At 42.6% G+C, this 144,179-nt stretch overlaps 4 protein-coding genes across 6 annotated transcripts; 3 read left to right on the top strand and 1 right to left on the bottom strand.

Moving 5' to 3' along the window:
* Positions 1-11,917: 11,917 nt before the first annotated feature.
* LOC308281461 (uncharacterized protein) lies at positions 11,918-48,193 on the bottom strand. 3 transcript variants are annotated; one of them, XM_080721665.1, is made up of 25 exons: positions 48,088-48,193; positions 42,753-44,265; positions 41,252-41,313; positions 40,981-41,010; positions 40,478-40,848; positions 39,922-40,100; positions 38,616-38,822; positions 38,108-38,206; positions 35,554-35,591; positions 34,755-34,798; positions 33,407-33,567; positions 32,299-32,448; positions 32,043-32,081; positions 30,416-30,556; positions 27,679-27,840; positions 23,923-24,932; positions 23,393-23,549; positions 18,512-18,634; positions 17,001-17,498; positions 16,207-16,770; positions 15,846-16,011; positions 15,470-15,712; positions 14,999-15,103; positions 13,643-13,764; positions 11,918-12,774 (listed from the first exon to the last, which is right to left on the bottom strand). In XM_080721665.1, exons 2-25 carry the CDS (start codon positions 43,935-43,937, stop codon positions 12,739-12,741), a joined length of 5,892 nt encoding a protein of 1,963 aa, XP_080577791.1. In that variant the 5' UTR covers positions 43,938-44,265; positions 48,088-48,193; the 3' UTR covers positions 11,918-12,738. The 3 variants fall into 3 exon arrangements, with proteins under 3 accessions (XP_080577791.1, XP_080577792.1, XP_080577790.1); XM_080721666.1 differs by lacking the exon at positions 48,088-48,193 and having other exon boundaries at positions 16,207-16,512; positions 16,621-16,770; positions 42,753-44,867; XM_080721664.1 differs by lacking the exon at positions 48,088-48,193 and having other exon boundaries at positions 42,753-44,867.
* Positions 48,194-51,800: 3,607 nt separating this feature from the next.
* Positions 51,801-72,199, top strand: LOC308282022 (uncharacterized protein; the record flags this gene model as incomplete). Its single annotated transcript, XM_080722370.1, has 12 exons — positions 51,801-51,830; positions 52,275-52,487; positions 52,660-52,758; positions 53,211-53,248; positions 53,359-53,414; positions 54,098-54,273; positions 54,680-54,811; positions 55,599-55,640; positions 56,418-56,546; positions 58,023-58,208; positions 68,417-69,121; positions 71,051-72,199. 12 exons carry the CDS (start codon positions 51,801-51,803, stop codon positions 72,197-72,199), a joined length of 2,955 nt encoding a protein of 984 aa, XP_080578496.1.
* Positions 72,200-80,649: 8,450 nt separating this feature from the next.
* Positions 80,650-100,452, top strand: stra6l (STRA6-like). The gene is made up of 18 exons (XM_080721857.1): positions 80,650-80,904; positions 81,864-81,936; positions 82,421-82,521; positions 83,189-83,319; positions 84,994-85,114; positions 85,603-85,648; positions 86,257-86,382; positions 87,263-87,336; positions 88,495-88,606; positions 89,540-89,693; positions 90,291-90,366; positions 91,736-91,817; positions 91,952-92,000; positions 94,435-94,552; positions 95,469-95,588; positions 96,722-96,885; positions 97,968-98,111; positions 99,088-100,452. The coding sequence occupies exons 1-18, from the start codon at positions 80,885-80,887 to the stop codon at positions 99,363-99,365; spliced, it is 1,989 nt and encodes a 662-aa protein (XP_080577983.1). The 5' UTR covers positions 80,650-80,884; the 3' UTR covers positions 99,366-100,452.
* Positions 100,453-110,066: 9,614 nt separating this feature from the next.
* LOC308282020 (tudor domain-containing protein 7A-like) lies at positions 110,067-135,737 on the top strand (the record flags this gene model as incomplete). Its single annotated transcript, XM_080722368.1, has 22 exons — positions 110,067-110,270; positions 110,849-110,996; positions 112,312-112,411; positions 112,816-112,908; positions 114,195-114,251; positions 116,039-116,097; positions 116,766-116,917; positions 121,088-121,573; positions 122,204-122,341; positions 122,912-123,369; positions 123,946-124,138; positions 124,434-124,545; positions 125,036-125,238; positions 125,948-126,082; positions 126,419-126,502; positions 127,749-127,883; positions 128,637-128,826; positions 129,504-129,670; positions 131,230-131,426; positions 131,787-131,947; positions 132,720-132,840; positions 135,608-135,737. The coding sequence occupies 22 exons, from the start codon at positions 110,067-110,069 to the stop codon at positions 135,708-135,710; spliced, it is 3,696 nt and encodes a 1,231-aa protein (XP_080578494.1). The 3' UTR covers positions 135,711-135,737.
* Positions 135,738-144,179: the final 8,442 nt, after the last annotated feature.

Here is a 144,179-nt window from a genome sequence, read left to right as displayed (position 1 = left end):
TCAATCAACTTTCATTTACAGACTTCAAGGTCCACACTTATGTTGCAATGATTTTTTCCGGCCAATGTCCCGCGTTGCCATGGTTACCATAGACTTCCATGTAATTGTGCAATTGTGTAAAAAGTGCACGCCCATGCCTAGATGATGCACCACGTGTGTGCACACTGTTCACAGCTTTCAAACAAAAAAATCCGCTTGGAAATCCGTTCAGGCATTCATGATTTATGGGCCATTATGTTTTCTTCAGATGTAAACAAACATGGCTGCCATGTTTGAAAGAATGGGTTGGTATGGGGGTTAAACATGCAATTTCGCGATCGCGATCATGCCTAATACATTTCTGGAGGTCCAAAACAATTTTTTTTTTTTTTTTCAAAAACGGCCCAAACTCGGGAAACTCGGGGTTGGCACAGCGTTGGTATCAATACAAACTCGGGAAACTCGGGGTTGACACCAGATGTGTTAAAAACAACCACATAAAAACACAAAATACATACACAAAGTGCAAAAAGAACACCACAAAATACATAAAAACCACAGCTATTACAAAAGGCACTCATAAATACCAGTGTTTCCAAAACGGAGACTGATACCTGGTAGCAATGCAGCAGGGGTTAGTCAGCAGCATGATAATAGAGTTTTGAGACTTATCCAAACGGCCCATAAATTTGTACATCAAGTTTCTCAGAAGTGCATGAAACGTATTGACACCCATATTACAGAACAACTCACTTGCACTGCTCCACCTTGGTTTTCTCATTAATATTCTCATGCAGTCATTATAAGCATCCTGCAGTTTATACATTCTAGCCTTTCTGAACTTGACCCACAGGGGTGCAGTAGACAGAGGTGTACAGTATGCCCTGAATAGGTTTGCCTTCACTTCATTTGAACAAGAGTGACATTTCCTCCCCAGCATATTAGCTTGAGCATATAAAATACGACGTTGTCTATATAGGTCGTCATCACCAGTCAATTGGTCTGTTATGACATGTCCCAGGTACTTCGCTTTGCTACACAGCGATAGCACTTGTCCTGATAGATAAAAAGACGGAAAGGAAAGGTCCTTATCCCCCCTCGTCCTGCAGGTCATAACAACAATCTTTTTGGCATTATACTTTAAATCAAAAGCTACTCCATATTCTGAACAAACATTTAGCAGCTGCTGGAACCCAGCACTGCTGTAAGAAAGTATAGCTAGATCATCCGCTTACATGAGATGGTTCACTAGGGTGTTCCCAATCATACATAGAGTTCTCAAATTCTGCCCGAACCCGACCATACCCGAACCCGACCCGACATTTAGGGTAGGGTAGGGCCTAAAATGTATGCTAATTAGTCGGGCCAGGTAGGGTCTCGGGCTCAATGAAAAAAGAAAATATATTTTTATTATTATTTCATTACTATTACTCTGTGATAGAGTAATGAGAACCTGACCATACCCGAACCCGACCCGAAATTTAGGGTAGGGTAGGGCCTAAAATGTATGCTAACTAGTAGGGCTGGGTAGGGCCTCGGGCCTGCCCAGTTAGGGCCCAGTTAGGGCCGGGCCTTAATTTCCAGGCCCGTTGAGAACTCTACATCATGAGTATGTTTGTATGTATGTAATCCGCGTATCTCGAGAATCGTTGTTGCCATCAGGCTGTTTCGGAAGAAAACGGCGCAAGCGCTGACTCATTGTGACATCACTTGAAAAAGACTTCATGTACATCACGAGTCAACAAAAATGCTATGGTTACGTATCGAATGTCATCAGTATGACGTAACCGAACAAGGGTATGAAGGGTATTGCCTAACAACCGGAGGGGAATCATTCTCAATCTATCATGGTTAAAATGGAGTTTGAAGTTACAATGGGTGTGTGTGGGGAGAGGTCCTGGGCCTGGAGGGCCTGGTAACATTTACATCAAATATCTAAATATTGAATCAAGCAAATTAAAAACTGTTCAGGGTGTTCATAAAAGCCTGATTAGATGATAACATTTTTAACTTAACTTTAAAAAAAGTTTTTTTTTTAAAGTGAAATATCCCTTTAAGTTGATATTTAGCTAAATTACATTTCTTTAAAGAGTCGGTGCCATAGTTTTGTACTGTTTCTGGTTTTCATGCGTCTAGGAAAACAGTACTTCATTAGACCCCCTGGTGTGGTTGTTATGAGCAATTATGTATTCCCTTTGTATTTGGGGTTTCTTCCTGAAGGCTGACACCTTGTGGGTCAAAAGTGCCGATCCAAAAACACAGATAAAATGACATCATATAATCATCCCCTCCCCTTTTACCATTCACCCAACACTGTGGGCGTGGCTAACTTCAGCTGGGTCACCACCCACCACAGTGATGTCATTACGTGCGCATCCCGCATCAAAAACTCATTCAAGTCGCCCAGGGACTCATTCATGTCATGGTCCTGGGGTCCCGGGGATGCGCCTCCATTGGAGTCCATGTTAAAATAATTTACTTATTCTACTTAAGTTGCTATATTAGTTTAGATAGTTTAATTCGTTTTTTAATGTATTGTGTAAGATAAACACTGTAAAGATTTATTATCAGTTAAACCTGGAACAGCTAAAAACTATTTTCACTAGTGGTTCTCAAAGTGGGGTCCTGGGTCCTTGAGGGAGTTCCAGGGGGTCCCCAGATAAATGATAGTTAGGAACCAAATAGAACTTTATGGGTCTGTAACTCGGTGAACAAATGGAACCAAATGGACCTGTTCCATTTGTACTCTAGTATTTTAACATTTAATATAAATTGGGGTCCCAGTGATATAAATATAATTAAATGGGTGTCTGTAGCCTAGTGTATTTAGAAATCCTAGTTCTAAGTTCAAACATTAGCCAAATTGTAAAATAAATATAAGAAATAGGCAAACATTTTGAAAATAGCCGATCTACAAACTCAGACTCATAAAACTTTTCTGGGACCCATTTGAATGACCACCTGTGGGTCCCGGGACCCATTACATTGAAAACCTAGTAACATCACTGCACCATGACAACCAGGCATACTTAAAGGTGATACACCATGCTTTTTAAAAAGTATTTATGTCATATTGTTTATGTCCCAAAAAGGTTTTTCAAAAGGTTAGGCTAAATTACCACTCCTGAATAGAGAGCCTCTCTCATTTTTGAATGGCTCTCAGAGCATTTCAGCTGCAGTACCACCTTTGGCCTGAACTGCTCCACCTTTTTTTTTGTTTTTTTTAATTTATTATGATGACGTCACAATCGGCAGATGACGTCACAATCGGCAGCAAATCTGGATAGCCTGTTTTGAGAACCCGTGGGATACTTTTAACCTTCGCCTTCTCAAAACTAGAGAAAGACACAACGGTCAGAAATGGGACTTTGTGAGGATAGAAGGTGCTAGTGGGACCCCAAAAAAAGGTTTTAAAATAGGAAAAGTGAAATTTCATGGTGTATCACCTTTAATGAACTGGTGGGTGTGGCCACATAAAAACCTAATTTTAACTCTTTCTGTACACGTTTTTGGAAAAGATATTCCTTCTAGTATAATCATAATACCTGATAATCGTGTTTTTTTTTTTTTGGGGGGGGGGGTCATGGCACTTATTCTTTAAGGTAGTTCAATGTTTCTACACTAGAGTACAGATGTCTATACAGATAGGGACAGGAACATGCTTCTGTTTAATCCTTGTTAAATGTTCTCTTCTCCTTTCCTACTCCCCAGAGGAAACACAGCTCAACCTCTCTGTGTGGAATAACCTAGATTCCCTACAGGAAGCAGAACTTCTACCCGTCCCATCTCCAGGATTCTCTGAGCCTGAAAACGGAGACGATGATGACTGGAACGATACTCAAGATGAAGAGTGGAGTAACAGTGGACAACATCGCACACCGACTGCAAAGACGCCACGGACGAAGACTGCAAAGACGCCACGGACAAAGAAAGAGCAAAGATCCTGTAAAGTATGTGGGAAATCTTTTCATTATGAGGGCCCATTGGTGAAACATTTGAAAAGTCACCCAAAAGAAGATGGCTGTGGGCTTTGTGGTATGCACTTGGAGACCGAGGAGGATTTTGAACTTCACATGGAAACTCACATGACTGTGAAGACTGTGAAAGTAGTGAAGACTGTGAAAGAAGTGAAGACTGTGAAAGAAGTGCCTTCTGCTTGTGATGTTTGTGGTAAATGCTTTGCCAGAACTTGCAATTTGGTCAAGCACATGAGGACCCACACAGAAGAGCCTGAAAACGGAGTTAACGATGACTGGAACGCTACTCAAGATGGAGACAGTGACAGAAGTGAAGAGTGGGAGACAGGCCTACGGAACGGTAGATGGCCCACGAAGATGAAGAAAAACAGAATATCCTGCAAAGTATGTGGGAAATCTTTTCATTTTCAAGCCTCATTGTTGAAGCATTTGAAAAGTCACCCTAAAGATGGCTGCGGGCTGTGTGGGCAGCGCTTCGAGGCCGAGGAGGATTTTAAACTCCATGTGGAAACTCACAAGACTGTGAAAGCATGGGTTTGTGAAGTGTGTGGGAAATGTTTTTCCACACGTAGCAATTTGGAGACGCACACCAAGTCCCACAGCGTAGCGAGGCCGTTCATATGCGAGCAGTGTGGTTATTCCTTCAAGCTTCTTGGTAGTCTGACAAAACACCTCAAGATCCACACCGGGGAAAAGCTGTTTAAATGTGGCGTTTGTCATAAACAATACGGCACACAAGACACTTTGACAAGACACCACATGATTCACTCTGGAGTGAAACCCTACCGCTGCACAAAATGCAGTCAACTGTTCACTAGCTACTCTACGTTAAGAGAACACATTAAGAAAATTCACTTAAAAGGCAAAAGAATCAGACCAGCCACTCGTGAAATCGACGGCGGGGATGTTAATGCAGAGGTGGAAGACGGTACAGCGCCGATGGCAAAAGAGCAGCAAATCGTATGTAAAGTGTGTGGGAAGGATTTCCCCGCCAAAGTGTCGTTGGTGAATCATCTGGAAAGTCACCCTAAGGATGACTGTGGCGTGTGTGGAATGCACTTCGACACAGAGGAGGATTTTGAACTTCACCTGAAAACTCACATAGAGAAGGTGTGTGGTGTTTGTGGGAAATGCTTTGCCAAACCTTTCTATTTGGAGATACACATATTGAGCCACATGGGAGAGAGGCCATTCAAATGCAGTCGATGTGGGAAAGGCTTCAGACAACGGCACCGGTTGACAGAACACATCAGGATTCACAGTGGGGAGAAGCCTTTCTCATGTGCGACATGTGGTAAACGCTTCAAATGCAACTCTAATTTAAAACAACACATGCGCGTGGTAAAACATTTTGTGCCCGCATTTGCGTTGTAAATGTTGAGGCATAATTGTATAACTTGAGTAAAATGCATAACCTGTACATCTATAAACTTTCTTTCCTGGTATTATTACTAGAGCCCGACCGATGCCATATTTTTTGACCGATGCCGATGTTTGCCGATGGTGAGTGCTAGACCACCGATTGCCGATGTTTAACCGATGTTTTGTAATAATATAAAATAATTAAAGCTGCAAGCAGCGATGACCGGGCCCTTGCAGCTCTACCCACATCACAAGGGGCAGCAGCCAATCAGAAGAGGGGGCGGGGATAAGTTGCACCAACAAATTAAGGACAAGGAAACACGTCAAATGACACCACCCACAAGTTTGTACGACAAATGGTTGAAAAGTTACAGGTACTATTGAATATCAGCCAATCAGATGAGGGGGCAGGGCTATGTTGAACCAATTAGGTTGAAGGACTCTGAAACAAGTCAAATGGCACCACCCACAAGTCTACGACAAACGGTTGACGAGATAAAGCCAATTAAGTTTTTGGCCAATCAGAAGAGGGGGTGGGGCTAAGTTAAACCAATTAAGGTGAATGACTCTTAATCAAGTCAAATGGCACCACCCACAAGTCTGTACGACAAACGGTTGACGAGATGAAGCCAAATAAAGTTTTGGCCAATCAGAAGAGGGGGCGGGGCTATGTTAAACCAATTAGGTTGAAGGACTCTGAAACAAGTCAAATGGCACCACCCACAAGTCTACGACAAACGGTTGACGAGTTAAAGCCAATTACGTTTTTGGCCAATCAGAAGAGGGGGTGGGGCTAAGTTAAACCAATTAAGGTGAATGACTCTTAATCAAGTCAAATGACACCACCCACAAGTTTATACAACAAACGGTTGATGAGTAATAGCCAAAAAAGGAACAATCAAGTATCGACCAATCAGAAGAGGGGGCACTTCCTGTTTGGCAAAGGAAGTTTGACGCTTCGCAACGGTCGCGCTGTTTTACGAAAACTCACGATTTTGATAACTTTTCATCGTTTAGGTGTCTTGTATATGCTGAGCGAATTTGAAGTTCATCCGATTAACCACCTAGGAGGAGATAGTTAAAGGGATATTTCACTTTCAAAAAAACTTTTGGGTAATTTTATCGTCTAATCAGGCTTTTATGAACACCCTGAACAATTTTTAATTTGCTTGATTCAATATTTAGATATTTGATGTACCGTATTTTCCGGACTATAAGGCGCACTTAAAAGCCTTTAATTTTCTCAAAAAACTACAGTGCGCCTTATAGTCCAGTGCGCCTTATATATGGATCATTCATTGACATTGACATTCCCTTTAGCACAGCTCCATCTGTTGGATGCATAACGCAACGGTAGCGTCTATTATGTGCGCCTTATAGTCAGGTGCGCCTTATATATGAAAACAGTTTGAAAATAGACCATTCATTGACAGTGCGCCTTATAGTCAGGTGCGCCTTATAGTCCAGAAAATACTGTAAATGTTATCAGGAGGCTTGATCCAGAGCCGCTCCACATACACACCCATTGTTACATCAAACTCCATTTTAACCATGATAGATTCAATAAAAACACCCATTCTTTTTTTCTGTTGACTCATATTACCCTCCGAATATGTGAGCAGGTCGTGTTTTTTCAATAACTTTTTTCATTTATTTGTAATAATTCTTTGGGAAAATGGAAAAAATGTAATACAAAAAATAATTATTAAAAATAAATGAAAAACGTTATCGAAAAACACGGCCTGCTCACGTATTAGGTGGGTAGTATGAGTCAGCAGAAAAATTAATGGGTGTTTTTAATGAATCTATCATGGTTTAAGGTGATACACCATGAAATTTCACTTTTCCTATTTTAAAACCTTTTTTTGGGGTCCCACTATCACCTTCTATCCTCACAAAGTCCCATTTCTGACCGTTATGTCGTTCTCTGGTTTTGGGAAGGTGAAGGTTAAAAGCATCCCACGGGTTCTCAAAACAGGCTGTCAAGATTTGCTGCCGTCGCTGACGTCATCGACGGCCGTTTTTGAAGATTTTTTTTTTCGTTTTTGGGACATAAACAATATGACATAAATACTTTTTAAATGCATGGTGTATCACCTTTAAAATGGAGTTTGATGTTACAATGGGTGTGTATGTGGAGAGGAACTGGGCCTGGAGGGCCTAATAACATTTACATCAAATATCTAAATATTGAATGAAGCATAAGTTCATAAAAGCCTGATTAGACGATAAAATGACAATGTTTTTTTTAAAGTGGAATATCCCTTTAAAGTACGACATGTGAAAACGGCCAAAAATGCGCCAAAATGCCACAAAGAAGTCAAAATGGCTGACTTCCTGTTCCCTATGTTCCCCGCTCATCCAAAAATGCAGGAAACATTCATTTCAGTCAAAGTCAAAATGGCTAACTTCCTGTTTGGTTTCAGACCTGGCGCCAGGAGACTTTTTTTGCGAGTCCGAACATGATACAGGTGTGTACCGATTTTTTTACGTGTAGGTGGAACTGTAAAGTGGGGCTGTGCCGTTGAAATGTTGTAGGGGGCGCTATAGAGCCATTAGGCCACGCACCTTTTAGATTTTTTTGTCCTCGTTATAAACGGTCCTAACAGACAAGTTAACTGTAGTATACAAAAGCATATTCCAGCTTGTTTTCTTTTTTTTTCTTCTTTTTTTTCTCATTTGTCCCACTCGAGGCCTTTAACCTCTGCATCCATATTCTGGGGGAGAACAGATCTACAAGCTCACAACGAGATGGAAGGTTAAGCAGGAGCCTCAGTTTGTTTTGGGCTGTTTTTGGAGCCTTGTTTCTAAGGCCTTTGTAGCACTGTGATACCATACCTGGACTCCATATATACTCCAAAGTGGGGCTGAATTAGTGCTCTTGCTAGAGTCTTTAAAGTATTTTTACTGACCAGTGGGGCAATCCTCTGAAAAAACTAGTTCTTTGGCAGATTTCTATTTATTTTTTGATCTTTTTTCGATTACCTTATAGTCCAGTCGTTACATGAAAAAACCTAAAACAAATTGCAATAGTAGCAAACTCAACTGATTTTGTATCCTCAATATGTCCTTAGTGAGGGAAAAACGGACCGCAAAAGACTGTGAAAATCACTAAACCATCGTTTTGAGGGGCCATTTCTTGCCCAAGGAATGTTTTTCGTGCAAAACAAATGCTTGCAATGGATTCAGAATAATTAAAAACCCCTAGTTTGACCCCTCACATCCCACTTAAAGCAGATCTTTTGGGAGTAATTCTTTCCTTTATAGTGTAAGGTAGGTAGGTCGTTTTCAAAACTTTCCCCTGATGGGATTCCTTGGGACTTTTTTTCCCTCACTAAGGACATATTGAGGATACAAAATCAGTTGAGTTTGCTACTATTGCAATTTGTTTTAGGTTTAGCCTAATTTTGGCCTAAGATTACTGGACTATTAGTAGTCATTTTGTCTCTGGAAAGATTGGCCTTTATGATGCAAGCCAAATACTGTATGTAATTTCATAAACATAAACCCTGTCCAACTCCAATGGCAGTGACACTGACATTTGTAAATAACGGTGATGGTGTAGTGAAAATTAAGGAAATAAAAGGACATTTAAACAATACATCTTTTAATACATTAAATATTTTCATTCATCAAAATCAAACAGATCAGAAGGTCTACGTTTGGGACTGTACCTATATTCCCCAGGTTCCCCACTTATCCTCACAAAAAAGGTTCTATGTTCACTGCTTACCCAAAAAAGGTTCTATGTTTCTATGTTCCCCGCTCATCCAAAAATGCAGGAAACATTCATTTCAAATTATTAATAAATCTAAACACACACAACGGAACAATGGGGAGAAATTACGAATACTAGTGGGAGAGGGGGGGGGGGCACTATCTGGGCATCTGGACGAGTGGGCACCTGGGACATCTGGGCACTAGGGACATTTTCACGAGTGGGCACCTGGACAAGTAGGCACTTAGGGGTGGAGACATCTGGGCACTAGGTAGGGATATGTGGGTACCTGGACAACTGGACGTGTGGACTGGACACCTAAATTAGACACCTAAATTAGGATTGCCCACAGTTCTTAGTGCCCAGATGACCCACCATTTACTGCATTTGAGTTGGGAACATACTGTAGATCTTTCTTTTCGTTTTTGTTTTGGTTGAGTGGGGAACATAGAACCTTTTTTTGGGGAGGGTGGGTGGTGAACATAGAACCTGGGGAACATAGAACCTTTTTTGGGGGAAGTGGGGAACATAGAACTTTGATGGGAACATGGAGGACCCCTACATTCCCCAGAAGGAAAGCTGTATTTAATTCAGTCACACTGAAAGCAGGCATAAAACACTTCCCCACCAGCCATAAAAAACTAAAATCCAAGTTTGTTAACTGTGTGATGTGGTAATTGATAATTGTTGATGCAGCTAAAGCCCATTTTCCACTGGCCCAACTCCACACCACACCGCCCACTTGTGCCAGGTTTTCCACTACAAGGACCAGGGTAGAGTGGTGTGAAAGTGGTACTAAACAGGGTACTAAAAAGTATCCACTCTAGAGTAAGTCTGAGCTAGGCCAAACAGGGCCAAACACTTCATAAGTCTCTGTCGTAAAAGAGGGATTTACTGCAGTGCTTACCTGTATGGATGTTCCTGTACAGCTTGGTACAAAAAAATTATGACAATGAAGAAACTGACAATGAAGAAATAGACCTTGATCAGGAGTAGTGCCTCATTACGTCATTAGTGAAACTCAAAGAGTTAAGTTCACCAAAATTGTATGTTATTACATACATTACATACATTGTATTATTTGTTTTCAAATTATTTGACCATACCAGAGTGCTTCTTGTTTACTGATTACACATATTTCCATTATTATATTTAAATAGTGCTTTCCTAACCAATGCAACTCCCTTTCCCTCTCCAGAATCCCCATATCCCATTCCTCACTTCTTCACACACTTTGTCATGCAATTGTGCTCTTTCCTCTGCATACCTTTCCCATTTCAATATGTTCTATATTTTCAATGTCAACACAGTTCCCACGTTTGTAACTCTCTGCCTTACCCGTCAAAAACAGTGTGCTATTTAACCCTCTATGATCCCACCCCAAGTTTAGGGATGATGCTTTCATCCCTTCCGCTCCTTTCATTTTAGCTCTTTGCAGTGAAATTTTGTATTTTATAGTACCCTTGTCCTTTCCGGTCTACATCCCATATTCTCTGCCATTATTCCTTCTTAACAATGTATTTCCTTCACCCTTTCCTAATAACACTCCATTTATTGTTTTAGTGCCTTTTTGGTAGCCTGGCGGGCGGGCCATCCCTCATACTGCGTTCACTCATTCCTCCTTAGAGATAGATAGGGAAGGAACGAGTGAGTGAAGGCACAGTATGAGGCTGGCTGGCCAGGATACTTTTTTGGCCAGCTTCTTAATTAACTTTAGTTACAAGTAAAAGTTTGGTACTAAAATGTTCTTTAAAATAAAGTTTGCCATCAGTACCAAAGACTGATGTGTGACTGTAAATGGTAAATGGTGCATTTATTTAGCGCTTTTATCCAAAGCGCTTTACATAGATTGTGCATTACATTCACCCATTCACACACACATTCATACACCGGTGGCGGAGGAAACCATGCAAGGCACCAACCTACTCACCGGGAGCAATTAGGGGTTCAGAGTCTTGCCCAAGGACTTTAACTCAGGGGGAGCCTGGATTCAAATTGGGAACCCTTCGTGCTCTAATAACGGTTTCTCTACCCCTGAGCTATGCCGCCCCATCAACTGTGAACTCATCATGATAGTTATGTTTTGCCATGCAGTGCATGTTCATCAGTGGTGTGTTGCTGCCATCCACAGTTGGTGTGGGGAAGAGTCACATGAATTGTTTTAATTTTAACTTTAACTTGTTCTAAATAAATGAAACCAATACTATAATTAAGTTATGGAGAACCTCAGTTCCTACTTAAATGCTGCATGCATCTACAGTAGGTCTTTCAGCCCAAAACAAACTCATTAGGCTTTTGCATAACCTTGAATATTATTTGTAGATCTAGCTTGTAGATCTGTTCTCCCCCAGAATATGGAGGTTAAAGGCTTCAAGTGGTTTCACGGTAGGCTACTGACCATGAAACTGAACATGAGGCATACTGACAATGAAACTGACCATCCTTCCCTTTAATTTCCTGCATGGTATGGTCTTCTTGCACAATATACAAAATGTCTCATTGAATGGTGGTTACACCATCGCAACAATACATTCTCCCTGACATGAAATTGAGAACCAGTCCACTGACCTGAGGCTATTTGACACTAGTAGGTAGGAAAGCTGGTAATATTCATCAGGACAACTCTGAGATTCTTTGAGAGTTCCTGCTTCCCTATGTAGGCTGTCCAGAGGTAGTAAAAAATATATTGTCACCCATTTATCCAAGAGACTATACCAAAGCTTTAAATTATAACCAGAGGTTGTAGAATGGGCTCAAATGAAAAACAAAACCACCAACGTGGAATATGCTTTTGTATACTATTGTTAACATGTTTATTTTTAATGGATTGTGGCAAGATGCTCCATTAAAGGACATTAAAGACATGGCAAAGCAATGGCAAGGTAATAAAATAAACTTTATTTCTGCTCATTTCCTCTTAATTCTGTAGAACAGGGGTCTTCAACGTGTTTCGGTCCGAGGACCCCTTAGGTGAGAGAGAGATGAAGCATATTGTATAAAATTGTGATGCAGATTAAACTTTTTCATAGATGGCTTCATGACAGCACCATCATCAGTTGGATGTTGGATTCATGTTAACCCATTTAGAGTATCATTATTTTATGCTTTAACTATTGAAAAATAGCAGATATACAAGCTCACAGCGCGGCACCGAGTGCCGCGAGCTTGTAGATCTGCTATTTTTGAAAAGTCGTGAACATTAGAATTTTGACCCGATTCTATAAGTGTCTTTTGAATCCTTCTAATTCTAGGCCTAAATGGGTTCTTTAACCATTTAAACCCTAAAAAAAAAATCTGTAAACTTGACTTGTGGCTCCGTACTTGGTCTGCTCTTTTTCACCCTCTATCAGACAAGCTCACAACCCCTCGTGCTGCGAGGCGTTGTAAATTTGTAGATCTGCTATTTTTTGGCTAAAGCTCTCCTAAGATCAGGGATGATAGGGTTCAAGTGGTTAACGTAAAAACAATCCCATCACACACACAGATTTGGCAGACCCCCTGTAGTAACCATGAGAACCCTATAGGGGTCCGGGACCCCTTGTTGAAGACCCCTGCCAGATATTTCGACCTGCATGACATTCAAATTACAGCCAAAGAAAAAGAAAAAGGGACAATGTAGCAAAAAAACAACAGTGAGTAGACAATTGACAGGTGACAACAACTTGTGTCTTGACTGTCATACAGGTTCACATACTGTAATGTTCATCTAGAGGTTGTCTTCCTGCTCTTAAGGTATTTCTGTAAAACAAAAAAGAAAAACAAGAATCAAGCAGGGCAACCAAAATAGACCAAACTCCTTCACTAGCTGCAATTTCTATGTTCATAAAAGTTCCCGCAATTTCCAGCAGAGGGCAAACCAGTGGTCTGACATGTTTAGACCATCATCAACTATGACTCATGATATGCCTGCTGTTCCTGCCGACCGTTCCAAAGCATAATTCGGTAGTTTGTTTGCCGAGAAGTCATTGGATTCTTAATCAAGTTGCAGATTCAGAACGGGTACACATTATAGTGTATTATTATTTTATGCTTTAACTATGATTTTTCATGTATATCTGCTATTTTTGAAAAATCATGAAAATTAGAATTTGGACCTGATTCTATAAGTGTCTTTTGAACCCTTCTAAGTTTTTTTTGTTGAAAAACCTATGTTTCTATGTCAGCAATCTGGCCAGCCATTGGCATAGAAAAGGTCCTTTTCACTTAACTGGAGCTCAGTTAGTCTGTTCTTTGAGAGACTACTGTCAGTGGTTCTCAAACCTTTTCATGTGAAGCATCCCCAAAATTATATGTATTTGGCCACGGACCCCCATCTCAAAATAGCAAGCAAAATTTGAGTTACAAATGTTCGCTTTAAAAATACATATGTTCAAAGATTTGCACACATTTTCACAACTTTTTCAAAAATAGCAGATCTACAAGCTCGCAGCGCGGCACCGCTGCGAGCTTGTATATCTGCTATTTCTCAATAGTTAAGGCATTCAATAATTCTAGGCCTAAATGGGTTAAAACACAGCAATACATGGTCATCTTGTTTCACGTGAAGACCACAACGAGAAAGACATGCAATGCATGGTCATGTTGTTTGACGCGCGTCCAGCTGTACCTGCCAGTTGTCATGGTGCTGCTGGCCCCTGCAGTGCTTCAGCTCAGATTCCCGGCCTCCGGTGAAGAAGCGGTTGCACAGTTTACAGAAGAATCCCGTTTTGGGAACCAGGAACTCCATGCCTGCAGGGACCACACGAATTTAACACGGAACTGAGAAAATCAACCTTTTTAATCGATTATGTGAAATGAAATTATAGCAGCTATAAGCTCATCCGGGGGCCGGGGTTCCACCAGGGGTCCAAATGAACCCTTACGGATCCAACTCTTGAGAGTGTACCTTTGGGACCCCAATCTACACTGTCAAATCTGCAGTGTTCATTTCAACCAACTCAATGGACTCAATAGATGATTCAATTTGAAATGGTCCCGTAATGGTTCCGTTGGTACACTCTCAGAATGTCCCGTAGCGGTCCATTTGGACCTCTGGCGGTCCCCGGACCAGACGTTGTGAACCAGTGTTATAGCTGATGGCTATCATTCTCAACCAGTGGTCCGGGGACCACCAGAGGTGGGGAACGGAATCCCCTCATGGACCAGTGTTCCTTGAGGGGGTTCCAAGTGGTCCCCAGCTAAATGATGGAGTTGATAACCAAATCAAACCATTTGGTTTCATTTCATGCTCTCAAGAGTTAAACTATTGTTAAACATCTGCATTACTTAATTTACAAGACGTCTACACAATTAATGTTATTTTTATCAACACTGTTCTCTCCTATGGCACCACATCAATACAGCATGGAATTGTGGACAAAACTTTATCTATCGACAACAAGTTCTGGGTCTGAGAGCCTAAATCTCATCAAATGGTGGTCCCTCTGTATCTAAAGGACAACTTTGGTTTTTTACAACAAGAGTTCATATTTTAGATTGTAATTAGAGAAAAGAAAAAGTGAGTGTGTCTATTGTTTTATCGCGTTTACCATGCATAAATGTGGGGCATGAGTACGAATGGGGGCATGCGTACAAGCTAAATATGTCTTTACTGCTGCTATTTACAGTAACACTTCTAGCCCCCATAAGTCACATCCAACCATGAAAGGTTGTGTTGTGTCTTGGGAATGGGCTTATTCTGTGTAAAATTACATATTTAGCCACTTGTACGCATGCCCCCAACCACTGAAATAAGAATCTCTAAAACAATAGAAAGAAGTAAATGAAATCAATTTAACACTCATCTTTTATATTCTTTAATTACAATCTAAAATATGAACCCTTGTTGTAAAAAACTAAAGTTGTCCTTTAAATGCCGAATACATAATGGACCTTGATATGAAAAGGGTTGAAATCACTGGATGATGGCATGGACAGGATTTCACCAACAGCACTGTTAAGAGTCAAAGGGACAGAATCTCACCAACAGCACTGTTAGAGTCCAAGGGAGTAGGAGGAGGAGGGTCTTGTGTCTTCGGTTTCTTCTGCAGAGGTTCTTGCTCCTTCTCTTCAGGCATCGGGCGCTTCGCTGAAACAAAAAGAAAGTTGGGAGTGCCATGGGTTAAATAAAACCCAATATTATTGCTAATTTAGCCGGTCTGGGCCTACTTCTTCTCAGCAGACCCTCACCACGACTCTGCGTTGTGTTGTGCTTTGATGAACAGCAAGCAACTTAAAAAAAAACTGCCTGGGGATAAAATAAAATAAAAGTAGATGTTACAATTACCCAAGAAGTGTTTTTCAAAGGGAAATACCACTTAACTTTTGAATTTTCCTATTTGTATTTAATAGTTTAACCTATCATGTGTATAAACATGTTTTAAGGAAGTGTTGGGTCAATCCTTTTTTCTCTTCATATGTGCTATATAAATGGTGAGTTGATCGTTCATCCTACCAGAGACAGAGGCAGCCGTCTTCTCTTTGTCCTCCTCATGCTCAATCTGCTCTACTTTCTCTGTCTCCTCCACCTCAGCCTGGCTGTGTCTGTCTGGACCTTGGTTCTCCTGATCTCCTCCTGCTGTAGGCGTCACACTGTCGGCGTCACACTCAGGGGTGGTAGCACCCTTTGGTGAGCCGGGGGTCGTAGCTGGAGCAGACGCAGGGAGGGACTCATCTGCCAGGGTGGAGTCCATATTGGCTGCAGTTAAAATACATCAAAATGCTTTAGGTCTTTTCAATAGATTTTGTCTTTCTGTATTAAACTACAGTCAACATGTCCCATCAAATTAAAGCAGGTTATAGATGTGCTGGAACAGAGGGGGCGGTGCTACCTGCTACAGGCTGAGGCACAGGTGTGTCCAGCTGGTCAGAGGAGCACATGGCCTGGGGGACAGGAGAGTGTGGGCGCTCAGCTGTGACCACCGGGTCCAACCTTTGTGAATGGCTTTCAGACTTCTCTGGAGCAGCTGTTGCCAGGATGACAGGCCCAGGTGAGGCCTAAAAGGTTGAGAGCAAAGTACAGGGTCCAAACGTTAAAACGGGGAAGAAAGAAGTGTCCACCTTGGCCTGCTACGACTATTTCCACTATTCTTTTAAATGTTTGAAAATATATGAAAAAAAAAAAAATCAACGCGGATAAGATTATGCCGACTATGCAAAAAGAAAATAAAGGCTATTATGTGACAGGCCTACCTGAGGTGTGTCTTCTGGAACAGGCGTGGCCTCAGCCTCCGACTCACGTCGGTCTTCTGTTTTCTTCGCCCCCACCACCGCTCCTGAGGTTTCCATGGAAATGACAGCGGGTGGAGGAGGAGAAGCGTCTCCCGTCTCCTCTACCGTCGCTGTGGCGTCCGTGGCAACGGCAAGGTGAGGAGGAGGAGCGTTTCCCGTCTCCTCTACCGTCGATGTGGCGTCTGTGGCAACGGCACGGTGAGGAGGGGGAGGATTAGTGTCTCCCGCCTCCTCTACCGTCGCTGTGGCGTCCGTGGCAATGGCATGCTGAGGAGGAGAAGCGTTTCCCGTCTCCTCTACCGTCGCTGTGGCGTCTGTGGCAACGGCAAGGTGAGGAGGAGAAGCGTCTACCGTCGCTGTGGCGTCCGTGGCAACAGCATGGTGAGGAGGATTAGTGTCTCCCGCCTCCTCTGCCGTCGCTGTGGCAATGGCATGGTGAGGAGGAGCGTCTACCACCTCGTCCAGTGTCACAAAGTCTGTCATGTCAAACGGGAAGTCTTGGAACTGGTCGTCCTTTGACTCCACCTGAGGACGGTGATGACAATAGATGAGAACACGACAAGATACAGAATGGTGTGAAGTAGAAGCAGCTAATGTTGAAAATGCGAATGTTCAAAAAATGCTAATGTTATTGCTAATGCTAAAAATGCTAATGCTACACAATGCACACGTATACAATTTCTTAGAAATGTTCTTTTCTAGTTCATATTATATTGTCCTCTACCGTGTGCGTTAAGACGTCCCTTATCAGATACCTTGGGAAGTTCACGTTGAGCAGGCTTGCCCGAAGAAACCTCTTTCTTGGTCTCCTTTGCTCCAGAGTTCATTTTGTCCAGTTTATCCTTCCTGCTCCTCTCCTCTCCTTTGTTTCCTTGGTTCATCTTCTTCCACAGTGAAGCAACATGTCGACGTCCCGTAGAGTGGTACGGTTTATTGGTCCTAGTCATTTCCTCCTTACAGAGAGAACAGTAGAAGGTAGAAGGTAGTTCAGGTGATCCTCCTTGAACCTTTGTTATGTATTCGTCCTCGATGATGAAGATTTTGTCTCTCGTCTTCGCGAGGCGTGGCTTCTCTTTCCTGCTCAGGGCCTCAATGTGCTGTTGTCCTTTCACATGCATAGCTACGACTCGAGTGTCTCTACCGTTCAACGTTTTTTCACACAGTTTACAGAAGTAACGTAATGCCGTGCCATTGTAATAAACGTCCACAAGGTAGTCATACTTGTGGCCGTCTTTGTTGTCGTCAGGTGAATCCTAGGAACAGAAAACAAGAACACGTCAAGCTGAGCAATAGTTAAAACCAGAAAAGAAATTCCTACGAAATTGTAAGTGTGCCTGCTGCTTGCCAAGTGTGTGCATTGTGTAGCATTAGCATTTTTAGCATTATCAATAGCATTTGCATTTGTAGCATTAGCATTTGTTGCATTAGCGGTTAGGTCTGTGGGACCACCCACCTAGTTTGAGACCATTAACATGTTGGGAACTGGAGTTATAGCTGTTTAAAGCTCAGCCAATAGGGCGGGGATTAAGAGGGGGACAGGCCTAATAAGTCCCTATTGGCCGTGTAAGTACACACACCAAGTTTCGAGACGGTACCATATGCTGCAAACTGGAGTTATGGCTGTTTAAAGCCCAGCCAATAGGAAGACAGAGGGGGTGGGGCTTATCAATTACAGTTGGTCCCTATATTGGTCGTCTAAGTACACACACCAAGTTTCGAGACGGTACCATGCTGCAAACTGGAGTTATAGCTGGTTAAAGCTCAGCCAATAGGAAGACAGGGGCAGGGCATAAGTAGTAAGTCCCTATTGGCTGTTTAAGTCCAGATGCCGAGTTTCAAGGCGGTTCCATGCTATTGGCCGGAAAAAGTTCAAAGTCGAGTGAGCGTTTTAAAGTTTAAATCACATTACTAAGCAACAGTATGGCAGAGCGTTTTTAGCAAATTACGTCTCCATGGTAACGTGGATCGGTAACAGTGAATAATGTTGTTTGGGGGTGAACTGTCACTCAAAGTGCCTCTGGCCAATCACAGTGTGTCTTTTCCGGGACTTGCCTGAAAGTCGCATCATCCACTATCAGGCAACCCCGGCATGCACGCCATGCAGTAGTCAAAAGTACAATATTTATATTTGAAATGTAGCAGCGTTAAAGTCATCAGCTTGCAAGAAACTAAACTACAAAAACAAATGCTCCCAAAATGTACCACTTAAGAACACATTACACAAGTAAAAGTACTTAGTTACTGTCCACCAGCTCACATCTCCTACCTTATCTACCGTCACCGTGGTATCCATGGCAACGGCATGGGTGGGAGGATTACTGGGGAAGTCGGCTGCGTCTCCCACCTCGTCTACCGTCACAAAGTCCAGGAGATCCGGGAAGTCTTGGAGCTGAGGATGGAGATGAAATAGATTTGAGAACACAACAGGACAGAATACAACTTTTTTTTCCCCACACATTTTTACAGATGGATTTCCAAAACCTTTCCAGAATATTTAACCCAATTTCCAGGACTACATAACAATCATTCAGCGTAATAAAGCCCAAAGACAGGCAGTGTAGAAAAAAATAAACAAGCACTTTGAGCTTGTAGATCTATTCTTTTTGTCAAATACATTAGGCTGCAATCTCACAGCCTGTTACAAAAAAACTAATGTTATACGTGTTTTAGAAAATGTTTTTTTTTTATTAACAAAATCAACAACCAAAAACACAAGTGTTTCGTATGAAACACCTGTTTGTTAAGAATTGGAAGGAAGCACTCCATTCCTATGGGTGGCGCTAGTGCGCCTCACCGAACAACAGAATCACTCTTAAACTCCCGCAGGACAATTCCCTATTGGCCAAAGGGTTTGTCAATCAAATGACTGGTCATTCACACCGAACGTAAAAGGCTGGCGGGGGTCAGCATCTTGAATTTGAAGGTTTTCAGATACTGATTCAGCTAGGTCCAGAATGGGCCGCAGCCCCCCCTTCTTCTTTGGCACAAGAAAATAGGTGGGATAGAACCCGAGGTGGTTCTCGTTCCACGGGACTGCTCATATCGCGCCCTTGGGAAGAAGAGAAGAGCCTGAATTTCCTCCTGCAGCGTCACCGCCTGGTGGCCTGTCGCCCTGGTGAAAATAACTCTTGAGGTTAGCGGGGGCGTTTTGAAGAATTTAATTCTGTAGCCCTTTGCTATGGTGCGAAAGATCCAGGGGTTGGGATTGCACCGTTTCCACTGAGTTAGACAGTCTACCAGGGGTCTGTAGAGGGGAAATTCGGTCGACACCGCCCTCACGGGGCACGTGGTGACGCTTAGCAAGCGCTCCTGGGGAAGGCTCACTTCCGTCAAAACGGGCGGAGCCGGAGGAGAAAACAAGCTTACCCTGGGAGCCGGGGGAGAAAACAAGCGTACCCTGGGTACCAGCGGAGCCGGGGGAGAAAACGAGCGTGCCGGGGAGCCGGCCGGGCGGGACGCCCCAAGAGAAGAACAGAGCGCTCCAGAGGAGTGTCACGTGACCCGGGAGCTTCAGCACAGGGGAGCACAGAGAACCTGACTTTCTTAGTTTTGCCCGAGGAGGGCCTAAAGAAAACGTCTCCAAACCCTGCGGAAACGTACGTTTTAACCTTAGCTCTGCTGACAAAGTCCTGAGGGCGCTCATGTGTTTACCTTTAGCAGAGGATTGTGCAGAGAAGAACGGTGGGACAACCCTTAAGCATTCAGAGAGTGTGGAGGGGGAGTTGTAGGCTGCCCTCTCGTGGAGAACTGTGAGACTGCAGTTTTACACCGGTGGAAATTAATGCCTGAATAGGGAGTACACTGGAAACCTTTAGAGCAGCTGTGTTTGGACTGTGTGTTGGGGGTTTTAGCTGAGTGTGGACATTTGCCAGGAGAGGCTGAACACTTAAACCTTCTTTTGTCAACGTGGGTGCAAGAGGAAGAAGCACACAATTTTTGGGAACACACAATTTTACTGGCTTGGTGTGGGTACAGAACCGACAAAAAACAGGACTGTGATGTACATGATTTGAATAAACCAAATGTAGTGCAGAGTCCTTGTCCCCCCTCCCCAGAATGTCATTTACGTGACAGTTTGTTACACCCCTTCGTGGAGCGGAAGTGGGGGCGCTGGGGAGTCTGGAGGATCTTGTAGCCTCCCTCCATGATCTCCTTAGGTGAGCTGGGAAGCTTGAGGAGCTCTCTGGTGACCGGAGTGAGCCAGCGAAGGGCTTCCTGCTGCATCACAATGTCCATGGCTCGGCCCGTCCAGGCCACGGCATGGAAATTGAGATCGATGAGGTGTTCAAGGGTGGCGGTGAACTCGGAGGCGGCCTCGCTGGAGAGCTTACTAGCCACCTGACCGAGCTGAGCCTTGGCATAGGCGGCGAGGAGACCAGCTGCGTTGAGGTCTCTGACCGCGTGGCCCATGGACCTGTAGACGTCCCTGGAGCCTTTGGACATGGTCGCCTCGTACTTGTTCTCCAGTTTAGGCGAAGGCCTCAAGATGAAGGGGCTCTTCGTCGCCTTGGGGTTCTTGCGGAAGAACTTGGCCTGGAGGGTGCCCGCCAGGGCGTCACCGATCTTGGGGCAGGCTGGAATCCCTATGTCGGGGCCCCCCACGAACTCGGTGGGGAACTCGAGTTTCTCGGGGTCCCAGTGCTTTTCCCAGGTCTCGTGGAGAGCCTCACGCAGGCCAGGGATCTGAGGAAGCATGCCCATAACCTGGGGGGGAGGGGGTAAGCGTTTCTTCCCTAGCCGGTAGACCTGGACCTTCTCCGGCTGCTCAGCAAAGGCCAGAGGTAGACCCAGAGCTCGGTTAGCCCTCTCCAGGACGGTCCAGGCGTCTGGAAGGGGGGGAGGGGGCTGGGCGGAGGTCTCCGCGCCGATGGACTTCGGGATGGCACCGGAGGAAGCGGGGGCGGGTCCTGAGGATCTCTGGGAAGAGGCCTGAGAGGTGGTGAGGACCACTTCAGGGAAGAGGCCCCCTCCTTGGGAAGAGGGGGGGGGCACCTGCGCCACCGTGGAGACGGGGGAGGCAGGTGGGGGGATGGGCGGGTCCTGGGGGGTAGCGGGGCCTACCTGTAATCCCCGGAGCCCGTCATCGACCGTGGGGGAGATGGGCTCTGAGCAGGAACGAAGTGCTGACTGGAGATTCAAAAACAAACAATGCATAGATATTTTTTTCCAGGACCTTCCAGGAATGACCCTTGATCAATTCTGGCTGACAACATGTGTGTCTGTCTTCCATAGCTCAAATCACTCAAGGGCCCCTAAATTAAACGGTATCAAATGTATTTGACTGTGGACCCCCATCTGAAATATATTGTGAGCCAGGGACCCCATACAAGATTTGTGTTGTTACTTTACTAGAATTCCAAATTTTTACTCTATCAGAAATATTTCCTAGATTTGAAAATAGCAATCTGCAAGCTCACAACACAACGCATTAGTGATATGCTGTGAGCTTGTAGATCAGCTATTTTCGAGTCAAGCTCCTAGCCTCTCTTGTTGGTTTGGAAGTTCATTTCAAAGACAGCCTATTTTGTCAGTGCCAAATGGTGCTGGCAGTACTACTCTTAACTCATCGGGTGCCCACAAGGTGTCTACACGCCAATCTCTTTGATGTCTCTGGAGGCCCAGCCGCTGTGCCCACGACGCGTTTGACGCGTTTTACTGTACTGTAGTTACTGTACATTGCTACCGCAATGAAGGATCTACCACGGTGATCAAACACCAACCATATGGGAAAAACACTACATTTCCCAAAATGCAGCGTACACGTGACCAGCATGTGCCGTCTCCCCGCAGCCACTCACAAGCTTCTGTTCCTACTCTATCGTCCCTCTAGTATCCTAGTACGTATCATGACGAGTACTAGTATTTTCCCAGCGGAGTCTCGGCGGAGAAACGTAACATAGCGGATTCTTCTCCTATTCTAGATTTTTCAATCATCATGTTCAATGCGCGGTCCTTTCTACCTACCGTGACACAAACGCTGTGGCCCAGGTTTAGTAAAACGTGGTCCTGACTGAAAGAAAACATTATCGTAAAAAGAAACAGGATATCCTGGGATTACATTTACTCGGATCATGGATACTATTTTCCCAGTAACGCAGAGGTACGTAACATGGCGGATTCCTCTCCTTTTTCAATCACCATATTCAAAACGCGAACCTTTCTACCGCCCGTGACACACGCTGTGGCGTGTGTGTCACGTAAAAAGCTGTCCTGACTGAAAGATCGTGAAAATAAACTGTACATAGGCTACTTGGATTACATTTACTCAACGTATTACGGATACTTTTTCCACGACGTGAAGTTACGTAAATGACGTGTTGCCATGGAGACGGTGGGCCCCTGCGAGGGTAACCCTTGAATCACCGTGGGCACCCGATGTGTTAAACTACTAATTAAAAAGTCTTGAATAAAGTCATTGGTTTAAGAAAGCAGCTGTCTGTGCTAGTGTCACTGTACCTTTGTGCAAAATCAAAATATTGAAAATCTTTCCACAATGCACACAAAAAAGGCCAGTTTTCATTCCGGGCTCAAAAGAAAATCACTATGTTGGCTGCATATCGGTATATCAGTGATGGTCCCCTCTCGCAAATCGGTTATCGTATCGGACATAAAATAATCCCTATCGGTCGGACACTCATGCCTATTGATTCCCCTCCCACACACATTAGTGCAGGGGTCTTCAACAGGGGGTCCGGGACCCCTAGGGGGTCCTCAGAGTTACTACAGGGGGTCCTCCAAATCTTTGTGAGATAGAAACTTTTTTTTCTCCTTTTTCATATTAACCACTTTTCTTTCTCCTTTTTCATATTAACCACTTGAACCCTAACGTCCATATTCTGTGAACTTTAGCCAAAAATAGCAGATCTACAAGCTCACAACGCCTCGCAGCGCGAGGCGTTGTGAGCGTGTAGATCGGCTATTTTTGGCAAAGAGCTTTGGAGGGGAAAAAGTGCAGACTAAGTACAAAGTGAAAGGTCAAGTTTATTAAGTATTGACGGTTCAAGTGGTTAAATATCTGAAAACCCACATTAACATGAATCCAAAATATACTGATAATTGTACTGTCAAACGATGAAACTATATGGAATCTATGAAAACGTTGAAGACCCCTGCATAAGTGTGTTGTCACTGTAGTCCTGTATCCTACCTCTCCGTCACCAGCAGCAGAGCAGGACGGTCCAGAGTTCACCTTGTCCACTTTCTCTGGTGACGTGTGGACGGCTTTGCTCTCTGCCCGTCGTTTGGACACTTTTACGTTGTCAGTCTTCCTGGCTTCACGCTTGTCCTCCGTCCTGTTCTTAGGGCTGTCACGATTATGACATTTTACATGACGATTAATTGTCACTCAAATAATTGCGATTAACGATTTAATTGTGTTTTTGTCGTTGAATATTACATTTCTGTTTGGCTTGTAGGCTTTGAAGTTGCACATGGAAGATATGGCACATAACCTAAATATACAAATAAATTAAGGGCATGTTTAAAACATAGCGGAAATAGATCTACAAGCGATGCGTTGTGAGCTTGTAGATCTGCTATTTCCACTATTTTTTAAATGGTTGACCATATATAAACATTTTTCAACACGTAAACGATTATGACGATTATCACAAAATCATTGCGATTATGTCAAATAATTGCGATTAGACGATTATGTAATAATTGTGAAAGCCCTACCTGTTCTTTTCTTCTTTCATGTTGCCAGTCTTCCTGTCTTCACGCTTGTCCACCGTCCTGTTCTTTTCTTCTTTTACGTTGTCATTCTTAGTGGCTTCACGCTTGTCCTCTGTCGTGTTCTTTTTTTCTTTTACGTTGTCATTCTTAGTGGCTTCACGCTTGTCCTCCGTCGTGGTCTTTTTTTCTTTTACGTTGTCATTCTTAGTGGCTTCACGCTTGTCCTCCGTCGTGGTCTTTTTTTCTTTTACGTTGTCATTCTTAGTGGCTTCATGCTTGTCCGTCCTGTTCTTTTCTTCTTTTACGTTGTCATTCTTAGTGGCTTCATGCTTGTCCGTCCCGTTCTTTTCTTTTATGTTGTCAGTCTTAGTGGCTTCAAGCTTGTCCGTCCTGTTCTTTTTTTCTCTCACATTGTCAGTCTTAGTGGCTTCACGCTTGTCCTCCGTCGTGTTCTTTTTTTCTTTTACGTTGTCATTCTTAGTGGCTTCATGCTTGTCTGTCCTGTTCTTTTCTTCTTTTGCGTTGCTGGTCTTCCTGGCTTCACGCTTGTCGTCCGTCCTGTTATTTTCTTCTTCTTTCATGTTGTCAGTCTTGGTGGCTTCACGCTTGTCCCCGGTCCTGTTCTTTTCTTCTTTTACGTTGTCATTCTTAGTGGCTTCAAGCTTGTCCGTCCTGTTCTTTTCTTTCATGTTGTCATTCTTAGTGGCTTTAAGCTTGTCTGTCCTGTTCTTTTCTTTTACGATGTCATTCTTAGTGGCTTCAAGCTTGTCCTCCGTCCTGTTCTTTTCTTCTTTTACGTTGTCGGTCTTCCTGGCTTCACGCTTGTCGTCCGTGGAATTCTTTTCTTGTATTGCAGAAAGGTGTTTGCGTCCAGTTAAGTGTAGGTTCTTGCTCCTTAGGTCATTGATGTAACACTTACAGAGATGACAGTAGAAGCGCCGCGTGTTGACGTTCACGTTCAGGTTCTCTTCCACGTATGCGTCATTGTCCTGACATGGACGTGGGCGATTCCACTTTAAAAGGTGTCAAAAGCATAAGAAAGAAGAAGGCAAAAGTTATTTGTTTTCCCAAAGACACAGTCTCTGACATGAAAGACAGAATTCTGGATCTTGTCAACAGACACCAAACGGTGAAAACCCTGATTCTACATACTGGCACACAGAAGAAAAACTGTCAGAAATCTTAAAGGAGAATTTCAGGGCTCTATTCAACACATTGAGCTCCCTGAACAGCGACATAGAGCTATGCATCATCGGCCCGCCTATGAGAGGCACAGACGAGAATTTCAGCAAACTGTTCTCTCTGAGCAAATGGCTTTTAGCTGCATGCACCGACAAAAAATTGCATTTCTTTGACCAGTTTTTTCTTCGACAGAAGACACCTCTTCACTGATGCACGGCAACTAAAAAAGCTAGGTGTGAAGCTATTCATGCAGAATATTTTGTGATGAACAACTCTTATCTGCTACCCACGAAGAATCCATAACAAGAGATGGTGTTATGGTTACTGTTGAAAACGCCTGAGATTGAACCCGCCGTGCCCCAGAAATCTGTGGCCTGGGTGCTTTCGCCCCCACCCATCCCTCCACGACCACAACGACAGAAGACTCCCAGCTGGACAATACGTTCAGCCACTGATGTCAGCTGGGTCCGATATTATACCCAGCAACTAACGTATCTGGACCTGATGCTCCTATAGGCGCTTTTATTAAGCAGGCTCACAACATTTCTACAGTAATTTCAAATAGAGTGTCCAGGACAAGCAGTGGCTCTGCTAATTTAGCTAATTTAACTTACATAAGGGGCTATAGTACAGTAGAATGTCATAAAATAAACCTGGCACTTTTTAACATCAGGTCACTTTTAAACAAGCCCACCTCTGTAAATGATATAATCTGTGAAGAGAAATTTGATATAATTTTTTTAACGGAGACATGGCTGGGCACAGATGGAGCTGTTGCACTTGGCATCGCGTGTCCACCAAACTATCATTTTATTCAATCAGTGCGCGAAGGAAAAAGAGGCGGAGGCTTGGCATACATTTTCTCTGACATTTTTAAATTCAAGTCCCTGTCTTTTGGAAGTTTTTCATCCTTTGAATATAAGCTAACTTATTTGAGAGTCAATCCTCTGTTCTAATGATTACGATATATTGCCCACCAAAATGTAGCAAAGCCTTATTTCTTACAGAAATATCAGAACTTCTATCGATCTGTTCCACGGACTATGAGAGAACCCTTATTGCTGGCGATACTAATCTACATGTGGACATTGTTACAGATCTTACGGCTATGAGTTTTGTACAATTATTGCATTCCCTTGATTTTGTTCAGCATGTTACCGGGCCAACCCACAATCAAGACCACTTACCTATCGGACCACTATTTACTGTGTTTTAATATGACTGTCTCTGATTTAGAAAAAAATAATATACTATAAAAAGGAGATTTTTCGGATCTTCTTCAGCAGAAGAGTTTGCTTGCCATTTTGCATGTTCACCCCCTCTTCCTGATATTCCCTCAGTAAATGATATGGACACCTAAGACAGGCAGCCTCTGTGGATAGCTTTAAAGCACAGCTCAAGACCTATTTTTTTACTCTTGCTTTTAGCTGAATGTTTAAATCCCTGTGCTGGTAATTGACGTCCACACAGTTCTGAAATTGTTCTTCAATGTTTTATGTTTTTATTTCTCTGCTTTATTGTAATCATTTTAATTATTTATTTTTATTCTGTATTTTTTATTTTATTTTTACTTTTTCTCTGTTAAGCACTTGTGCTTCATTTTCTGCTCTGTAAAGCACTTTGAGCTGCATTTCATGTCATGAAAGGTGCTATACAAATAAAGTTTTATTATTATTATTATTATTATTGTTGTCAGGTGATTCCTAGGAACAGAAAACAATGAAACGTCAAGCAGGACAGCACTACAAATGAAGCCCAATAGTCGGGAGCAGCTGACCAGTTTAAATAAGTCTGAAACACTTTTTGCAGGATAGAATCATGCATCTGGGGGCGGCAGTGGCTCAGGGTTAGAGAAACCGTCATTAGAACACAGAGGGTTCTTGGGAACCCAGAGTTAGTGTCCACCCAATCTGGCTAGCCATCGTGTATCAATGTGTGTGTGAATGGGTGAATGTAATGCATAATCTATGTAAAGCGCCTTGGGTAAATAGAAATACGCTATATAAATGCACCACTTACCATTCATCTTATTTTTAGCAAGTAGGCGAAGGTCGCAGTTTAGTGAAACAGCACTGACTCCGTCTGGACGTGTACACTTTTTTTACGGTCTATGGGTTTGCCGCTCTGACATCACGCTCTGGCTTCACTGTGATGTCACACTAAAAGAATCCTTTTATGCCCATATATGGAGTTCCCTGATGTCATCAATATTATCTAACATGACTTTATTAAGCCCATATCTAACATGACTTTATATGGGAATTTTATTAGTATATGACAAGGCAAGGTAGCCAACTGACTGGCTGTCATCTAAATAATAAAATTATCTGTATGCAGCAGTTTGTAAATAACAAGTGGTGACCATCGGCAATCAACCAAGCCTCTGCTGATTTAAGTTAATTGGCTCTTAAAGTGGGGTCTAGGGGGTTCCCCGGGGGTCCGTGAGGAGGTTCCAGGGGCTCCCCAGGCTAAATGATCGATAGTTAGGAACCAAATGGACCATTGCAGGTCTACCTCAGAGTGTACTTGTTCGTACATGTGTAAACTCTCACAGTGATGGGGCCAAACTGAAGTTACCTTGAATGCAGGCCAGGGAGGCAGGCAGCAAGGCCCCCACACCTGGCTTTGAAGCGTGGGGTCTGAACCCATGGTGAAGTACAGGGGATTGCTCTGGATCAAACACGGAAGCCTGTGGTAGTGATTCATTATTTGTCTTGGAGATACCGCATCACAGATGATCTGGAATGAGGGAGAGATTGATTTTGTCAATAATAGGCGGGGTCTCTTTTTGCGAAACCCGATGCTCGCCCGGCTCTACTAATTATCATACGTCTTGGGACTGGCCCGAAAACGTCAGGTCGTGTTGGGCAGAGTTTGAGAACTGGAGTTATGGGAGGGTGCTAAAAGTAATGTTTGAGAACCACAGATTTAGCTTTTAGGCATTTTTGATTTGACAGCTTAGTACCGGTGGTTGGGAACCCCTGCTGTACCTGACTGTCAGGTCCTGACATATACAACTTTCAGTACCGAAGCCTACTTATAGTCAGGGAAAACTAGCAGAATACCTGTCAAATCTGGTAATAAATTCCTTACCAAACAATTTCTTCACCAATGTGTTCGTAAAGGTGTCTAGTAACATATCTAACAAAGATTGAAATTCAACATCCCTAGCAAAATGTTTGACAGCAAGGGTAATTCTGTGTCTCAATCACTTACATGGACCCCATACACCTTGTGAAAAGTGATGACTCACTAAACCATCGTTTTTTTGCGTCTGATTTTGGCCCAATGAATGTTTTTCGTGCTAAACAAATGCTTGCAATGGATTCAGAATAATTAAAAACACCTAGTTAGACCCCTAACATGCTACTTAAAGCATATTTTTGGGAGTGATTTCTTTCCTTATAGTACAGTGAATGAGACCCAGAATTACCCTAGGTGTTCAACATTTTGCTAGGGATGTTGAATTTCAATCTTTGTTAGATATGTTACAAGACACCTTTACGAACACATTGGTGAAGAAATTGTTTGGTAAGGAATTTATTCCCAGGGTTTTATTAAAATTCCCTGATTATTATAGGGGAAGGGCACATAGGCTAATCAAATAAGAAATAAATAACACAAACAACATGGATATTTCCGTTTCGCTCGAGTAACATCTGGACCTCTGGTCGCAGTTTAGCCATAAATTATAACTACCAGGAGAGGATGCTAATATGCGGAGGTTATTTTCTCTCCTGGAGTTATAACGGAGAGTCATATGGTTGTCGCTGGATGAGCCCCAACGTTCATACTACGCTCAAAACATGTACAAATCAATAAGTTGCTCACCGAGTCGTCGAAACAGCTTTATATCTACCGGACGGCACACTCATTGGCATGTGTTAGTCCATATGTTTCATAAAAATACATGTTTACTAAAACTTCTCCGAGTCTCATCGCTTTCCTTGTTTTTGAACTGCTTGGGTAAAAATGGCCGACCATATCACGTGACGTTGATCGCCGTTGCGATTCGCTCATACTAGGACATGACGTTTTTGTATGCGGAAGTATTCCAACGTTCTGTAGTTCTGAAGCGTTCTGAAGGCGACGAGGAGACGTGAGTCTCGGAGAAGTTTTAGTAAACATTAATTTATTAGAAACATATGGACTAACACATGCCAACGAGTGTGCCGGCCGGTAGATATAAAGCTGTTTCGACGACTCGGTGAGCAACTTATTGATTTGTACATGTTTTGAGCGTAGGATGGACGTTGGGGCTCATCCAGCGACAACCATATGACTCTCCGTTATAACTCCAGGAGAGACATAACCTCTGCATATTAGCATCCTCTCCTGGTAGTTATAATTTATGGCTAGTCGCAGTTTAGTATGTGAAACTCTGACATCACTGTGATGTCAGGGGAACTACTCTAACAGAATGGGTTTGCCTCTCTGACATCACACTCCGGCTTCACTGTGATGTCACACTAACAGAATCCATTTTATGCCCATATATGGAGTTCCCTGATGTCATCAATATTAGGCCCATATCGAACAGGACTTCAAATGGGAATGCCCATATATGGAGGCCACATGGGCCACATACCACAACAGAATCCATATATGGCCAAGACAGCCCATATCTGTGTGGCTGGTTCAGACAAGGATCCCCATGTATGGGCATAAAAGGGATTGTATGTATAAGAAATAAATATAATTTGCTTGAGTCGTGGTGAATGTCTTGGGCATCCCTATTCTCTAACACAAGCAACCACAATGTGTCTCTCAACAGTGCTGATTTTGTTGACTAAAACTACTATGACGAAAAATGTTTGTCGACTGAATTTCTTTCACTGACGAAAACAAGATTAAAACGAAATAAAAACTAAGCTGTGATGACTAAAACTAAGTCTAAATATATTTCGTCAATTTCGTCAAAATAAAAACTAGACTAAAACGTTAGGGAGGGACTTGTGGAGAAGAGAGTCATTTTATGTTTGGTTGCTCTCAGGTGTTGCGTGCTGAAAATAGCAGATCTACAAGCTCACAACGCATGTGAGCTTGTATATCTGCTATTTTCAGCACACAACCAAGTGTAAAATCAGTCATTACGATGCCATCAAGGCCTGCCAAAATACATTTCAGTTGACTAAATCAACTGTAGATTTAAATCGCCTAAAATCTTATGATATTTAGTCGACTAAAATTAAACTAAAACATTTCAGGTGACTAAATTATGACTAAAACTAATAATAAATGACATTTTATTCAAAAGACTAAAACGACTAAAACAAAATCAAAACTTGCTGTCAAAAACAACACTGTGTCTCACCATGTTGTGGTTGAGAAGCAGGGTGTTGTGGATCCCCTTCGTTGTGGTTCCCCTTCGCTCGAGCAGCATCTGGACCTCTGAGGATGCTGTGGGCGTGTCAGGAACATTTCTGATCACCAACAGCTGTTTCCAGCATACCTTCTGCAAAACACGACAAATAACCACATCAATGAACACTTGCGTCCCTATGGTGGGCATGCCTTAATAGGTGAGCATTCACCGAGATGGCGGATTGTGTGGCACCTGTAGTAGGGGTGCCATAGTTAATCGAACTGATCCATTTAATAGACTACTTGTTTGGCAAGGATCATAGGGAATTATAATTCTCATAGTTGCCTGATAGTGTGATTACAAGTCACTACAAGTGGTCAATGGGTGTTTTAAATACATTGTGCTGTTCTTGCTATTATTGTTACGTTTTACTTATCTGCCATGTGATTGTTATTGTCTTCCCAAAAAGGAACAGATCTACAGTCCAAGCTGTCAATAACGACAATGTATACTAGATTTGGTAGCTTGTAGATCTGCTATTTTTTGTGTAAAAAAAGAAACCTGCTGAAATGTATGTATTTTATGGACTTGTGGGTCAACTTTAGTTGTTATCAATTGTACTTGTAACAAAGGCTCTCAATTGCTCTCACTTGAATCTCCATATATGGAGATAACGATGCATCTCACTACTGTAAGTCTGAACTCACAAGCCCCGTATTTGGGCATGGATGACCTATAACTCCATATATGGAGACGGCCCATATATGGAGACATGATGTCTCCATATATGGGTCTCAGACATCACACGGCTCCACAGTTGATGACGGGTTCTGATGTCATACCGTACACAAATGAGCCCCTATGTAAAGAGGGCATTCCCCACGAGGAGCATAGCACAAGCTCGACGCCGACACGACTCTTAGAGTCTATAATCACAAGCAGCTTTCAAGGAGAGACCCCATAGCCTTCCCTACGAGTCGGGATATCTGGCCTTACAACCCAGATATATCTGCCTTATAAAGGGATCCTCAGATCCATTATCCATTAGCATTAGGGTTGACATCTCGGTTAGGTTCTTATCGGACACCACTGCGGCGGGTCCTAATCCTGGACAACCAGTCCCTTTGAATAGTACTGTATTTAACAGTGCCATACAAATAAAGATGACAGTAAGTCTGCCATTAACACATTTACTGCCATTTAAATATGCCTTCTTTGGGATCTCCCCGCCATAAGTCTCCATAGACTTCCATGTAATTTATAGTGCACAGATCATGCACGCCCATGCACAGATCATGCACCATGTTTGTGCAGGCTGTTCACAGCTTTCAAACCAAAAAATCAAATTGGAAATCCGTTCAGGCATTCTTGAGAAAATAGCCATTATGTTTTACATGTTATGTAAGCAAAGATGGCTGCCCTGTATGAAAGATGGGGTTGTATGGGGTGGAACATGCAAAATCGCGACTGAAATCATGTTTACTAGATTTAATGGGGTCCAAAAATATTTTTTTAAGTAAAAGTCGATTAAAGTCGCTTGGCAGGGAAGTCCATAGTGAGATAGTTGATCTGAAAGTCGTTTGGCACTAAGTGAGTTAAGGTAGGAAAGCTCAGGAGGAAAGACAAGAATACTTACCGCTCTTCTAGGTGGATTCAGAAGATTGTACAGCGCCACCTGCAGGACAGATTATTTTCAGGGTTGGCATTCATAGGAGGACAGCACAACACAGAAATCAGGACTAACAATGAATAAGAATAGTTTCTGGCCCAAAATACTATCTAGAAATCTATATCTATATGTATATCTATATCTATAAAAAGAAAACAGACAAAAGGACAATGAAATAATTCTACTCTAAGAGACAGGGTTGCAGATCAGGGTAGAAGCGTACTGGTGTGTTGAGACTGATGGCCTGTTCTTCTAAGTTGATCATCTTCAGTTCAGAGTCATTGATTTTCATCGGCGTGATGATGTGGTTCTTCACCAACCTCTCAGCCATCTCCGCCTCTGGCATCAACAACAGCGCCTGACAGAAACACACCTAAAGGCATTTTCACTTTTTAAGTGCATAAATGATACCAAGGTACATAACAAATCAATTGAGCAATATCTAAACTCAACAATGATTATGGAATATAATAACATCAGTTACACAAAATCTCTTATATAGTACACAGCCTTGTGAGAACATTAGGGGTGGGCAATATAATCGATATGGCAACTACTCCAGTTTTAGCGTCGCTACACTGGCTCCCGGTTGTTTTTAGGATTTTGTCAATTTGGGGGTCCTTCACATGCAAAAGTTTGAGAACCACTGCCAAATTTTAATGTCACTCCACCATCAGTATTTAATTGAACATGTTTAAGACCACGTTTAAAACAATAACGCCCTGTGCCAATGTTGGACCCGTGTCTAAGGTTGCCTAGCCCAAGTAGCCTATACTGTATGATTAATGAAATGCTTGTGTCTATCCAATGAGACACGTCGGTCTGGGAGAGAGACACGGGGAGGCGGGGGTGGCGCGGGGCGATAGCCTCAACCTAGGCGGGATACACTCACAAGCATGTGTGACACCTTCACACCCACCTAGGGCTGTCACGATATGACATTTTACATGACGATTAATTGTCACTCAAATAATTGGCGATTAACGATTTAATTGTGTATTTGTCGTTGATAATTACATTTCTGTTTGGCTTTTAGGCTTTGAAGTTGCATATGGTAGATATGACACATAACCTAGTAAATATACAAATACATTACTGACATATTTGACAACTTACTACTTAAAAAATAACATTGATAGTGGAAATAGCCGATCTACAAGCTCACAACGCGTCGCGATGCGACGCGTTGTGAGCTTGTAGATCTGCTATTTCCACTATTTCTGACATTTTTCAACATTCAAGATTATGACGATTATGACAAAATAATTGCGATAATGTCAAATAATCACGATTAGATGATTATGTAATAATTATGACAGCCCTAGACCCACCTTTCCTAACTGCCTAGCCAGGATGATGTCAGTGGGAGTTGCAAATGGCTGGCACAGTTTGAGAACATCACTCTCAGTCCAGCCGCTCTCAGGAAGCCCAGAGATCAAAACCGTGGCTTTTGGAATGAAAGTTTTCTTTTCATCAAGTTCAGGCACGTTTCCTGTAGGAGAAAACACAGCGGTCCTGCTAATTTCTGTGAGACTTTTAAAAAAAAATTTTTTTAAAGGTTAACAGACTTAACACAGAGCGAAGGAGACAACCTGAGTGAGTGAGTAGATGAACAGGGCAGCAAGGGCATGTGGGCAGTGTCCCTAAATACTAGGCATACCATGATTCATTCAACTCACAATACGATTCGAATCACGATTCAAGGTTCACAATTTCACAATTTCTTTTAACACAAATGTATTTTCCACAGAAATGACCGAAAAATCTTTTTTATTATTATTTCTCTTTTTTTATTATTATTTCTCTTAAACCACCCCTCCAAGCTATTAATCTCATATGTACTACATTTTCATATCATTTATTTAACTACATTGCAAAAGTAGCATACTTTTCATGTAAAAGTACTTGATATCTTGTAAACGTGCTTTCTTATCATTTAGAATCAAGCTACTAGGTTTAAAAACTTTGGCTTTGATGCTATCTTAGAATAGATGTAGACCTATTTTGACAGTGCAGAAACATACCGGTAGGCTAATTGTCTTCCTTGATGTATATTAACAATGTGCCAACGAGCAACACTTCAGTCTGCAGTGTAATCTCTCTCCAAAAGCTATTGAATATGATGGAATATGATTAAGGATTACTGTGATTATGGTGAGTTCACATTTCATATCAGACACACCATAGTTCATCAGCCTGGGGGGGTTCAGATTGGGGGGGTTGATCACCACCAATGGGGGTCCAGGGACTACAGATGAAAATTAGCCCACGGCGGGCTAACTCTGGCTCATTTACATTGAAGTGAAAACTGACATGTCCATTAATGAGCACGGTCCCTGTCAAATAAACAGATCTTAACTCTTAACTCTTAGCCACCCCAAACAAATATTTGTTGGGAAAAAAATAAAATTTTTGTATTAAATCGATTCGAATCGTCCCGTTTGAATCGATTTAAATCGTATTTTTTATGAATCGTGGCATGCCTACTAAATACATACATGTGTTACAATTTTAACACATATCCTTTTAGTCACAAATGCGAGTGAAATGGTTAGTGTCGAGGTTTGTATGCATTGTGCTTCTACTGTAGTTAAGGAAGCTCTCAGATTGACCTACAGTATATTGAATGAATAATGAGGTGTGTTTTTATTCTCTCCATGGGTTGTGGCATCATCTTACCTGAATCCTCACCACCTATGGCAGACTTTTTCTGGGAAGATGCCCTGTGAAGACAGAAACACAATGCAGTTTTACTTGGAAGTAGTGTTAAAACACATACACAGCCATTTACAATATGCGTTTGCGCCTATACTGCCAGGAAAATTATTAATTTTTCAGAGTCACAGTAGATCTCCCTTATATGCATGACATTTTGGTAGGCTGTAGTCTATATAGTGTACACTAGATGTCGCCAGCGATTAAGGTCTCTGGCGATTGCTAGAAGGCCTCAAATTAGCAACCAGTCCATTCACTTAGCATTAGCGTTAGCATGGAACGGCCCGGGACCCGTGCACGCCATCCGCGCTCTTAAAAAAAAAAAAAAAGTATCGACTATGTGCCTTAGATGCCCAATTGACGCACAGAGCCTTCAAACCGGATCAAGATCCGACGTTTAGAACGTGAGATAGAGCCGAGTTGCTGTAATGGCTTCCAATGTAAAATATATGCTCGGGTACATGATTGACACGCTCGATTTCCGGTTTCCGGCGATGACGTCACTTCCATCGCAGAATCCTTGCTGAAGCTTATATGAAGCTAGAATGGTCATTTATAGCTCAAAAAATGTCAAAAAAATACCAAAATCATCAGAAAATGATCCCCAAGGCGACGTTTGGCGATCTGGCACGGTTTGGCGTCCCCAAAATGGCGATGAAAGGCGATTTGGCTAAGAATGAGTTAACTAATGTGTTAGAGAAGGGGGGAGTGAGAGGACAAGTACAGCAGGCTTGGGAAAGAAGGGAGAACACATCTAACTTACCCTTTACTGACTGCTGTTGAGTCACCTGCTTCTGGTTTCTAAAAAAATAAAAGAAAGTGCATTTATACCAAGACAATAAATCACACACTGTCAGTAGAGTATTCTAACCCTAGACTTTTAACCACTTAAACTCTATATGTTGTTGATCCCCAGGGGTCTGTAATCGGTCCCCAGCCGATCTACAAGCTCATAACACCCTACACTGTGAGCTTGTATATCTGCTATTTTCACTGAATATCCGACAAGTATGTCATTCCCAGGATAGAGAAGCTAGGGTTCATGTGGATTAGAGCTGTCAGTTTCCCTCTAAAATCCCATTCGAATTTAATTTTATACATTTTTGAAAATAGTCGAATAGTTTATATAATAAATAATTATACTAAATAATGTATAGTTCAGTACAATAAAAAACACATAATATGTGCGCAAAACTGCGCATATTCAGATGCTATAACAGGCTGGGAAAAAGGCTAAGGTACAAGCCCTCACCATGTTGCATCATCGACCTGTTGTGAGCTTGTAGATCTGCGGAGGCGTGGCTAGCAGCTATAGCTAGCTCTCTGACACAGCTGTGTGTCTGTCCAGTCCAGCGTAACAGAACCAGTGCGACGACACAGGGAGAGGGGAGCAGAGCATAGAAGCAAGCTCTCCTCTACTACGGACAAATAGCCTATGTTAAACTTTTTGGATGTTGTCATAAGTTTCTTAAACGTTACTTACGGTACTTTCAAGAGAAGCTTATGGGGGAAACGGCAGGAGAAACAGCTAACTAGAAAAGAAAATTTCTAAGAAATTTTAAGTGTGCCTGCAGCTCGCCAAGTCTGTGCAACCTTGTGTAGCGGTTGGTGTTAGCATTAGCGTTATTAACATTAGCATTTTTTTGCATAAACTTTAACATTATTGTTCTTCATATGACACCACCCACATGTCTGTACGACAAACGGTTCACGAGAAAACAGGTCACTTCCTGTTTGGTGAGGGGCACTTCCTGTTTGGCGAAATAGGCCCCAATTAAGTTTAAGGACTCTTAATCTTGTCATTTGACGCAACCCGCGTGTCTGTATGACAAACGGTTCACGAGATCAAGGGTCACTTCCTGTTTGGTGAGGGGCACTTCCTGTTTGGCGAAATAGGCCCCAATTAAGGTCATGGACGATTAATGAATTAAAGCTGCAAGCAGCGATGACCGGGCCCTCGCAGCTCTACCCACGTCACAAGGCCAGCAGCCAATCAGAAACCAAACAGGAAGTCAGCCATTTCGACTAATTAGTGGCGTTTTGGCGCATTTTTGGCCGTTATCACGGGTCGCACTTTAACGACAGTTTTGTGAGAAAAAAATAGTTTTTAGAGAAAAAAAAAAGTTTTTTGAGAAAAAAAAAATTGAAAAAAAAAATTGAGAAAAAAAAAATTTGAGGAAAAAACATTTTGAGAAAAAAATTTGAGAAAAAAAAATTGAGAAAAAAAAATTTTGAGAAAAAAAAATTTTGAGAAAAAAAATTGAGAATTTTTTTTTGAGAAAAATAAAATTTTTGAGAAAAAAAAATTTGAGAAAAAATAAATTTGAGAAAAAAAAAATCTTTGAGAAAAAAAAAATTGAGGAAAAAAAAATGTATGACACCAGCCGCGAGTCTGTACGACAAACGGTTCATGAATTATAGAGGCACTTCCTGTTTGGTGAAGGGCACTTCCTGTTATAGAGGGGGCGGGGCTTAATCAATTACAGCTCATCCCTATTGGTCGGAAAAAGACCAAAGTTGTGTGAGCATTTTACATTTTAAATGACGTTGCTAGGCAAAAGTATGGCAGAGTTATTTGGCGCCAAAGTTTCTGGGTTTTTTTCGGAGTCCCCCATTCAAAGTCAATGGAGTTTTTGGGCGTCGTTTTTTGCGAATTACGTCGCAATGGTAACGCGGATCGGAAAGAAAAGTAATAGCACACCATTCCCGGCCGAGCCGCACGTTTTGATGTATATATTGCGGCGGTGGCGTAAATTGTGCGGCAGTTATTACGTGCCGAAATTTGTGGGATCATTATCATTAAGTATGGCGGATTACAATAAGTGTTCTGCTATTGCATAGCAGGCACACTTAAATAGCTAACCAGCTAATACTATGAAGAAAGGGAGAAAGCAGTCTTCTCCGGACTGCAGGCTTTAACAGCGGTGTCGGTGTCGGGTGTCGAACACACAAAGTGCATGCATGCATGTGGGGATTTGGCTATGGCATAGGTTTCTGTGTGTGCACTGCAGTGCGTACCATGCACTGAAATGTTATTGTTGATCATTTGTGACTTGACGAAAGCATTTATTTATAAAAAAAAAAAAAAACTTTTTTAACATCCGAATAGTAATTTAAATATTCGACTCTAATCCATTTCTTTAATATTCGAATTGTAGTCGAAAAATGAATTTCATTCTGACAGCTCCAATGTGGATCCCTTATTACTCAAGACCATTGTTTCCTAATGTTGAATCTTCAACATGCGTGCAAAACAAATGTTTGTTTCTGATGGAACTACCACTAAATATGAATATATAACTAAATGAAAACAATACCTTGGCTAAAGTGGCAGTGATGGGCTGGTCTCTGATGGAGAGGCTGCTACACTGGGCCAGAGCCAGAGCATCCTCTTCCTTCACCATACACACCGATGCCTAGGAGAGAAGACAATCACACTCTGTTTATTCTGATATTCCGCTATTTTCATTAAAAGGATAATCAGACCCTCCCGAAAAACGCGGACAAAATCATTGATTTTGCATTGAAATATGCAGGGGTTTCGTGTGATTTTATGAGGTGAAATATGCAGGAAAAATTGAATATGCGGAATTCGGTGATTGCATTACTGGATTTTTCTGGAGAGTCTAGATATTAATGATAAGCTTCTATTACAAATAAATAATTGGCCTCCCCTAAGTAACAAGAAATCTTGTGAAATAAAATGTTGTCAACCAATCATCAAGGATGATGATACACGAAAGAAGAAGAAGAAGAGGCAATGAGTATGAATTGATGGTGAGATGGATTAGAAGTCATATGGCCCAGCCCTAAGGAGAGTCGTACCTTCTGTCCTTGGTCTGCCTCGCTGCCAGGAAACAGAACCACGTTGTTGTACTTCCCAAAGCCACTGACCCACGTTTTCACTTCTTGTTCTGTGGTCGCTGTGGGGATGCCGGTCAGGTACACCAGACAGGCTGCAGTGATGGGTGCAGTTGAACCCCTCCATGTGAACTCTTTCTTCAATTTCTTGGCCGGTGGACCTTTGGCAGACTGGAAAATAACAGAACTTTTATGTCTCTTTTCCACTGTAAGAGCCCAAGTGGTTCTCAACCTTGAGGGCCGTGAGGATATTGTAAGCGGCGAAACAATTCAAATAATTGGCAAAACGCAAGGATTTTAAAGATAATACTACATTAGCATAATTCATTATTTGTATTTTGAGTCATTTGTATTTGAGTGGCGCTCACCGCTATTACATCTGACTTTGTCTGTTTGTATTGTATTGTACGTACAAACAGACCGTACCGTTCGCGGGACGCTTAAAGGAGTAGTTCAACCCCAAAATGACTTTTTCTCTATTGATTACTCACACCACGGAGACTTGAATTCAATAATACTTTTTGGTATTTGTCACAACACAAATATTTGATTATATTAAATGTACCATTGATTCCGGATGGGGATCCAAATGCATCCGGAATCAATGGGCCTACAAAGAGTCTCCTCAAATTATTGTCTTAGGAATGCGACAAAAACTAAAAAAATATTATTGAACTCAAGTCTCCATGGGGTGAGTAATCGATCGAAAAAGACATTTTGCGGGGGAACTACTCCTTTAAGGATATTAACTCATAAAAAGCACCACTCACTTCACACCGATTTTTGTCTTTTCTTTAAACCCTTGAAAAGTGAGTCATCACACACTACACTGACTATAGTATAATACTTTGGTATCTAAGCCAGAACAAGATCAATTGATTGATCATTAAAATTAAACATGTTCTGAAATACACATGGCCCACCCATCTTTCTAACCACTTAACAGATTGTCAAGTAATAGCAAAATAATTTGTCAAAAAGAGCCAGAAGAAGAGACAATTCAGAGCAAGGAGCCCAGCTAGAAAGGCTGTGCACCTACAGTAACTACTTGGGAATGTTGACATGTCACGGGCACAGATTAAGGGACGACTTTGCCACTTTTCATTTTATCTTTATATCATTTGTCCTCAATAATGTTCACGTTTCTCTTTTTTCTTTTTTTTTTGCAATTTTATCGTGAACATTAGTGTGGACCAATTATACGAAGATAGGTTGAAAAGTGGAGAAGTCACTTTAAATAATAATAATAACTTTAAATAATTAGACCCACTGTTTGATCAGCCTCTGAGCTCCCTGGCTTAGTTCTCTTGGATCCAGGCTCAGGCTTGGTCTTGAGAGGGGACTTGGCTGATTTGCGTCTGGCAGAGTCATCACGTCTGGCAGAGTCATCACGTGTGGCAGCCGCATCGCTGACACGCTTCAAACCATCGCGAGAAGAACTCCCTGTTGCTGCATATTGAGACGGGGGGGGGGGGGGGGGGGGGATCATTAGTAAAGAAAGGCGACGTCAAAGGGACCAACACAACCAATCGACATTGCGATCTGTAGAGCAGCGGTCATGGACCACCATTTGATGTGATTTAGCCTCTCAGACCCAAATTGTAGAATATCATTGGATAAAACAGGAAAACATTGATCAAAATAAAAATTCTTCTACTTTCTCTAATTGTTTAGACTTTTAGAGCTTTTCTTTTTTTTTTTGTTTAACAATAATGTAACTCTTGAGAGCATAACATGAAACCAAATGGACAAATGGAAAGTGAGTGTTCAAATGTTTTCATTTACTTCGTTCTATCGTTTTAGCTTGTATGTAGCATCTATTTTACCTTGGTGGTGACGATGAGAGGAGTGGCGGGGGGTCTGGTATGATCTCCTCTGAGGGTGGGGATCCTCTCTGTGTTGGTCAGGAGGAGGAGGAGGGCTCGGGCCTGGAGACCAAGAACGGGACAGGGAGACGGAGCGAGTGGGAGAACGCTCCCTGGCGTACCAGGCGGTCTGGCTGTCATCTTGGAGCGGGGAGCGTTCCCTCCTCGAGTGGCCCGTAGGAGTTGAAAAGGCAAACGCAGAGGGGTTTCTGCGTTGGCGAGAAAGAGGACTAGGCGTTGGAGACCAGGAAGGGGAACGGGACACGGAGCGAGAACGCTCCTCGGAGTGCCAGGTGGTTTGGCCGTCATCTCGGCCCAGGGAGTGTTCCCTCCTAGAGTGGCCAGGAGGAGACCAAGATGGAAATGGAATTCCGTAAACGGTAATAATTTCATGTTTTCAATGTTTGAGTGTTGGAAGTGCTTAAAAAATGAAACGCAATAAATGAAACACAAGTGATACTGACCTTGTTAGCTTGTGTTTCAACTCTGGGTAACTGCGAGTGCGCGCGCACACACGCACACGCACACACACACACACACACACACACACACACACACACACACACACACACACACAGACACACACACACACACACACACACACACACAAAGTTGTTAGCACATTGTTTAACTCTCACTCCAACAACATGCCTTTCGTGTAAAATACACAGGTTTTCAGTAATCAGAGGACGATTTATGGCTTCTACAAGACATGGTCTTTAAATGCCTCCTCACTTGTTGCGTAGGTCTCGGCAGGAATCAGTGTGTCTTAGGCTTTGGACATGCTCAATCCAATCCTGGAGAAGAAAACATCAGAGAGAAGAGAGAGACATGTCAGGAGTAATGGCCAATCACCTAGACACCAATTGATTGCAGGCACAAAGCAAACACGTTATTAAAATGCATTGCAGATAGAAAGCATATTTAAAGCAGTGTTTTTGTGGCACTGTTAATGCTTAACGGTGTCACAACGCATGACCATGGCTTGGGTCATGGCAACGGGATGCAAGGGTTTGGGCTCTGTATGTCTGGCAGACTGCATTCAAGGGTGATTTCTCCTGTGTGCACTTTTTGCCTTTAAAAGAGTCCTCTTGATATTGTAACTTCTGGCCTGGTTTATCCCTTCACCAGGCACTTACGATTTAACGATTTAACGACAATTATGTATCAGACATTCAAACCATTGGGAACTGGTAGCCACTGGTCCATGCTCAAGTTCCCTCAGCGACACGGGGGAATGTTAACCAGGTGAAATGTTAACCTGCCGGTTAACCTGCTGGTGAGTAGCTAACTTTCCGGGGCTGGTGAGTAGCTAACCTGCGGACGCTGGTAAATGTTAACCACTATGCCTAAACCTAACCCAAATCCTGACCCTAACCTCAGTGGGGCTGAGGGAACATAGGGTCGAGGGAACATAGCCATGATCCCCTGGTGGGTCATTGTACTTTGGAAGTGATACAGTGATAAACTAATTGGTTTCAATTAAGGACCGCACTGAGCAGAACAAACTATAACTGCACTCTGTCGTGGTGCCAACTTGTAGTCTTGTGCACAAGTAAGCCACGTATGGCCTACTTGTCTACAAGTAAGCCATGTATGTATGTTTTTGAGCGGTGGTAAACCGCTCCATAGAGTGGCTGTGCGTGTGTCTGTAGCCACTTTTCCTCAGCGTTTTGCCATAGCAATGTTTTCCTCAGCGTTTTGCCATAGCAATATGTGTGTGTGTGTAGCCTGTATTACATCACCAATTACATCCTAGACCTATATCCTAGTCTGAAGACGTTATGCAAGCACGACCACCGCTCACTTCACATTGGGTGTGATTTTTATTGTATTTGTGATACTTGCGTTGGCAATGTAAACATACGTTTTCTCATGCCAATAAAGCTCCTTTGAATTGAATTGTATGTCCTACTTGTGCGCCAGCAGAGCGCGCCATAAGGTGCGCTCACCACTGGCAATGCCTGTGACATCACCACTGGCATCACCAGGAATGCTGGTCCCTCACCGGCAGTTAACGATGACGTTGCCAGAAATGCTGGTCCCTGATTGGGCTACGGGCTTAAACACACACACAGTTACCTACCTACATATGCAGCCGAACGCAGTACTTGCACGCTCTGCTGACGCAAGTAATGATGACATCATATCTGTCAACTTCCTTTTTAAAGAGAAAGACTTACATTCAAAGTGTGCAGGTATTCCTCTAAGGACACTCAGACCTGTTGGCACTCACCTCAAAGTGCTCACAGTCTACCTCACACAAGGAGCAGGTATGAGGCAACACCTTTGGAGACTCTGCTGAGAAATCACGTATCATGGTGGGAGTGGGTAACCTCCTGGTGGTCCCATGTGATCTCAAAGCAGGATGTCGGGATGATGACGAAGAGTCGTTCCATGTTTCAGATGAAGGGCTTCGTCTGGGGCCGTCCCTACTGTACTCTTGGTCTGGATGACCAGATCTGTACAGTGGGGGAAATTCTCTCGCAGGCGACAGTCGTCTGTTCTCGTGAACCTCACCGCTCGACCTGCAGTAATCCAGGTCTACATTTGGTTCAAAGTGTTGCAGATGAGCAATGTGCCTTTCAGGCATGCTCTCTCTGCCACTGCTGGCATCAGTGGCTTGACTGGTATGACCGTAGTCAATGACGTTTCCTTCGGTCTGTGGAACACTGCGGAACCTGGGCACTTCTGGGGATCGCAAACGTCCAGCACTTGACAGGGAGCGGGCAGGAGGTGGCGGTATATCATGGATGGGGCGTGAAGCACTCTGAGAATATGAAGAGGAAGCCGCGCTGTTCTGTCTATTCACCTGGATCGACCGCAGGACGAAGGGTAAATTGTCAGGGTTGAGCTGATCTTCAGGGTATTGACTCAGAAACTCTAGATCCTTGCCAGAGAGCCCCAATGTAGCCAGGATACTCTCTGCACGTTCTTTGGTGTATAATTCTTTCTTATACACACCTCCATCATCACTATTTCCACCACCATGGGAGCCCCTGGTCTGGGGGGAAGGTGGGTCATAGACAGGGGCTTGCATCCAGGCCTGATTACCCAGTGAATCGTGGCTGCTCTGCGGCTGCTGGGTGACTGTGGAGGGAGGACTGGCGAACATGCGGCTGGGTTGTGGGTAGTCTGACCAGTCCATCCCTTGCTGGTGGCCTAGTTGGTTGGAGCTGTTGCCTCCAGATCCTGATACCTGGTTTAGCCGGTTCACAAGGTCCTTGAGACAATGGTCTATGTCCCCGGATCCCCTGGTAGCCATGGCTGACACCCGCTCATCAGGCAGATGGCTAGGAGGAGGATAATTGAAATGATCTTGGTGCTGCTGTTGATTTGGCTGCTGTTGGTGATGAGTAGGACCGGGCCTATTGGAGGAAGGCTGTGGCGGTCCCTGTGGCTGGCTGTGGTGGTGATACATTGTGTTGCAATGTTAACACCACTACTACACTTCTCAGCACACACACTGTACTGAGATGTGTCTGGATAGCGAGGAGGCAACAATCACGCTCCCGCTGTCACGGATGGCTGGCTGCTGGATGAGTAAGTTGCTGGAGGGCGAAGTGGGGCTGAGCTTCAATCTGGACCAACTGCAGAGCTGCCACTGCAGCAGCACCAGCTGCAGGTCCAAAGAGGCAATGAGCCCCTTTGGTGCCCTCTGGTGGTGGTGCCAAATGTTCTGCTGCAGCTGCTCTGGTCCAAAGGAGTGGGTGAACAATACTGATTGTCTTTCTCTGAGCACAGCAAGGCTGGGAGATGGGAAACAGAAATATTAGATTAAAGATGAACAAGCTTTTCCCCTTAAGTCTGAAAATGTTTTCGTCTGCACACCAGTTAGCGTTGCCACCCGTCCCGTAAAATACGGAATAATCCCGTATTTGGTAACTTTGTTCCGTATTGAGGTTGGGGAATCAATATGAATGAAAGGGACATTTATTTGAGAAATTATGGTAATTATGCTGTCATGCAGCTGCTCCCCTTCCTGTTCCCCTCGTTGCTGTGTGACTGTCAGAGAGCTGTGCGAGTCTGGCTCTGGTGTCTGAAATGCACTCAGCTCATTGGCTCATTTACTCATGAAACGACCAATGAGAGAAGCGCTTTCAGTGTTGCTGAGATACCATCTCTGCAGCATTTCAGGGGTTTGTGGTGCTGGCTCCCCCCAAAAAGGTTTAGCCCACGCAGCCTGGAATATCCTAGGTGTCAAGTTTCTGAAAAGAAAAGTCACAGTCTTCCTGTATTTGTGTGGGTGGAATCAACAGACGTTAGGCTACATCACAGATCTCCTCTGCTCCTTGTCCAATTCAGTGTTGCCATGTTGGCTTATTTCATGCAACTTTTTTCTTTTTTTGTCTTAAAATCGTGGCGGCTTCTTTGGCCAATAAAACAAGCGAAGCCAACGTTTATTTGATGTATATGTCACAGTTTCTTTGAGTTTCAGTGAAATTGAGAACAGGAGCGCTCGTCGTGCGGTGCAGGGCGGAACAAGCGGTCGCTTTGATAGAAAAACGACAACGTAGCGTCGGCAGGAATGATAGCGCCATACCCCACGGAGGTTAGGGTTAGGCATAGTTTTACAGAGGTTAAAGTTATACCATGTAACTTCTTTTATAAAACAAATCTTAAAATTGTCCTAACTGTTAAATCGCTAAAGTTTTAGAACACCCACTCCGTTATTTTCAGCTTCTGAAGCCTTCTCTTTATATGTTTTCTATGAGCCGTGAGGGGGGGAGAATTTCGCGGCAAAATGACGTAATCTGCATCATCTGTATACGTTGTGTATACGTTGGCCAATCACATCGCAGATCATACACACATGATACACTACCGGCCAATTACAGTGCATCTTGCGTCTTTTCAGGAAATAGCTTGCTTCAACAGCTTTGTTTACTGCTGGTCTAGAAGTCTAGCATGTAGCTCCCCAACCGCTGCTCGTAGAGGGACACGGGAGACCTCATTGAAAGCGTCTCGGCGAGGCGAGGCGGACGCGGTGGTCTGACGGCCCGGTCCGCGGCGAAAAACGGCCGAAAAAAGCAGACTTTAGGGTTAGGCATAGAGGTTAGGGTTAGGCATAGTAAGCTAATGCCTAACCCTAATGGCTAAACACAGCCGAGCTAGGCTAGTAGATAAACAACGAAAGAGGTGTCGCAAACGAGTGACGTCAGCGACTACACAAGTGAATGGCTGTTGTCGCCATCTCATGGTGAATACGCAGAATTACACAGGTGCGCTGATAAGAGACTATCAAGGTGAATTGATCCAGGTGGTGTTAGGGGTGTGTGGTAAACGACAAAACGAGCGCTCTTACCCCAATCTCACCCAAACTGACTGTAACATATATACATAGCATTGTGTGAATCACATTGAGTGACATAATCAGTCTGGTGTCTCTAGTACTTATTAAGCCCTGTCCAAAGTATGTTTGAAATGTTATAAATAACCAAAAATATCTATAAATGATTGTAAACAATAACGCATCCAACCCGACCGCCGCTTATTTCCGGGTTGTGAACGGTTGTGTCTGCGGTGGCTGCTGGGTTGCTCGAGGTGGGTGCGTTTTATTTCATAACAAAAATAATGTATTTTACAGTGGGTGGTGAGAGGTTTCCCACCGCAGAGAATAGACTTTCAACAACGCAAAACTACCTTTGGTTTGGTGAGTAGTGAAGTAGTTTATTTTATTTTGACTCAAGTTGAGCGCTCGTAGGGGCTGAGAAATCCCGGTCTAGTCATTTAGCAACGGGTCTGTCAGAGCTCTGGACCAGATTTAAACTAATTAGGGTCCTTCGTGCTTGGTCTTCCCCCCTCGGGCCCACCTTAACGATCATCACCAGGAAAGTGTGGGGTGGCTCAAAGTAGCTGACAGAGTGAGAGTACAGCATCTTGCAACGGGCCTGGTGTACAAGATACACTACACCTCCAAGATACCCATGTACCTGTCAAACTACTTCCTAAAGGTCAAGGATGTCCACGATCACACCACCAGAGGCAGCTCCACCAATCATGTTCAACGTAGATTTAACACTAAACAAGGCTCTAATTCGTTCTCCTGCTATACCACCAACATGTGGAACGCCCTTCCGCAAGCCTTAAAGGAGAGCAAATCCCTAGCCTCCTTCAAAACTGGTATGAAAAGTCACCTTCAGGCGGCTGCTACTTGGGACTTGTAAATAGACTAAGACCCCATGCCCCCCCCCCCCTTTTTTTCTGCCTTTGTATTTGATGTTATGCTTTTCTGCCTTTGAAATTGATGTTTATCCTAGATAAAGTACAACCGGTATGTTCTATCCGTCTGTCTTTCAATGTTATAAGAGATACATAAAGTGTGGTTCCTGTGGAAATAAGCCGTAGAGCTTTCTAGGATCTCCTTTTAGCTGACCTTGTACCAGTGATTTGTGCTGTCATGAAACTGTACCTTTTTCTACAGCAAACCTCTAATAAATTCGTAGGGAAAAGTGTGACGTGACGGACAGACTGACAAAAGAAGTGCTCTACAAGGGTAATAATTTATGGCTATCTGCTGTCACATACCCTACCTTTAATAAATATCGTTGGTAACACCTGTGTACAACTGTTATAGTGTTATTTCATGTCAATGTGGCTGATGTCTCCCCCCTTCTCCGCTCACTCCACTGGCTCCCGGTTGCGTCCCGCACTGAAAACAAAACACTGATGCTGACCTTTAAAGCAGCCAAAGGTATGGCTCCTCCATACCTCCAAAACCTGATCAACCCCTACACCCCGGCCCCACCCGTTCACTTAGATCAGCTAACACAGGGATGCTGACAGAACCCTCGCTAAAAACCCCAGGGCAAAAATCCACTCGTCCGAGACAGTTTGAACTCCCTGTCACACTTAGAACAACAGACTCACTCGCTAGCTTTCGCCGTGGACTGAAGACTCCACCTAAACCCATACCACTACTGAAACACTCAATGACCATACAGGAAGCTATAGCATTTGTTTTTTAGAATCCTTTTTCGCTTTAATGATTATATTGTTTTAGATTGATATTCATATATGCATTTGTTGTTCTCGAGATACACGGATTACAGACAGACAGACAGACAGACAGACAGACAGACAGACAGACACGCAGAGACTTCTCGCATTTATAGATAGATTGTTGTTGATGTTCTGACATGTTATCTTGTTTATTATAGTGATGTATTTTCTGCTTATTGTAAGTCGCTTTGGATTAAAAGCGTCTGCTGAATACCTAAACTGTAAACTGCTGTGGGGGGGAATGCGACACGTTTAGGCTAATGCTAACGTTACAATGGCTCCTGTGTGATGATAAAGAAATTAAGACACATTAAAACGACAAGCTTTTATAAACGTGTGGGTTCAGACACACACTACATCACAGCTTCCAGTCCCTGCACGTACACAACGTAACATAATGTACAAAACAATACATCGTAATCATTGATAATGATTGTAAACATGATGAATGCAAAGGAGGCAACTTATGCTAAACACCATTTGTCTACAAGGCCTAAGTATGTATTTTCCCCCACACATTAAATGTGATCCAGGACCTCTATTTTTATACAACACATGTTTAACTGTACCTTTTTATCACGTATTGTTGTGGAACTGGACTATGTCAGGTTGTTAGTTGTTGTTTTGTCAAAGATTCTCCTCAAGCAGTTCAGGACAAGCTAAAACAGCGCCTATGTGAAGTGAGCAGCAATAAGACTTCCGGTTCCGAACTCTTCAGAATAAGAGTACCCCTAAAGCCATTGAAAAACGTTGAAAAGGGAATCATTTTGCCATAATGTGGACGTTAAAAATATAGATTAAGTATCTAAACTGAGGTTTCTGTGTAAAAAAAAAGAAAGGATTTAATAACATAAAAACATGCTAAATGGATCAATGCTGTTACAGCCAGACTGTTCGTTCTGCTCTTGATTAGTCATCCTGGGGTGTTTATTAATTCTTCTGACGATTAGTCAGCCTGTGCTTTACTGCGAGTTCCTGAAAGTGGAGAATAAACCAGATCCTGACCCTATTTTTCTACAGTCTATGATCCTGACACACATCCAAGGACTCAGGAGTTCCACACAACACTACGCGACATACAAAGGTATACATTAAATAGGCCTGGCTATCTGTGTTGTAGCCTTGGACCAAGACAATAAATGTTTGGTCGGTTTTTACTTTTTTTAATATGTTTTAGCAGGGAAGAGAAGTTGCCTTGCATTCATTTGAACGCAGTACAAAATGTAAACAAGCCATTAGAACTGTACTAGTCTTTTGCTTTTCCTATGCAAACAACTGCTAAAGTATTCAATCAATCACAGAATGTATTGACAGAAAGTAGCAACATGGTATGGTGGTTATTTAAAATAACCACCATACCATAGACATTATGAAACAAAAACTTGAGAAACCGTTGTACTGACTGACTGACCTCCAAGTACTTTCCCAGAGAGGGTTGCTTGTGGCGTCTTGCTGTGGCTCCCATTTTTTCATTCTTGATTTATTTGCATTGACCATGGACACTTATTTTTGGCCCTGCACTATATTGGGTTGGGTTGGTTGAATTGAGTACTATTGCTATGTTGATTTGGCGGTGAGATACTTGTGTTGCACTGGCTGACTGATTGATTGATTGAAGAGTTTATTAGCAGTTTGCAATAGACAAAGTACACTAGCATTGACTGTTATATGTACACTTTTGTTTGGCACTGCTTGTGCTTTGAGTATCGCTTGTTTGTGTTTGATGTGAATGTTTCTTGGACACTATATATTTTCTTTTATTGTGACAGCTTTTTGACACTTCATGTTTATAGGCCTATTCTTCTTTTTATTGTGCCTTCCTTTTTTTTGGAGCGGTGAAAGCGCTCCCAATGAACAGGTATGTCCGTGGGTGGGTGGGTGGGTGGCTGGCTGGCCATGTCCGTAGCATGGCAATACCTTGAGTGGCCACACACAAAACACTAGTTAAAGGAGGGGCGCTGTTTTGTGCAGGCCAGGCACACTCACCACTCACTCACAGGCACAGTTTACACTCACTCACTCACTCACATAGGGTACAGCTGCTCAAATTCACCGCTCCACTTCGAACCGAGGTTTGATTTTTTTACTGTACACAACAGTACTCTTTTTCTTTTTCTTACTTCTTTGTATCTTGTAACTTTAAACTGCTGTGCTGCCTCTGGGCAACTGATTTTCCCCCATGGGATAATAAAGGTATCTAATAATCTATCTATATAGAAAGAGGAAAATGCAAGCTGCAATGTTAGTGAGTGTAACGTAGTTCAACACAAACCGATATGACTTTTCCGTGTGGATGTTATGAGCTATCGAGGAGATTGCTGATGTAGCAGTAGATCTCAAAGCTCACTACATTTATTCTGTGATGTAGCCTAACGGGTGTGTGTGTGTGTGTGTGTGTGTGTGTGTGTGTGTGTGTGTGTGTGTGTGTGTGTGTGTGTGTGTGTGTGTGTGTGTGTGTGTGTGTGTGTGTGTGTGTGTGTGTGTGTGTGTGTGAGGGGGTGTACAGACAAGGACTTCATCTCAAAAAGGAAAAGCTTTTTCTCCTTTTACAATTATATTTCTGTTTTCCATCTCCCAGATTTTGCTGTGCTATCAGACAGTTGTCTCCATTTGGACCAGAGCAGCAGAACATTTGACCCCACCCACCAGAGGGTACCAGAGAGGCTCAGTGCCTCTTTGGACCTGCAGCTGGTGCTGCTGCAGTTGTAGCTCTGCAGCAGATTGAAGCTCAACCTCCTCACCTCACCACTCTTTCGCAGCATCAAACCATCACAATGTATCACCACCACAGCCAGCCACAGGGGCCGCCACAGCCTTCCTCCAATAGGCCCGGTCCTACTCATCACCAACAGCAGCCAAATCAACAGCAGCACCAAGATCGTTTCAAGTATCCTCCTCCTAGCCATCTGCCTGATGAGCTGGTGTCAGCCATGGCTACCAGGGGATCCGGGGACATGGACCATTGTCTCATGGACCTTGTGAACCGGCCAAACCCGAAACAGATGTCACGATCTGGGGGCTACAGCTCCAACCAGCAAGGGATGGACTGGTCAGACTACCCACATCCCAGCCGCCTGTTTGCCAGTCCTCCCTCCACAGTCACCCAGCAGCCACAGAGTTCTGCACTGGGTAATCAGCAAGATAGGCAAGATTTATACACCCCAGAACGTGCAGAGAGTATCCTGGCTTCCTTGGGGCTCTCCGACGAGCCAAGTCAGTACCCTGAAGATCAGCTAAACCCTGACATTTTACCCTTCATCCCTCGGTCGATCCAGACGAATAAATCAAAAAGCCAGAACATTGCGGCTTCCTCATCATATTCTCAGAGTGCCTCACGCTCCATCCATGATATACTGCCTCCTCCTGCTGGACGTTTGGGATCCCCAGAAGTGCCCAGGTTCCTCAGTGTTCCACAGACTGCAGGATCCCCAGAAGTGCCCAGGTTCCTCAGTGTTCCACAGGGATCCCCAGAAGTGCCCAGGTTCCTCAGTGTTCCACAGACTGCAGGAAACGTCATTGACTACGGTCATGCCAGTCAAGCCACTGATGCCAGCAGTGGAAGAGAGAGCATGCCTGAAAGGCGCCATGCTCATCTGCAACACTTTGAACCAAATGTAGACCTGGATTACTGCAGGTCGAGCGGTGAGGTTCACGAGAACAGACGACTGTCGCCTGCGAGAGAATTTCCCCCACTGTACAGATCTGGTCATCCAGACCAAGAGTACGGTAGGGACGGCCCCAGACCGAGCCCTTCATCTGAAACATGGAACGACTCTTCATCCAGACATCCTGTTTTGAGATCACATGATGGGACCACCAGGAGTGCGCGCACTAAGGTGAGTGCCAACGTGTCATCGTCTCTCTCATTGGCTATGGGTCTCCTTACAGCAGTGGTTTTCAACCAGTGGTCCGGGGTCCAACAGTGGTCCTTTAGGGGGTTCCGGGTGGTCCCCAGATAAATGATGGTAGAGTTGATAACCAAGTGGACGCTTACACATGTTTAACTCTTGAGAGTGTAAAATGAAACCAAATATTTGGTTTCAGTTTACGCTCTCAAGAGTTGAATCATTGTTAAACATCTCTACACAATTAGAGAATGTAGAAGAATTATTATTGTGAAATGACAAAACCTTAAACAACAACAAGTGTTCGGTCTGAGAGGCTAAATTTCATGAAATAGTGGTCTGCGCACTTTGAATTAAAGTTTAACAAAGGCAGTTGTCAGATATGTTGTTGTCATATTGTGTCATTCTGCTCAGTGTTGTTCTTAATTGAAACTATAATGCCGACCAGCAGCTACCAGTTACCAGTGGTTTGAATGTCGGATCCATAATTAGGGCTGTCACGATTATGACATTTTACATGACGATCAATTTTCTCTCAAATAATTGCGATTAACGATTTAATTGTGTTTTTGTCGTTGACAATTACATTTCTGTTTGGCTTGTAGGTTTTGAAGTTGCACATGGCAGATATGCTTTATACTTAAAAAAGAACATTGATAGTGGAAATAGCCGATCTACAAGCTCACAACGCGTCGCATCTATTTCCACTATTTTTGACTTTATTAAAAATATATGAACATTTTTCAACATGGAAACGATTATGACGATTATGTCAAATAATCACGACTATGTCAAATAATCACGATTATGTCAAATAATCACGATTAGACGATTATGTAATAATTGTGACAGCCCTATCCATCCATAATCATATCGTTTAACAATATTGTGCTTTGTGATGTGAAAAAAAGGCCAGAGAGGCCAAGAGGATTCAGGCAAAGGCCAAGAAACTGAAGGTGTCCACCCAGAGAACCCCTGGGCCATCCAACCCCGCCTGTCTGCTGTACCTGACCGGCATCCCCACAGCAACCACAGAACAAGAGGTGGAAACGTGGGTCAGTGACTTTGGGAAGTACAACAACGTGGTTCTGTTTCCTGGCAGCGATGCAGACCCAGGACAGAAGGTACAGTACTCTCCTTAGGGCTGGGCCAATCCATCTCACCATCAATTCAAACTCATTACCTCAATTCTATTTTTAGTCTATTTTTAATAGACGCCTATCATGATTATCTTTATTTTGTAATGAAAATAGCAGAATATCAGAATAAACAGAGTGTGATTGTCTTCTCTCCTAGGCATCGGTGTGTATGGAGAAGGAAGAGGATGCTCTGGCTCTGGCTCAGTGTAGCAGCCTCTCCATCAGAGACCAGCCCATCACTGCCACTTTAGCCAAGGTATTGTTTTCATTTAGTTATATATTCATATTTAGTGTACTGGTAGTTCCATCAGGGACAGACATTTATGTTGCACGTGTGTTGAAGGTTGAAAATTAGGAAACAATGGTCATGAGTAATAGGGGATCCACAACATGAACCTTTGCATCTCTATCCTGGGCATGTCATACTAGCCGGATATTCAGTGAAAATGGCAGATCTACAAGCTCACAACGTGAGTTGTCATGAGCTTGTAGATCGGCTATTTTCAGCAAAGAGCTTGTTGTGGAGGGGGGAAAAGAGGGGACCAATTACAGACCCCCTGGGGATCAACAACATATAATAGAGTTTAAGTGGTTTAAATTGGTTCAGAATTCAGATACAGTGATTCTACAAGTATTCTACTGACAGTGTGTGTTTTATTGTCTTGGTATACATTTTATGTATTGCTTTTTGTTTATTTCTTTTTGTAGAAACCAGAAGCAGACGACTCAACAGCAGTCAGTAAAGTGTACGTTTCATGTGTTCTCACTTTTTTTACAAGCCCTTTCACTCCCCCTATCTCTAACAAAACACATCAGAGATAATAAACAAAACACATTTGTGTTTGTGTCTTCACAGGACATCTTCCCAGGAAAAGTCTGCCATAGGTGGCGAGGATGATGCCAGAACCCATGGTGAGAGTAAAACATACTTCAGTATTGATTCAATATACTGTAGGTCAACCTGAGAGCCTCTTTACCCAGAAGCGCAGAACAGAGTCAGATCTCGACACTTTCACTCGCATTTGCAACTAAAAGTATGCAAGTGTGCAAATTGTAAAATGGATCACATTTGCATTGAGAAATATTATCAGCCCTGGTTTCCTTTTCACTTTAAAAAAATATCTTACGTGGTTTTCAATATTCATTTTCTGCACATCTCTTTTCAGGTGATTCGGTCAGATACTGTAGGTGTGGTTTTAAGGTTAGTTTTAGGCATGGTTTTTGTGATGTTAGGAGAAACGCCAAAGAAATAGGCTCTGCACTCTATATGTCCATGTTGTCCAGTCCTTGCCTCGTATTACTCACTCACTCACTCAAGTCGTCTCCTTCGCTCTGTGAGTCTGTGTTAACTCTGTCGCCCATTAACCCTGCAAGACCCGTCCCGAATTAATTTCTACGTGCAATTTTTCAACCTTTCAGACGGGGCCAATGGCATTAACTAAACAATAGGATCCAAAGGTTATGTTAAGGTTATTTTATCAAATATGAATGTTGCCAAAAAGAATCGCTGGGCCTTGCAAATATCTCCGTGACAGGATTTGTTTGACTAAACTAGACATTTTGCACGACAGCTGTACATGTGTTTTCTTCGACAGGAAACGGGCCTGAACGTGATAACAAGACAACTTCAGTAGAGGAATTCAGTCCAAAATCCACGGTATTGATCTCTGGGCTTCCGGCTGAGAGCGGCGGGACTGAGAGTGATGTCATCAGACTGTGCCAGCTGTTTGCAGCCCCCGCTGACATCATCCTGGCGAGGCAGTTAGGAAAGGTGGGTGTGAAGGTGTCACTCACACACACACACACACACACACACACACACACACACACACACACACACACACACACACACACACTGCAGGGAAGGGCTTTAATTGAACTGAAAACAAGATTTTCTTATTGGCACTCATCATCAATGAGTGCTGGACAGGCCATTCTGATGTTGTGATCTCACAAGGCTGTACTGCGTAATAGATTTTGTATAACTGATGTTATTATATTCCATGATCATTGTTGAATTTAGATAAGCCTAAACCTCATTATGATAGGTTAATTACTCATGTTCCTTATGCATTATAGTCTTGCGTGCGTGCGTGCGTGCGTGCGTGCGTGCGTACGTACGTGTGTGTATGTTAACAAAAATGGAAAATAAATGGCTTCTGGTGTGTGTCTGTCAGGCACTGTTGTTGATGCCAGACGAGGAGATGGCCAAGGAGTTGGTGAAGAACCTCAGCGTCGCTCCCATGAAAATCAATGACTCTGAAGTGAAGATGATCAACTTGGAACAGGACATCACTCTCAATACACCAGTATGCCTCTACCCCTATTATCTGCAATAGTGTCTCTATCTACAGTACACTCTAGTTTGTTCGCATTTCTTGGTTTCTTCTATTAATGCCTAGCTTGGAATCCAGCCTGATTCGCTACGTTCATCATTTTCTCACTTCACTTCTCAGTCTGGCCAGGGTCCATTTGACTCCAATCCATGCCATTACGTACACAGATATAACCAGAATTGCACCCTGTCGAGGAGCGCCAGCAGAGCGTGCCATGAAGATCAAGCTGGCCTACCGAACATCCGTTTCTGAGACGCACGTCTAGCATGCCCTCCCGCCTCACGATGCATTATGCTCCAGAGCCGAAGGAGGCGTCTACCTTTCTATGATTATGATTACGTAGGCAAGTCAGGAAGTGACATGAGTTTTACGGTGACATTTTTATATTTTTATGTCCCATTAGTTCAACTAAGGGTTAGGGTTAGGTTTGGGTTTAGGTATAGTAGCATTCACCAGGTTAACAATTCACCATGTCGGCAGGTTAGCATTTCACCAGGCCAGCATTCACCAGCGCCAGAAGAATGTGACATCGAACTATTGAACGTTTTACAACACTGGTCCTGCCCCCTCCACAGACCAATCAGAAGCCACAAGTCGGTTTCTCCTGTTTTCGGTACAGAGACATAGAAGGCTTTCCAGACTGTGAAGTGAAGCGGGAAAAATTTAAATAAAGAAATGTGAATGTAGCAAGCAGGATGGATCCCAGGCTAATAAATGCTGCTAAGTGCTAACACTAAAAAGAATCTTAATTGTCCTGCAGGTGGCGCTGTACAATCTTCTGAATCAATCTAAAGACACATTGGTAAGTATAGTATAATCAGTGTTCATTTAGACTAGACTAAACAATTTCAGAAGACTAAGACTAAGCGGTATGTTACTCAAAAGCCTAAGACTAAGTCAGACTTTGCTGTAATAATTAACACTGTAAGTATTTTAGTCTTTCCCTCTGAGCTGTCCAAGCTGACAGTCCATACAATACAGAAAAACATTTTTTTGCCAAAAAAAGATCATATCTACAAGCCACCAAATCCTTGCATTGTATCGCATCTGTGCCGGCTTGTACTGTAGATCTGTTCTTTATGGGAAGCGGCTATTTTCCTGAACCTGACCAACAACCATCACTTGGTAGATAAGCAAAACATAACAATTATAGCATTAAAATCTAACACATTGAGCACTACAGTAATCACACAATGAGGCATTACAAGAGTGAGTATAATACATTATTACATTTAAAAAATATATTTGACAACTACATGCAGGAGAATTATAATTCACTTCACTCTGATAAAGACCGTTTTGGTCGTCTCGAAACATGTCGGCAGTTGCCTTTTTTTAAATAATAAAGGCTTGTTCCACTTGTCAATCCCGAGTGCCTGGATTGTCTGTTTTTCTATTCTTTTTTATATATACACAGTATATATATTAAATTGATTAGTTCAATTAACCTTGGCACCCCTCCTACAAGTTAACATCACACAATATGCCAATTCAGCTAATGCTCACCTATTATGACATGCCCACAGTAGGGACGCACGTGTTCATTGATGTTGTTAATTGATGATGTCATGTTTTGCAGAAGGTAAGCTGGAATCGCCTGATGGTGATCAGAAATGTTCCTGACACGCCCACAGCATCCTCAGAGGTCCAGATGTTGGTCAGGAGAATCGCAAAGATCCACAACACCCTGCTTCTCAATCACAACATGGTGAGCAGAGCACACGAGTGGAGTGGAGCGATGACAAAAGCCGCTCCGCGCTCAACTTGATCTTCGCATCTCTCGCTCCGCGCTCGCTCCACGCTCCGCTCAGTGCCGTCAATCAGAGTAAAAAAAGTAGTTTGCTACCATGTCCGAAACACTTTCTCCTTTGCCAGTGTGTTCCCAACACAAATGGCTGCGCTAACGTGAGCCTCGGCTTTGATGGAGACTTGGAGAGCTTTCCACTCGCCACTGTTTTGTTGGAAACATGCGGTGCGCGGCCCCAACAGGATCGGCTCGGAGCGGAGGAGGGTCGGCGCTCAGACCCATTATAAAAGTCGCTCGCTCACGCTCAACTAAAAAACGGCTCGCTCCGCTCTCCGACACCGCTCGCGCTCCACTCCGCTCGTATGCTCTGATGGTGAGACACATTGTGGTTGCATGTGTTGGAGCAGGGATTCCCAAGACATTCACCATGCCTCACCAAAATCATATTGATTTCTCATTTGATTCGCCTATGTGCCAAACATATTAACCCATTCAGACCGGGAACGCATCTGTGTCACGTTTTAACCAATTATTTTCTAATTTAGACATATACAAGCTCACAACGTGGCAACAAGTGCCGCGCTCTGAGCTTGTAGATCTGCTATTTTTGAAAAATCTTGACATTTGTGCAAGTCTGAATATATTGACCCGATTCTATAAATGTTTCATGTGGTTCTCAAACGTCTTCATGTCATGCCCCCCCAAAATGTTACATATGTTTTGTAAAATAACAGTTTTTACTTTCCGATCATTTCTAAAACTCTTATTTTTGGGTAATAGGTTGATTAGAGCAGATACCATATTTTTCATAAAAAAATCACAAAGTGTCTGGTTTTCTGAAAATGGGCTAAAATCTGCTGGGTTGTAAATATACATACAGCAATGCTAATATGAAATGTGACCATAATTATCTGCTGGGTCAAAAATATTCAAACAGCAAAGCTAATAATTGGTTGAATGTCCCTGGGCCATTTCCATCCCAAGTAGACACTTTTCCTAGCCTGACACTCAGCCTGAATTGACATTTCCTTTCACTCCATAAAGGGGCGTGGCTTGCGATTCAGTGTCTGGACCAGGCTACACCTTTCCACAAGCTCCCAGCAAGCTTCTGGGTGAATCTTTGACCAGAATTGGTGCTATTCATCTAAATGTACTGGCTTTCTGACATGGACTTGTTTCTTCAGCACTGTCCGCATGTCCTCAATGGAGTGCTTATGCCCCTTAGCCATGTAACCAAAAATACACTGGGAAGACATATTTGCATATTATAACCACACCCGGGGGTCTATTAGAGTAATGTTAACTCCATACAAAACAGAAAAAGTACAAAACTATGGCACAAAACCAGAAAAGTACAAAACTATGGCACCAAACGTTTTAGTACTTGTAGTAACTGTTGCACACTTGACGAAAAAACCAATCCCTCTCTCATTCCAGATCATCTGTGAGATGTTGAATGCTGGCGCCGTCGTGAGAATCAGGAGTCACTACCACAGGTTTCCGTGTATGGTTCAGGGCAACGCCCTGTTCTTCACCTCAAGGCCAGACCCCACAACCCCAAGCCAGGTGTGGGGACCTCGCTGGCTGCCTCCCTGGCCCACCGCCTCCCTGGATTCATTCAAGGTAATAATAATAATAATAAATATAGCTGCAAGCAGCGATAAAGTGGCCAAGGCATAAAAAGCAGGAAAGCAAAAAGGCATCAAGGGAAAGCAAAGAAGACATCAAAGAAAAACTAGAAGCAGAGTTCTTCCGAACAGGACTCAGGCAGGTCAGGTAGGTTTTTTTTTGGCCTAGTGGTGACTATAATAGGCCAAAGTGAAAAGGGTACCACATGTTCTTGGGCCTTTCACGGCAATCGTACGCTGCATGTGTGTGTTTTTCTAAAAATTGACCCGCTGGTGGCGCTATAACAGGCCAATGTGAGAAGGGTGGAATCTGTTCCTTGGCCTAGTGGGAATGTGTGTGCAAAATCTCACAAATAGCAGGCTGCGTTTGAGACATTTTATTCAAAAAGGAGCAATCCTGCAAACCTTGGAATTCAATGTTAGCCAATTAGATATCGGACAAATCCGTCATGATTACATCACTGTAGAGATACTGTGTACCCATTTGTGTGATTAATGTGTTTTCGGCCTTCTGGTGGCGCTATAAATGACAGAGACTCTGCCGATTTTACACTAATCGGCATAGTTATTGGTAAAAGCACAAATTGACCTCTACACGACATGTATGCAAAAGACTATATGCAACAGACATAAAATAGTTCCAAAGAACTCCTCAAGGTTTTAACTCAATATCTTTATTTTCCAACTTTTTCATTAGTTGTCTTTGTTGAAGAGTTGGTCATCAGGTTGTAAACCTTCAAAACAGAGGGTTAACAACCTAGCCATGTTCAGGCATGTCTTTTAAATCACAATGTTTTCAAATAATTCAAGTAGTAAACGTCTTCAAATAAAGTTTTTAAACAACGTTTTTAAACATTAAGTATTGTGAAGTCTGAACCCAAATCAGCACACGGAAACAGTTCTCAAGGTGAAAACGCAATAAGCGTTGTTTTATTCAAGGGGGCGTTCCCCTAAAACATGAAATAAAGTTCTTCCCAAAACCGGGGCTTTTAACTCAAAATACGCTTCTTTCCAGAACTTAACAAACAGGGGTTACATTCGAAACACATGTTTCACAGTATGCCGTTGCTTCCATTAACACTTGCCATTTCTCTTCCAAGATTCAGATGCGGCTCCTAATTTGCCTACAATGGGAACAGATAGAACCACCATTAGCAATGTGGCAAAATACAGAGCAAATGTGCGACAGAGGAGAACATAGTGGAGTTTTGCTTACTGCTCGATGGAAGAGTCCCTTCGAGAGCCAGCTACACAGTGAAGCAGAGCTCGGTGGTTAAGAGCAAAAACATTTGGATTGCCTGACTCGGAGAAGTCAGCACCATAGGCCCCTGGCTCCACCAGTAGCTGCTAGAACAATGACAGTAATACATATTACAGATTAACCACGTAGTTACACGGAATCGTGGACTACAGAATATATGTCAACCCCTTTCCTTGTTCACCTTTGCACATGCATATTACCAGTAAGACTCCCTAATTGGGAGATAAGTGACCGTCAGGTCGCATACACAAACTTTAGAAGGCAATCGTAGCCAATCAGGAGGTAACATGGGAAATTCATGTTGATGAAATGACTTGAGATACTGTGTACCGCTTTGCGTGTTTTTAGGGAAAAATCTGTAGTGTTGAAAAATGTGTTTTGCAAAAATCGGTCTGATGGTGCTGCTATAAGAGGGGCATGTGAGAAATCAGGGACGGAGGTTGTGATTTGACAATCAATTTGCGTGATTTTAGGCCAAAATCTGTAGGAGCGTTGTTCAAAAATATGTTTTGCAAGAATCGGCCTCATGGTGGCGCTGGAGGGCCATGTGAGAAATCAGGCTGCCAAGGAGTGTGTGCAAAGTTTGGCATGGATAGGGACAACGATGGCAGAGATATGAGTAGGGCAAAAGTGTGATGTCACACGGACAGACTGCCAGCCGGTGGAGGTTTTGATAGTAACTGCGACCTAACAGTCGCAATAATAGTCACATTTCTTTAGTTAAATGCTTACATTAAAGAAAGATGAGGCCACACTCCCAAACAATAATGGACACAGGCAATCCACAACTGCACAGTCCTGGCAATATAAAACACATTCTCACTGTAAACCATAGACCAAAATAACACAGTAAAACAGTAAAAGAGACCATACAAAACACAAGCAAACAGTCTTACCGGTTAACAGAGCAGCACACATCCTCCTCTCTACATCATGCAACCAGCAGTGTTTTGCTTCAACTGTTCTTCAGGTGGATTCAATCAGCCGACACCCAACAAGCAGCCATCTTAGCTGCTGCATTCTGGGAAATGTAGTGTTGCTGAAAACCAAACAAAGCCATCAGTTAGATTCAGTTCACATGCAAAAAACATGGCCTGGATAAATAAAAATATATAAATCAACTAATCAGCCGATCTACAAGGTTAAAACAAAATAAAGTCAACAGATCTGCTGATTTGGAGGTTGTGATTTGCCATCCAATTCGCGTGATTGTAGGCCAATATCTGTAGGAGCAGTGTTGTAAAATGTGTTTTGCAAAAATCTGTCTGATGGTGGCGCTAGAGAGGGGCATGTGTGAAATCAGGGACGGAGGTTGTGATTTGACAATCAATTTGCGTGATTTTAGGCCAAAATCTGTAGGAGCAGTGTTCACAAATGTTTTGCAAGAATCGGCCTCATGGTGGCGCTGGAGGGCCATGTGAGAAATCAGGCAGCCAAGGAGTGTGTGCAAAGTTTGGCATGGATAGGGGCAATGGTAACGGAGATATGAATAGGGCAAAAGTATGATGTCACACGGACAGAGTGACAGCCGGTGGAGGTTTCGATAGTAACTGCGACCTAACAGTCGCAATAATACTCACATCTCTTTAGTTAAATGCTTACATTAAAGAAAGAGATGAGGCCACACCCCAAACAATAGTGGACACAGGCAATAATCCACAACTGCACACTCCTGACAATATAAAACACATTCTCACTGTAAACCATAGACCAAAATAACACAGTAAAACGGTAAAAGAGACCATACAAAATACAAGCAAACAGTCTTACCGGTTAACAGAGCAGCACACAGCCTCCTCAACTCAGCAGTGTTTTGCTCAAACTGTTCAGATGGATTCAATCGGCCGACGCCCAACAAGCAACCATCTTAGCTGCTGCATTCTGGGAAATGTAGTTTTTCTGAAAACCAAACAATTAGATTCAGTTCACAGGCAAAAAAACTAAAACAAAAAAAATCAACTAATCAGCCGATCTACAAGCTTAAAACAAAATAAAGTCGACAAATCTGCTTATCTACAAGCAATAATTACATTCCCGAAATGAATCTTTTTACATTCCAATCCCAAAACCAGAAACAAACATTTCCGAGCCACATGTTCACTTACCAATTATCTTAGTCACGCAGCCTCAGTGTCAATATCAGAGTTGGTCAGGTGGATCTAAAAGCAATATAGTGTGGGTTAAATATAAATGGAGTAATGCTGTTAGAAATTGGAATAGTCTTGAAATGAAATGTGTACAAACCTGCAGCAGCTCCAACGAGGTTACTGAACAAACTGAAGAAAGACTGGCTTTATACAGGGTGTGGTGATTACGAATGCTCGGCAGCTGTGACTCAGGGACCGTGGTCAAAACATTGCATGTGAAAAATAAAAATAAAATGACTGTAATTCCCGCTGAACCGTGGGTTACAAGTGCACAAGTGCACAGTGCACTAACCTACATTATTGCAAAGTGTGATTAAAATGTGACTTTGAATGTATGTTTTAGAGGCAGAAGAATAATTTGCCAGCAGCATCAACCATGCTTCCAAACACACTGAGCATGCACGCACGCACGCACACACACACACACACACACACACACACACACACACACACACACACACACACACACACACACACACCTGTGCCTAACCATTCTGCATTAGAGGTGGGATTTATGGCTCTTTGAAGTGAGACAGTACCATCGATCTGGCTCACTAAAAAGAGCCGTTCAAAAGACTGGCTCATTTGGCTCCTTGTATATTTATATATTTTTAAGAAGAATTTGTTTAAACATGAATCCACAAGGTGGCACCACATTCCTCTGCTGACAGTTGAGATCACAATTTAGTATTTACCCTTTTCTTAAAATGTGTGTGTAAATTAAGCTACCTTGACTTTTGTTATTCATAAAACACCTAAAAAAAACAAGCAGGCAACAATGAACTCGCTCCTCCACGTGTTCTCTATCTCTCACTCACTCACTGTACTCAGTGGAGTAGCAAGGAGATGTTGAATTGGGGGGAGGGGGTCTCCCCCCCAAATGAACGGCTCTCTACTGCGCGAACCGGATCCCATCGTTCACTTCAAAGAGCCGTTCAAAAGATTCGATTCGTTCGCGAACGTCCCAGCTCTATTCTGCATCTAGCCTAAGGCCCAGATCATGGGAAACCCCTACTCACGTCAGGGTGGGGGGTCTCCAGTTCAAATATGATTCTTTTTGGTTTCAGTGATATTTGGACTTACCCTCTACAGTATTTCATCATGAAAATGTGACTTTGCACGTATGTTTTAGAGGCAGAAGAATAATTTGCATAAAACCGCAATATGCATTGAATTATTAAAAAAGCATGTTTCAATTTTTAAAAAATCCGATCTGACAGATCTTAAGATATTGGTCCAAAGTTCATGTAAAAAAAGTTCCGTGCACGTGACGCGAAAAATCCGGAATAAAAGCGGGTTTAAGCATTTTACGAACTGCTCAAAATGGCGGAAAATCTAAGGGCGGAGCTTACTTAACAAAGACACAGATGTCTTCCGCTTGAGTCAAGGCACGCGTGTAAGAAAGTTGCACGTCTTCAAACGAAACGCGGCATGACTTATGCCCCTTTAAAGTTTGAGTTTTCAAACGCTTTGTATAGCGCCCCCCTTTGGCCAATTGGAGTAAGATTGCTTTCAGTGATATTTGGACTAACCCTCTACATAGTTGCCAAATGCCATGAACGTGTCACTTTGCATGTATGATTTAGAGGCAGAAGGTAATTTGCATAAAACTGCATTATACAGTGAATTATTAAAAAATTATGTTTCGATTTAAAGAAAATCCGGCCGCTGTGCGATGTGACCGTATTGGTCCAAAGTTCATGTAAAAAAAGTTTCGCGCACGTTATGCGAAAATCCCAGGAGGAGATAGATTTTGACTGTTTTTCATATAATTCAAAATTGTGGGAGAAGTAAAGGTCAGAGGTCAAAAGTCAGAGCGTAAAAGTTGTTCGGCATGAGGAGACACATAAGTGTATACAGGTTTCATTGCTGTACCTGAAACAGGGCATGAGCTACACCAGTTCAAAGTTGGCATTTTTCAAAGGCTTCCTACAGCGCCACCCTTTGGCCGATTGTTGCGAGCTTCGCGTTTTAGCCGTTTGGCATAGTCCTCTGCCATACTGCCGAGTTTCGTAAAAAGCGACTGCACGGTCTAGCCGCTAGAGAAAAAGTGGCGGAATAATAATAATAATAGTGATGAAGTCCAATATCAATAAGTGGCCTTTTGCCACTTCGTGGCCTTGGCCACTAATAAACTTTATTTGTATAGCACCTTTCATACAGTGTTTGCAGATCAAAGTGCTTCACACAACATTATGCAGATATACAATATGGTAACTCAAACATCACGCCAGTGTTAATTAAAATGAGCGACAGGCAATAAAATAAGCAACAGGCAGTAAAAGACAAAAAAGTGCAGTAGTAAGAAATATAATAAAATAAGTATTAACGTTAATAAAAGCAGGTTAAACATTCAAATATACAGGTAGAAAGATAAAAGTGGCATTCATTAAATTGTGACCATGGACAGGAAACATTATTTAAGGTGCTGAGGGTGCTAGTCTGTGAGATGATGTGCAAAGGCTAATCTGAAAAGATGTGTTTTTATACCATTTTTGAAGCTCTCTGTGGAGTTTGCTTGTCTTAGTTCCAGGGGGAGGGTGTTCCATAGTTTTATTGCATAAAAGAAAAACGCTGCCTCTCCAATTTTCTTGTTTGGTTGCTTTCTTTTGGTGATGTCGAGTAGTAGTGCTGTGGAGGATCTGAGTGTTCTGGCTGGAGTGTATGGTGGTAGAGAGTCTGTTATGTATGCAGGGCCTTGGCTATTGAGTGCTTTGTATATTAATAGTAGAACCTTGAAATCTATTCTATGGGAGACCGGGAGCCAATGGAGGGTATACAGGACTGGTGTGATGTGTTCTCTTTTCTTGGTTTTGGTTAGTAATCTAGCAGCTGAGTTTTGGATGAGTTGTAGTCTATCTATGGCATGTTTTGGGAGTCCTGTGAATAAAGCGTTACAATAATCTAGGCGGCTGGTGATGAAGGCATGGATGATTTGTTCTGCATCTTGTTGTGATAGGAATGGTCGTACTTTTGCTATATTTCTGAGATGAAAGAATGAAATTTTGGTTACTTTGTTGATATGTGCTGTGAAGTTAAGATCGGAGTCCAGTATGACTCCAAGACTGGTTACCTGTGGTTTAACCCACACTGCTAGATGTCCTAGTGATTTTAATAGTTCATCCCTTTTAGGTTTAGGACCTACCAGTAGCACCTCTGTTTTGTTTTCGTTGAGTTTCAGAAGGTTTGCGTTCATCCAGTCTGTTATATCACTGAGGCAGGAGATGAGGGAGGTTACTGTGTCTGTGTTGTGTGGTTCTACGGATATGTATAATTGTGTGTCATCTGCGTATGAGTGATAGTTGATGTTGTGTTTCCTGATGATGTCTCCTAAAGGGAGCATGTATAGGGAGAAGAGTAAGGGAGCAAGGTTACTCCCTTGTGCGACACCAAAAGGGATAGTGTGTTTTCCCGATACACTTTCCCCCAGGCGAACACAGAACGTTCTACCTGTAATATAGGTGCGCAGCCAATTTAGGACTTTTCCCCTTAGACCAACTGAGTGTTCTAGTCTGTGGAGTAAGATGTCGTGGTCCACGGTGTCAAATGCGGCACTTAAGTCCAGAAGGACTAGCACTGACACCTTGCCCTCATCCATATTTATTCTAAGATCGTTTGTTATTTTGGTCAGAGCTGTTTCCGTGCTATGATTTGCCCTGAAACCTGATTGAAGGGGGTCTAAAATATGGTTTTCAGTGATAAATTGATTCAGCTGGATAAAAACTGCTTTTTCTAAAATTTTGCTCATAAATGGAAGGTTTGATATGGGTCTGTAGTTTTCCAGGTTATTGCTGTCTAGGTTGTTTTTTTTCAGTAATGGTTTTATGACAGCTGTTTTAAATGCTTCTGGGCAGACTCCTGATGTTAATGATGTGTTAATGATCTGCAGGACGGTGGAGGAGATACTGTTAAAAGCATTCTTAAAAAGATTGGCGGGAATTGGGTCAAATATGTAAGATGATGGCTTAATTTTACTGACTATCTGGCTGAGCTCTTCTTTGGATATTGTGTTAAAATTGTTTAAGGTGTTCTGGCTGTTTGATTGTGGGCTGAGATGGTCACTAACTGATGTTGTAATGTTGTTTCTAATAGAAATTATTTTATTGCTAAAAAATAGTGCAAACTCCTCACATTTCTGTGGGGAAGCTGGGGGTTCTGGGGTATGCTGAGGGTTTAGCAGTCTGTCTATTGTGTTGAATAGAATCCTGGAATTGTTTTTATTGTCTGATATGATTTTTGAGAAGTATGCTTTTCGAGCATCTCTTATGCTGTTGTTGTACTTAATTATCATTTCTTTAAATATATTGCGGTTTATTTCGATTTTGTTTTTTCTCCATTTTCTTTCCGCTGCTCTGCATGCTCTCTTAAGATCATGAATGTGCTCATTTTTCCATGGTGTTTTCTTTGACTGTGTTTTATTTTTATTTTTAAGTGGGGCTACTATGTTAATGGTGCGGGTGAGATTATTGTTGAAGTTGATTATCATGTCCTCCAGTGAGTTATTCTCAGCAAGGGTGGTGGGAGGTATTGAAATCATTATTTCTGAGAATTTAATTTCTGCTGCTGCATCTATTTTTCTCTTTTTGATGATGTGCTCCTCCACAGTCCTAGCTGTTGGTAGGACACAGTTAAATAATACACAGTGGTGATCAAATAATGGATTTTCTGTTATTGAGATGATTTCTATTTGTATTCCCTTTGAAATGACTAAATCTAAAGTGTTGCCCAATCGATGGGTAGCTTGAGAGATATGTTGAGTGAGGTCAAAACCCTTTAGAAGGTTGATGAATTCTATGGCTTTCGAGTCGGTCTCATTATTAATATGGATATTAAAGTCCCCGTTTAGAATTATGTTATGGAATTTGGTGTTGATGAAGGCCAGCAGCTGTGGGAATTCTGAGAGAAATATGTGTAATTTGTAGGGGGGTCTATAAACTGTTAAAATAAAAACTGGTGTTTCTGCTTTGACTAGGAGGCCTAAATATTCAAAGGAGGTGAATTTGCCAAGGTCAATCTCTGTACAGATGATGCTGTCTGTGGAGATTATAGCAATGCCTCCTCCCTTTTGATTCTCTCTCTCCTTGTTGTGAGTGTTAAAGCCAGGTGGGCATGCCTCTATGAGGGGTGCACTATTCTTGCCTAGTGAGGATTCAGTCATCAGCATGACATCTATATTCCTGCTGGTGATAAAATCGTTAATAAAATGAGATTTGTTTGATAATGCTCTTACATTCCATAAGGCCATTTTTGTATGCATTTCCTCTTTGTTATTAATGACTGGTTTTTGGCAGTTGATGTGAACCAGATTGATTTTAGTGACTGTTCGTGCTGATGGTGTTATGGTGGGTCTGTGCTTAATTCTAACCTGTATGGGCTTTATTGTGTCTATGTTTTCTATGTTTTTCTGGCAAGGTAACCCCAGTTTGGTATTCATTAGGCCACGGAGCCCCATCACTGTGAGAGTTTACACATGTACGAGTACACTCTCAGAGTTACAGATCTGTATTGGACCATTTGGTTCCTATCTAGTGTTAATTTCATTGACTAAAACTAAGACGAAAAATGTTAGTCAACTTTTTTTCACTGATGAAAACTAAATAAAAAAATAGATAAAAACTAAGCTGATGTCTGGATGGATATGTTCTATATTATTAGCTGACAAAAAATGTAAAGGGGTAAAATAATTGTCTTGACTAAAACTAGACTAAACAGTTTTTGTCGACTAAAAGGTTAGGAGACTAACTAAAATTATGTTGTCTTGGACTAAGATAAAGACTAAAAGGCTTGACTTTTAGTCGACTAAAACTTGACTAAATAAAGACAGGATGAGGTTGACTAAATGTGATAAAAACTAACAAGGGCGATTGAAATTGGACTAAGACTGACATTAAATTAAAAAAAATGTCTCGTAAAATTAACACTATAACTATCAATCATTTAGCCAGGGGAGCCCCTGCAAGGACCCCCGGGGAACCCCCTAGACCCCACTTTTAAAGCTAATTACTGTAACTTAAATCAGCAGCAGTTGGTTGATTGCCCCTGGTTACTGCTGTGAACCCACATTTCTATGTTTAACAGTTGTTTTAATGTCATGTAGAAAGTATCACAGACTCAGATGATTTTATAATTTAAATGACAGCCAGCCAGTTCAGTTGGTTAACAAGCCTTCATTCTCCTGATGTTCTGCACCTCCGTGCGGTCCAAGTGAACACAGCGAAGCCTCCCTACCAATCACAAGCTACCGCAGTCTTAACTATACCGGCGGTGCCTAAGGCTGTCACGATATGACATTTTACATGACGATTAATTGTCACTCAAATAATTGTCGATTAACGATTTAATTGTGTTTTTGATGTTGATAATTACATTTATGTTTGGCTTTTAGGCTTTGAAGTTGCATATGGTAGATATGATACATAACCTAAACACACAAATAAATTACTGACATATTTGACAACTTACTACTTAAAAAATAACAGTGATAGTGGAAATAGCCGATCTACAAGCTCACAACGCGTCGCGATGCGACGCGTTGTGAGCTTGTAGATCTGCTATTTCCACTATTTCTGACATTTTTCAACATTCACGATTATGACGATTATGACAAAATAATTGCGATAATGTCAAATAATCACGATTAGACGATTATGTAATAACTGTGACAGCCGATTATGTAATAATTGTGACAGCCCTAGCGGTGCCTGTGCCTTTTGGATACACACGCTGATCCCATGCTTTTGGTTTAACTTCTTGAACTGTCGTTCAGCTTGACATGTTCTAGTTTTCTGTTCCTAGGAGTCACCTGGCGATGACGGAGACTCCACTCTTCAAGAGGATGGAAAGTGTGTGTACCTGGAGGAGCTCTGTTATGCTGGCGCGGTCATAGGCTTCCACTGCAAACTGTGTGACGTCAGGATTGAAACCACAGATGCCCTATCCTTAGACTCTATACACATAGACACCCACGTGAACGAAAACGGACACAAGTGGCTGTCAAGAAAGAACGAGGAATATATTGAAGAGTTGGATAAGAACAAGAATAACCTCCAGCGCTTCTACTGTGCTCTCTGTAAGTGCTACATGGATGGCCTGCAGAGTAAAACCGTACACATGAAGACACGAAAACACGTTGCTTCACTGACGAGGACCTTGCTGGAGAACAGGCGAGCCAGGAAGGTGAAGTGGGAAGCGAAGAAGCTGAGAGAGCAGGCTGGGGAGGAGAGCAGCGAGGATGAAGATGCTTCTAAAGAACAACAGAGCAAAGAGCAGCAGGATGTCAAGGCTGGAGAGGAGCTTTCCATCGCTGCTCCCACACAGGTCTGCGACCCAGAAGAGGACGTGAAGACTGACAGGATAATAGTGTCCCTCGCCAAACATCGTGAAGGGAGCAAAGCCAACAACACGTCACCAGAGGGATTGAACCAGATGAACTCTGGACCAAAGGGGACTGCTGATGGAGAGGTTTCTTCAAGCAAGCCTGTTCATCTTGACCTTCCCAAGGTATTTAATATACAGTAGTTGTTGTGTGTTGCGGACAAGTAACTGGATGTAGTTGTTTTACTTTCTCAGTTGAGTTTAGGAGATGACTAGCAACAACTAAAACGGCACTGGCAATGTACTGTATAATGTATGTCGTGTTGAGTGAACAGCGCATACTTATGCTAATGATTCTATCAGTAAAAGACAAGTGTCCCAAACAGTTTCAAGAGGGAGTCCTGCTCCTGCATGTGATTGGCCTACCGAACGTCCCCTTCTGTGACGCATGTGGAAGCGTCCTTCAGAATTTCGGAAACTTGCCTTAAAAAACATAGACATAGAAAGGTAGATGCATCCTTCAGCTCTGGGCCATGGGTTCGCGGATGAGGGCTGGTCTTTTCTAGCTTTTTTGCGACCGTCAGGGAGCAGTTTACTATGAAAACCTCCACCGTCCGTCCGTCCGTCCGTCCGTCCGTCCGTCCGTCCGTCCGTCGGTCACACGTCACACGTCACACCTTTGCCCTGCTCATATCTCCGCATCAGTATGACATCACACCACATGTGTACACAAACCTTTGTGTACGTTGCTGTGGCAACAGTCTGTTGTTGCTGGTCTGTTAGTGTACGTTAGCAACCACCTTAGCAACCATGGTTTTACCCTAGCAACCAACTGTTTACCCTAGCAACCAACTGTTTACCATAGCAACCATGTTTTTTTACCCTAGCAACCAACTGTTTACCATAGCAACCAGATACGCAGAGCAGGGATCTCCATATATGGGCATAAACAGGTGACATCACACTGATGTCAGATACTCAGAGCAGGGATTTCTCCATAATATATGGGCATAAAAGGGATTCTGTTAGGGATCTCCATATATGGGCATAAAAGGGATTCTGTTAGGGATCTCCATATATGGGCATACAAGGGATTCTGTAGGGATCTCCATATATGGGCATAAAAGGGATTCTGTTAGGGATCTCCATATATGGGCATAAAAGGGTTTCTGTTAGGGATCTCCATATATGGGCATAAAAGGGATTCTGTTAGGGATCTCCATATATGGGCATAAAAGGGATTCTGTTAGCTGTTAGTGATCTCCATATATGGGCATAAAAGGGATGCTGTTAGGGATCTCCATATATGGGCATAAAAGGGATTCTGTTAGGGATCTCCATATATGGGCATGAAAGGGATTCTGTTAGGGATCTCCATAAATGGGCATAAAATGGATTGTATCCCAGATGATGCCCTGTTACCCCCCCGGCTCCACCGAGCGCGTCGAGCGTCGCGTCAACGTCAACGCAGGGAACGCTCCCGTTTTAATCAATGAAGGGTGCTCCACTGCCGACGTCAACGTCCGCGTCGGACGCTCCAATTCGCCCCGGTTCATTTTTTGACGGCGTCCGACGCCGGCACGACGCCGTCATTTTGGTGGAGCCCTAGCCTTAGGAGATCCACACTAACAGAATCCATATATGGTCCTACCGACAGCTGCTATAAGCCAACCCTGGCGATAAGGTCTGAGTCGAAGAAATGCTTCTTTCCTGGCAAGAATTGCCCCTTTATACTGTAGGGCTCGTTTGTGTATTGTATGACATCACGCCACATCATCGGCTGAGGACTGTGTGATGTCATCATATCTCCATATATGGAGACATAAGTTGCTCATGCCCAAATATGGGCTGGTGAGGTCAGACTTAGTGTGATGCGTAGGTTATCTCCATATATGGAGATTCAACTTCAATGAGTAACCATGGCAAACTGTCAACTGCCCGTATGTCTTGATAATTGGTAAAACAAACTTTTGGCCTATTTGTGGAGTGGTCGCTTATCTCCCGATTAGGGAGTCTTACTGGTATATCTGTGTTAAAAAATGCCAATCCTTTTTTTACCCGCGCCCCAGAGCCGATTGCCCAGCTTGACCTTGTGTCCTTGTTTTCTGTTCCTAGGAGTCACCTGACGATGACAAAGACAACCCCACAGCGCTCCCTGCTGACCAGGAGGACTCCACTCTTCAAGAGGATGGAAAGTGTGTCTATCCGGAGGAACCTTGTTATGACGACGGATACGTGGAAGAGCTTAATCAGAACAAAAACCTCCGGCCCTTCTACTGTAATCTCTGTATGTGTTACATCAGAGACCTCGAGAGGAAAACCATTCACATGAAATGTAGAAAACACTTGACTGCACTGCAAGAAAAGACGGACAAGTTGAAGCAGGGCGAGTGGAGAGACCATGCACACCACCAGGATGAAGAGCAGGACGTTGAGGTTGGAGAGCAGCTTTCCAACGCTGCTCCCGCGCAGGTCTGCGGCCCACAAGCAGAGGAACAGGACAAGATGAACTCTGCCGATGACAAAGACAGACCCACGACGCCCACTGCTGACGAGCGTCTTTACTGTGAACTCTGCAATTGTGTTTTTACGAAGGAGCACCTTCAAGGGCGAATGCACGCTATCAGTTTACAACTGTTGGAAGGGAAGGGCGAGGCGGACGGATGTTTCCAGGAAGTGCGTAACTCTAAAGGCAGACTGATTCGTCTCCACTGTAAACACTGCGAGTGCAACGTACAGCTCACCAATAAGGAACATCACCTGGACACCAAAACGCACAAAAGGATAGTGGAACTCCATCGTGACTTTGACAAGGCCAAGGAGCTCAAAGAGCTTGTCGAGGACTCCGCTCCTCGACACAGCGGACGGTATGACTATCTCGTGGACGTCTGCTACGACGGCACGGCCATAGGCTTCTTCTGCGCGCTCTGCGAAAGCACGTTGAACAGTAGAGACGTTGTGGACGTCGACACGCACGCGAACGGAGTACGACACAACAAGCTGCGAGGCCTCGACCTGTACCTCGGCAAGAAGCAGGAAGACAGAAGCATCCAGATCTTTAGCCAGACTGAATGTGTGGTGGAGGTTAATCTGATAATGACGCTGCACAAACAGTTCTGCTGTGTTCTCTGTAAGTGCTACATCAGAAACCTCTCGGATAAATACATTCATCTCCGGGGGAAGAAACATATTGGTACACTGTGGAAGAAGATGAATGAAGGAAGCCATATTGAGGACATTCCTGATCCTTCTTCTCTGCTGTAAACTCTGTAAATGTGCCATAAAGGCAAACGCAAAAGACGAGCACCTTAAGTCAGAGACGCACACAAGGACATTAGAACTCAAGTGTTATTTAGATGTCAAAAAGGTGGCCGGCTGAGTTACGATACCACAGAGAAGATCGTCAGCAACGTCAACAGTGACAGAATGAAAGTGTCTCCGGAGGAACTGGACAAGATTAACTCTGTCTACTCTGGACCCAAGGAGACCAAGTCCACTATAGTGCTGCTGCTGGTGATGGCGAGGATCATGAACTTATCAAGGTATCTGATACAGTTGTTACGTTTTGATGACTATAGTGAGAGGATGTTTTGAGTCAGTGGATGTTTTGTCGCTACTCTAATATAGTTCTGATGTGATTGCATCCTAAAGTCAGCAAGGGGGTCATGTGACTAAGTGTGTTCTTGACTACAGCACACTAACTCTGAGAACTGCTGATATGCTGATTGGAGTTTCTTTTAATCAAATAATAAGCCATGTCTGATGAAATTACATGTTCTTTCTATGAAAGCGTGTTACTGTATATTGTAATAAAAACAGAACCTGGTATTATCAGAAAGCGCGGCATAAGGTGCTGCAGCCTTTTTATTTTATCAATTGTCATTAGAGAAAATATATATTTTTGGAGAATAACATTACCGGTATATATATTTTTGGAGAATAACATTATAAAGAGAATAAATGAGAATAAAAGTTTGATTCCTAATGTTTTTTCAAAGACGTCGGGCATTTGTGTGTGCGCGCACATGAATGTGTGCGCTTTTATGTGATTATTTACTTTGTTTATTGACTATAGGGTTATGTGTACTGGCTCTGGATAAGAGCATCTGCTAGTGTGTGTGTGTGTGTGTGTGGTTGCTGTGTACAGTAGCCAAAATGATATGTATTTGGTGGCGGACCCCCATCTCGGTATGTTCTAGGACCCCAGAAGCAAAGATTTGAGTTAGAAAAGTTCACTTTTATATCTGACATTACAAGGCCTATATAAGATAGTGGTTTTCAACCCTTTTCATATCAAGATTTATTATTTATTCAGCATTTGAGCCACTGATCACCACTTGATGAGATTTAGCCTCTCAGATCCAAAACTAAGAATATTTAGCTGTTGTTGGATAAACAATCTCCTAACTACCGTAGCAGAGATAACAGGCAATAATTATACTACATTCTCTAATGTTGTGTACTTTTGTAAATTAAGTAATGCAGATATATGTTTAACAACAATTGAACTCTAAAGTTCATTTTACACTCACAAGAGTTAAAGATCTATAAGGGTCCATTTGGTTACCAACTTTCCATCATAGATGGGGACCACCTGGAACCCCCTCAAGGTCCACTGGTAGTCCCCGTACCACTGGTTGAAAACCATTGCTATAAGATAAAGTAGGTGCGTATGGCTGTCACGATTATGACATTTTACATGATGATTAATTTTCTCTCAAATAATTGCGATTAACGATTTATTTGTGTTTTTGTCGTTGACAATTACATTTCTGTTTGGCTTTTAGGCTTTGAAGCACGTGGTAGATATGACACATAACCTAAATATACAAAGAAATTACTGACATATTTGACAACTTTATACGTAAAAAATAACATTGATAGTGGAAATAGCCGATCTACAAGTTCACAACGCGTTGCGATGCGACGCGTTGTGCGCTTGTATATCTGCTATTTTCACTATTTGAACATATATAAACATTTTTCAACATGTTAACGATTATGACGATTATCACAAAATAATTGCGATTATGTCAAATAATTGCGATTATGTCAAATAATTGCGATTATGTCAAACAATTGCGATTAGACGATTATGTAATAATTGTGACAGCCCTATAGGTGGGTATGGCGGGTGTTGCAACTGATGCAGCTATGGGAATGGAACAGATTTTGGAGAAATCCGCAAATGGCAGATTTCTCAAAAATCTGCTCCATTCCCATTGCAATGCATTGGCAGAATCTGCTTATCAGCTGGCAACCAACACCTTTTTCCGCCCCGCTCCCCGTAGCGGGGCGTGTCAGCGGCACTTTAAATAAAAATAACTTTTCCACCACTGCATGCCCAGTACTGTTCAGTTGAGACACTTTTTTTACACTTATCACCTCGCATATCCAGGAATTCATACAGTACATAGTCTGTCATAACAAATATTACCTAACAGCTTTATAGGGGAAACATTGTGAATTACTAGTTATTTACATACAGTATTGTGGATAAAGCAGAAAATTCAATGTCAGAAAGCTTTTTTTTTTTTATGTTTCAGCTGAATTGTGTTTAATATTGTCATGATGTGAACAAGGATGACGAATCAGGTAGGATCCTTAGATTCTGATAGGCCTGGTGGTGGTCACTTCCTGGCCAATCAGCAGCTCTCCTCCTTGACGATCAAGATATCCATTCTGGTCGTCCTGGAGAAGAAACAATGATGTGACAGTCAGTAGGTGTGGGTCGGAGAGGCTGAGGTCTGTGTCAGCCGAGAATGTGAGAGTGCATCCCTGTTACAATGTGCTACACCACTGGGAGATGGATTGCTGAGGTGGAGTGCCACTGGCACACCTACCATCAGCTCCCAGTACTTACTGCACAGCTGCACAAGCCTAGCCGTGCTACTCATACACTGAAGTGGCATGTGCCTGGCATCCAACCCATGACCTTGTGGTCCAAATGCCTCTACCGATTGGGCTACCCGGACATACTTTTAAAAGCATGTACTTTGTCCACCACATGGCTATATTGCATTTGTAATCACCCCTCGTGTACTGTAGGCCTATCTTTTTCCATGTCAGTCCTTGTCTAGTCATTGTCTAGTGTTGTATCATGTTAGATTGTTTGTGATATCCTGTGTTTGGGTTCGCATCACCCCGGTATGTCATGCCCGTCTATAACAACACCCAAAAAGTGGTTATCTCCCATGAAATTCACTGAATGAAATGGAAAAGGGCAACTCCAACCAGGGGCGTCACAAGGGGGGGGGGGGGGGGGGAGTGGGACTTACTATAGGGCCCAAGGTGGAGGGGCCTTAATTATTTTATACTTTAGCTATTGAAAAATAGCAGATATATAAGCTCACTGCGCGGCACTCTGTGCCACGCAGTGAGCTTGAATATCTGCTATTTTTCAATAGTTAATGTACCCAGGGCCCGTCTATAACAACGCCCAAAATGGGGTTATCTCCAGTGAAAGTCAATGCCATCACTGAATGAAATGGAAAAGGGCAAGGCAAATCCAACTCCACGTGTGCTCTCCCTGAGAACGGAGCAGCTATGTACATAACCATACTCACTGTATCTGGACACACAGGGTACAGTCGTTGGCATAGGTGTTGCCATCGCTGCCACACACAGGAGCCAGATTGAGAGGACACGCCATGATCTCCTCTCCCATGTCGGGGCAAGATGGCTGCCGAGCACAACCATGTGGTATGGACAGAAGGAAAACAATAATAATATAATAAATACTCTGAATTCGTTTAGCTATGAGAGTGTACTGTACGTACTATGGAACTTCGGGTCCATTTGATTACATGTGTACATTTCTCAGAGTCACACATTGAATTAATACTGAGGATTTTATTGTGTGGCAAGATGAAATGTAACAGTCAACAGGATTTGTACAACATTACAACCAATCAAATGAATGGAGGGCAAAGTACTAACATTTCCACTTTTTTATTGGCACACACCAGTAAATGAACGCCAATAACCTCACATTCTATCATGGATCAGGAGCCAAGACAATAAATGTATGTTGTACAGCACTGGTTCTCAATATGGGGTCCTTGAGGCCAGGGGTTTCCAGGGGATCCCAAGCTAAATTTAGGAAACAAACTGACCCTTTACGGCGCTGTAACTCAGAGAGTTACAGGTCCATTTGTTTCCATTTGAGCAAAATCTTACACTGAGGATTTAAAATGACAGTGTAGATTAGGGTCTCAGATACAAATTGTATCAAGGAGGTCTGTGGTCTAAATAAATGCATATATCAAACTGAGCGTCCTTGAAATTAAAAGGTTTGAGAGTTGCTGCTGTACAGTATATATTGTAATTGATGATGTGAACCAAGGCCAAAAACACTCAGAGGAGCTCGTCACACATATCTTTTTTGCCATATCTTCATATAATTGGTCCTCACTATGATTGATCCTCATTGTATGATTGATGGCACCATTTCCATCTACTCACGTCTCATTGGTGGACAGTTCAGAAGCCTGCCTACCAATGACATCATCGATGGGTTATCCCAAACTAATGGAAACTACAGCCTTTCCTCTTCTTGGAAATATATATGAAATAGAAGCCAATCCTTTAATAAAAAATACAAACGTTTTAAACGATCATATCTGCCTACTGAAGATGTCACTGGTATGAAGGTTTCTGAGCTGTCCACGGCTTCGCTGAGACAAGAGAGTAGACAGAAATGTTGCCATCTTATTAGAATGAGCATTAATGAGGACCACTTGCAAGTATATGAAGATAGGTTGAACATGGGTGAACGTGGTCTTTTAATCTTTTAAAGGGATAGTTCACCCCCAAAATGACTTTTTTCTATTGAATATTCACCCCACGGATTCCTGAATCCATGGATATGTTTTCGTTTTTGTTGCATTCCTAAACCTTTTCTATTGATTACTCACAGCATGGAGACTTGAGTTCAATAATATTTTTTTGTATTTGTCGCATTCCTAAAAAAATATTATAGTAAATTTACCCCCACTGATTCCGGATGGGGACATGAATGCATTTCGGTTCCCATCCGTAATCAATGAGGGTAAATTTATTGTAATAGAATGCGACAAAAAAATAAAAATGTTATTGAACTCAAGTCTCCATGCTGTGAGTAATCAATAGAAAAAAACTCATTTTGGGGGTGAACTATTCCTTTAAGTCTAGGAGACTAAGAACATTCATGTTTAAGAAAGGGGTTTTATCACCTTTCTCAGAACACCAGATTTTTCCTCTGCATCTGTGGAAAAAAAACAGATTATGAATGGTTTGATTGACTTATGGTTTGATTGTAAAATATGGTGAATCAATATTGATTACATGAGCCCCTAAACAAGGCTAAAATATAAGTAACAACAATTGTATCGGTGCTGTTATTATTTATATCAGACTCTGATTCTGAAGAATACATTATACTAAATTAATCTGTAATCCATATCTAACAGATTAATAGGTCAACCCCATCTGAAAATCAATGCCTTGAAATGATTTGAAATATCAAAATTTTCCCCATAGACCAATTTTAAACCTGGTTAGATTTTGTATATCTACAAGCCCACAGCTGTAGTTTTGCTAGCCCTTACGGGCAAATTGTTACAGTAACACAGATTGTATTCTGTAAGTAGTTAAACGTTAAAAGGTGCTGTACAGTCTATTGTTAAGACGTTAAAGCTCTATATTCTTAAAGTAATCCTTGATATAGAGTGCTTGTTCAGAAACAGCAGTAGCAGCCAATTTAGCATTTTCAGGTGGGTTACAAATTTCATCCGATCAGGAGAGAGAGAATCATCATTTATCGTCTTGCGATCCATCCAGTACCAATTTTGTCTTCTCATTTATTTGTTTCATCACTTAAATTTTTACTTGACTGCCATATAATTCCCTCTCCTGACCTGAATAGGGCTGTCACGATTATGACATTTTACATGACGATTAATTGTCACTGAAATTATTGCGATTAACAATTTAATTGTGTTTTTGTCATTGATAATCACGGTTCTGTTTGGTTTTTAGGCTTTGAAGTTGCACATAGCAGATATGACCTAAATATACCAAAAATATATTGTGAGATTGTCATAATTGATTATGACAAAATAATAGACGATTATACACTATAATAATTGTGACAGGCCTAGACCTGAAATGTATTTTCTGTTTACTAGTACAAAGCTGGAGAGAACCCTGTTACTGAACAAACCACTGCTATCAGAACCTAGAGGTATTTAACACTTATTTAAATCATGTTGAGAAAATAACCTAAGCTAAAGTTTTATCTGTTACCTGCAGCAGTGAGGATGAGCAGGAGACCCAACAAAAGCACTTTGGCGGTCATCGTGTTCAACAGCGTCTGTCTCTATGCCTCCACAGAAAGGTACAGACTGCAATGTCTGTGGGAACGCAACAGCTGAGAGGTACACAGGCTCACGTCATGCATACAGCATCCACATACAGCACAAACGCTGTCGCGCACTCGCGTACACACACACACACACGCATGGCATGTGCGTCTGTGTGTGGGGCGGCTGTCTAATCATCAGTTCACTGGTTGGCCTCCTGGTCCCTTTAGCAAGGCACTTAACCCCTAACCGCTCCTCCTGAGGGCTCTCCATAACCATCTGAATAGCCATCTGCTGGGTGAGTAAATGTACCTACAGTAGTTACTTTCCATCAGCGTTCACATTTAACCTCAGATTAAATTATTTATCGTATCGTCCCCAACTCTGAATTGTTTTTTAGATTAATCTCATTTCATCCCGTCCATGTGTTATAATTTAGACCAGCATTTTATTGTATAGCATCCCTATGTTGGGAATGTCATTATAGGCAGACATGTTCTCTTTTCGCTTGGCGACACGTTGAGAGCTCTTGTAGATCCACTATTTTTGCTATTTTAGAAATGGGGCTTGCACTCAGTGGTAGCTTACTTTTTGCCGCCCACTATTTCTTTCTGAAATTACGCCTCCATTGTCAACTGCAAGAACGAGGCTCTCTACGAGCCTACGTTGAACGCTATCCCCACTACACGCCTCCGCCACCACCTCGGCACCGTGTTTCTAAATAGGATGTAAGTAGGTAAGCCTTGCCCATAGGGCAGGAGCCTATCTCCTGTTTCCATAGCGTGAGGCAGCTTGATGTTCAAGTCCACCCCTGGACATGACGATTGTACTCTATATGTCACAGGGACTTACCCCCGAGCAACCCTTGATGCTGAGTGCCAAGCAGGGAGGCACTGGGTCTTTGCTATGATCAAACCCCGACCTCCCAGCAGTCTCAGGGCAGACTCATAGCACAAGGCCACAGAGCTGGTGCAAAATAGGATGGACACACCTGTGACCTGCATATGATGCTTATGGTTCTAAAGAACATGTACATGCACACACGCGCCCGCGCCCGCACACGCACACAAACGCGCGTAAGCATATGATTCTAACATCCTAGATATAATGTACTGTATATACCTGCTATATTATGTCCCTGTTTGTTCATTTTAATCTGTTATCGAACCTCTTTCCCTTTGGTCTCCTCTACCTCTGTCCTCTCTCTTCTCATGGAGCACTACAAAATGATGGAGCACGCACATGAAAACAAGCATCTCAGCCACTGCTTTACCAGTGGCGTCAGTTCAGAAAAAGCTAAGGTATGGCAACATGACTGGTGTCTTGCACGCGCTTGTGCAATACCTTAGCAACAGGCATGATACATTTATTTTAAGAAGTACATTTTATTTCTTCTCCTGTTTTTACGGTTTCTTGGGCTGGATATGGCAGCCTGGAACAGTTGTTCAGGTGCACCTAAACTTGGCATGTTAGTAAATGTGCCACAATTAACAATAATGCATTGCACCTGTGCAGCCTACCTGTGGAACCTGGGAATATACCATTCTGTCAAGATGGGGAGAATACAAGTGTGGAGAATATAATTATAATACCTTGTGAAAGTGACCATTTTGTAAAACTCTACATTTGTAGTTATTTTACTGTAATTTAACTACATAATAACCAGCACAGATAGACAAAGACATTCGTGGATTTATATTTAAAAGTAGCTTTTATTTTCCCCCCTGCAGACCCAGGGTATAGCAGCTGCATACCCCTGCCATACCCAATTGACACCCCTGTGCTTTACACAGGTCTGTAAAACTGTAATGTGAGGAATGAAACGGATTCTGATTATAATGTGATTTGCAAAAAAGGGAAGAGACCAAGGCACTCTTGTGGGGGAAAAAAGCCTATGCATGGCAACGATTAAAAAAAAGATACACCTATACCCGTCGATGCCTTCTTCAGGCCAGGGTGACTAAAATAGTCAAAGAATTAAAAGGCCTTATACTAGTCTGGCTAATAGACTAAATGCTTTTAATGCTTTTCAATTGTGTCACCCATGTTTGGGGATTTTTCCTCCAGCCAATCAGATGCACTGCTGGTCTCTTTTGTCTCTTTTTGCTCTGGAATGAAGGATGTGTTGTGGAATGGAGGCGGGAGGTGAATGGTCGTTTGGTTATCTCTGTCAGAGAGCTCACTGTGTACACTCCCTATACTGAGTAACTAGTAGTCGATTGTGTGTGTGTGTGTGTGTGTGTGTGTGTGTGTGTGTGTGTGTGTGTGTGTGTGTGTGTGTGTGTGTGTGTGTGTGTGTGTGTGTGTGTGTGTGTGTGTGTGTGTGTGTGTGTGTGTGTGTGTGTGTGTGTGTGAGCGAGAGAGAGACATTAAAGTAAGTTAGGAGAGGGAGAGAAGAGAAAGCTAATAAAGGAAGTAGTAAACTGATTAAACCTGGGGTCAAGGGTCAGCTATATGAGTCACATGTTCAGAAACAGGAAAAAGGGAACCGTTTTCTTCACACACACACAGACGCACACACACACACACACACACACACACACACACACACACACACACACAGTGCTGTAGCACAACAGGCTGAAACCCCACGCTATATATCTCCTTGATGAGGACACATCAAAAAGGGTGAGTGGTAGAGACTGCGTCAAAAATCTTATCCAAAAGCTGTGAGATAGCAAACTGTTGAGTATTTTGCTATCAGCGGTTTATGATCTCGTACGTAAATGATTGTGAAGTATCGTACGATTATTATTGTGAGCTATGAAGGGGCCTTTTGGGAACTGAAAGCTGAGGTTGGGAGACGTTAGATACCAGAGGCGGCACAGCAGTTAGGGTTACATAGTTACAGGTAAAAGTATGAAATAGAACGGAGGGAAAAAAAGTATTGTTGTGTACAGCAAGAAACAAGGTAAACAAGGCAAAAAGATAAGAAGCATCAGCGATAGAGAGTAATGGTAAACGGAGGTAAACATCAAATAAAGTCTCCATAACAGTCGGTGTCGCACTGTTATCTCGTTGTAAAACAAATAATAAGACTTATAATGCTACTTATCAGTGCAGTGCCAGTCACAGTGTCCATTGGTCAGTGCAAAACGCATGACAAGTGACTTGTGCAGGGGTCATCACCATGCTGGCTTGTGGTGGACATTGTTGTCAAAATTAACTTGTTGCCACGGAAAATGCAAAATGTGTAGACAATATTACCAACACATAAAGAGATAGCCCTGAATGACCATGGGCCTTATGGGTCCATTTGATTCCATTTGTACAGTATCAGAGTTAAGGGGGTCCTTGCAAATAAAAACATTCTTGCTTTCTTTTTTACTTTGGGTTGTAGTTCAGCCTCAGCTCTATCTAGTTCAGCTTTAGTTCTGTTCAGGTCAGCTGCAGATAAATAAAGATATTCCAACCATCAACACAACACATCACAAAATCACACAATACATTGTAGTTCTGTTCACTTCAGCTTTAGTTTTGTTCAGATATACATTTACAAGCGTCTTTGGGTACTTAGAAAAGCGATATATCAATTTGAGATATTATTATATTTGAGATATCATTAATCATGCTTTGTGCTCCAACAGGAGCTCTATGGAGGTCACCTGTAACAATGGAATCTCCATGGACCTCTTCCTGCACCTGTCAATCATCCCAGCAGTAAGTCAAGTTCAAACCTTTAAACACTTAAACCCGGAGTCCCTCATTTTCTGTTATTCTGGGATAAGTTTTCGCTGAAAATAGCCAATCGGCGTCGCAGGCTTGTCGATAGTGATCAGCCTCGGTCGTGTAACCTGGAGGAGGGTGTCTGTCGTTGCGAGACCCGAAACACCCAGAGATCCCAGGTTACACCATTGATGATGTGTCCAAGTTTGCATCATCAACAAAACATACACTAACCACTTCAGCCCTATTTAAACTTTGGCTGTATATATATGAAAACAGCCGATCTATAAGCACAACACACGCTTGTTGATTTGCTATTTTCAATGGCATTTTGATGCCAATACAAAGTCTATCTCTGAAGTGGCTTAGTTTTTGGTTTAACTTGAATGAAAGTGTTATTACATGATGATTGCTGAAGCCTTTTCGCAGATCATTATTGTTATGATGACGTGTTGTTTTGCTGTGGTCTTCCTTCCAGCTGGTCATTGTCCTGGCGTTGTCCTTCCTCCAGACGCGTGCACGCCGGCTGCCCCTTGACCACCGGCTGCCTTTCCTGGAAGGGCGCTTTGGAGTCGTCGTGTGAGGATCAGTTGTAGATTTTTAAAATGTTTAAAAATGTATCTTTGGGCCTTTCTGACTTTTATTGATAGGACAGTTAGACTGACAGAAATGGGAGAGAGATGGGCAGTGACGCACAGCAAAGGCTGTCATCTGGAACGGGACTCGAACCCGCGAAACACGTTGTCATGCAGGCATTGCAGCCTAGGGTGCACGGACCACCACACACATTAGTCGACTAGTTTCAGTCTAGTCGACTAAATATCATAACGTTTTAGTCGACTAAATCTACGGTTGATTTTGTCTATAAAAACATATTTTGGCATTGCCTTGATTGCGCCATGATGGCTGATTTTACACTTGGTCGCATGCTGAAAATACGTGGTGCGGTGGCGGTTGTGAGCTTGTAGATCTGCTATTTTCAGAGCGCAACACCCGAGGAGCACAACCAAACATGAAATGACTTGTATTTTAGTTCTGCTGGATCTCTTCTCCACAGGTCCCTCCCTAACATTTTAGTCTAGTTTTTATTTGTTGATTAAATTGCCAACATATTTAGTCTCGGTTTTAGCTTAGTTAAATATTGAACTGCATGTTGTTGAAGTGTGTGTGGTTGTGTTAAAGTGTTTTGTTAGTGTGTGTGGTTGTGTTTTGTTACAGACATGATGTGTGTGTTGTTGTATTTCAGGCCTCTAGACACCATCGGCAGCCTCAGTAACCGCTGGTCTTATGGCTTTGCGTTCGGTGCCGTGTCCTCCAGTGTCCTGCTGCTGTTCTCAGAGCGTTACATCCCCTTCAATGTCCCCCCATGGGCCAGAGGTACTGTTACATCCCCTTAGTTCAATGTCCCCCCATGGGCCAGAGGTACTGTTACATCCCCTTAGTTCAATGTCCCCCCATGGGCCAGAGGTACTGTTACATCCCCTTAGTTCAATGTCCCCCCATGGGCCAGAGGTACTGTTACATCCCCTTCAATGTCCCCCCATGGGCCAGAGGTACCGTTACATCCCCTTAGTTCAATGTCCCCCCCTGGGCCAGAGGTACTGTTACATCCCCTTAGTTCAATGTCCCCCCATGGGCCAGAGGTACTGTTACATCCCCTTCAATGTCCCCCCATGGGCCAGAGGTACCGTTACATCCCCTTCAATGTCCCCCCCATGGGCCAGAGGTACCGTTACATCCCCTTCAATGTCCCCCCATGGGCGAGAGGTACTGTTACATCCCCTTAGTTCAATGTCCCCCCATGGGCCAGAGGTACTGTTACATCCCCTTCAATGTCCCCCCATGGGCGAGAGGTACTGTTACATCCCCTTAGTTCAATGTCCCCCCATGGGCCAGAGGTACTGTTACATCCCCTTAGTTCAATGTCCCCCCCATGGGCCAGAGGTACTGTTACATCCCCTTAGTTCAATGTTCCCCCATGGGCCAGAGGTACTGTTACATCCCCTTCAATGTCCCCCCATGGGCGAGAGGTACTGTTACATCCCCTTAGTTCAATGTCCCCCCATGGGCGAGAGGTACTGTTACATCCCCTTAGTTCAATGTCCCCCATGGGCCAGAGGTACTGTTACATCCCCTTAGTTCAATGTCCCCCCATGGGCCAGAGGTACTGTTACATCCCCTTTAGTTCAATGTCCCCCCATGGGCAGGTACTGTTACATCCCCTTAAATGTCCCCCCATGGGCCAGAGGTACTGTTACATCCCCTTAGTTCAATGTCCCCCCATGGGCGAGAGGTACTGTTACATCCCCTTAAATGTCCCCCCATGGGCCAGAGGTACTGTTACATCCCCTTAGTTCAATGTCCCCCCATGGGCCAGAGGTACTGTTACATCCCCTTAGTTCAATGTCCCCCCATGGGCGAGAGGTACTGTTACATCCCCTTCAATGTCCCTCTATGGGCGAGAGGTACTGTTTTGCGATGCGAAGCATTGTGAGCTTGTAGATCTGCTATTTTCAAGTGTTTTTATACATTTTATACATATGAAAACTTGTTGTGCACAATTACTTTCTACTTGATACCAATACTTTTGTATCTTTTTTTAACATACCGTAATCTTTTATAATTATTTTAATAGATTGTTGTTATCAGAGAACTTACAGTAGGTCAGAATTTAGAATGATAATGATAATGACTTTATACAGCACCTTTCTACAACAAAGTTGTTTTTAGAAGGCATGTTTTGAATTAGCCTAAATGGGTTGATAATGTTCACAAAGAACATGCAGTAATCCTGGTCTATACTGCTTGGTGGAGGGGAAAGGAACAGGTTGGAATAACGTGTTCCTTCCTGCGCCCTACGTCCTACACTGAAGGAAGCGTGAGCTCAGTTCGGGGTCTCCCCAGGTTGGCATAGGGAGAGTAGAGCCCAGGATTACAGCTTAGACAATTGGCACTGGGTGAAAAAATGGATAACAAAGTTGTGAGCTAAAGATTTTAAGAGAAAAATAATAATACTAATACTAATGGTGTTACTTTTTTCATGTGCCATAGCCATAGTGTACCTGGTTGGAGCGTTGGAGATTGGCTTGGCTTACTTCCCTTTCTTCGCCTGTCTGTCCACTCCCTTCAGAGCGGTTGGAGCAGTGCTGGGAATACTCTACACTCTGCCCTGGTGAGCAGGCACGTGCACACATAGACATCAAAAGGGGGCTTGAGCCCCTGCCCTTTTATCCGTCTGTAAAAAGTGCCCTCTCCAGACCATGAATTCAGTTTTTACTATGGTGAAAGAAATGCAAACGCCCCGTTTCCATGCCATACCTGAAGGCGGCCTGCAAGAGAACTGTCTTGTCCAAACTCTACTGAACTTGAATAAAGCATCTTATGTTGAAATAAATCCATGCTGTTATGTCACATCTCAATTATTGACTTGATTATGCTTAGTTCAATGAGGTATCAAGCATCAAGCTTACAGCGGATCGCAGCGTGACGCGTTGCGATACATCTTTTGGACTGTATGCATTGTGTGTGCAGACTATATATATTGTGTATTGCAGACTGTATGCATTGTGTGTGCAGAATATATATATTGTGTATTGCAGACTGTATGCATTGTAACCTGTGTGTGTGTGTGTGTGTGTGTGTGGTCGTGTCTGATTGCAGGACCATAGTGACTCTGTGGGACATGTTTTCCTGCCCTGGTGGTAAGGTAGGTGAGTACTGGTTTTGTAGCCTACTGCAGGGTTTCTAAATGTGGGTGCTGGGGCACCCTATAGGGTCTTTTCACTAAAAATAGCAGATATACAAGCTCACCACAACGCGCCACAACGTGACAAGGGATGGAGCTCGAAACACAAGCCTGTTACATACTATATAACAAAAGTACCCAGTGTCAGTAAGCTTTGGGCTTATCAAGCCTGTTATCGAGCATATAGCGCCCCATGACATCATGTTTAAACAATCAAGACTATTACTAATAAAGATATTTAACACTTATTGCACATTAATGAATAGTTGTTTTTATGATAGGCAAAATCTTTTTTACTTTTGTTCATAGATGGTGGTCAGCCACAAACTCCACATTCAAAACAACTGGCCAATAATAAAAGTTACTAGTTCTGTTCAGAATCTGTCATCTCAAATCAGTCCACAGATGAAAACCTGGCTCAATAAGCAATAAAACTCAATAAAACTTCCATATAGAAGTACCACACTCATATCTGTCTGGCTACGCGAGGCTAGGTAAATACCAGTTCTTCCTCTGTGTGTGTGTGTGTGTGTGTGTGTGTGTGTGTGTGTGTGTGTGTGTGTGTGTAGGAGCTGGGTAAATACCAGAAGATCATTTCCCAGTGGCCGTCCATCCTGTCTCTCATCTTCCTCCTGGGACGATATGTCTACATGCTGTTCAAAGCTGTCCGCGTGCACCTGAAACTGCAGCAGGAGGTGTGTGTGTGTGCATGTGCGTGCGTGCGTGTGTGTGTGTGTGTGTGCGTGCGTGCTTGCGTGTGTGTGCCCTAGTGCATATCAAAGCTGTCTGTATGGTATACACCTGCAACTGGAACAGGAAGTCAGAAGGTGTGTGCATTTGTACAATGTAGGCATTTAGCACACTCTCTTAATCCAGAGCGATTTAAAGTAGGCAAGGAGGACAACGCAAGGTAATACATCAAATGCATAGAAATGTTAATCTAGGTTCATAAACATCTTCAGTCTAGTAGAATACTAACAGTAAAACCAAATGTATAATCTGTACATTGAAACTACTGAATATACACACTATAGGGTGCCTGGTCGAATGACCTGGCAACAGTCTGTGTATGCACATCATGCAACAATCATTAAAACAATGGACCTTGACTGAAGATTGAACTAGTTGAGGTCTTTTACACAGTGAGAGACAGAAAATGCACATTATAAAAAAGATGACAATTTAGAATGATACAGTAAATTATTTTTGAAAGATGCAAATTATGTTAATTCTTATAAGTTATGTTATTTAGGCATAATTTTTACTTGTTGATAGATGTGTTGACAGACGTATATTATGAAGAAAGACGCTAGATTTGATCAACTTCATCATAGTTGTGCATAATTGTATCGAAACACGAGACCACGAGACATGAGCTTGAAAGATGCCGCAATGTTTTGCTAGTGAAAAGCCAAGGGGGACCAAGTGTAGACCCCTGGGGGACTCTGGTCAATGACGTCTATATTATTCATAAATATTGATTGCATGGCTCTTTTCTTTGAGGACGCATGAGATGTTGTCTATATGCTGCAAGAGTCAGAGGAATTGATGAGATGTTGTCTATCTATGCTGTAGGAGTCAGAGGAACTGATGCAGGCTCACCAGCTACAGCATACCAAAAGACTGCTGCGGAGAACACCTGCTGACAGGTAGACCAGCAGCACACGCACTCACGCACACATGCACGGGAGGGAGGCCATAGCTGAGTGGTTAGTGAGCCTGCTTGGGTAGCCAGAGCCCCTGGTTGTTCCAGGTAGGATTCCAGGCCAGGCCAGCAATGTCGATGTGTCTCCCTGAGCAAGACTCTTAACCCCTAATTGCTCCTCGAGCGCCATCAAACCCATTGGCTGCTCACTGCTCCTAGTTGTTATAGGATGGGTAAATGACATCACTGCTCCTAGTTGTTATAGGATGGGTAAATGCAGAGGACTAATTTTACCTATGTGTATACATACATATAATGTGACACAAAACACCTGAAGGAGTGGGGACTACTCTACTTACTCACTCACTCACTCACTCACTCACTCACTCACTCACTCACTCACTCACTCACTCACTCACTCACTCACTCATTCACTCAATTTCAATTCAGTTCAATTCCAATGAGCTTTATTGGCATGAGAAAACATATGTTTACATTGCAAAGCAAGTGTCAATATGATAAAATACAGTTGAAAAAGGGGAGTGGGGGGGGGGGGGGGGGTACAGCATTGTGTAAATGGAAATATGTCACATTGTGTCATTATATACAGGGTATAAAGCTTTCTCAATACAATTTACTCACTCAATTCAATAAAATTCAAAGGGCTTTATTGGCATGAGAAAACATACGTTTACATTGCCAAAGCAGAAGTGTACACAGTACAATACGATACAATATATTACACTCTCATTACTGACTCACTCACACACAACACCATACCTAGGACTTCCAAAAAAGACCGTAAAAGGTCTTATTTGGGATGTTCTTTTTAGACATGGTGTTTAACTGTAGTTTGACTGTATTGACTTTACACAACTCTTCAACTAAAACTGCACTCTGTCACGGTGCCAACTTGCTCCTTGTGCACAAGCAGAGCGTGCCATGAGGTGCGCTCACCACTGGCGATGCCAGTGATCATCACTGACATCACCAGGGATGCTGGCCCCTCATTTGCTGTTAATGAAATGCTAGTCCCTAATTGGGCTACGGGCTTAAACACACATAGCTACCTACCTACCTATATACATACGCAGCCGAAACGCAGTACTAGCGCACTCTGCTGGCGCAAGTAATCAGGTATATGAACCCTGTGTGTCTGCAGTGGTCAGCCAGTCAGCTGGTTTCAGAGGAGGGTGTATGAGTGGGATCCATACTTCAAGTTCCCCAACAGAATCATCGGTACTGCAATAATATCCCTCATAGGGCTGTATACGGTAAGGAGACTGTGTGTGTGCGTGCGTGCGTGCGTGCGTGTGTGTGAAGCAGCCAAAGATGTGTGTACTATTTAGTTGCTGCCAGAGGCGTAACAAGCGTAAGAAATAGGGTGTTAGGGTAAATGATTCCCCTAGTTCCTGCAGACAGCTATGAGTAGTGCCTGGAAAACGTTCTAATCTGCCCTCTTATTAGTGACTTTGACTGACTTTAATTCTGAAAACACTCACTTGCATGAGGTTGCTTACTTTTGTGACCTTATGAAACACACACGTACGTACACACACGCACACAGAAGCGCACATGGCTGTTCAGATTATAACTTCATTAAATTACATTAAAACATAAATTCTCCTATTGGTTTAAAGATGTCTCTCTATCCCACTCTGCCTGCCTGTCTCTGATGACCTTAGCTGACTACAGTCTCAGTGACCTGTCTGTCTCTCTCTCTGTCTCAGATGACCTTAGCAGACTACAGTCTCAGTGACCTGTGTGTCTTTCTCTCTGTCTCAGATGACCTTAGCAGACTACAGTCTCAGTGACCTGTGTGTCTTTCTCTCTGTCTCAGATGACCTTAGCAGACTACAGTCTCAGTGACCTGTGTGTCTGTCTGTCTGTCTGTCTGTCTGTCTGTCTGTCTGTCTGTCTCTCTCTCTGTCTCAGATGACCTTAGCTGACTACAGTCTCAGTGACCTGTGTGTCTTTCTCTCTGTCTCAGATGACCTTAGCAGACTACAGTCTCAGTGACCTGTGTGTCTTTCTCTCTGTCTCAGATGACCTTAGCAGACTACAGTCTCAGTGACCTGTGTGTCTGTCTGTGTGTCTGTCTGTCTGTCTGTCTGTCTGTCTGTCTGTCTGTCTGTCTCTCTCTCTGTCTCAGATGACCTTAGCTGACTACAGTCTCAGTGACCTGTCTGTCTGTCTCTCTGTCTCAGATGACCTTAGCAGACTACAGTCTCAGTGACCTGGCCTTTGACAGGCTGGACATGTGGAAGAACACTCTTCAACATCTGGCTGCTTCCTGTAACCAGAGCCAGGCTCTGGAGGCCATGATTCCACAGCTGGAAGAGTTCACCTATGTGGCCAGGAGTGAGTTGGTGTTAGTGTGTGTGTGTGTGTGTGTGTGTGTGTGTGTGTGTGTGTGTGTGTGTGTGTGTGTGTGTGTGTGTGTGTGTGTGTGTGTGTGCGTGTGCGTGTGTGTGTGTGTATTGGCTGAAGTGAAATAAGTCTTTATGATTTGTCTTCAAAGTCGTATGATTCACAGCCATAATGGATTCACTGCGACCCCATCGCAAAATCACTGACTGCAGTGGCATAAAGTTACTAATTGCGACTGATAGGTCGCAGTTTACTGTCAGAACCGTCACATCTTGACATTATGCATCTGGACGGGTAATGCCTGAGGACACTATGGTTCCCCTGACACATTGCTGTGACATCACAGGTGACATCACAGTGATGTCAGATACTCAGAGTAGGTAATGCCCATATATGGACTGGAGGAAGACAGCCCATATCTGTGTGGTTGGTTCAGACAGGTATCTCCATGTACAGGTGTGGGCATAAAAGGGATTGTATGTATGATGTCAGATGTGATAGACGTCAAAGGATTTTCACATAATAAATAATTAATAATAGTATTTGTGAAGTGAAATCTTTCTTGTTTGTTTTTGCTGTGTGGTTCAGAGTCGTGGCTTGCTACCACCATCTTTGCCAGTCTGACCTCTGGAGTGTACATCTTCCATGTGTTGGCGTGCTACAGGTAGGAGAGTCCTTCTGTGACTCGTTCTGTCACTTTCGGTAGTGGTTAGAACGAGAAAATTATAAATTAGATAAAATGACAAATTGAAATTGAGGCTCCAAAACGTCTTGTTCCATTTTCTCAACCTTTGATTCTGAGCCAGAAGTTAAAATTTTATAAAAATTAGTCACTTTAGACACAACATTTTTTTCAAGTTAAAAATAAAAATAAAATAATTGTATAAAACAATAAACAAATCTAAGAAAACAAAAGATTATAATAATTAAGAAGTAGTGAAAATAGCCAATCTACAAGCTTGTAACGAATGTATATGCGTTGTTGAACTAGTTGTCATATATAGAGGATAAGAGGAATTAAACCGATTACATTTCAATGCTTGTCTTGCCATTGAGTTGAGGGTTGAGTATGACCCCTACTGGTTATCAATAGAATTACGGGAAGGAGACTGCACACCAAATGGGATTGATTGAAGACTTTATTAGTAGTTTGCATAGGAAAGGAACAGTTTCATGACAGTACAGCTGGTACAAGGTCAACTAAAAAGAGATCTTAGTAAGCTCATCAGCTTATTTACACAGGAAACCTTTATGTATCTCATATAACATTGAATAGAACACAGTACTATGCAGAGGATAACATCAATAGCAAAAGAAGAAAAATAAAAGAAAGAAGAAAATAAATAATCGATATTTACAGTGGAAAAGGGGTGGTTAGTATGGGCTTAGTCTATTAAAAGTCTTGAGTAGCAGCTGTGACTTTTCAGACCGATTTAGGGATTTACACTCCTTTAAGACTTTCTGTAGGGCGTTCCACAATTTAGTGGTATAGTAGGAGAACAAATTTGAACATTTTTTAGAGCCAAATCGGTGTTGGACGTGATCTGAATGTGATCTGTGGATTGTTGTAGTTGTTGTAGTAATTGTCATGTTGGAATTAGCTCCGTCTGTCATCAGTAGAGACAGACAATGGACTGGGAACTCAGATTGACAATGGACATAAAACGTACAGATTGTAACTTTAAGATAAGGACAAAAGATAAGGATGTAATATTGACATTTAATTTCGGCAGCCACATCTATCTCTGGGTCATCCCTCTTGATATAATATATTACAGTAATAGGGGTGACTGAAGTGGTACAACAATATAGAAGTGGTACAGTCTATATTATAGACGCCCCAGATACAGTAGACAGACATTTTGCATTTGAATAATATGACACAAAGTGGATGCCAATGAAGACTTGTTGTTGAAAGCAGTTTTTCAAATTGAGCTATTCTATTGCCATGCAATACCTTATTACATTATTATCCACATTATCCGCTATTAAATAGTGTTTTTCATGTTATGTATACTGTATGTATGTCATAGGAAACACCTTAAGAGACTGTGGGCTGGACAGAAAGGCTTTCTCCCTGAGAAGTTCCATAACCCTAGCTCTGCTGTCAGTGTAGTGAGTAACACACACACACACACACACACACACACACACACACACACACACACACACACACAAACACAACGCACGTACACACTTGCCCAAGGACACAAACACGACGTAAATGTCTTTGTTATTGATCTTTGCAGGCTGCGATTGCAAGATACTCGGGATGGCAGATAGCTTTCACACTGTGGGGTAAGAACTTGTCTTTTGTGAGACGGATAAACAAGAGAAAACACAAGACATACAGTAGTGACACAACAGCAGCCTGGCTCTTAGAAAACTGTACAAATCCTGAGTGTTCATTTAACTGTGAGAGAGTAAACGGGACTGTGTACAAATGTTCAAATATGCTACAAATATGATGATGCTGTTAATTCATTCAGTGAAACAATGAATTATCGTTTTTGGTAGAGGTGTAAAGTAACTAAGTACATTTACATTTTATTTAAGTACTGTACTGAATTAATATATGTCCAATTTTCAATTATTATTATTTATATGTCCAATTTTCAATTATTTTACTTCTACTCCACTGCATCTCAGAGGCTCACATTGTGAGCTAAAACGGGACATTCTGCATAACGTGTACTTTTGGTACTTTAAAGGAGAAGACCGTTCATAAAGGGTTAACTACTTTTTAGGTGTCTTACCTCATCTAATGACTAGTGGTCGAGGTCTTGCTATTATCTCCCAAAGCATTGTTGTGATTTTCGTCCAAACCGGAAAGCCGAGTTCCTTCTCACAACGGCGGTTCATGGGCAAAACCAAAATCCAAGTATTTAAACATGTTAAAACAACAAAATAACGCCTCAGGTTTCCTTCTTGGACTCACAGCAGTGAACAGATGTCAACAAACGGCACGTGATCGCAGCACTGTTGTGAAACAGCCGTAAAGCGAATGCTGTCTCCAGCATGGAAATGTATTTTATTCTACCAGCAGGGGCGTAGTTTTGCAATATTTTGTTGCTTCTCACAGCTAAATGTATGGGAAAAGCGATCTATGCAGTTCTATAATGATCCAAACCCCTTCAGTATGACTATCTACTGCACGTTTGTTGCATATTCATGAGCCATTGGCATTGATTGTTGCAACTTGTCACACTCTAGTAGTCTATTCAGCCAAGGCAACAAAGAACATTCCAGCGACAATAACGTGTGAAAAGCCTAGTAGTACAAATTTGAACCTTTAGACTTTAGAAATTGTATTTCTACCCTTTTGTTTTATTCCTTGTGAATATATTTCTGATATAGTGTCTTAGCTTATAGGCCTATTTCAATTTGATATAATGAGCTTATGATAGATAGAAATGTAGTATGTATTTAGTATGCTTTTTCTATTTATCAGATGTTTGTCATTGTTGTCACATTTGGTCAATAAAAGAACAGCTATGAATGGGCCTACATATCCACTTTTTTCTCATCCAGAAAAGCTATAATGTCCATTATCTATGCTACTACATTGATGTTTATCTTGACTGTTATCAATAACATTTATTCTGATTTACAGTAACCAGGGGTGTAAAATAACTATTTACTTTTCTAAGTAGAAGTACTTTACTTGAGTATTTCCAATAATTTTACTTCTACTCACTACAACACTGATCCAAATATTCTACTTTTACTCCAATACATTTATTTGAAAACTTTAGTTAGGCCTACTGCAGTAGTATAACATATAAAACAGGTTCAAATTTGTACTACTAGGCTTTTCACACGTTATTGTCGCTGGAATGTTCTTTGTTGCCTTGGCTGAATAGACTACTAGAGTGTGACAAGTTGCAACAATCAATGCCAATGGCTCATGAATATGCAACAAACGTGCAGTAGATAGTCATACTGAAGGGGTTTGGATCATTATAGAACTGCATAGATCGCTTTTCCCATACATTTAGCTGTGAGAAGCAACAAAATATTGCAAAACTACGCCCCTGCTGGTAGAATAAAATACATTTCCATGCTGGAGACAGCATTCGCTTTACGGCTGTTTCACAACAGTGCTGCGATCACGTGCCGTTTGTTGACATCTGTTCACTGCTGTGAGTGCAAGAAGGAAACCTGAGGCGTTATTTTGTTTTTTTAACATGTTTAAATACTTGGATTTTGGTTTTGCCCATGAACCGCCGTTGTGAGAAGGAACTCGGCTTTCCGGTTTGGACGAAAATCACAACAATGCTTTGGGAGATAATAGCAAGACCTCGACCACTAGTCATTAGATGAGGTAAGACACCTAAAAAGTAGTTAACCCTTTATGAACGGTCTTCTCCTTTAAGTACTTTTAATACTTCTGTACTTTTATTCAAGTACATTTTGAATTCCAGACTTTTACTCCGGTCACACAGCACTTTTATTCTACCTATGAGGGTGGATTCTGTCCATGCATTTCAATGGGATTGGAGCAGAAATCCGCAAATGGTAGCAAACCACTCGATTCCCATTTAAATGCATTGACAGAATGTGCCCTCATAGGTAGGCTAGAATAAAATTGCGGTGTGGCCGTGCCCTAACTCAGTATTTCCTACATTGCGGTAATGCAGTATGAATACTTTTACTTAAGTAAGAAATGTGAGTACTTTTTCCACCATTGCAGATAATTGTTATTCATTGTTGTATTCTGATGTGATTCCAGGCTACCTGATTGTTCATTTTGTCCAGTTCCTGTTTGCCTTGCTCTTTGTCTATGCGCTGGTCCTACCCATACAGCACGGCAGAGTGGCAGCCATGCTCACTAACTTCGGGATCATTATGTAAGACTACCTACCTATCACCTATTGTACTGTACCTAACTGTATGTGTGTGTGTTCGGTGTATGGATACCCCTAGTTCCCACCTGACCTGTGTGTACTGTGTGTATCCATGGATGGATGCATGTACGGTATGCATGGTCTCTCTGACTAATAACTGTGGTCTTTGTCTGCATTCGTTGCTGTACTAACATCCATTTTCACGTAACACTTTTAAAATCTCCTTTTTTCTGTATCTACTGTAACTGCCCTGTGTTTCTAACTGCCTTTCCTATCTGCATTTCCTTGTGGTATCAATAAAGGTCTATCATATTATCGTTCTATTGATCAATTCATCTGTTGCGTCAAATGACTGATTGATCAATTTGGTTTAAAAAAAGAAACTTAAGGAAGCAGTAATCAGAAAGGACATTTGATTAGGTTGATGATACTTTTGGACAGACAAACATATTTTGTTTTGTTTTGTTTTGTGTTATACTTATTTTACTGTTTTGTTTTTTAAGATTTGTTTTTGGTCTTTTATTGATAAGACAGTAGATTGACAGGAAATGGGGAATGACATGCAGCAAAGGTCGTCCGGATCGGCAATCGAACCGGTGACACACAGATGTCAGGCATCAGAGCCATTGTGGTATACGCCTAGACCAGTAGACTAGCGGACGCAATTCTTATTTTACTGTTAATGTACATTTTGTTCTCTGAGTTTGTGTTTTTGTTCACTAACATTGTACTGCAAAACATGCTTTGTATTGTTATGTTTTTTGCCTGGACCCCAGTCCACTATGTTGTAAGACTAATGGAGATCCTTAATACACAATAAACTAAAGTCTGTCTATTGAATAGACAGACAGACAGACACCACCTGACCTGTGTGATATACATAAACGTGTTAACCTGCGCTGTGTGCTGCTTGTGTCAGTCTAACCATAGGTGTGGTGATAGCGCTGGTGATTCTTCAGGTTGTTCTGGTCCAGATCTTCTTTCTCCAGGACAAGATGTCTCCCACTGACAAACACAAACCTCTCGCTCTCAACAACAGGTAGGCAACTGTAATAAAAGTGTACACACACACACACACACACACACACACACACACACACACACACACACACACACACACACACACAAACACACACACGTGTCAATAGGTAGAATCCAGCATACGTTGATTTATTTATTTGGAGTTTATTGGTGCCTGGTTTGACACGTTTATTTCTAGGCTGCATAAACATCTAAGCAGAAACCGTGATGCTTAAAGGAGTAGTTTGCCCCAAAAAATACTTCTGTCAATTACACACCCCCATGAAGCCTTGAATTTGTGGAGTTTATTTTTTGTCGCATTCCTCAGCCAATAATTTGATGATCGGATCATCGGTCAGTCAGACACTCAGAACTGTAGACTCTTTCAGAGTAGTAGTAGACTCTCTGGTCATCACATTATTGGCTTAGGACATAATAATGAATTCAAAGCTTCATGATAGAAAACGAGTAAAGTTTTGGGTGAATTACTCCTTTTAAAGGGAGTTGTAACGCAAACCCCATTATTCCATTGTGACAAGCTCTGAAGACAGAACGCATTGAGAAGTGTTAGATGTGTTACTGTAACATGCTGTTAATGGCATGATAGGGCTCAGGATTAAAGGACCACTTCAACTCTGGGACAACCAGATCTTATTTTATTGTTGTTTGGGACACAATCAACACAATCCTGAGTTATTTTCTGTGTTCAATCTGTGTTTTTAGATATTTTAGTATTTCAGCATGCTCAAAGCATCATATGATGCATTTTGCATCATATGATGCATCAGATGATGCAATATCATGCTACAAAGCATCATATGATGCGTTGTAGCATGCTGAAATACTAAAATATCTAAAAACACAGATTGAACACAAAAAAAATAACAACAATAAAATAAGATCTGGTTGTCCCAGAGGTGAAGTGGTCCTTTAAAGGATTAAAAGAATCGATGGAGACACAAATGGATTTGTGTCTCCATTCGGGAATCAATGGGGTTAAATCTATAATCAAATTATTGGCTTAGGAATGTGACAAAAACAAAACAAAAGCAAAATGTCGGGGTGATTAATCGATAGAAAAAAGTCATTTTGAGGATGAACTATTCCTCTAGCGTAAGTTAACTTATTTATTTTTTTGCCCCATGCACTCAGGAAGGCGTTCCACTGCTTCAACTATTTCTTCTTCTTCTACAACGTGGTGATGGGGCTGAGCAACTGCATCCTGAGGCTGCTGTCCAGCGTGGTGGTAGGAACCTGGCTGGTCTCCCGCATCGACCGCACCATCATGCAGAGGGGCTACGAGACCATGGACCCTGGTCAGTGTTATAGCGATATATTGTTTATCGTGATAAAAAACACACACGATAATCCTATCGTGGAGATTTAATTTATCGTGATATCGTCCTCCGTCATGCACTGGGATCAATTCACCTACGGGTGGCATAGCTCAGGGGTAGAGAAACCGTTATTAGATCACGAAGGGTTCCCGAAGGGTTCCCAGTTCGAATCCGGGCTCCCCCTGAGTTAATGTCGAAGAGTCCTTGAGCAAGACACTGAACCCCTAATTGCTCCCGGTGAGTAGGTTGGTGCCTTGCATGGTTTCCTCCACCACCGGTGTATGAATGTGTGTGTGAATGGGTGAATGTAATGCACAATCTATGTAAAGCGTTCTGGATAAAAGCGCTATATAAATGCACCATTTACCTTTTACTCAAGAAAGACGCAGGAGCGCAAAGCACCAACGAGCTGGCCGGATGTAGAACCGGTATGACTGGAAGCGATGATGGAAGGCTCGGTCTACAAGCTCACAACGCGTCACATTGCAACGCGTTGTGAACTTGTAGATCTGCTATTTTTTTTACAAAATAGAAATGGCACACAATAATTTCATGATTGATTACCAACATTCAATTTAAATTAATTTCTGTTGATGGACTCATTCAATTAATGAGTTGAAGATGAGTAGGGTAATATTTATCTTTATTTTATATAATAATATTAGTAGGTTCTTGCTGACCAGGGCTCAAAATGCATTTACTGCAATACAATTTGCTACACTCAGTGAAACAGAAGATGGCAGTATTTCATGTGTTCTGTGGCAGAGAAGAGTACAGTGACACTCCAGTGGCCTTTGTATACTGTAGGTCCATCCCAGGTTACAATATGGATTGATATTTATCTATGTCCAATCAGTGTGTTTATCTAAAACAGTGGTTCCCAAACGTTTTAGCTCGAGACCCAAAACAGAAATTAGACATTTTGCCTGGGACCCAAGCTAGTGAAAACAGCAGATCTACAAGCTCAGTAACTCCCTCATATTCCAGGTTACAATATGGATTGATATGTATTTATCATTGTCGCTGATTGTAGCTTATCTAACAACTCCCTTATATTCCAGGCTACAGCACATGGATTGGGATGATCTTCGCTGATCACTACCACAACAACCCTGTGATGGTGTGTTTCTGTCAGCTTCTGGTCTCCAGCACCCTGGAGAGACGCACAGCCTCTGTTTACTCCACATTCAGCAACAGACCCACTGGTCAGTAGCATGTGTACAACTGTCAACTGAAGATTTAGTCAACTAAAACCATATTTAGAACTAAAACCAGACTAAAAGTAAAAAATTTCAGGTGACTAAAATATGACGAAAACTAAACAGTATTCAAAAGACTGACTAAAACTAAATCAAAATGTGCTGTCAAAATCAATCCTTTTACACTGAAGCACACAAGCAAGGTAATAAATCAATACACCAACATTAATACATCAAATGCACAGAAATAGTAATCTAAGATAAAGAAAAACATAGGTAGACCAAGCACCAATTCAGTAAAAACTTTATAAAATCAAAAAACATACAAATTCTATCTAAATTACATGTATGGTCATGGAGGGTGGGCAAGTGCTACGTGTTATGGGCTAAGGTTGAGTCTGAATAGGTGAGTCTTAAGACCACGGTGGAAGCTAGGGAGTGAGTTCTAAGTGCAACTGGGAGTTTATTCCACAGTTTGGAGGCCAGGTGGGCTAAGAGTCTAGGACGAGTGGATCGTTGTCCTGATGGGTTTTTAGTGAGGTTTCTGTCAGCATCCCTGTGTTAGCTGATCAGAGTGAACGGGTAGGGTTGTAGGGACCGATCAGGCTTTGAAGGTTCATAACAATGACTGTGGTACTCGGGTGGCACATTCCTAGCAAGCACGGTCAGGACCTGGACCAATCAGTGATGTCTCGACTGGGGCCAGATCAAGTCAAACCATGACAAGTCAGATCTAGCCTAGAATATCACCTGATTTCAACTAACATAAATCCTGCCCACGAAAACGGACGTCCTGGATTAATCAGAGAGGGCCCGATCGAGGCCAAATAAATATGATAACTAGTCAGATATGTCCCAGAATATCCATATCTGAACTTGTACATCACCTTGGTGTCTCTCTGAAGCAACCTTGTTTCTCTCTACCCGACTCGCCTTCCTTTCTTCCTTCCTTCTTTTCTTTCTTCATCTCTTCTCCTTCCAGAGTCTTCTGCACGCAGCAGGGCAAGGAGACGCTGGCTGCTCCTCTACACCTTACTGAGGAACCCTCGTCTGATCCTCCTCAGAAAGCACTGTCCGACAAACTCCACCACAGTCCCACCATCATCACCATCATCACCACAGTCAGACAGCCGGCACATTGACCAGGACACAGCGGTTCAGACGTGGGTCATGGCCTCACAGATGCAGAACGGCCAGCCAGCGCCGCCGCCACCACCCGAGATCATTATCACACCATGTGTTGATGAAGAACCGTGTTGATTTTGACAGCTGATTTTGATTTTGTTTTTATAGTCTTTTGAATGAAATTCCGTTTAGTTTTATTCAAATGAAATGTTTTACTTTTACTCCAGTTTTAGTCGACTGGACCTTTGGCGGGACCTTGATGTCGTCGGCTGATTTTACGCCTGGTTGAATGCTGAAAATAGCCGATCTACAGGCTCTCAACGCGTCGGAGTGCGGCACATTGTGAGCTTGTAGATCTGCATTTTTCAGAGCGCAACAACCGAGCACAACCAAACATAAAATGCCATGTCTTTTAGGTCTACTGGATAAAGTTATACACATGTATGTATGAGGAATTCTTTCCCTCCTTTGCATGGTATTGCATGAGTTAAACGATTCCAAAACGGCGTCAGAGTCAATGAACATGTGGTTTACTAGTGCCGTGAAAACATAAATTTTTCCCATAGAGATTTACAAAGTAATATTGATATCAATTGTTTTCATTATTATTATCAAGCCAACCAGGATGCTGGTGAATCATGACTGTAAAACCTTTGATTCTGTGAAAAGAAAAAATGAAAACCGCTAAACAAAGGGTATTTATTAAATGTAATATAGCATACAAATACAAATATTTCTAGGTTTAAAACAATTGATATAAATATTTTTGCAAATCTCTATGGGATTTTTTTTATTTTTTATTTTTTTGGCACCAGTAAACCACACCCACTGCCATGCCCTATATGGTTGTGAAGATAGTGAGGTGTGGTGTACCAGTGACCCCTGATGTACCTACACACACACTATGCTATTTTCAAAGGATTAGTATATATGAAATGAAATGGGACATTCTGCTTAACGAGTACTTTATTTGATGCCAATACATTTGTACTACATTGTGGTGTTGATAATTTCATTGAAAAAGAAATACAGTACATAGGCTGCATGTGTTTATAAAATATGGGTTGAGATCCATAATGGGCTTTATTCTCACATCCCAGGTTTTAGTGCATTCACAAATACACATTTTTAGTATTCAACTTTGAATACCAAAAAGTATTCTAATTGCCGAATATGTGTTAGTGATATATTTGTTTCATCCAATAAAGCAATTCTCTCCATTTCTCATTCTCACATTTCTATCTTTCTGGCATGAGTGCTGCTGTTTTAGGCCCCCACCTGCATTGAGTGGTGGCCTCAACTTACAGTATGAAATGATTTGACAACAATCAACCATGGACTGATTGGGACCCAACACCAGAGCTCACAGCTGCATATCTGCTGTAGATATATTGCCACTACTTTAATAATATACCATAATATCAGCCAATATTCAACGTTGTTCTACTCTACACAGTGTTGAATTGTTGTTTTGATATTCGAATATTCAATTATTACGTGAAACCCCTACCAGGTTTACAGCAGAAGTGGGTGTGCCTGTAGCATTGAGCATTGAGAAGTATGCCACAAAGAGAGCCATTAGTCAGGGGATATTAATAAAACCTGGGAATAAATTCCTTACCAAACAATTTCTTCACCAATGTTTTCGTAAAGGTGTCTAGTAACATATCTAACAAAGTTTGAAATTCAACATCCCTAGGAGAATCTTTGACAGCTAGGGTAATTCTGGGTCTCATTCACTTACTATAGGCTATAAGGGAAAAATTACTCCCAAAAAATATGCTTTAAGTAGCATGTGAGGGGTCTAACTAGGTGTTTTTAATTATTCTGAATCCATTGCAAGCATTTTGTTTTTTGTATAGTAAGTGAATGAGACCCAGAATTACCCTTGCTGTCAAAGATTCTCCTAGGGATGTTGAATTTCAATCTTTGTTACATATGTTACTAGACACCTTTACGAACCCAACGGGTGAAAAGCCCCTGACACTATAGCCTACTCAAACATATTCAGCCCCATTCACTAAGCTTGCTCGGGGTCCACACATTTACTTGCTTGTTTAGAGTCTGATTCAACACGTACACTCAATCTCATGTCTGCTCGGGATCGGACTTATAAACATTAAAATGCCTTATTCTTCATGCAAAATCAATTACAATATTCATGTGCCCAACATTATTCTTAAAACAAACGAAAAAAGATGTCAAACTATCTACCGGCACATCTTGTCTGCGTATCTCTGTCTGTCTGTACGTCACGCCTGACACTGTGGTTCTATGGGTTTGTCGCTCTGACATCATTCTCTGATGTCACTGTGATGTCAGGGGAACCTGACATCTTAACAGGATGGGTTTGCTGCTCTGACATCACGCTCTGGCTTGATGTCCCTTTTATGCCCATATATGGAGATCCCTTTCCCGATGTCATCAATATTAAGCGCATATCTGGGAATGCCCATATTTGGTAATGTTCAGACATCACATAGTTCATGTGATCATGCAGGGGTCTCCATATATGGGTAACTGGTCCGATATACATCACTGGCCATGCGAAAGGGCGAGGTCGCATGTCGCCCTGAGGCGTCTTACTAGTATATAATAATATATAATTATACAGATGCAAATCCAAACCAATTTTTGTTTATATTCAGTTGACACATTTATTAGAGTTTAATTATTGGGTCCCTCAACGTGTTTGCGTGCCAATTCTGTAAGTATGGCCACATGCATTATAATAGGTTAGTGGTCGTATGGGCGGTTAGGGTTAGGCTGCGTAGTGAACTCTAGATGTGAGGGCAAATGGACTTCAAGGACCCCTGGGTGTCCCGGACCACAGTTTGAGAGCCACTGGCCCATCCGACCGACTCAACGCTGAGTGCTGAACTCCCTCGGTCCTCCGCGATGCTAGCCCTGAATACATGACTCTCATATACATGATGTATTCAGGGCTACCGCGATGCGTGCGCTGAACTTGAAGCCATTCAGTTGGACGGTTCTAGAGTTGTGTAGCTACAGCTGCAAGCATACACAGAGATGTCATGCTATGGTAGGATAAAGAACAACCGGAATCGACCATCGGCCTTGCAGATTGCCCAAGCTTTGTGTGATGTTTGTGCTGCTGTACGAGTATAAGAGGTATAGCTCACGATAATACTCCATTACTTTACAGATCAAGAACAACTGACTACCAGAAGACCCTTATTGTCAGCTGCTGTCCGAGATCCTGCTGTCTGAAATGTTTCACTGCACAGTGCATCTGAAAGGAGCATCAACAGGACAAGAACGATACATATGTGATGCTGTAGCAGTGAGACACTGTGTGTACTCCTTTGGAGGGTACAGCAACACAAACAACAGGGATCAGATTGGTGTGTACATCTTCAACACTTTGTCTTTACGCTGGAAGAAGCTGCCACCAGTGACAAACAGAGGAGGAAAACGTCACCCAGAGGTTCCCTCCAGTCGCAGTGGCCACACAGCTGTGCTCATAGAAGATGTTGCCTACATCTGGGGTGGAGGTGATCTTTCATGCAACTCTCTTTATGGATTTGATGTCAACACCCACAGTTGGTTTAAACCTAACATGTATGGGACTGTTCCAGAGGCGAGGTATTGCCACTCAGCGTGTGTCTTGGGGAAGGTCATGTATATCTACGGAGGATGTAGAGGGGACCTGATGATCTACAATGACTTTTACACGTTGGACACCAACACAATTGTCTGGACTTTAATTAACTCTGGGTACTCTTCAGCACGTGCTTGGCACTCTGCCACCTTAATTAAGACAAAGATATTTGTATTCGGGGGAGTTGGGGAACATAAAATAAACGAGGTTAGTGTGTTTGACACAGAGACCAACCGCTGGCTGAGCGCGCCTTCTGCACAGCTTAATCCAGGACGTATCTGGGGTCATACAGCTGTTGCCTACAATGGAGAGTTGTACATATTTGGCGGCAGTAACTGGAAGCAGTGCTTCAATGATCTGTGGAAATTCAATCCAGAGACCTTCTCCTGGAAGAAGGTTGAACTCAAGGGGAAAAGCCCATCTCAAATGAAGAGGATGTGCCTTTGCATGGTGGGAGATTGCATTATTATCTTTGGAGGATATCGTGGATCCACACCTGTAGATGACTTGTATATCTTAGATGCAAGTCCTAGTCTAAAGTCGTTATGCAAACTAGCGGTTATCCAGTGTGGTCTGGAACAGTCAGAACTCCCTCACGAGATCAGGTGGGAGCTGGCGAGAGAAGAATCCAACAAAAAAACTCTAATGTCGTTATGCAACTGTCAGTGAGAGAAAAAATAAAACAAAAAATACCAAGGGAGCTGGCGAGAGAAGAATACAACAAAAAAGAACTAAACTAACTAAACTGACATCCTGCAAGTTTCTGCGTCTGGAAAATAACCGATCTCCAATCTCACATGAGGTGATTGCACACAGCGTTAGCGTTGCATTGGAGTCTGAGGGAAAGACATTTCGAGTTACATGAACCACATCACGTGACCGGCGCTGTTTCTGACCCCGCATTGGCAGAACTCTCAAGGCTCTGGCCACATCCAATCAAACCACAACAACACGTTTCGCGGCTTACCTCAGCGTTTTGGACATGCTCTGTGCTTCGAGTTATGGCTGCTGCATTAGCGCAAGCGACCACACAACAATATTGTACTTTTACTCCACTACCATTATTTGAAAACTTTAGTTACTAGTAGAAAATAAAAATAAAATGTTGAAATATGAGATATGAGGTTTCTGCATGACATTGAAGCTGTTTTGAATAGATTCCCAGCAATAATGAAGTGAAACAAAATGGAAATTCAGGCTTGTGTGTGGCCAAACCAAAAACTACTGAAATAGAACATTAATCTGACAGTTAGGTGTTACACAAAATTCAGTGACACAGTGATGACAAATGATGTGATTAGTTACAGCAGCAGTGATTTGTGTGTGTGTGTGTGTGTGCGTGTGTGTGTGTGTGTGTGTGTGTGTGTGTGTGTGTGTGTGTGTGTGTGTGTGTGTGTGAGAGAAGACAATAAGAAAGCTACCTGACAAACAAAATGGCTATCTAACACTAAAAAGACAATATCCATTGGCAGATTACCTGACCATACATGGTAAAATACCCAAAACTTAGGAAAGCCTTGACTAGGTACAGCCTTGCACAACACACGTTCGTTTAACCATATAGAGCATTCATGTTTTTTTTTTTTATAGATATATATTTTTTTATCCCACGATTTTGTAATAAACCCATTTTTCACCCAGTGCCAAATGCCTAAACTGTAATCCTGGGCTCTGCTCTCCCTCTCCCAACCTGGGGAGGGCCCGAACTGAGCTCATGCTTCCTTCAGTGCACGAGGAGTGAGCAGACCGCCTTTTATCACCTGATAGTGGGGGAGCTTCCTCCGTTGGACATAGCGCGTGGATGGAAAACGTTATTCCAACCAGTTGCATTCCCCTACATCAGGTGACCTGGCTGGCCAGGGGGAGGCATTATAAAGGGCAGGATTACTGCATGTTTTTGTGAGGGTGTCTATCATAGGAGATACGGGGAGAAAATGCAAACTCCACACAGAAAGGCCCTTTTGCCAACCCCACCTAGGGTATGGGGACTGATGATGCGGAGGTGGGAACACACCCCCAGCGGGAATCGAACCCGGGACCTTCTAGCCGTGAGGTGAAAACACTACTGACTGCTCCACCAAGCTCCCTGCTATGATGTATTAAAAGAACAGCCACAAGATGCCGCTCTGTCACAACCTAAAAAGGTAGCGATTTTATATTGTAAAATACTCGTCATTAAAACCGTAAACCTTTCTGTGTCACTTTGGACTTGGCTTAACCATTGGCTATTTTTGGAAACAAAAATATCAGATCTACAAACTCAAATCTTCTGTGTGTGTGTGTGTGGGGGGGGGGGGTACATACAATTCTGGGGGTCCTTGATAAAAAAAAATACAAATAAAATAATATATATATAGGCCTACTGGAAACATTGGGTTTTTTCCCAGAAAACTGTTTTAAAATCAGGTTTTAGAAGACATTTACAGGTCCTCGGGTCTTAATGGGTTAAGCCCGGCCGGGACACGTGGTGGTGTCTGACGTCATCTCGGAATCTCGCGAAGTTTCGTCACTTGTAGTTTTACACTCGAGAGGAGAAGACGCGACGAAAGCACGCAGTGAGCGAGGAGCGAGTTCAACAAGGAGCAATAAAGAATAAAACAGGTATAAAGTGTCAAATGTATACCGAGCGGCACACACGATGCAACACGAAGCTTTTCTTGCATTTCTCGACAGTAATTGAGCGTTCATGATTCTGCATTCTCGGTAAAAAGAAGTTAAATTAATGCTAAAACTCCACACACCTGCTGAACCAAACAAACTGGCGGCGTCGCCTTTTAATCAGCGCCCGACTTGGCCTTGTTTGCGCGAAGCAACGTAACGAACGTTATTAAACCACATTAATGTGTGTTTTGCCGGTTATTTTTGCATTTATCTGATATTTGACGCCCTTATTAAACGGGTAGTTTATGAAGGAGCCGGTCTTTAATCCATTTAAAGCGTTCCCACTCGCGTAGTAACTTTGCAAACGCACGACATCGCATCGCCTTGTGTCAAACGAGATCTAACAGATCTACAAGCCACCAGCACTGTCGCGGACAACCCAGTCCTGACAGTCGATAGCTTGTAGATCTGTTTTTTTGTGCAAACCTGGTCCCAGCCAGGGACCAGGTTCAGCTGGAGCTGGATTATAATAGACACATTTTCATTCTTTATCAGTGGTTTTATGAGTATTTCTATATTGCAGTAGGTCTATTGATATTTTTATGCAAGTAAAACATTTGGGTACTTTTTCCACCACAGTTTTTGGTCATGATTTATTAATTTAATACTGTTAAGTCATTCTTTATGTAAAAATGTAAACCTAAAAAATTAAAACCCTCTCCAACTTTATATCGCAATCCATCCTTCTCCTAGACCTGCGGTTCTCAACCGTTAAAGGCCGCGACCCCGAAAATAATCATATTTGACCTGGGCTGGGGACCCCCCCACCCTGACCAGCACTCGGAGTTCTAAGTGTTGAGGCATTACATTTTGGTTAACACGGTTCTATTGTGAAAATTGACCAATTTCTGCCTAACATTTGACAATTTGTCCAATGTTTAATTTGTAATTTTAGAGGTATTAATAAGGTCTTAAAAGTCCTTAAATTGTCACACAGAAATGTGTAGATAGATACCCTCTGTACAACTTTATGTTGGTACTTTGTGTTGGGTGGTTCTCAAACCCACAGATTGAGAACCACTGTCCTAGACCAATGGTTCTCATTTTTGTCTGTTTACCTGTAAATAACTTTCATCCACTGCACCCCTGAATTGCATTGTTACTTTATCGTACCTTACATGTCAAATATGTAAATCTTTCCCCCTAATGCTGCATTCACACTGCCAGAAGCCAGGCTAATAGATGGCTTGGTAATTCAATGTAATCTCAATGCAAACCAGCTTTTAAAATTTCCATGCTAAAAAAAAAGCTTGGAAATTTTAAAAGCTGGTTTGCATAGAGATTACATTGGCTTACCAAGCCAACCATTAGCTTGGTTTCTCTCAAAGACAGGGGTTTTCTCTGAATTAAACTGTAATTGTTTTGAATCTTAAATCATATTATGCAACGTAAATATGCACAGCATTCCACCTGAGATACGGTAGGCACTGAGAAATATCCGAAAATAACTTTATACTTGACGTTTAGCCACTTGAACCCTAGCATCCCTAATCTGGGGGGAATGTTCACCAAAAATAGCCGATCTACAAGCTCACAACGCTTCACAACGTGACCCGTTGTGAGCTTGTAGATCTGCTATTTTTGGTGAAGAGAGTTGGCTGTAGAAGGAAACTCAAGTACAGGTCTGTTTTACAAATAAGCAATTCCAAATATTATCACATTATTCTGCTGCACCCTTAGACTGGCATTATGGCACCCTAGGGTGGCAAGGCACCCACTTTGAGAAACCCTGCCCTAAGATACAGTTTGTCATGAGGAAAACCTTAGAGAATGTTTCCATTATAGGACACTGACTGGACAGATTTAAATTAACTTTTATACTCGACTTTTAATCACTTAAAGGTAGGGTAAGGTAAATTAAATCAGGGTAAGTGATTTAATTTGATTCAAAATAATAACAAAATGGGTACTCCCACCGTTTACCGGTGCTCGATTGAATTTCTTCACTTTGACATTCAGAGCACTGCAGAAAATCACATTGCGATGCTCTGTTTTAATTTAACTGTCAGATTCTGATAGTACTACAGTGACGTCATTACGTGCGCGTCCCGCGTCTTAGACGCGTTCACGTTGCCTAGAGACGCATTCACGTCATTGTCCTGGGGTCCCACGGACGCATCGCCTCCATTGGAGTCCACGTTAAAATAATTTACCACGTCGCAATTTTTTTTATTTTATTTTTTAAAGTCCACAGACACCACCATTGTTAATGGGTGAAGGCATGCTACTTTACGCTACGTTAACACAAATGAAATCCGAGTAGAAAGTCTTAAAACAGACGATAGAACTAACGACAGTGTGTTTTGAACGCCATTTTGTGCGCCCGTGCATGGTCACATAATTCAATGGGTGCCTGAGTTTTAGCGTAGCACCGGGCCGCTCTCTGACCATAGTGGCACAGCGTGTTAGGTGATACACCAAAAAGGGTTCCCCCACAGAACGTGTATGGCAAGGCACGGTGCAGAAACGTGACGTCTCTACACTGCAGCGACATGCACATTGACAGCGAGCGGTCTACGAAAATAACTTGAATAAAAAAAGAAACTTAAAAAGTATCCAATTAAAATATAACTTACAAATGTAAACGTTTGCTGACGGCGTCACGTGTATTTTCCGACAGCCTTAAATTCATTATGTATTGTATTTATTATGTTAGTGTATATACTGAGTGAGTCTAATTGTGGAGCCTCAGATCTGCTACTGTTGACAGCTGAGCTCATTGCTCAGACAGCGACCCCGCCTCCTCTCCCCCTGTCCTCTTCATTCAATAACAACTGGATACACGCGCTATTGTTTATAGATGTGGTGGACATTGGACAACGTGTTAGAAGCCACACAGGTCTTCATTGCGTCTTTACAACAATAGCGACGATTAACGTCGTGGTGAACATGGTCAAATAACCTTTATTGGCTCAACTACAACACGGAGGAAGCAAGCTAGCCTAGCATGTATGCTATCTGAGACAGTATGTATGTAGCCTAGGCTGCCTAACTGTTTGATTGATTATAGCGTTTTCGTGGCAGCGCCGTCCATTTGGTGGTCCGCCGGGGCAGCGGACCACCGCGGCCGCCTGTGCCTTGCCCTCCCGCATCCATAGAGGGGCGGCACGTCCCTCTAGGATCAACCGTTCAAAACAAAAGTAGCCGATCTACAAGCAACCCAATCCACTGTTTTTGACCCAGTCCACTGGTTCTCTGTACAGCAGAGCAAACACAAGCACGCCAGAGAGCATTTCCCCCATTCCATAGAAGCAGTAACAGTACAAACAGGAGACATCTCACTGAGAAGATCCATATATTATCGATGTATATAAAATAACAGGTGACTGTTGATTATGAAGACTCGGTAAAAGCTTCTATCTGCGCCCCCAAGTGGTCAACATCCGATATTACCGGTTCGGTCCGGGTTTTAATTAATTACCGAACCGGTATAAAAAAAAATCAAACCGTCACATGACTATTTGGAAGTATTAAAATTGTAAGATTTGGAATTGTGGTTATTTCTTTCAGACACATTTATACGTAACATGAACATAACCATATAATAACCAATTCAAGTTAAATGCTGCACTTTGTCAAAAATGACATGACGCGTTGAATTTTTGTGGGACCCATAAAATATCCCTGGGACTCATCCGAAAGACCCTTCTTGGGTCCCGGGACTCATTACATTAAAAACCTATCAACATCACTGGTACTAGTAACTATAGAGTGTTTGGTCCATATTTGGACTTCAGTCTTATCCCCTGTGTGTGAGGAGAAAAAAAATCAGTTTGAATTGCTCCACCAAAACTCTTGGTTGACTCATCAGGATAGAGTAGGGCCTTCCTCCAATCATGGTCGATTGGGGGGGAGGCGGGTCTTACACGGACCAAGGCCCACTTGATCATGATTGTAGGAAGGCCCGCCTGTCACCTACGCGTATTTGGAATTGACACCAGGCCTCCAGACGGAGCCGCTCGATTGTCCACGACACTGCAAGCGGCGCGCAGGCCAGCGGACCTTGGTCCTGCTCTTCGCCCCCGAGCGCCGCAGGCGCGAGTGGCCGCGAAGAGCGGGCCAGGGCCGCGCGGCCGGCGGAGCGCCGCGCGAGTTACGAAGCCGTGGTGAATGCAATCGTTATATTTATGCCCAGGCCGTAAGGCCTGGGCAAGCCCACGATAAACGCCCTGTCCAAGCGACTACAATTGAGCGCTCCCTAGCTCCGCTTCAGCCAATCAAAAGCTTCGGTGGGCGGGGTTTCCCTGGAGGCCTGGTGTCAATTCCAAATACGCGTCACCTACATGAAAACTGAAACTGAAGTGAAATCACTTACCCTACCTTTGAACCCGACATCCCTGTTCTGGGAGGAACATTCAACTAGAATAGACGATCTACAAGTTAAACTGAGTATAAGTGGTTAAACTGAAGTGACTTATCAAAGTATTCTGTGGCTCCCCTGGACTTGCTTCACGGCACCCACTTTGAGAAACCCCGTTCTAGACATGATTGTAACAGTCTCTCTCTCTCTCTGTCTGTTTGTTTCTGTCAGTGATTTAAAACAGTTTCCCAGGATGTCTGACGCGGAGTCTGTGAAGAAGATGCTGAGGTCCGTCCTCCAGTCCAGCAAGGCCGGGGTGTCCATCAACCGCCTGCAGGCTGAGTACCGCTCCCTGTGCGGAGAGATGATCCCGCTGAGGAGGCTCGGGTACGGCGACCTGGAGAGCTACCTGCGCTCCGTCCCCTCCGCGGTCCGCTTGGAGAACCGCATGGGAGAAGTATGTATATGAAGTGGCTTTTAACTAATTTACTGTTGATATTGTTTTTCAACTCAAAAGATGCGCACGGGTGTCTTGGAGTTGGAAAGTAATCCCTTTTCCCCTCGTGACGATCCACTCAAAAGATAAGACGCTTCCGCATCGAGCTTGTGCCCAGCCCCTGTCCCATACACATTAATTATATGCCTCGACCATTGGCAATAAGTCGTCAAACTTGTCACGTCGTAGGTAGTTAAATAAAATAAAAAAATCCAAGATTCTTAAAAATCTGTGCTTTGATATATTAGCGGTTTGCAGAAAAAGCCAGGACAGTACAGTTAAGATACAAGTTATGCCAAGATGATTTAAACCCAAGAAAGCACTATGGCTTATGACTCAATTAATCGAAACATTAACAGACAAATATAACAATACTATGCAGCACATCATGTAACAGTCAGAAATTTGAAATAAAAATGATGTAAATGAATCTTAAATAAAAAAATCTATACAGTATAAACAGAAGGTCAGTTCCGAGTTGCAGCCACCTGTAGGTCAATTTAACCCCTTGTTTTGATGTGTTTGTCCATGTCGTTCAGTTGACCTGCTTTGCCGCGGTGTGTAAGGAGACGGCACACATAGCTGAGCTGGTGGCCAGACAAAAATCCACCAAGAAGGCCAGCCGCTCCTCTCACATGGTCAACTGTAGGATGAGACCCAGTCCCGCCAGGCTCTACATGCCCAACGGTACGCTAGGAGAGATGCATTTACCAGGGCTTCCCACCGTCATGACATTCCTGGAAATAGTTTTTTAAATTAGAAAAACTGTTTGGGAAAGGTTTAGGAAAATGTTTGAATATTTCGGGAGGTAACGTCATATGTATGTTCAAAACTGTTACTTTTCATGATTTAAAAAATCACACTTGTGTGAACTGAGCGGTGGAGGCTGCGCGCGCGTGTGTGTGAGTGTGCCTTGCCTGGCCTGGCCTGAACAACAGCGCCCCTCCCTTAACATGAGTGGTCAGAAAAGGTATTGCAGGCTACAGACAGACAGACACGGACGGATACCCACACACACGGCCACGTATAGGAGACGTGTGACCACCGCTCAAAAACATAAAAAAATAGCAGACGCTGTGTGAAACTGTATTATGATGAAGTATGGCGTTAATATTTGAAAAAAACACAAAGTTCAACTGTGAAGATAAGAGGTTTCTGCCCGACAGCAACGAAATGCATAGTTTTTGTCCAACATTAAATGGTAGAATGCAGTGCTATGTTATACGGTGTTAGCTTATAGATCTGTTAGTTTTCACTCGAGTGTCTAGGGGGCATTGATGGCGTTTGAGTCATTATTTCAGTGAGTGTATGATTGCAATAGGCCTGGAAATGGGGTGTATTACTTTGGAAAAGTTTTGAAAAGTCATTGTTAAAAATGTGTGAGAACCCTGATTTACAGTTGAGTCATCAATATGTCCGCACACTGACAAATTATGTCCTTGGCAAGTTTTAGATTTTTTTTGTTTGTTTTACACACCATCATACATCATCATTGGATCCAATTACTGAATGTCAAGTCTCAAAGTTTTCTTCAGAATATGTGTGACATTTATTTGCCACGTTAAAGGCAGGCGGACAGCATAAACAAAAAAATCAACAACTATATTACACAAGTCTATCTGGTGTTGATGTGCACTGCGTTGGATATGTTCTGCGGCGCGGCGCGCACATTCCTGAGCCGTGTCACGTGCACGCAGGTTAGAACATTGTATCATTTTCACCAGACATTTTTGGCTACATATTTAACCTCGGCTCACAAAGCTTGTAGATCAGCATGCAACCAAGCGTAAAATAAGCCGTCACATGGAAATGACTCTGGCGATTATGCCAAAATATTGCCATCATCGCGAAATATTGCGATGATGGCAATATGATGGCAAGGTGAATATGAAATTATTGTGACGAGCCTATCCAGACGTTCAAATGTTCAGATACAGGTGAGAGATGCCATGGAAGTGGTAAGGTAACAATGTTTTTATCTCTCCTCCCCGCCCCGCTGCAGTGACCCCCAGGTCTTTCCTCCGGCAGCCCTCGTCGAGCCGCCCATCGCGGCCCAATGCCATGTCAAGTCGCTCGGGCGTCAGCGCCTCAGGAGATTGGAGGTAGGAGGTGGTTTACAGTGGGCTGATGTCCACAACGTGTGTGTGCTGTGTTAAGGTTTACTGGATCAATAAGACCTGAGGCTGATTGTAAAAACGCTTTCTAAATCCTAATCTTTTTTTTCTTTTCTTTTTTCTATTATCTTTTTAATCATATGGCTGTTTAGATGTACAGGTGTTCCAGGTCTAAATGGGTTGAAAAGTATTTAATTTCGTAGACTAAAACTATGGTGAAAAACTACCGGTACTAATGCTCTGACTCACGTGTTGGGAGGTGGGGGTTGATTATTTTGGGGGTCCCCCAGTTCAGATATGATTATGTTGTGGGGTTGTGGGGTTTAAAGGTTGAGAACCACTCATTTAGTATATGAAGAGTTTATCTCACCTTGGCTCTCTTCCAACTCCAGGCAGCTTAACCAGAGTTTGAATGGTACCGTTCCTGTCCAGCACAGAGCACCAGTGTTTTCACCCCCTTCTGCTCCACCTGCCCAGCTTAACAGGTGAGTCTGCAAGCAACTGACCACACAGAGTGGTCAAAATGTCTCCTATTCCTTAACCCATTTAGAACGGGTACACATTTTGTGTATCATTATTTTATGCTTTAACTATTGAAAAATAGCAGATATACAAGCTCACAGCGCGGCACCGAGTGCCGCGCTGCGAGCTCGTAGATCTGCTATTTTTGAAAAGTCGTGAACATTAGAATTTTGACCCGATTCTATAAGTGTATTTTGAATCCTTCTAATTCTAGGCCTAAATGGGTTAAGGTTCAGGACAGTGGTTCTCAAACATTTTGGGCTTCAGTACCTCTTTCTCTGGTGTGCAGAATCCATGTACCCCCTTAATCAACAACATTTTAATTAGAAACTGCGGACATCAAAAGTCCACATACTGTACATGTGTGAAGGTTTTATCATTAAACGTAACAGTAAAATCAATGTTTCCACGACACGTACCCTCATTTGAGAAACACTGGACTAGAATGACCACACTTAAATGAGACGTTAATGGCCAGCATACAATATGATTATTGCTGTTATGGCCGATAACCGATATTTACAGATGTTTAAAATCTGTATAAAAACAAGTTCACATTTTGGCCTTGAATTTGTAAAAGCAATGCCTCTTTATTCCTAAACTAGAGTTGCACCGTTATTGAAATGTTGGCCCATATCCCAACATAAACAGCTTGAATGTAGTAGTTTTTATTTTAAAATGTTCCAACCCTTTTAAAACCTTACCCAGAAAACACTGATTTAATCTGCAGCCTTCATCACAAAAAGAAATTTCAGCTTCACATTCAAACATAATTATTACAAAATAAAATACCAGCTAAAACCGATATATTAATGTGATATCGACTTTATACAGATATTGCATTTTAACAACAACCAACATCGTCCGATTCCGATGTGGTGATCGATTAATTGTCTTTCTCTACCACACTTGGTATATCCAGCCGTGGACTGTGGATGGCACTGCGATCCACAGTGAGGAAGAAAACATAATAAAAAACATCTCCTTGATTCCATGTTTGGAAGCATGCATCTTGACGTGATTTTAAGGAGTCTCAGGTCTCAGGCCTACATGTAATTCTCCTCCCTCTATTGTCACAGGGGACCGGTGTTTTCATTCCCTTCTGCTCCACTCGCCCAGGTTAACTGGTGAGTTTGCAACTGACCACACAGAGGTCAAAATGTCCTGTATCTTCCATACTACTGTATAAGGACTAGGATGATGAATGCTTGCTATCTCAGGCCTAATTCTTCTCCCTCTATTGTCACAGGGGACCAGTGATTTCCAAGTGGTATCCCCCCTCTGCTCCACCTGTCCAGGTTAACCGGTGAGTCTGCAATAGGCTTTATGCACAGCTACCATATCAGGCCTCTTCCATAGTTCCTTTACAGCTGTACACTAACGAAGGCTCTGTTCCATTCTGGACTCGGAGTCGGGTTGATTGCGACCGTTAGTTCCCAAGTTACTATGAAAAGCTCCACCGGCTGTCCGTCTGTCTCGTCACGTCACACTTTTTTCCCTATTCTTATCTCCGTCACCGTTGCCCCTATCCATGCCAAACATTGCACACACACTCCTTGACTGGCAAACCACAATCCCCGCCCCTGATTTCTTACATGCTCATATAAGCATTGTGGTCCAAAAATAAACATACGGTCTCCGCGATATTGTCGCAGAGGTGGCTCTGTATGGTTTATGATCGTCAGTCAATAATATTTGATACAGTTCTCACCATCAGTTGATTCTTCAGTCAAACCGCTGAGATAATTTGTTTGTTTGGAACACAGTTCTTGTATGACGCGATATGAGAAAAGTCTATGGGAATTCAGAATGGACTGAGCTGTCAAAATGATCTAGGATGACCACACTTGGTGTATCCGTCCAGGGGACTGGATTGCTCTGTGATACTTTCCCTTGCTCCAAAATGGAAAACGAGCTTGTGTTTGGAAGCATGCATCTCAACTTGGTTTGAACATAACATGTTTGCTCTCTCGGGACTTAAAGGACAACTTTGTTTTTTTACAACAAGGGTTCATATTTTAGATTGTAATTAGAAAAAGAAAAAGTGAGTGTTAAAATGTTTTCATTTGCTTCGTTCTATTGTTTTATCGCGTTTACCGTGCTAAAATGTGGGGCATGCGTACGCATGGGGGCATGAGTACAAGAGGCTAAATGTGTCTTTTTAGACACAATAAGCCAGCAGTTTCTTTATTGCTATTTACAGTAACACTACTAGCCCCCATAAGTCACATCCAACCATGACAGGTTGCGTTGTATCTTGGGAATGGGCTTATTCTGTGTAAAATTACATATTTAGCCACTTGTACGCATGCCCCCAACCACTGAAATAAGAATCTCTAAAACAATAGAAAGAAGTAAATGAAATCATTTTAACACTCATCTTTTATATTCTTTAATTACAATCTAAAATATGAACCCTTGTTGTAAAAAAGTAAAGTTGTCCTTTAACTCAGTCGGTGCCATATTTAAAGTGGGACCTCTTATATTGCCGTTTCGCCAACAAAGGGTTAAAAAAATAGTGTGCACGCTGGTGCACACATTCGTGCACAGATCATGCACTATGCATGTGCATGCTTTTCACAGCTTTCAAACAAAGAAATCCGCTTGGAAATCCGTTCAGGCATTCAGGAGAAGGCAGCCCTTATGTTTTCTTCAAATGTAAACAAACATGGCTGCCATGTTTGAAAGATGGGGTTGGTATGGGGGTTAAACATGTAATTTCGCGATTGCGATCATGCCTAGTACACTGTTGGAGGTCCAACATTTTTTTTTTTTCAAAAGATTTTTTTTTTATTATTATCTTTAAAAAAAAGACGTCTGGCAGGGAGGTCCATAGTTAAAAAGAAGTTTTTATTATAGAAAACGTCTTTTTTGGCAGGGTATGAGTTAATTCTTGTCACTCTGTTGTCACAGGGGACCAGTGGTTTCACCCCCGCCTGCTCCACCTGCCCAGCTTAACCGGTGAGTCTGCAAATGACCACACTGAGCGCTCAAATGACCACACTGAGCGGTCAAAAAGCTTAATGCTTTTTTGCCAGTCTTTGGAAGCATGCATCTGAACGTGTTTTGAACATAACATGTTTTCCTTCTCAGGCCTAATTCTTCCCCCTTGGTCATCGGGACAGAGAAGAGCAGCTTTGAGACTCCTGCAGGTATGTTGCACCATAACCTCAAGTCATCTATGTCCTCGTGTCCGAGGCTTTATGCCGTGTTGACACGGTGGTATAGTGCTGCAGACAGACAAGCCATTTTCAATGGAGGCCAGCAACATGCCTGACACATGTAACAATTATCAGTCACGTTCTCCCTCCACACGATTCCTGATTAAAGAAAAAAGATCTACAAGCTCACAGTGTGCTGCAGGCTCTGATCCTATGCCTAGGTGGTGTAGCAAAAACGGGGCACGAAATTTGGAATGGAATTATACCGTTCTATTTTCTATGCTTAATTTTTACTACACTGCATGTCTTTGGGCATTACACATAGGAGTAAGAAGATACATTATCGCGAGGAAAGATTGTTATATAGGCCTGGAAATTGTGTTAGATATTCTGCAAAGGTTTTGGAAATTCATTGGTAAAAATGTGTGCGAACCCTGAAAAAAGTAGCAGATCTACTTGCTCGCAATGCAACCTGACGTGTTGTGAGCTTGTAAATTTGTGTAGAGGGTGGGGAAAAAAGGAAGGAAGGGTCCTACTATAGACTCCTGGTGTACCCCTCAACAAGTATTATTTTACGTGGTTAATTTGAAAGCAGCTTTAATTTAAAAGGTCGGTCTACCTTACTAACCACACACACTGTCTCTTTGTCTGTCACATAGACCAAGTTCAGAGCAGGCTGACTCAGCTGCTGGCTAGGTACTGCAGTGGTCTGTGGAAGTCCAAGCTACCGGACGTCTACAAGCAAATGTTCAACGAGCAACTCCACCCCCAGAGCCTCGTAGACCTGGAGAACTGGCCACATATCTGTCAGGTGAGTTGTTAGTCTGCGTATCGTCGCTGTCGGGTGGAAACCTTGTACAGTATGTCCAAAACCGTTCCTTTTTTTATTAACACATATCGTGCCGAGGATTATTCAACATTTAAACGGCAGGTGCCCATGGCAACCCGCCATTTTAGCGTCTTTTGAGGGGCTAGTAAATCTTTTTTATCCGAGTATGTCCTGTTTATTTTCACAATAGTATTTTCTTTCTGTGAGGACAGTTCTCTAACAATCGCGGGCCTCAGTGCTTTTGTAACAGCTGGTAGAGAAGTAGGGCTGACCTTCGATTACTTTTTTCATAATCGAAGCTTAATCGAAGCTTTCTTTCGAACTTCGAAGCTTCGATGACGGCGACCGGGGGGGGGGGGGGGTGGGAGGGAGCAAAAGTTTATCGGTTACATAAGTGATAACCGTTAAGGAAATGTGTTTAAAAATGCGCGATTTACACAATTTTAAAAGGGAAAACACAACAGTTTTTTCCTCATAATAATGCTCCTTATTTTCATTAAATAGTACAACAATACAACGAGGAAGAAGAAGATACGAATGTTTTCTACATTAAAGAAAGGTGTTTTTGCAGGACAAGTAGGATTGACATAATCACATCACGTCAGTAATGTAACAAAGCGCGGCTGCAACAGCAAACACTGCAGCGCGACTCGAGCCCTATAACAAACAGATTAACTCCCAAGTCCCAAGGTGTTGTACACGCTAATGTAATAGTAGATTTTATAGTAAATAATTGCACTGCACTGTGTCTGAATTAAAGTTCCACACTCATCAACCGAAAGCTGATGGTCAGGCTCAGACAACGTAGCCTACTCTATGCGGGCGCGACTATTGAGCTTGCAGCAGATCCGATATAAACTTCATCAACACCACGACAACGTAACCCTAGCAAGTTGGGAGTTCCGACGGTCCGGTATTCCGACACTAAAACTATAACCCTAACTCTACCCCCAACCCTAAACCTAACCTCAGTAAACCTTACCTCAGTAACTAACCTGCCGACGCTAAGTAACTAACCTGCCTTACGCTAAGTAACTAACCTGCCTTACGCTAAGTAACTAACCTGCCGACGCTAAGTAACTAACCTGCCGACCATGTCGGAACAGCGGATAGTCGGGATAGTGAGCGCTTCCCATCGACGCTGACGGGGTCCGTTTTGTAAAATCCAATTTTCGCTGTTTGTTTCCTTGCGTTGAGTTGTGTGTCTGTCAGCGAGTGGAAGACAGCAAACGCATGCATGGATCATGTTACACCGACAATGGTTTGATAACGAAATGTGTGACTGCATCGCATAGTTGCATTGGGTGATGTTACTCAGACATTGGTTTCACACATTTCGGTGCCAAACGAGAGGAGGAGGGGGTGACGCTATCACGCTAGAGTGGAGCGAGGCGCCTGCAAGCTAAGGCACGCGGCCCCCCCAAAGGACAAACGGCCGCGGCCGATTATTCGAATTTATTTTTCAAATTCGAATACCGTGCCTTCGAACGAAGCTTCGAATATTCGAATTTTTTGGGTCAGCCCTATAGAGAAGCCTGCGTTTTAAACATGAAGGTGATTTAAAAGTTAATTAGGAGAAAAATGCATATTTGTGCATAGGGGTGGGCGATACTGGATAAAAGCATTATCACGATATGCTTCATGCAGTATCACGATACACGATATTATCACGATACTGTTTTATGCGGGTTTTTAGGTTTATTATGATTATTAGACCCTCACATATATTCTATAGATAATCTATTCATTTGTATGCTGCAGATAGAAAGATAGATAGACTAATCTATGATTTTTTTAATGATAACATTCAGATTTTTGATTGAACAATTATCATTTTTTACCTCAAAATATTTACTAGTTGGTGTGATGATGTCATTCAGGTCATTCAAATGGGTCCCAGAAATGTTTTATGGGTTCCCTTAAAATGTTATCAGAGTGTTGTGAGCTTGTAGATCGGCTATATTCAAAACAATTTGGCGGGACCTCTCTGGGGGTCTCGACCCACAGGTTGACAACAACCCATGCCTTACCATTGAAACTTGAGGGAAAACAAATTACCTTATGGTTGGTTTATTAGACCCACACAGATATTCTATAGATAATCTATTCATTTTTATGCTGCAGATAGAAAGATAGTTTTTTTTTAATGATAACATTCAGATGTTTGATTAAACAATTATCATCTTTTACCTCAAAATATTTACTAGTTGGTGTGATGATGGTTCAGGTCATTCAAATGGGTCCCAGAAATGTTTTATGGGTTCCTTTGAAATGTTTTTTGAGTGTTGTGAGCTTGTAGATAGGCTATATTCAAAACAATTTGGCGGGACCTCTCTGGGGGTCTCGACCCACAGGTTGACAACAACCCATGCCTTACCATTGAAACTTGAGGGAAAACAAATTACCTTATGACCAACCAAAGTCAGGAGGTTTGTTATGATACAAGCTTTATTTTTAGAGAATTACTCACTCATTATCATCCTAGCTTTTCGCTTTTCTACTAACATTAATGGCATGGTTTTTATGACTAAGCCAATTATGTAATAGATAAAATAGACGCAAAATAGACGCGACGATTTCACCGCGATTCGCGACGACACACGCATGCATCAATGGTGAAAACATAAGCACTTTACAAATAGCAGCAAATAGCTACTTGTTTATAGTTAATAAAAACAGATGCATGGATTTACAAGGTGATCTAAATCATCTCATCAATACTGCCAGAACACACAGCTATGGATGAGACTCCAGCACAGTTCAGCTTTGCAAGCAGTGAGATGGCTGATAGCGATAGCAGGACGGATAAGTAGTTTGCGTCCTGTTAGTTTAATGCATCCATTATAAAAAATATGCTTCAAAGAATGCAGGCCAAGCTGCATCACTGCTTTACTAAAGTCCCGTGAAAGTGAAACTAAATCGTGGACCACTGTGCCGTGCTCCTGCACACAATCACAACTCAGTCAGTGCTGTAGACACTCTGTAGCCTGTCTGCGTGCTGCACGGGGGAGGGGCCGTGAAAGCAGGGGACAGATCCTCAAACTATATGACACGTTGAGCCGCGACACGTTATAGCTTGTAGATCTGTTCTTTTTGGCGAATTACACCTCAGTACTATAGAAGTATAAATTAAGCAATAGAGCTGCGACTCATGGAACGTGCACTCGCTGTATCCAGAGCCTTTTCTAAATGACTGTTTGTATCACGAGAGAAACGATATTCTGAAATGGCCTATCGTGGCAAAGCTGTATCGCCGAGACGATAATTATCGCCATATCGCCCACCCCTATTTGTGCAGCAGCGTTACAGTGTTTTTCGTCACCGCGGTAGCTTTGTACAGTAGCTACAGATTAATATAGTTTACTGTATAACGCATCGAACAGTAGTAGGTAGGCACAGGGAGACATCAAAGAGTTTGCCGTGTTGACACGTGGACCTCCTATGAGTTAAAAACATTGCCAGACACAGTCGCTGTTGCTCTTAAACAAGGAAGATGAATGATAATGTATGAATCATTAATCAGCACTTCTCTGAAAGTAAAGGGATTATTGGTCCCTATCGAACAGATTTTCATTATCAAGCAGAACTTTTGTGTGCATGTGCTTTTTGAATAGACGGCTAGCCTAGATGTACATGGACATATCTGCCCTCAGAGTTGAGCACATGCATAGCTGGTTAGACTAACACATTCCCTGCCAAAGACGTATATGTTTTTTTCTCTACCCAGCTGTTGCCTGCCAAAGAGTATATATACATCCTACCATTTTCGGCCACCAGTGGCAGTTCACTGCTCTCTGAGCTGCCTGTGGCTGCAGTGAACTGCTTAACAGGCATTAGATCATGTGATCAGCTTTCTGCAGACCCCCATGAGTATTTCTTAAAAATGGCTGCCATCCATGTGCTGTTAATGTTTGTGTGGGTTAATCTACAAATAGATTTCTACTGGGGTTGATTGTATTTTTCTCCCAACTGCAAGGGAAACATGGACATTTTCTAAGACCTTTTTTCTTTTTTTCTTTTTTTTTATGCCATGTGCTCAAAATAAGGTATTTCATAAAACTAATTAATTAAAAAATGAAAAGGTGACCTGGTGGTGAATGTGTTCAGGCAGTGGTGTTTCATTTTTTTTTCTTTTCTTCTTTTTGTTTACAGGTCGAGCGGCTTGTCAACCGAGCAGACTGTCTTGTCTACCCCCCTCTCCCCGCCAAACACTTTCCTGTGTCCACCAACACCACCAACACCGCCCGCTCCCCTACGCCCAAGCCATCGACGAGCCCCCCGGCCGGCATCCTCACCCCCTCCCCCACCCCTAAACCCACCGTCAGCCCCAAGAGTCTGTTTGCCAGTCCCACCTTCCTTTTCCCTCCAAAGCCAGTGGACACTTCCCCGGTCAAACCTGTGCATCCTGCTGCCAATTCTATCCTTTCGTCTGCCGTCACGCCCCCCTCCAGCTCTTCATGCCCCCCCTCTCATTTCACTTTATCCCCGCTTTCCCCCCGTGACGTCACCCTGACCCCTGTCGCCTCGCCGCCCCCTGTGACCGCCTCGCCACCCCCTGTGTCCATCGCGCCGCCCCCTGTTTCTGTGTCGCCGGACGTGCGCGTCAAACTGAAGGAGCTGCTGTCCAAGTATGCGCAGGTACGTGATCCGTTTATCCGTTCATCCGCTGATGCTTTGTCTGTGGTTTTTGCCCATCACAAGTTATCTGAGCGTGGGCAGTCTTGACCTTGTGTTTATGTGGTAGGGATGGGACGATAAGCGATATTATTGCTTATCGTGATAAAAAAACACTCACGATAATCGTATCGTGGAGATTTCATTTATCGTGATATCGTCCTCCGTCATGCACTGGGATCTGTTCAGCTTTTATTTGCTGAGCTGCATGTCCAGTACCGTTTAAACCCTCTATTGGTAAAAGGTACTTTTTCTCACTCTCCACCAAATGTCTTTGCCAAAAAATAGCCGATCTACAAGCTCACAACGTGTTGCAATGCAACACTTTGTGAGCTTGTAGATCTGCAATTTTTTTGGCAAACGTTCCGCCCCAGCATAATGAATTTTGATTATCGCGATAATATCGTAAACCGCGATTTCTTTTGTCACAATAATCGTGATATGAAATGTTCATATCGTCCTTATTATGTGGTAGTCAATTACTGGAATTGGTCAATTCATTGTTAAAACTTTGTGGGAACTCTGTGGAGGAAAAAGTCAAATAACGGAACATCAAATGTGCGGTCAACCTGCTAACCTTTGACCTGCACTCAGGGTTTGTGGGCCCTTGCTCTGCCCAAACTTTTCCTGGACACGTACAAGACGGCCTTCCCTGAACAGGTCCAAAGCCACCTGGCGATGTTACCCGACATGTGCACCGTGGAATACCCCTTCCCCAATAACAAGAACAAGGTAGGTTGTTTGTGGGAAGCGGAACCAGGCCACTTTTAATCATATTACTGTCAGAGCTGGTTATGTGGACTTAACGTCTGCTGTATACGATTACACTAGGCCAGGGGGTCCCAAACGTTTTTGTCTCGGGGCACCCCATAAATATATTTTTTTAATCCAAGGCACCCCTACATTATAATTTTCACTCACAGCACCTTATATTTATTGCATATCGTCGTTGTCGGGTAGAAACCTTGTATGTCCAAAACCGTTCGTTTTGTATTTATCACCTATAAAATGAACTAAACTAGTGAAAACAGCCGAACGCGAGGCCTTGTGCTTGTAGATCGGCTGGAAAAGGCCCCTATGAGAACCATATCAAAAGAGCTATATTGGCATGAGAAAACATGCCAATTTTGCCATGCCACGTTTAGATTGCAGCATTTCTTTTCTCAACCATTTAATTTAAATGCTATACAAAAAGCCTGAGATTTAAAAAATGCATTTAAAGGTAGCGGCTCTACATGTGCAGAACCACTGGTCCTGTCCATGGTGCATTGATGCTAATGTTATCTTACATCCCATATCCAGGCCATCCTGTACAGCTCAGACTTGGACCTAAATCAGCATAAGAGCCACGTTGGTCCTGGCAGCAGTCCACTGATTCCTTCAGGACTGTGTGTTCGGAGCCCTGTGGTCCCCCTGCCTCTGGAGACGCCCAAGGAGCAGTTCGCCTCTGCACTGGTCACTGACGCCAAGGACTGCACTGCTGTCACTGTCAGGTTAGTCTGCACCGCCCTGGTCACTGACGCCAAGGACTGCACTGCTGTCACTGTCAGGTTAGTCTGCACCACCCTGGTCACTGACTGCACTGCTGTCACTGTCAGGTTAGTCTGCACCACCCTGGTCACTGACTGCACTGCTGTCACTGTCAGGTTAGTCTGCACCACCCTGGTCACTGACGCCAAGGACTACACTGCTGTCTCTGTCAGGTTAGTCTGCACTGCCCTGGTCACTGATGCCAAGGACTGCACTGCTGTCACCGTCAGGTTAGTCTGCACCTCACTGTGCACCTCACTGGTCACTGACGCCAAGGACTGCACTGCTATCACCGTCAGTGACACTGCTTCTCAACCTGTGGGTCGACCTTAGGGGCTGGGGGGGGGGGGGAGGTGGCAAATGATTGTGTGGTCTTCGTTTTACATCCGGGCGTTCCCATTTCCAGCGAAAATAAGGTAAAAACACTCAAAATGTGTTTAAAATAAATGCTCATGAGACACCTTAACTCATATTTCTTATTTGTAATTCAAAAGGTGCGTTATACAAATCTTTCTATATAGCTATGGTTTTCAGGGACAGTTTTCTAAGCAAAATGTAGTCGGCGTGTCCAAGTCTTAAGCATGGTTGGAACAAGCTTGAAACTCAAAAGGTATAAAGCAATAATCTGTCCATAATTGACAGACCCGGGATTATAAACATTTGACTGACCACCAAAGAGACGGGGGGTCCGTGTATAATCGTTCCATGTTTTGGGGAGAGCCCTAGTGCTCTTGAAATATAATCCGACCGAAACGCATGCTTGCATAACAAACGTCCTCTCTTCCTCCTTGTGTCCTTGCCCTCAGGTATGTTGGTGACAACTACTCCAAGGCCCTCGAGGCCATGGAAGACACCATGCGCTCCTTCTACAGCCAGAGCTCAGCCCACAAACCGCTGTCCAGCCCTTCCATGGGTCAGCTGGCAGCGGTCCAAGGGGAGGATGGAGACGAGCTCGCCAGGGCCCAGATTGTGACCGTCTTGCCCTCTGACAAGGTCATGGTAAGGGTCAATAAGTCGTACAGCCAGCTACTTCTTTGGTTAACCATGTTCAACCTGGTATTTATCAAATGGGAAACAACTTAAACCTGAGTTGGCTTTGGACAGCTTTTTTACTTGTACACCAAATCTCTTTGCCAAAAAATAGTCAATCTGAAAACTAACTATGCGTTGCGACGCGTTGTAGATCTGCTTTTTTTAGCTAATATGAATGTTGTATTGTTAATTGGCCTGCTCAGGTGGTTTCTGTGTACACACCATGTGGACTATGGTTTCTCATGTTCTGTGTGCACACCAGGTGTACTATGTGGACTATGGCTTCTCGGAGGAGACCAAAAGGTCAAACCTGCTGGAGCTTCACGAGGACTTCCTCACGCTGCCATTCCAGGCCACCAACGTCAGACTAGCAGGTAGATCCAATGTTAACTCATACTGCCAAAAAAGACGTTTCTATAATAAAAACGTCTTTTTAACTATGGACCTCCCTTCCAGACGTCTTCTGGACGTCTTTTAAAAAAACATTTGAAGAAAACATAAGGGCTGCCTTCTCCTGAATGCCTGAACGGATTTCCAAGCGGATTTTTTTGTTTGAAAGCTGTGAAAAGCATGCACATGCATAGTGCATGATCTGTGCACGAATGTGTGCACCAGCGTGCACACTATTTTTTTAACCCTTTGTTGGCGAACCGGCAATATAAGAGGTCCCACTTTAAATATGGCACCGACTGAGTTAAGCACACACAAGTTTGTGAGATTGTTATGCAATTGAAAACGTGAAATGGGTGGGACATTCTGCATAATGACGACTTCATTATTTTGGTACTTCTAAGGACATTTTGATGCCAATTCCTTTTGTACTTTTTACTGAGTAAATGTTGAATTGTGGACCATCCATCCCAGGTCTAGAGTCGCTGGGCTCACACAAGGCCGTGCTGGCCAGCCTGGACACGCTGGCCGTGGGGAAGATCCTGCTGATAGAGTTCGTGGAGCGCTGCGCCGTTCCCCTGGTGGTGCTGTACGACACGTCACAAGACGACGACGTCAACATCAACCAGCTCTGCCTCAAGGCCGTGCAGGACAGGACCATGGACAACCCTCTGACGGTTGGTACAATTTAGGCATTTATGAGGGCATAAAGCCTAGTGGTAAAGACCAGGGTAGCTAAAACGATGCAAAAGATGCTTTGTTAAAAAGAGGGGTCTTTAGTCCTCTCTAAAATAAAATAGCATAAAATAGTGGTTAAAGTGGTTACAGGTCTTATAGTGTTAGCTATTAAAAAATATCAGACGTACAAGCTCACGGTGCCCCGCTGCGAGCTTGTAGATGATGGAATTATTTCTGTTCTGTTGTAGGGATGGGACAATAAGCGATGTTATCGTTTGTCGTGATAAAAAAACACTCAAGATAATGGTATCGTGGAGATTTAATTTATTGTGAAATCGTCCTCAGTCATGCCTTGGGATCAATTCACCTTTTATTTGCAGAGCTGCGTATCTGGTACCATCTGGTACCATTTAAACCCTCTATATAACGGACTTATAATATACGTACAGTACATACTACATACTTGGTACAGTCTTTTTTTTCACTCTCTACCAAATCTCTTTGACAAGAAATAGCCGACCTACAAGCTCACAACAAGACGCGACACGTTGTGAGCTTGTAGATCTGCTATTTTTTGGCAAATGTTCCACCCTAGGATGATGGGGATATTTTGATTATCGCCATAATATCGCAAATCGCGATTTCTTCGGCCGCAATAATCGTGATGACATTTTCATATCGTCCCATCCCTGTTCTGTTGTGTCCCAGGTGAACAGTACATACCAGGAGGTGTGTGTGACCAACGTGTGTTCAGATGGGACTTTACACTGCCAGCTGCCCAGCAGAGGCACTGTGAAACTCAACGAGCTGCTGGACAAGATAGAGGCCTTCTTCCTCTCCCAGGTACGCACAGTGCTGGAAGATGTCCGTCTGTCCCTCCTCATGTAATGCTTCATATTATGGCCAAGATCCCTGATGTCTTCAATATTAAGCCCTTATGTGGTTGTCTCGATGCGAGTTACACTTGCAAATGAATTCCGTCCTTTTCCCTTTTATGCCCATATATGGAGATCCCTGATGTCATCAATATTAAGCCCATATCTGGGAATGGACATATTGTTTCAGTCTCCGTTTCAGCGCAACTTTGACCTTTAGGGCTTCATATAGTAGGCTTCATTTGCAGCGAACAAAGTTTACCCCTTGGTCCTGATATAATCGTGTTGGGTGTTTTGTTTTCAGGTGACATCAGAGTCTCTGGTTTCCAGGCCTTACTATGGCAAGCTGTGCCTCTCCCGCTACAAGGACAAGTGGTCCAGAGCAGAGGTGAGAACACCTGGTCTCCACACATCCTGGACAGGGGTTGACACTAAGCTCTAAGAGGAACTTGCTCATTGGGCAAGTACCGGTCATTTTCTACTTGACCCAAAGGGCATGCCCACTAGCCCCGAAAAAGTAAATCCTCCATTTATAAAATGGTCGGTAATGTTAAATCCAATCGACGATTGCAGAGTGGCGACAGTCATTTTGAAAAAAAGAATGAGTGCAGCTGCTAGTGGTAAAACGGCAGCATTGTACTTCATGAATAGCCAATAATCTATCTTGCAACTCATGTCAGCAACATGCATCTGTACCATTTCCCATATTCCCTCCTGATAGGCTACGGTTGCCTTCTAAAGTTTGCTGGATTGCTGCCTTTTCAAAAAGAATCCGCAAATCATGACCACCACATGCCTTTTCTTTGCAATTAGCCACGCACGTTCCCCCAACACATAGGCAAACATGCCACTTAAAATCTTGACATCTACATGCACATGGGGCTCTTCTAGCGCCACCATGTGGCTCATTGTTGCGCACACCTAAGCAATGCCTCCCTGCTTGGCACTCAGCATCAAGGGTTGGATTGGGGGGGTTGATCACCACCAATGGGGATCCTGTCTGTCTGTCTGTCTGTCTGTCTGTCTGTCTGTCTGTCTGTCTGACCAGCTCAGTGGCCTTGTGGTTAGAGTGTCCGCCCTGAGACTGGGAGGTTGGGGGTTCAATTCCCCGGCCGGGTCATACCAAAGACTATAAAAATGGGACCCGATGCCTCCCTGCTTGGCACTCAGCATCAAGGGTTGGATTGGGGGGGTTGATCACCACCAATGGGGGTCCAGGGACTACAGATGAAAATTAGCCCACGGCGGGCTAACTCTGGCTCATTTACATTGAAGTGAAAACTGACATGTCCATTAATGAGCACGGTCCCTGTCAAATAAACAGATCTTAACTCTTAATACATTTGCCACGCACATTCCCTTACACACAGGAACCAATGCCACTTACAGGCCAATTTGTGTATACATGCGACCTGACGGTCGTTTATTTCCCGATTAGGGAGTCTTACTGGTATTATCTGAAGATGGAATGCACTTGCCCGACCGCTTTATTTACTTGCCACGAGCAGTCGGGCAACCGTTTGTGTCAACCCCGGCTGGAATAATAATAAAAGAAAACGTGGCAGAGGAAAAAGCTCTCAAGTGTGCAGTTTTCACAGTGCTTCTCCCTCCATACGACTGTGTGTGTTTGGTAGATCACTAACATCCATGGCAACAGAGTGATGGACATCGTGTTCATTGATCTGGGAATACCAGCCTCTGTGTCGGTGACGGAGCTCAGAGAAATCCCCACACCCTTCCTCAATGACCTCACCATCATACCACCACAGGTCAGTTGTGTGTGTGTGTGTGTGTGTGTGTGTGTGTGTGTGTGTGTGTGTGTGTGCGTAGTCAAATCAATGTCATGATTATTTCAAACTTTTACCTTGATTACAATTAATGAATCTTTTTTAACAGGCTATTAAATGCTGTCTGGCTGACTTGACTGACGGCCCACTAGAGAACCCTGAGACCGTTCTCTGGCTGAGAGAAGCTATTCTATACACCACCAACTGTAGCATGAAGGTACGCATGTACACACGCACACACAACACCACCAGCTACATGTATATCATGAAGGCACACCGTAGCCCATTGACAAGGTTTCATTATGGAAGCATGACGCAAGGCAACGTCCTGTTTATCGGGAGCAGTTATCGACTGCGTGACTTGCTCAAGGTCATTATGACAGGCGCCTGTTGACAGGGATCGAGCCGTGAATACCAGGCAGCGACCACTGTTTTTTCTCCTGGTGAACGCACAATCGCAGTCACAGTGTACTAGTTAGTAATCATCTCTCCCATGTTTGCACAATCCCAAATGTAATACACAAACGACTAAAGAATGGCAACGATCAATGTTTGAATCTTGTTGTCGCTGTAATGCTTTATGAAACACTAGTCACAGATTTTAAACATCTGTTTCTATGGTCAGTGGGGTTTTTCCCCATCCTCTGTGCACTGGCATATAACACCCATGCCAGTGAACCTGACTCTTTTTACACCACAGTGCCACCCTCTGGTTGTCTCCCCATCTTTCTTTAGATCGTGAAGTTGGACCAGGTGAAAGAGGACAGGCTGGTCAACATCTACCTTTACCCCAACTCTTGTGGAGGTGACCTGGACAATAGCATCAACCATCAGCTGGCCCAGTCAGAGATGTGGCTTCGACTCACAGAGCAGAACAACAACGTAGTGGTCAAAGCCGCCAGCCCTAACCACCGCCTGGACTCTGGTACGGCTGAGCGCTTGGCCACTTGAAGTGGTTTGGAAAGCATCTGTGTCACTTTACATCTTAACCACTTTAACCATTATCTTGTACTTTGGCTTTTCAAAAATAGCAGATCTACAAGCTCACAGCGCGGTACCGAGTGCCCCCAGTGAGCTTGTATATCGCTATTATTTTTTTTTATCATGAAAATATTTGCATATCTTTGAATATATATATATATTTTTTAAAGCGACATTTGTAACTAAAATCTTTGCTTCTGGGGGTCACTGGGAAAAAAAAATATTTTCAGATAGTGGGTCGGTGGCCACATACATATAATTTGGGATTCTGGATTCTGGCCCAGTAGAGAGTAGGCCAACTGTCTCATTTCTGATACTTGAAATTGTAACCTTATTGATTGTTCATTTCAAGCGACTACATCATCTGTCGAGTTTGTGGCATTTAATAATCCATACAATTTACTTGCCTACAGTATACATTTGATGTCTGTCATTCATGTAAAAAAGTGTATTCACCCCTGGACAACATCACAGCTATACTGTAATACTGTAGCTTATTACCAAGCTGGGTCAGAATTAAAGACAGGCGAGCACAGGATTCAGACTAACTGTGTGTGCATTAATTCATACTCCTCATAGGTGATGCATACCCATTAACTCATTGATTCATACTCCTCATAGGTGATGACTTGACTGCAGCGGAGAGGTTGAGCAGACCGGCCCTGAGACCCATCAACTCGTCCTATCGGGACCAGCCTGAAGTGGATTCCCCGGTCAGCCCTGCCAAGAAGACCCCCGCTGCAGTGGAGGAGCCCCTGTCCCTGCCCCCTCCTCTCGAGGCTCCCCAGGTGGGTGGAAACCTCATGTGTCCAGGATTCAAATTACAAAATACTTACAGGGCTCCCTTGGTCATTGACATTAATCAAATGATCGGAAACTCTTTAAAATATTGTCTCTGTCAGGTGGAAACCACATTATGTCTAAAACCGTTACTTTTCAGGATTCAAATTAATTTTGCCATCAAAATGGATTTTCCACTGAGCAACTTTTTTCATTGAACAGCTGGGGGTGGGGCAGTCCGCCCTCTATAAACAACACAGCATAATACCTACGGCAAAGGCCATGCAATTATATGCCAATTCCACCTTGTGTGTTGTGTAGAAGTACAGTACTAGGGCTTACCGGTAAGTGGTTAGGAAAATGCCCCCCATAGAAACTAATTCTGACAAAAATGTCTTCTTGACTCTTCTTTTTGAAAGCCCAGCCCGAATGTCACTAAGGTTCACTATTATGCCTCTGGCGTGTTTCTGTTTTTACACTAGATGGCATTCTTTGCTGACATACGAGTCAACATTTTGATCCTCAGTGAGGCAATGAAACAGGAAATGACATGATCTCAAAAAGAACATCCCAATTCACTTCCAGGTTATTTGGTATGGAAAAATGCCCTTTTCTTATATTTTCTGTTTACTGCTTCCTCGTTGTCCTGTCCTGTCCCTCCATGGCGGGTGTACTGTAGGCGGGTCAGAATCTGGATGTGTGTCGTCTCTCCACCCGGGCACACTCCCTGGCTGGCAAATCACAACCTCTTCCCCTGATTTCTCACATGACCCTCTTCTAGCGCCACCATCAGGCCGATTTTTGCAAATCACATTTTTGCACACTGCTCCTACAGATTTGGGCCGAAAATCACGCAAAGCGATACACAGTATCTCTAAAGTCATGTCATCAATATGGATCTGTCCCATATTCCCTCCTGATTGGCTACGATTGCCTTCTAAAGTTTGTGTATTCGACGTGACGGTCGCTCATCTCCTGATTAGGGTGTCTTACTGGTCTGCTGGCTGGTCAGAACTTCGATGTGTACGTGTCGGTGGCTCTCCACCCAGGCTACTTCTATAATCTATCTATCTATATCTATCTACAGGCTGGTCAGAACTTCGATGTGTACGTGTCGGTGGCTCTCCACCCAGGCTACTTCTATAATCTATCTATCTATATCTATCTACAGGCTGGTCAGAACTTCGATGTGTACGTGTCGGTGGCTCTCCACCCAGGCTACTTCTATAATCTATCTATCTATATTCTACAGGCTGGTCAGAACTTTGATGTCTACGTGTCGGTGGCTCTCCACCCAGGCTACTTCTATAATCTATCTTATCTGCAGGCTGGTCAGAACTTCGATGTGTACGTGTCGGTGGCTCTCCACCCAGGCTACTTCTATAATCTATCTATCTATATCTATCTACAGGCTGGTCAGAACTTCGATGTGTACGTGTCGGTGGCTCTCCACCCAGGCTACTTCTATAATCTATCTATCTATATTCTACAGGCTGGTCAGAACTTTGATGTCTACGTGTCGGTGGCTCTCCACCCAGGCTACTTCTATAATCTATCTTATCTGCAGGCTGGTCAGAACTTCGATGTGTACGTGTCGGTGGCTCTCCACCCGGGCTACTTCGTGGTGCAGCCGTGGCAGGAGCTGTACAAGCTGTCAGTGCTGATGGGAGAGATGGCTCTGTACTACAACCGCGCCCAGGAGGACGCGGCCGCAGACACGCCGGTCCACAAGGGACACGTCTACGCCGGCAAAGTGGACAAGACGTAAGTGGCGCTCTGTTCTTTTCTTCCCGAGGTTACATCTAGGCCAGTGGTTTTCAACCAGTGGTCCCCAGCTAAATGATGGAGAGTTGGTAACCAAAAGGACCCTGATAGAACTTTTAAATGTCTTTCAATTATTTGATTAATTGTAAAAGAATGAGTCGCTAAGACAATAATCGATAGTTGCAGCCCTAGTTACCTCCACCTTTAGAAAGCTATTGATTTGATGAAGATTTATCTGATCTTGAAGATGGGGAGATCGCATGCCATGATGTATATTCATTATGTAGAGAAAACTGAAGAGTGGCCTCTTGACATGAACACATCCTGAAAATCCTGTACCATTTGTGTGTTTGTGTCTAGCTGGCACCGTGTGATTGTGAAGGGGGTTCTGACCAACGGGCTGGTGTCGATCTACGAGTTGGACTACGGTAAACACGAACTGGTCAGCTCCACTCAACTGCAGCCTCTCATAGAGGAGTTCAGACAGCTGCCTTTCCAGGCCATCACCGCACAGCTGGCTGGTGAGTAGAGTGTAAAGCCATGCAAGATCATTGGACTCTTGTTATTGAACAAACACTACAGGCGTGATTATTATCAGAATATAAAGCTTTACGTTCCAGTTTAGATGGAATATCACTTTTATTACCTTTAACACTGAGGTTTAAAGTAGAGATTGTGTTTCTGTGATTTTAGTCTGTGGCCTAATCAGTGCATATCAAACTGAGGCGTACTCGAAATTAAAATGATTGAGAAGTACTGCATTAGAGCCAGTGTTTTCATGAATAAAAACTAATCTATGATGATTAAGACTAAATACTGTATATTGAAAATATCAACAAATAGAAACTAGACAAATGTCAGGGAGGGACTAGTGGAGAAGAGATCCAGTAGAACTAAAAGACAAGTCATTTTTTGTTTGGTTTCCCTTGGACGCTGCACTCTGAATATGGCAGTTCTTCAAGCTCACGACACATCACAGCAAGCTTGTAGATCGGCGGTTTTCAACATGACACCAGTTGTAAAATCAGGCATTGCGACACCATCAAGGCCCGCCAAAGAACATTTTTGTTGACAAGTAAACTACTGTACGTAGACTAGATTAAAACTAGAACATTTTCAGATGGCTAAAACATGACGTGAAAACTAAATGGAATTCAGTTCGAAAGTCCATGACTAAAGCTAAATGATTGACGTGATATCAGTATTATTAATGTCCCTGTGTGCGCGCGCAGTAGGACCTCAGCAGTGGTCAGATATATTCGTGTTATTATTGTCCCTGTGTGCACACACCAGGCGTGGGAGCGCAGCAGTGGTCAGAGGAGGCCTCCAACCTGTTCAGGAACCATGTGGAGAAGAGGGCTCTGGTGGCCCAGGTGATAAGTGTGCAGGAGGGCCCAGAGGTGTGGGCACGCAGGTAAGCAAGCTCAGTTATCAATCCCATCAAGACCTGGAACACATTAGGGATGGGATGATGATATGAACATTTCATATCATGATTATTGTGACAAAAGAAGTCTGATTTTACAATATTATCGCGATAATGAAAATCCATTATCCTGGGGCGGAACATTTGCCAAAAAATTGCAGATATGCAAGCTCACAACGCGTCACGCCGCATTGTGAGCTTGTAAATCGACAATTTTTTGGCAAAGACATTTGATTGTTGAAAAAAAGACTATCAAGTACGTATATTATAAGTACCTTTTACCAACTAGAAATACTGTTCCTTCGAAACAGTGTGGGCTCGCTTCCAACCCAACAAATAGGATACTTTAAGGTACTGTAAGGTTAAACAGTTAAACTTTTATCAACTGTACTGTACTGTACTTTACTGTACTCTACTGTAACTTACTGTACTTTACTGTACTTTACTGTACCTTACTGTACTGTACCTTACTGTACTGTACTGTACCTTACTGTACTATACTGTACTGTACTCTACTGTACCGTACTGTACCTTACTGTACTGTACTCTACTGTACCTTACTATACTGTACTTTACTGTACTCTACTGTACTTTACTGTACTCTACTGTACTTTAATGTACTCCACTGTACCGTACTGTACTTTATTCTACTTTACTGTACTTTATTGTACTTTACTGTACTCTACTGTACCTTACTGTATTGTTTTGTACTTTACTGTACCTTACTGTACTTTACTGTACTCTACTGTAACTTACTGTACTTTACTGTACTCTACTGTACTGTACCTTACTGTACTTTACTGTACTCTACTGTACCTTACTGTACTGTACCTTACTGTCCTGTACTTTACTGTACTCTACTGTACCTTACTGTAATGTACCTTACTGTACTATACTATACTGTACTCTACTGTACCATACTGTACCTTACCTTACTGTACTGTACTCTACAGTACCTTACTATACTGTACTTTACTGTACTCTACTTTACTGTACTCCACTGTACCTTACTGTACTTTATTGTACTTTACTGTACTTTATTGTACTTTACTGTACCTTACTGTACTTTACTGTACTCTACTGAAACTTACAGTACCTTTACTGTACTACTGAACCTTACTGTACATATTCTATGTGTTCTAGAGGTGTATATTGAGTGCATATACTGTAGGTTAACAATCCCAGATCACATCTGTCCTCCACTATGTCTATAACCAAGGCGTTCTTCTATGTGGCCACTCCAGACTGAGGAGTGGAGCATGACTTTTATTGTGTTTGTGGATCTGATTTGAAAATGCATTGGTTGTGATATCTCCCTGAAAACCAACAACAACCACTAATACGGCTGATTGTCCCTGCGGGTTCTAGGATATATACTGTAAATCCCATTGCCCGGGATCCTAAAACCTTATTCTTTTTAAATAAATTTCTAAAACACTACAAAACATGTCTCAAAGACAAATACAAGCAAACGTCTCCACAGTAACACAGTAACACACACACACGGTGTGTGTGTGTGTGTGTGTGCGTGTGCGTGTGCGTGTGCGCGTGAGCGTGCGTGCGTGCGTGCGTGTGCACATTGTAGATCAACTTCATAGCAGTATTAAGTGGTCCATCTATGTTTTTTATTAATAATAAAATCTGCAAAGTAACAAGTAACTGAGGCTGTCAAATGCTGTATTTATAGTAGAGTATATGTAACAAAAATGGAAAGTAGAGTAAAAGTACCTCAAAATTGTACTGTAGGTGCAAGTACTTGTATATACTTGAGTAAATGTACTTGGTTACTTTGCAGCACCACAGAACAGCCAATGACAGACGGGCCTTTAATCACAGCTGTCTCAATCAGTAGAGTGGAGAGGGACATTTATAGATATTTGTAGTTCTAACTCAGAATATATACATCACAAAGCTTAGATATTTGGATCAAATCAGAGAGCAGACCTGTGTGAACGCAATGATATAGATAGCATATCTGAAGTGTGAACACTGCAGCCACAGCGCCTTAACATAAACATGGGTCTATTATCCTTCTCTCCACTCTGTCCCCACTCACTAAACCCATTGGAAATGCATTGGGTGCTTAAAGTTAAACATTTTTATTTTTTTATATTTATACTACAAAACATTTCAAAACCAAGAATACAAGCACACGTGTCCTCAGTAAGCTGAACACATAAAAATTTGAATGGTGTTGAAAGGTGTAAGCGTTTAAGAGATGAATCGCGCCAAAGTTTTGAGGAGATACTGACTAGTATAGTATATAAATAATGAAGATAACATACGTGTGCTCGCCTTCCAGGCGAGCCCACAATTATAGAGGGTTTAAGTGGTGGAGGACGATATCACGATAAATTAAATCGCCACGATAGGATTATCGTGAGTGTTTTTGATCACGATAAACGATAATATCGCTTATCGTCCCATCCCTAGAACGCAGCTGTGTCCCTTCAGATTTGAACCACTTTAACCATTATTCTATACTTTAGCTATTTAAAAATAGCAGATATACAAGCTCGCTACGAGCTTGTAGATATGCTATTTTGGAAAATATCCTGAACATCTTTGCTTATCTTACATTTTTAAAGAGAACATTTGTAACTCTTTCTTACAACATATTTGGACGGGGACGGGGGGGGGGGGGGGGGGGTCGCTGGTCAAATACATATCATTGACATGAAAAGGTTTGAGAACCACTTATCACAGAAACGTACGCTTTTCATAAACGCTCTTCGGTGCACTCCTTTCCACACAGGCTGACAGTGTACCTGGTGGACACCACGCAGGACAACAGCGACGTCTGGATCCACAAGATCATGGCGGACATCGCAGAGAAGCTGCCCACCACCACTGACTAGAACACACAAGATATAGAACTCTGTGAGACGTTCTTGGGACTGGAGTTTTTGGGGAGGCCTTAACCCAACCCCCCACCCCCCTCCAAAAAAATTAAACAAATGTGTTATATTATTATCGTTTGTTTCTGCATGCTGTTTAGGGGAAGAAAAAAAGTTTCATATTCTTTATTTTCTATTGGTGCTTTAAACTAACAACTTGTCCAGTGCAGTTAAGCTATATCTGTTTTTCATATTGTGTTTATACTTGTTGAATAGATGTGGTTTTGAATCGTTTGGGTCGGGAGCCTGTTTTGTTTTGTGGTTTATATGCATGTAATATTTCAGTTACAGTACCTATTTTCTGTAATGACTTATTTAACACTGGACAAGACAGTTATGTTTAAAATAAATGTGTGTGTATATATATGAAACAACTGACACTTCTAGACTCTAATTTACAGTCAGCACTTACAGTACATGCATGCAAATTTCTTAAAAGATAGCCATGACCTAGTGTCCCAAAACGGGGGCACCAGGTTGAAAGTGGTTCAAAAGGGGTACACATCAGCTGCATAATCGGAGATACTGTTGTCAAATAATGAGCCATGGGATGCTGTAGGACAGGGGTTTTCAAAGTGGGTGACGGGGCACCCTGGGGTGCCTCGACGGCAGTCCAGGGGTGCCGCGAGATCATTTGATAATATTTGGAATTTTTTTGGACACTTGAAAAAATATTTAGTTACATTTTAAACTTGTAAAGTACAAAGTTATTTTCAGTCAGTTCTAACCAAAATGGCTGTTATCTCAACGTTTTCCTCGCAACATAATCACTAAAATATCGTCACTGTCGGGCAGAAACCTCGTATCTCCAAGTTTCAAATGTGTACGTCTTTTGGTAAAGCAAAGCCCTGCCTCATCATACAAGACTGTCGCACAAAACTAGTGAAAACAGACGATCTACAAGCACACGCGAGGCGTTGTGTGCTTGTAGATCTGCTGTTTTCACTAGTTTGGTAAATTTTATAGATGATGAATACAAAACTAACGGTTTTGGACATACAAGGTTTCCACCTGACAACGACGATATGCTATAAATATAAGGTGCTGCATGGGAGTGAAAATTATAATGTAGGGATGCCTCGGATTAAAAAAAATATGTATGGGGTGCCCTGAGACAAAAAAGTTTGGGAACCCCTGCTGTAGGAGGGAGATGGTTGAAAACACCTGGCAGCCTGGTCAATGTCTCCTCAGCTGTACATTTTACGACATTCCGCCGCAACTGTGTTTGTCTCTTTTAGACAATGAAGAGTAACCCAAAACCTACCCGAACCTTTACAATCCGTTACAAGTTCTGTGTCCCGTGATAATAACCAGAACAGAACCACAGAGGTACTAAAATAGCTGATCTAAGAGCTCGCAATGCATCTCACACAGTGATCCATTGGGAGCTTGTAGAGCTGCTATTTTTGTTAAAATGTCCACGCAACAGTTATTGTTTTAATTGTACCTCCAGAGTAAGGCTACAAACCCAGAACCTTTTTTTAAAGGTGTTTCAGAGGACTGCACTTAAAGGAGTAGTTCACCCCCAAAATGACTTATTTTATATTGATTACTCATGCCATGGAGACTTGAGTTCAATAATATTTTTTGGTATTTGTCACATTCCTAAGACAATTATAGTAAATGTACCCCCATTGATTCCGGATGGGGACCCAAATGCATTTCGGTCCCCATCCAGAATCAATGGGGGTACATTTATTGTAATTAAATTATTGTCTTAGTAGTGCGACAAAAAACAAAAAATATTATTGAACTCAAGTCTCCATGGCATGAGTAATCAATATAAAATAAGTCATTTTGGGGGTGAACTATTCCTTTAAGGCTGTGATTTCATTACTCCAACGGTTAGGCATAGTTTTACTGAGGTTAGGTACCGTCAGAACAATGACATGGCACCCTAGTACTAGTGGTTCTCAATTTCTCAATTGTTAGATCCCCCTTTGTGTACAAATGGACCTGTATAGTCCATTTTGATAATATCGCCCAGCCTTTTGAATAAGAATTCAGGTTTTCAGAAGCCTTAGATTGTTTTAGAAGGCGTTTTTAGAATCTGCCTCAATGTGTTTCTGGTAGTGTCTCATTTTGTAGCTTTATGGTTCATTATGCTTCTGGTAAGCAGCAAGAGCAAGCATAAAAAAAATATATATATTTACACTTGTACTTGTGTACAAGTGTTTATTTTCTTCCTCTTTTCTTTTTACTTAGTTGTCCTGTTGTTGCCATTGCTGCAAGTTCCCACATTATTAAAAGAAAAGTGAAAAAAGTGATGACTCATCACTTTTCATAGTTTTGTGGGGACGTTTTTAGCCTAAGGAATGTTTTTCATGCAAAACAAAGGCTTGCAATGGATTCAGAATCAGGAAGAACCACTAGTTTGACCCCTCACATGCTACTTAAAGCAGATTCTTTTTTTTTTTTATATCTTTCTTTTCCTACAAATGGCCATAACCTTTTTTTCGCAATGTTTCTGGCAGAGCAGACTTCTCATTTTGTGGACCTTAATGACCAAACTAATGGATAAAACCGAAATAAAAAAGTATTGGCAATACATCACAGGTCATGATCTCACACAAGGCTGGATTATCCATTGGGCCTCCGGGGCCAGGGGCCCTTGGGGAAACTGGGCCGCATGGTCATCGACAATTTACTACAGTTTACAGTTGAGGCATTTAGCAGACGCCTCTTAATCCAGAGCGATTTACAATAAGCAAGGTGATACATCAATACAATAAGCAAGGTAATACGACGACGTCAAAAACATCAATTGCATAGAAATATCAATCTAGAAAGAAAGTATACTAAAATGAAATGTATAAGTTAATCAAATGTGTGGGCCCCTCTTGTCTACAGGTGCTTTCTTGACCCACAGATGATCATCATAGCTTAAAATCCGAGCTGCGTAGTGCGTGTCGGGAGGGAGGGGGGTTTATGGTGGGGGGCCCTAAAAAATTATCGGCCCCAGCAGGGCCCTCGCGGGGGTTAATCCGTAGGGGTGTAACGATATAGTAACTGTATCGAAATATCGTTTTTAACTTAAAAAATCGAAGTATATCGAAATGAAAACAGCTAAAATCGAATCGTATCGTTTTATTTTGTATCGTATCGAATCGGCAGTGCAAAGAATCGATTGTATCGATACTACCTACTTGTGCATTGTATTTAGCATTTTTAATAAGAAAAAAATAAAAGGAGGGGTTTAATTACTTTTCCTTTCCATATAGCTACACTGATCTATCAATAAATGTGTGTAATCTCTGGGTTCATGTCAAGGTGCATGTTTGTCTATATACAATGTCCATATATTTGGCAGATAATCACTGTGTTTACTTATTTATATCCATAATAATACATATTTCCCTTAAAAACCTGCACTATCCACACCTTTCACACAGATTTAATTTCTTTGCTAAAAAGTTACTATATCGATTTTAAATAATTAAATCGTATCGTATCGCCATGAATGAACCAATATCATCCATGTATCGTATCGTCAACCATGTATCGTGATATGTATCGAATCGCTATTAAAATGTATCGTTACACCCCTATTAATCCGTCCCTGATCTCACATTTTGGATGACTGAGTGTCTGGGTCCCCTGCTGGATGAGTAACCTCGCATCACCAGTCTTTGACTCTTTCCACCTCGGACGAAAAGGGGAGGGGAGGAGAGAGATCAGCCCCTCTGACCAAACACTCCAACAACCCAGCAGCAGGCAGAGAGAGGAGCTCTCAGCACCACAGGCGCGTCTGTCTCTGCCTCCGGAGCGACTCGGTCACATCCAAGGATTATTCTCTCACTCTCTGGCTGGCTGTCATCATGGACTTGGGCTTTGTGCACTGAAAACCATTTCGTGCCGAAACTTTTACCCATTCTCTGTCTGGCTACAACAAACAGACCGACCGGACAGAGTGCTTAAAGTGGCGGGGCGGCCCTGCACTGCAGAAAAGGAAACCATATCTGGTCAAAGTATTCGTTGCTGTCACTGTGGCAGGACGGTCCCGGCTATAAATAGATAGCTGCCTGCCGGGGGGGGATAAAAGCACTGGAGAAGGAGGTACGTTGACAAGTTGATGCAAAGTTTTACAGCGTGCGATTAAAATGTGCAAATTAACTGCTGAACAGCAGTGGTGTAAAGTAGCCCAAGTAGACCTACATTTAAGTACAAGTTTGAGGTAGGCTTATTTGTACTTGAGTATTTCCAATTTTCAATACTTTTTTACTTTACTTTTACTCCACTATAGGCCTACGTTTGTTTGAAAACTTTTTTACTTTGTAGATATACATTATAATATTATAAAACATAAATATCACTAGCGATTATTTATACCTTGGCTATTTTCAAACATTTTGCACTTTAGCCTACTTTTAAAGTATATTTAATTTGATGCTAATACTTTACAATACAATTTTGAATTCTGGACTTTTACTTGTAGGTAGCCTACCGTAACAGAGAGTAGACTATTTCAGGGCAGTTTTGATACTTCACTTCTTAACATTTTTTTGTAGCCTACTTTTTCCACCACTGGTTAAGTGGTGCAAAGCGTGCATGCGATTAAAAATGTTTGCAAATGAACTGCTGGACAAACACTGACCGTTCAGATCTCACGCATAGACATATAGGGCTATAGGCTTCTTTAACATGGCGAGCACTATAACGATTTGTTATTTGTGACAATTTGTGCGTTTTTATATTAGTTATTATAAGTTATAACAATGTCGAGTTAATGGCTACTAAATTGGCTTTGACATGTAGGCCTAATTAAAGCGCGGCTGAATGAAATGTAGGCCTAACTAACAGCATAATAGATTTTTTTGGGTTGCACAATTTAAGATGACAGTATAGGCCTATACTCGTGTTAAAATCAAATAAATATAGCCTGGCTCTAATCCTGCACAGCGACAGCTGCAGGCAGCATATAGCTGCACTGTTGAGATGCAACAGTTGTGTCACTTATGAGCTCCCAGCCTCCCTCTGAACGGTTTTTCCATAGTGCTTCCCAACCGGTAACAGGAAAACTCGACCTAAAACAAAGTCGACCCAAACGTTTCCCAACGGGTCTGTGGCCTTAAAGGAGTAGTTCACCCCCAAAATGTTTTTTTTTGGAGCTGTGTGCAGCTCCCTATACGTGGCTGTGTGGGTCTGTCTGTGTGTCTGTCTGTCTGTGTGTCTGTGTGTCTGTGTGTGTGTATGTAGCCTGAACTTCCTAAACTTCGGCACGCCACTAGTCCCACAGTTTTGCCACCACACACTCGCGCCATATGTCAAATCGACCGGCTTACTCGGGAATCGTGGGCTATTACTTTTCTAAGAGAAAGGTTCTATAGTTTAATTGATATTAATTTATTAGTGAATTAATTTTCCCCATTGACTTATAATGGGAATCGCAAAAACTCACATTCAATTATTTGTCTCTCGCAAACCATAGGGGCTAGAGTTTCAAGACTTGGAGAGGAGGTTCATAATGATTTCAAGGATTAAATAAAAAATAATTGTGTCATTTGGCCGCATGGTGGCGCCATAACACCCCACTTTACGTTTTGGCCTGTAACTCTTGAACCGTAGGTCGGAAAATTAAAAATATTTTTTCCCTGGATTCCTTGGGTCATGACGCATCTCCCCATATAGGCCACGCCCATTTGCGCCATGATAGATTTTCCGCCATCTTGAATTTTCTCCAAAACACACTTTTTGCTCCTTTTCCTACATATTTTCTTCAAATGTCACAAAAATCGGTACACATGATCCACACACACACACACACACACACACACACACACACACACACACACACAGCTCCACTTCACACGGGTGTGATTTTTTTCCTATTGATTACTCGCCATGGAGAATAGAGTTCAATAATATTTTTTGTCTCATTCCTTTAAGACAAAAATGTGATAACAATAAATTTACCCCCAAACGGGTCCCCATCCGGAATCAATGGGGGTAAATTTACTCAAATCAAATTTTTGTCTTAGGAATGTGACAAATACCAAAAAATATTATTGAACTCTACTCTCCATGGCATGAGTAGCCTAATCAATAGAAAAAAATTCATCTTGGGGGTGAACTACTCCTTTAAGCTAGATGCAGAATAGACTGAAATCTAATATTTGCTTCTGGGGGTCCCTGGAACAAAATATTTTGCGATGGGGGTCCGTGGCTAAATACATATCATTATGGGGGTCCTTCATATGACAAAGTTTGAGAAACCATGATATGGCAACATCATTATTTTTCAGGAAAACTGTTGGGATTAATAGAAGACATTTTTAGAATGTGCCTATCAGTGGTTAAGGACCCCCAAAATGTGTTTTTGGCCCGCATCTCAAAATATTTTGTTCCATGGATGGACCCCTATCGCAAAATATTTAGTTCCAGGGACCCCCAGAAGCAAAGATTAGATTTCGGTCTATTCTGTTAACTAGTTTGGGTCGACTTTGTTTTAGGTCGAGTTTTCCTGTATTCTCTCAACCATATCAAGGACCCCTATCCATAAGTTCCATTTGTAGCCTACACGCTCGAGTTAATAAAGGGTCGATTTGGTTCCTAACTATCATTTAGCTGGGGACCCCCTGGAACTCCCTCAAGGACCCCCTGGGGATCCCCTGACCTCATTATGAGAACTATATTGCCCTACTAGTGCTGTGGTCCTCAAAGTGGGTTGAGGGACCTTCAGCGTTCCTTGAAGGTGGTCTAAAATGGACCCTTACAGGTCTGTAACTCAGAGTACAAATGGGGCAATTTGGTTCCATTTGCTGACTGACCTGCTGAGGGTCCTTGAAAATAAAATAAAAACTTGAGAACCAGGACTAGTGGACTCTTAATGTGCCGTAGGCCTACATAGTGTCATAGTAAATCAGTGTGATAGGCCTACTTATTCTGAAGAAAACCTGGAGACTGACATTCAGTAATTGGGTTTTATGATCAACGTAAGAACATAATGTTATGCTAAAAAGGAAACTATGAAATCAATTCATTAATAATGGTTGTACCATTTTCATATCCATGAAAGCATGTATTATTATCATACTAATCACACTTGCATGCATATAACACATTGTTTTTTTTTTCATGACAGCAGTGTTTCTCAAACCTTTTTTTCAGGTGATGTTTTTCTTTTCCTTTTTTCTACTTTCTCTCCGTTCTGTAACACCATTCTTTGTCTTGTAGTAAAATAGAAAGGCCAACAAAACCTTATTTTACCCCCTCTCTGAAAAGAGAGGTTATAAATCCAGGCCCCCAGGTTTGTATGCTTGGCTAGGTCAGGTCAGCCTCTGCTTGCAGACCTGAGTGTTGTCTGGAGTTAAGCCCAGTTGTACATGTTTGGTTCTGGAAACTTGTCTTGTCACAGTGCAAGAAAAAGCAGAACAATGGAATGGCTCGACCCTGAGCACAATTCACGTGCTGCCGCCTTGGAACAAGCAGACGTAGGAGCAAAAACACATGTTTCCAATGACAAAATGCTTTGCACTTTGAACACAGAGCATTTAAGCTGTCAAGAGATAAACGCCACTTTGTCTTTAGTTAACCAGTTATGTTCATGGTCCATTTTTGGCGAAGTAGTATGTTTGCATACATATCGCTCTGGAACTAAGGGCCCTGTATGGACATACTGTCTGGAAATAACCACCATGAATGAGGCCAGGTTTAGCCAACAACAGTCTCTAGAGACAACAGCTTTGTTGCCTTGTCACTTTTTGAGCGGTGGTCACACCGTCTCCATAGCGTGGCCGTGTGTGTATCCGTGTATGTATGTATGTATGTATGTGTGTCTGTATGTAGCCTCTGGTGTAGCCTCAGTAACCCTGGGTGACCAGAGAGGTGCTGTTGAGTCTAGCCTGCCCTGAGCATCAACTGCAATAGCAGTGGTGGCACGTGCACACACACACACACACACAGACACACACACACACACACACACACACACACACACACACCACCGCTCACTTCAAACTTGGGTTTGATTTTTATTCTGCGTTTACATGGAGACGCATCAGTGATGTGTAATGTGCAATGCCATTTCTAGGTGGCAGTGACACAGTGCCAGACTAGAAGCAGTGCTCTTCCGAGCACAGTTCTCCCCCAGGTCAGTTAGGTTACTGTGGCCTTCTGGTGGCGCTATAATGACAATGTGAAAAGGGTGCCATGTCTTCTTCGGCCTTTCACAGCAATCGGACGCTGCATGCATGATTTTGTTCCTAAAATGTGTTTAGGAACACATGAGACTGATTTGAAAAACTTGAAGTGGCATTTCTTCCTCTACCTATTGGGAATGTGTGCACATAATTTCTCCAAAATTGCATGCTGCATTCATGATTTGAGGCATTTTGTTCAAAGCGGACCAATCCTGCAAACTTTGGAAGCCAATCTTAGCCAATCAGGATGGAATATGGAAAATCTGACAGACCCATGTCGATCACATGACTG

This window comes from Nannobrachium achirus, assembly GCF_963921795.1.
Source record: "Nannobrachium achirus genome assembly, chromosome: 3".
NCBI lineage: Eukaryota > Metazoa > Chordata > Actinopteri > Myctophiformes > Myctophidae > Nannobrachium > Nannobrachium achirus.
This window is presented reverse-complemented; position numbering and strand designations above follow the sequence as displayed.

Coding starts and splice junctions, on each gene's coding strand:
- LOC308281461 (XM_080721665.1), bottom strand. CDS start 43,937: ATGTATCACCACCACAGCCAGCCACAGGGACCGCCACAGCCTTCCTCC. Junction 40,849..40,980: donor TTGAAACACAAGCTAACAAG/GTCAGTATCACT, acceptor TGGCCACTCTAG/GAGGGAACACTCCCTGGGCC. Junction 13,765..14,998: donor GGACTCTAACAGTGCTGTTG/GTGAGATTCTGT, acceptor TGGTCCCTGCAG/GCATGGAGTTCCTGGTTCCC.
- stra6l (XM_080721857.1), top strand. CDS start 80,885: ATGAGGACACATCAAAAAGG. Junction 83,320..84,993: donor TGTCCCCCCATGGGCCAGAG/GTACTGTTACAT, acceptor CATGTGCCATAG/CCATAGTGTACCTGGTTGGA. Junction 94,553..95,468: donor ACTAACTTCGGGATCATTAT/GTAAGACTACCT, acceptor TGCTTGTGTCAG/TCTAACCATAGGTGTGGTGA.